The sequence below is a fragment of the Panicum virgatum genome, chromosome 4K (genome assembly GCF_016808335.1).
Source record: "Panicum virgatum strain AP13 chromosome 4K, P.virgatum_v5, whole genome shotgun sequence".
NCBI lineage: Eukaryota > Viridiplantae > Streptophyta > Magnoliopsida > Poales > Poaceae > Panicum > Panicum virgatum.
Window position 1 is genome coordinate 47,106,728 of NC_053139.1, and position 126,186 is coordinate 47,232,913.

Genomic DNA, 126,186 nt, shown 5'->3' on the forward strand with positions numbered 1-126,186 from the left:
ATCTACAATGACATCAGTTGCCTAGATGGGTTCTTCTTTTATACCTCCCCCTCCTTGTTATCCCCCGTCTTTCTACCTAATCCTTTCGAGGATGTCAAGAAGGAAGTTTATGGCGACGCTAACAGCAATACTAGCAACCTCCAAGCATCTGCAATGGTCGTCAACAAAATGAAAGTTGCTGAAGCATGGAATAATGAGAAGCGTAAGAGAAACTATGAAGCACCAAAGCCACTCCAAAAAGAACAACATGAGATTAGTAAGACTCCAGGAATATGTCAATGCTGTGAGCATTATGGTCGTCTGTGTCTCCAAGAAGATAGCTTAATGATAGCGGAAGCAAGACAACGTTACCATTCAGAGATCAATAGAAAGTTATCTGCCCAAGATCCAGTCCTAGAAAGAGCCGCCCAAGATGAAGACCGTACTCAGACTATAAACGTCAAGGATTGGAGTATCTCTTTCAAAGATTTTCAGCCTAAAAGAAGCAAGCCACCTAAGAAATAAATTAGTAAACCAAGCCAAGAGAAGGTGGAGTTAGCACCACCATTGGCAGATAGAAGTGTTCAACCCAATTCCAACCAATCACAGCCTAAAGTTGTTCAACCTCCATGTGACAACTCTATTAAGAGGAATTCTGCTGCACAAGTCATTCAACCAAAAGCTAGGGTGGAGCCTAAAGGAAGCCAGGATGGATATGTCAAAAGGGTGTGTTTTACATGTGGTGAAAAAGGGCACTATGTCAATAGATGTCCAACAAAGTGTAAAAGGACTAGGTCCCGTAACCTTGGATTATATTGCCTCAATTGCAGAAAAGACGGACATCTTGCCAGTTAGTGTGAAAAAAGTGGATGATGATCGATCCCAGTTTGCGTGCCAAAGTCCAGAAAGATAAACTAGCCAACATACAGGGCTCGAGAGGTGATACAAGACACTCAAGCCAAAGAAAAGCAGTCTAGCTCTATTCAAATTACTTTATCAAGGTACTAAGGAAGTTACTCAGATAAATAAGCTGAAGAAAAAAAATTGAAAGTTAAAGGTGAAATTAAACTGAGTCCTGTGAAGTGTGTGTGTGAGCTACCAGGAATCAAGAAGTACGTTGGAGAAGTTTCCGCAAGAAGGAATGACCGGAAAAAAAAATTAATATGTGTTGGAATTTTCTCTACCTAAACCCTTGTCTCTTGCTAGCCTTGTGAATCTCGGGACGAGATTCCTGTTAAGGGGGTAGTTCTGTCACACCCTGAAATTTTCAAATTTCAGGATGTGACTAAAAGAAATAATAAAGCAACAATTTTCTCATAATTTTAAAATTTTGTCAACATTTTTCTTTTGTTCGCAGGGAATTTAGTAAAAATAAATAAAGTTTGATTGAATTTCTAAAATTTAAATGAAGTTGTTTTGTGTGTTTGCATTCATGCATCTTCGCATTGTTTTATTATTTGCCGTTCAATTTGAAATCGAATTCTTCAAATTTAAATTTAAATTGAATTTGTTTTGGTTTAAAAAAAACCCGAGCCCGACCCAGAGTCGTTTGCGCGTTCGGCCCAACAGCTGTCACGCAGGCCCGTTTCGCCACCTCCCCCAGCCCAAGGCCCATGCCGCGGCCCGCGTGCATCTCTATAAAAGCGCCACCGCTGCCCTCGAACCCTCATCGAGCCTCCGCCATCAACCGTCATGCAAACCCTAACCCTGGGGCATCGCGTTCCCCTGCATCGCCGGCCCTCGATCCTTGCTGTGCTCGCGAGGTTCTCTTCAGGAACGCCGGACGCAGCATCGTGCCCCTGCGTGCCTGCGCGCTGCCGCTCCTGAGGCCTGCGTGCCTGCGCGCCGTCGCCCCTGAGGCCAGCGCCGCGCGGCGCGCCGCCCAGGCCAGCTCCGCACTGCCCCTACCCCTGCGCCGCCAGCCTGCTTTGCCCAACCTGCCGCCACTACGTGCGCCCGCCCTGTGCACGCCAGGCAGCCACCGCCCTATGCCAACCGTATGCCGCCGCCCCCTGGAGCCAGCACGCAAGCGGTCAGCGCCGAGCACTGCATGCCGCGTCGCCCCTGCGTTGCCCGAGTTAGCTGCACGCGCCCAGGAAGGCCCAGTTGCTGTACGCCCAGAACAGGGACGCCTCCTCCACCTTCCGGCTTCGATTCGACCTCCTCGATCCATCCCCGCCATGGGTAAGCGGTAAAACGGAGCCCCCTCGACCTCCTCTTCAGTTTCCCCCACTTTTCCCTCTCGATTGTGGTTTAAATCACATCAATTTTAGCCATGGGAGTAAGCATCTAGCCATGGAGGCACTTCTGTACGTAACCTCCTGGAGAAGAAGGTAGCTTTGCGTTTAGGCCCCTGAAGAAAAAGGAAATCCCTGCTGTTTTTTTGTGTCTTGCAAAAGTTTCCGGCTAGCCCTTCGCGTCTACGGTTAATCGCATATAGATCCTTGCAATCTTGTTTCATGCGTAGTTTCCGCGTTTTAGATCCGTTTCGACCCGTTCTTTTTGCGTTAACCTTGTTTTAGTGTAAGCTATCGTTTAGTAACGTTGTTGCGCCATAGTTCCTATTTTAAAAATTAAATATAGATTTAATATGAATAATGTTCTCTCATCTAGTGTTTTCAATTAAAATCAATTTAAGTTTTTACTCCGGATTTTATAATTAATGTTAACTTAATTAATATCAACTCCAATATGTTTTTAATTTAATTTGTTAGTTCAACATAAATCATATAAAGTTATGCGTTTGGATGCTCTCACAAATTTTATTCTTTAATTAAATTGTTGATTAGAGTTAATTTCTACATAGACAACTATATATAAATTTTGATTAAGTTTAACTTTGCTTTTGCAAATAATAAAAAATATAATATGAGTTAATTAAATTAAGAATATTTCTTTTTCAATAAATTTTACCTGTGGTTTCTAATTAAAATAAATGAAATTTATAGTTCTTTAATTTTCTTTTATAACGCAAAACTTCCGATAGTGTTTTTTTTTTGTAACCCTAGTTCCGTTTTTCGCGTCTCTTGCGTTCTCGTAACCGTTCCAGCGAGCTTTGTCCGTTAGTACGTTCTTTTAAAATCTTTTCTTTTGGTGTATTGTTCTTAGTTGTTCTTGTTTTGCTTTGTATGGTTGTTCGATGTTTGCTTCGAGTAGACGGATCGATGTCCGAAGCGTGAAGATCAAGTATTCCAAGTGAGCAAGAGCTAAAGGATAGTAAGAGTGGCTTTTCGTTGGAGAAAGGCAAGTGACCCTAACCATACTTCTATCTATGCTTTATTTACAAGATGATATGATTTAATTGGAACATGGAGAACCACCCAAGAAAACCGTACAACCACAATACTATATGGCTCTGGTCTTGGCTGATTAATTAGAGACTCTAGCTTGTGACAATCTTACCGAAAGGGCAAGAGGGGATGCATCGACGGGGTATAGCTCGGTCCTCTTGGGGCAATTGGTATTGTTTAATGGTCCTTTGTCAAGGTACCACCTCATTAGGACAGTGTTATGACCGCTTTGACTTGAAACCTTAGCGGATTGTCATGGGTTAGGGAATCTTTGTAAAGGCCTCGTAGCGTCCCTATGCAATCACACCTCGGAAGTGTGGTATTGTGCCTGATCAGCACATATGCGTGGTTGGGTTCAAAGTTCTTCGGAACTTTTACGCGAATTGTGGTGAAAGTGTACAACCTCTGCAGAGTGTAAAACTGATATATCAGCCGTGCTCACGGTCACGAGCGGCTTGGACCCTCACATGATTAATAAACTTAAAGATGGATATAAATCATATTCTGGTTATTTCTTGTGGCCTTGCTGAGTACCAACCATAAGTGTACTCACCCTTGCTTACTGCTGCTCAGAAGGAAAAGTTGATGTGAAGTCTTATGAAGATGTTGCTGAATTCTAGGCGTACGCAACCCCCCAGTCGATTGCCTGTGAAGTTTGGAGCCTCCGTTTCCAGGATAAGCTGTATAACTCTGATAGTCTTTTATTTGTTTTAGTTCTCTTTTTCGTGATACTGTTACTGATTATTCACTTATAATGTCTCTATATGTATGAAACTTGATCCTAGCATACATATAGCTATGCATTCATTTTTGTCTTTAAAACCGGGTGTGACAAAAACAAAACAATTGAGATTTTTTCGTTACTACTCTTTAGCAGCATAATCACAAATGTATTTCCCCATATGCTGTATTGGATGTGCAGTCCAACTTATTGAATAGAACACTTGTTTCAATGTCACAGCGAAGCTATTTTTTTTCAAAATAAAGAATTCAGTTTGCCTCAGTTACTTTATTAATAGCAGTGACTCAATTTCGTCTGCCATGCCATATAGACACAGGACAGTTGGATGGATAATCCCGTCCTTCTCAAATATGTTCGTTCTAAGTCACATAATATGCGCAATGACAATTGAAATAAGAGCTGGAGCGAACTCACCTGCGGACAACTTAGTCTGAGAGTAATAGATTGGATGACCTTAACACACGACATGAGCATTAGACACCCAGGATCTAGTGTAAAGCCCTCTGGTCCATATCCAAGAAGAATAGTGCTGAGCGATTTGAGATTCTCCATCTTGCGAAGATGCATGGAGCTTGGATCATATGCATCCACCCACTTGAGCGATTCCAGCTGAGGAACCGCGATATTTGCAACCAGTTGTCGAGTCTAATTACACAAGAAGCAACTCAACACGGTTAACTCTTTGAGCACCGGTGCCACGATGGTGAGCTGCCGTAAGCCAGCCAGGTGCACAAGCTCCACCAGCTTGAGAGAGTCAGAATTGATGGCGAGATTGTGAACACCTGCTGTTGGCTGGATTCGAAACCAATAGACCTTGTAGAAGGCATCACTTGAGTCACTAGGAATACGTGTCCTCCAGTCCTCATAGAAAGGATGTGATTCTTTCAAGAAGGTATATATTGCAGAGTTGGCGACACAGAATTTCTCACACGCCTGGTGTACCCTGTCAATCAAGTTGTACCGAACTATTGACGGCCTTAATGTTGTATGTCCTATAATGTACTCTCTGTACCAATCTTCCGTCACCTCACCCTCACTGGTGTTTCTCAGATCTTTAGCCAACACTGAGAAATACAAAGCCATTTTACCATTATGGATGAACTTTGGCATGAAAATTGAGCCAAGCTTGTGCAAATCATGTGCTTGCTGGGCAGGCTTTCCTGGAACCGGTGTCATTGTAATTCTGATTTCATCATCATTAACCACCAGCATATCTGTAGTGTCAAAATCCTCATCCCATGTAAGACCTTCTTTATGGGCACGGAACAGCTCTGCAGCAGATCTCTGCACAATCATGATTCCAGCATCAAGAGCTACAGACCCAGTGATAGAGCCTGCTAAGGTCACAGATGTAGCTAGTGTTCCTCCGCCTTCGGTCATGAATTCAGAAACTTTCTTTATGCTGCATACATAACAGCAAAACAATGCATTGCTTATTTTAGTACAGATTAAGGAAGGACAGCAAAATAAACTCATAATATCATGTTGCTTCAGGTTGACTAACCTTTTGGGCATGGAGAAAAAGTTAACCTGTAACTTCCTCACAAGTTGTTCTTTGTCATCCACAAGCTTTTCATCAAACAGGAATTTGCACACGACTGGATGAACAAATTGGCGCACCCTACATGAACATAATAAGCACAGCTGAGAAAATTACTACTATTCTAACAATCAACGCAACAAAGACAATGGTCAAATAGAAAAATAACTAATGTTCTAACAACCACAGTCAACATAATCAGTTCACCACCATAACTATATGGAAATACAGTTCAAGTAATTGTAGGTTAGTTTTTTTGTGCAAACCTCTCTTGCTTATTGCATAGTGCAATTGCCAATTCTCTGTCATATTCAAGAAGGTGCTGAAAATTTATTCCCATCTTTATGTTGTCTTCAATTTTCATTGAGGAAATTTGAGCCTTGTAGTAGGGAGATTTCGATGAACCAACAGTAAAACTAAAAAACAAATATTGCAATTAATCAACTTTGCATTTTGCTAGCAGTTAACAATAAATAACCGGAGAAAATACTTACTTGTTGAGGAACTCAAACAGTTTGTTGCGCAGCTTGTCATCATCCTTCCGAGGATTTGGGAATAGACTTACGAAAGATTTCGTCGAAGCGCTTGAAGCTGTGCTTCCACCACTGCTCGGAATGTGCATTGCTCCAGTGGAGGAGGAGGAGGAAGCGTTGGGTGGAGTGGCGCTCCTGCACGCGGAAGCTGGGTCCGATGACGATGGGGTGCCCAGCGTTGCGCTCCTGTCTCGCGCGGTAGCCGGGTCCGACTCCAACGAAGGGGTAGCCGTGCGCACCGGCGGCGATGAAGGGGTAGCGACGGCCCGCTGAAAGAGGAGACTCCTTCTTCGGGCGCCAGAGGAGATGGTCCGGCTTGCGAGAGGCAGGCGCCTTGGAGGTGTGTTGGGGAGGCGGTGGAGACTCCCTGGCGCCCGGCTTGCCGGAGGCAGGCGTGTGCTGGGGAGGCAGTAGAGACTCTCTGGCGCCCGGCTTGCGGGAGGTGTGCTGGGGACGCGGTTGGGGCTTGGAAGCCGGCGGCGTCAGCAGCGGCGGGGAAGCTTGGTCTGCAGGTGATGCTGGCGCCGACGTCGAGGGCGGCACGCCGACCGGAAGCTGCCCGTGCGATGGCGGCGGTGGCCAGTCGGTGGTGTAACACCCAGGTGTTAATCCTTGATAATTAAGTTAATTAAAGTCATTAGTTTTAAACTCACACACCAAAGCACAAAACCAAACATCTCTTGTCAGCCTGGGCCATACCGGTCTGACCGATGTCAACCATTTTGGGCCCCACAGCATTTAAACCTCTCTCTCACTCCCAACGACCCATTCACCTTCCCAGCCCACTCAGCTCGCCCTCCCGAGCTCTCTCCCTCTCATTTCCTCCCTCAAACCCTAAACCCCAAATCCTCCCTCTCCACGGGATTCCAAGGCCGGGGGAGGACTAAATCGGCGCGGGGGATCATCTTCTCCTCGTTTCCATCCTTGGGGAGCTGTCGATTCAAGTTCTTCGTGGTGAGGAGCCCTCTCAAGGTATTTTGCTTGATATGAATCGATCTCCTTTTCTAGAAGGTTTTAGGTGGTTTCCTCTAGTCAAAAGCATCCACACGAACCCCTGGACTAGATCCTAGAAGGTGTTTAGAATTAGTGGACGATTTTCGTCGCGTCATGGATTCTAGCTTCTGTTCTGGTTGAGACCGGTCGGAGGGACCGGTCTGACCGGTATAACAATAGGTTAGGGGAGACCGGTCTAACCGGTCTGGTGGACCGACCTGGCTGGTATAGCAGTGGCTGAGAGGGTTAAATTGGGGTTTGTTGGTGAGATTAGTTGGAAATTAGTGGGCTTAAATGCTTATTGTAATTTTTATAAATCATGCATGCATTTCTCATGTCATATGCATATGCATACGTGTAGCAGCCGCGGCGGAGGAGGTCGTATACGAGGTGGTTGCGGAGCCACAGGAGCCCCAGGGGCAAGCCCCGCAGTAGGAGGTTCGCGGGGAGTCGGCCCAAGGCCTCACTCACCCCAGTGTTGAGCAGCAGGCGCAAGGCAAGCCCCGGTGCACATCCTATTATTTTAAATTATGACACCTATTTATGTTTCTATACTTGTGCATTAGGTGTAGGAATTGTTTGGAACCTTAGTTGCATGATTCTTAGGTTTCCTTGGGCTTATACTAGTATGTATGGGGCGTTAGCACTGGTATGCTAAATAGTTCTCGATAGAAGCCGAGTGATTTCAGGTCACTCGCGAGATATAGGATGTTTAGAAGTCGAGTAATTTTCGGTTACTCGCGAGATACAGGGTATCGTCATATTCCAGTACCTGAGTTATGAAATTGGTACGCAATGAATGGAGAATTGAGACCGAACGGGGAATGATGATGTATAGGTATGACAGCAGGACAGGGTTCCTGGGTGTCTTAGTCCTATCTATGTCGGTTAAGGACCGAGCCGTTGTTGGCCCTGCTGATCATGTTTGAATTGTACTAACCGCATACCGGGAGTAGGAGGTAGTCGAAACCGGTAAGCCGAGTACTGCCTTGCTTCGAAAGTACAGGAACCCACACCCAACTCCTGGGGCGAGTCGAGTAGTCGCGGAGAATTGGGATGTATATGTTTATTTTTGGTGGTCTCACGTTGAGCTCGGCTGACCATATGTCGTTGGGCTGGTTCCTGTAGTTCGAGGCGGGGAGGGGAATGGTTAGCATGTATAGTCCGACGGGGTAAATACGTGCCGTGTTGGTTAGGTCCACCTTGCAAGTTTAAATCGGATCGATTCGCCGTCAGTCGCTCTCGGATATGAGCACCTTGATCACCGAGTTGCAGCGTAGTGCGAGTAGGGATGATAAGTGATTAATATAAGGTTTCTCTATATTAATTTTATACCTGTTGCTCCACCATGTTTGCTATAGTTAGTTTATTCTAACGATAGATCATGGATAGATTATATATACAATCTGGGCTAAAATCATGAAAGTAAGGACTTACTTTAGCCGCGTTTTCTGCAAAATAACCACTAGCCAAAAGTCTTGCATGTCTAGTTATGTGGGCTAAGTTATACCATTGGTCAGGTAAGTCTTGCTAAGCATTAGAATACTCAGGGTTTGTTGACATATTTATTATTACAGGACACCCGGACGTCGACTTCTGCCCCTGTTGTGTCAAGTTCATCCGCCGGGATGCAGAGGGGTGGCAGGTTGAGGAGCGGGACCCTTAGGTTAGGGTGTTGTTGAGTTGTGCACTTGTGGGCTGAGTGTGCAGCCTTTCTGTTTTGCGTAGACCGGTCTGACTGGTCCGTGGGACCAGTCTGACCGGTGGAGTTGGCAACGGGGTGCCGACCGGTTCGACCGGCTGGGTGAACCGGTCCGACCGGTCGGGGTGTATCAGAACTGATGTAAACTAAAGTAGTTGTAGGATCTTTGTATTCGACTTCAGTCATATCTATGTAAGTGCTAATCTTGTAGATTATTTATGTATTTGGACTCAGTTTGTAAAACTAAATGTTTCGTGTCGTGATCACTCTTGTATTTTCAAGTAATGAGTCGTGCTTGTACCATCTGCGCCCACCTTTGCGTGGGACTACCGGTGTTGTTTCAATCGGGCCGTGGGTTGAGAAAGGATCGCCAAATTAAGCCGTTAAGCTAATGCACCCGATGTGTTCAAATGACGATCATTAAGTTTAATTTAAGTTTTAATTTGACGGTTCCGTCACAGGTGGTAGCTCGCCCCGCGCGGTCGTCAGGCTCGGTGACTGCAGTGGCGTCGGCAACGGCGTCGGGGACGGAGCTCCGGTGATAGACCCGCACGGGCGCATGCCGATTCTCAACGAAGGAGCTCCCCCTCTTTCACCTTGGCCACATTGCGCAGCTGCGAAACGGCGTTGGGGATGGCGGAGGAGCGGCGCGTGGGTTTGCCGGAAGGAGAGGGGGGTTTGGGGTTTTGTTGTTTTGGGTCTCTGGGACGGACGGACCCGCGTCGCCTGGATTTCAGCGGTGATGCCAGTTCAATTGGGGATTTGATAAAGGAATCCGCCCAACTTCTCTCAGAAAAACTCGTTTTGCTTCTATTTTGCTGCTTTTTTTTCGGCTGTTTCTATTGTGCTGTTGCCAAGCCCTCTATTCTGAGGAAAGCACCAACAATGTGTTTACAGTCCGTTCAATTATTAAACCCAATAAATCCTGTCATTAGGAAGAGATTGGACATTAATTGTATTTGATTTATTGAAAGCGCGTGGTCTGCCCCCGCATCGTCTCCCTAGGAGGCGACTGGGCGGCGCCCCCTCCCGGACTCCCCTCCACCTCGCCGCCGCCGGAGTAGAGCGCTGGAAGCCCGTGCACCTGCGGGGAAGGCGGCGGCGGGGCCTCTCATGTGCAGGTGGAGTTCGAGGTGCCGCCGAAGCTTACTGCTCTCGTGTAGGTGTAGGCGCGGCGCCCTCGGTGAGCCGCTGATGCGGACCGATTAGCAGCTGCGGGAGCGAGCAGGGACGGCCGCGCAGCAGCGCCGGGTGCTGGGCGTGGTGGTGGCGGCGGCGGCGGCCCGAGGTGTTTGTTAAGTGAGACTATTTAAACTAAGTTATAGTGAATTAATAATTCTATTTGACCTGTTTTTAGTGTAGCTTAATGCATTGTTTTATCGGTTGTATGCTGATTATTCAAGATATTCCACATGTGTGGTTTATCAGAAAATGTTTTTTCCCCTTCTTTCACGGTGGACCTGTACCATCTTCAGTTTCTGTCCAACTTGACATGTTTACTTCGGACTTTAAATGATGTTGATGCCTGATGGCAACACCTTGCCAGGTTGAAGAGATCAAGCGGGAGATTGGGCTGCTCAAGAGAGCCCAAGGGAACCGGTTCCTCTGCAGTACTGCAGAGGGACTCGGTGCCACTGATCTGCGGGTCCCATGGTTCAGGAGGCCATAGGTCAGTGGGAGAGTCTCCCTGCAGTACTGCAGAGGAGACTCATCCGAGCCGAAGGAGAGCTGTTGGAGTCATCTTTTTTTTTCATGGTTAAGTACTTTGCTGTTCTGTTGAGTTCTTTGAGTTTTCTAGTTTATTTATGTAATCAAACCTTGTATGAACTTGCTTGCTTCCTCTGTTAAATGATACAGATACAGCGTGCTCCTGATGCTCCCTTAAAAAAATGATGTTGAATTGTTGATACTGCATTTTGGGATGTCTATGAGAGTTAGCATTGAAATACTCGCAAAATAGCTGAATGGTCAGTACAAATCGCGCTGATGCATAGCGTGAGTTTCACCTATCTGTGCGGCAGGACATCTGCATATGGCTGGCTCTAGGTACGAAGGAAAGGACAACCTGAAACGATCAGGGATGCCGGGAATCACGATTTGTTCAGTCGAACACAGCTTCATTTGCAGCTCAAGAAATTAAAAGACGTTCATCTTTGCAGAGATCTAGCGTCAAGGTACAGATCATTGCATATCCATCTATCTCCCCTCCTCTACGGCACACAAACACACACTAACACATGTACACACAAGTCCAATCAACCCTCTTGCGTCGATGATCCATCTATCTTCTCTTAATTTTGTACTGGCAAATAAAATGTGTTCATGTTTCTTTGTCCCTTCAGAATTGCGTCGATGAGGTTCTTCGCAGCGAGCTCTTGGTAGGGAGGACCAGTGCAGCCACTTCCAGTTTAAGCTGCAAAAGAAGGTGAAAGGAGTGTTCATAACACACTGATGCTCAGAAGTAGACAAGGCATCGGGCATGCATGATTCAGTATGTTTCAGTACCTCTTTGCACTGCTTCTTGAGCTTCAAGTTCTCATCCACCAGCCGGCGAACCTCTTTCTCCAGATTTTCTACGTATGCCTGCACACGAACAACAAACCACATGATAGATATTCAGCTAATCAGCTTGTGGAATCAGAATGTGCAGGGCTTTCATTTTTCAGGTCTGATTGTGCGCTGTGTTTCCTCTGAAAGTGTGATTTTTCAGTTAAAAGGGTGTACTCTGGTTATGTCAAATGATATAGGTGGATTGAGATGCTGTTTTTCATTGACCTCTGTTTTTACCAAATTATATGCATTTTTAATAACTATTTTATTTAGACGACATAAGCATTACCATGAGAGACTGGATTCCATCTATAAAGTCTTGTACATCTCGTGAAGCCTACGAGGAACACATAAATTATTCTGTGAGTGGTTATTTTTTAAAAGCAAATTGTAGTAGTGGTTAGTTTGATGTAATCTCGAAGCTTTTAGCTATATTCAAGATTCATTGTAAAATAACTATCACTAGTAAGACACATTTTTCTTCTTGCAACTTGGACAACTTTAGTATTTTTGGGTCTCTGGTACAACCAATCAGACACTTCTTCCTATCACACATCCAGAGAAGATAAAAAATTAGTAATCACAACCTTCCAATTTGAATGGACATGGGATGCATGCAGATTCTTCTAGAGTATTCTGCAGAACTGTAGACGTGCCGTTCTGTGAATCCTTGGTGGCTGGTGCTTACAATTTTTTTTGAGCATTTCGTGCTTAGACTTGGAGCAGGTACAACTGAGCTCAGTGTTAGCGTCTTTTTGGGGAATTTTGTACTGAGATGATAGAGTGCTAACCTTCCAACTTGGTCTAGAAATAATATCGTTTATTAAGTAAAATTTATTTGGCGGCACTCAAAGAAGAGATATACATGCATGCATGTTTAGTTTATACCGACTAATAAAAGGAATCATTGGCAGGAACTCAATGCTTGATGCAAGAGCAACCATATTCAATTTCTTAATCTTGTACTGCACACTTTTAAGTCGCTCACTAGTGACCGCCACTTTGAAGTTTCACTGTCGCATGGTACTTGTATATGTATTGAGACCGTATAAACTTGTATATCTCTTCTGATGAGGACGAAACAAGCTCTAGTGCGGAATCTCGTTGCTTTATTTATTTATTATCTCCTAATGAGTTGAGTTTCATTGGTATGCGCTTTATTCAGAAAACTTGGCAGATTTGAACTTTCAGATAGTGTATGATGTTGTCATATCATATCAACAATCAACTTGGTAGAAACTCTGAGAAAATGCAACTGTTGTGGACGCATCATCAATACAATTGAACTTTTTTTTTCTATGTAATTAAGTGAATTTATACGTATCTGGTTGTATACGGACCCTCTTCCTGGCCCTGGACCGGAGCGCGGACTCCCTGTTCCTCATCATCCTGATGGACCTCCGGTCGTCGCCGCTGCCGCCGCTGATCTGCTGCACCTCCATGTCGACCTCGTCGCCGGCGAACCCGGCGAGCGAGATGGGCGTGGAGGGCAGCGCGTGGCCGGCGATGACGACGGCGCCGTCGTCGTCGTCCTGCAGCGTGGAGATGGAGAAGAGGGAGCTGCAGCCGCTCATGAAGCTCAGCTGCGGGCTGTCCGGCTCCCTCCACGCCGCTGCCGCCGCCGCCGCGGCGTGCACGGCCATCTGGTAGTGGTGGTAGTTGGCCGCCATGATCGGTCGACGGGACCGAATGAATGAACTGGTGGAACTGGATAAGGAGAAAAGAAGACAACACCACCAAGCTGCGTATTCGCTAATGCTCTCAACTTTTGGCTGCTGCTCTGATCTTGCATGGATACTCTGGTGCAGCTCAGCTAGCTTTAATTTAGCAGCACTACTACTGAGCTAACAACTTTGCAGCCGGTGAGATATTTCATTCATGGCCCTGTAGCCTGTAGGACTTATATATAGACACGCAGATGCAGGCTAGCTAAGCGGTGATAGATGCTGATGATGCAGGCTGTGTCGTATTCCACCATGCTTAGCTGCTGCTCCCCTCCCCATAGGCTAATCCATTAATTTATTCCACCTAGCTAATCATCTTTTGGAGGCAGTTGACTAAACCCACAACTTCGATCGGCAGAAGCTAAGGGAGATAGATATTCAATTACTACAGTACTTGGTTTTTATATAATTGCATTTGAGTTTATGACTAAGATGGTCCATTTGAGCTAGCAGGATGGCCTGATGGCTTGTGCTCATCGTGCAGATCCTTCTTCCAGCTAAACATGTATGTGACGTCAAAATCATTGGTGAAATTAACGACTGATCTTCTTTCGAAAAAAAAATGAACGACTGATCCAGCTTGTCCGACGTTGAAGCTTTTGTACCCAGAAGCTGTTAGCTGCTGATGCGCCGCCGTAAATGAATTCAATGGCTTGGCAGATTGGCCGGCCATTTTCAAAGAGAAACCAACAGCCTTGCAGACCCTGAAACATAGAGGGGGCACCCAATTGCTGTGGGTTCTCCAATCGTACACTTATGTTCATCATCATCAAGGTCATTAGCTTGGATATATTATTGTGCATGCTTCCAAGCTCACCATGACACCATGTACATCTTCTCCTGTTGTTTACTTCACGAATATATGCCTTCTCCTATCCTTGCATATTGGAGACAGCGAGCAGGGATTGTCCGCGTCAGATGGATCGATGTTACGAGTGAACCTTACTCTAGGTGGAGCGTCCTTTTCCTGTAGCCTTATCTGGTGTGGATCGTTTTTTCGTCTCCTTTCCTTCCCAAGATCCATGGCCTTTGGCACTTTGTCTTGTAGCTGGTAGTCTGGTACTGGGAGCCAGTACTTGCAGTACTACTCATTCAGAGTTCTACAAATCAACTCATCATATTCTGTTCGCTGAGATATGATAGTAGATATGAGTAGTCAATAGTCAATACTACCTGCATTGGAAGTTTAAGCTTTAGTTGCTGTCTGATAACCGTCCAAATGCCGATCGACAGCAAGGAAACCATGAACTATTCTGAAACTACTTCACTGTGTAGATAGGTTATCGCACGACAATAATAGTAACATAATGAACTTTGCTCATTATTCCCAGCTCAGCATCAGCAACACATTGACCCAACCAAACAGATCACATTGGCTCTCTATTTTAATCTATGCAATCCATGGAGAGATATTTCGCGGAAAGTAAATTTCTCAGAGCATGGCGTAACTGCAATGCAACGCAAATAATTGGAAAAGATATATCTCACAAGCGTAGCTGGCACTTGAGGATTTGCACAGGACCGCCGGGTGCGGTGTAGTGGTTGCCTTGATAGAACCTGCTTATTCTTATATCTCATTTCTTTCTTTAGCCCTGTGTGATGTCTGAAACTTTGGCCTGATCCTTGTGCTATGCCTGCACTAGATATTTTCACCTATCCCAGAACCTAAATTCACCTTTGTCCTGACCCGTCAAACTTCCATCTATCTGTTTCAGAAACCAAAACTAATGCTTGTTCTGATCCCCAATCATCTGACGATCCAAGCCAGGCCAAACCGAGGCGAGCATTCTAGATGCGAATTTATCAACGTCGTTTTCTGGAAAGTTAGGTGCAAATGTCGTCACCAGATAAAGAAACAACTTGGGCTTTTGACCCTCCCATGCATTTCTTTCGATTTATAGGCTAAAAAAGGCCTGGATGCATTCTAAATTTCTATTGAATAGTGGGCAAGATATGTTTGTATTTGCCGCCCTTTGGATGCCTACTTCTAAAGAAGAAGCATTAGCCACACATCACTACTCTCAGCCCCTATGGAAAGTGACAAACATGTACATCATCAACTGTACAGCTGCACAACATGTTCATGAGAAAAATATTGCAGCAGTAGAAAGTGATCCAGCGCTGCTTGTGTTATTATTCTGAAAACATCAAGAGGGAGGAGGATCGAATGAACTGAACCTGCAGTTGTCACCTGGGCTGGGACTGTCCTTTCAGTAAAGCAACTTGATAATCTTCAGAGTTCAGACTTCAACAGGATTCATGCCAACAATTCCCAAGTTATTTTTTCCCCAAGAACACGATATGCGCATGTTTCATTAAGAGAGCAATTTATTAAACTGAATCACCGACACCAAGCCTTCAATATAATTACGCATCGACTAACTAATCCTTGCTTAAAATAAGTTGAGTAGGGAAGCTGGTAGCGTTTGGTACCCCAGAATGTTTGTTATAAAATGCCGTGATTGTTCATTTCTTTCTCTTTCCGATTGGACAGTGTTCATCTTGTCATGCGCTGACATAGGACCAAGAGAGCCAATGCCAATTAGTAGTTTTCTAACCATGATAGTTACCGACCAGTTTAATATGCTGTCACTTTCTCAATCAAGAAACCAACTCCCTCTCACCCACTGTGCAAGTTGCCTCTTTCGGCAAGCACGGTGAAAGTCGGTTCCATGCACTTGGACAGGGTTGGGCTGAACTTGCTCGACATCATTCCCCATCAGCCTTGTCTGGAGCTCAGAGCTTGTGTTTGACTTGCAATTGCCTAGAAATCTCTCTTTATACCCAGACCAACAGCATCAATTCTAGATTTCTTGTCGATTCTAGATATGCAAGCCCACTGGCCAGCCTGTTGCAAATTGTGGCTGCAGAGCAGGTGACAGAAAAGCATGGCAATGTGCTGTGGTTGCAGTTTGCGTGCTGGATCCCGGGTGACCAAATGGAAATTGCCGCTTGCGGTGCTGATGTTCTAGAAAGAAGATGGTGATGATAATTTCAGTAGTGGAGTGCATTTCAACTTGAGGTGGTCATTTTACTCTAACTAGGCGTATAGCCCGCGCATTTGCGCGGCTAGTATTGAAAATTCAAAAATTTGCATGTCGTTATATCCTTACTTAAAGATTATACTATTTTTTTACCATACATCATCATGTTCATTATCGTGTAAGTTGTGTCTTATTGTTGATTAAAACAATTCGCATATGATCTACCTATAATAACAATTTGATTTGTTGAGCTTTAATAATATTATGCAGATAATTATTCTTATTTTTATTTTATTTTGATTGATTGTTGTTAGCTTTAGTTTTTATTAATAATATATATTTGTAACTGATACATAGCTAAATGATATTTATTTAATTTTTCATAATGGTGGTGGGTGATTTTTAATTAGGCACAAGGATATTTTAGCCTATTTTTTTATAGTAATGCCAGTAGTAGTTAATTTTTATTTTCCTATTTTTTCGATTAACGTGAGAATTTCTAGGCCTTGAGAGCGAACATGGAGGCTCCGTTTGTTGGCCAAATAATAAGATAATAGATGCAATCCTTGATCCAATCACTTCACCAGCCTGAAACTGTAATTTTCAGCTGGTTGGACTTTGTCATGCTAATCAGAAATGAGAAACAGTAGTTTTCAAAAAAAGAAACGAGAAACAGTACCAATCGATCCTTTGACCCAATCAATTCCAACCCATCATTCTCAGTCACATGAACACAATCATTCACACAAGCACACTGGATGGGGGCTAAACTTTTCAATCAACACCCTGCAGGCAAGTTTCTCCCAGGGAGAAGGCCGTCATCAGAAAATAATTCCAAATCCAGGGCCCATTTCGCAAAACGCTCCACCTCCTACCGGTCGTCGCCTCGCCCGTCGCCTTCCCACGAGACCAGCTCGCCGACCTCGCCTCCGACGCCTCGCCCGCTCCCCGATCCGAGCCCTAGCCCTAGCTTTCTCTCGCCGGCGATGCATCCCTCCGGCGCGGGGGATTACGCCCCCTACTACCCCCCTTACCCCTCCCCCGCGGCGCCGCCTCCCGCCACCTACCCGTCGGTGCCCGCCCCGGCTTCCGCGCCCCCGTACTCGCCGTACCCCACGGACTTCGCCCCCGCGCCGTCGTACCCCGCGTACCCGCCGGCCCAGCCCGTCGACATCCCCCACTACGCGCCTCCGGCCGCCGCGCCGCCGCCCCCGCAGCCGTACTACCCCTACGAGCCGCCGCCGCTCCCTCCGTCCCCGCACAACCCGGTGCCGTCGCCGTACCCGTTGTTGGATCGGGCGGGGAGCTACGGCTACGGATCCGGCTCCGGGTACGGCCAGGAGCTGTACCCGCCCAAGCCGGCGGGCGGGGGCGGGTGGTCCGACGATGGGGTCTACGCGTACGACGGCGGCGACGCGCCGGAGCCATACGGCGCCAGGGGGACCGCGCCGAGGTTGGGGTCGGGATCGGGATCCGCGCTGTTTGATGACTACGGGAGGTCGATTGGTTCCGCGACGGATAGGGGTGGGCGTGGGGGTAGTGAGGCGAGCCCCAAGGTGGTGAGGGCCGTGCCCAAGGCGGAGACGACGGAGGACGTTAGGGGTGGGGTGCAGAAGTTCAGGGTTAAGCTGCTGCCGGAGGGGGCTGGGAGCCCGATGGATGTGCTCTGCCAGGTAGTCTGCTTGTTCCAATGCTGTGGAGTGAGATGAATTTTGTGAACATTGTCATGGATTAGCTTCCAAGTTTTTGAACAACTCTGAATGCAGAACCTTAGCTCGTTCTAGAGGCTGCTAACTCTACAATTGAACCTTTTAGTGTGCGAATAGATTGCATTTCATAGTAGTGCTTGAGTAAGCATAAGATGTTCAGAGCTGGCTTCAATTTACTTGGAAATTTACAGTACAGAGAAGGGGTTACTAGTACATGAACTTGGTCAAGTAACCAGTAGTGGTGCTTTTTTTTTTTGGGGGGGGGGGGATTGAATATCCACCAAATTGGCACCTGGGACATGTTTCTGGACCTGATATTCACAACATTTTGCTGAGGCTAAATATGAAATGAAACGGCTTATTGCGGAATTCTGGCCCAAGTCAACCTGTTTGGTTTACTTATAATCAACTGCAAGATATGCTGGGAAAGTTCCTGGCATCGTCTTCTTGAAAAGTTTATATGTACCTACTGCAGTATAAAAAGCAACTGCTGTTTTTTCCCCCCTGGAATTTCAACAACAATGACATTGTGGCAGGATGCTAATGTTAATGTTTTAGTCTGCAGAATATAATTACATATTGCGAATGAACTGGTAGATGCCTCCTTCATATTTGAGAAAAGGAAATATCAATCGGTTTCTGACTGCATTTCTAGTGTAGTTAGTATTGCCAAGTCAGATGAAAATTATAAATTATGTTGCGCTCATAGCTTTGCATTCTATCAAGACGAAAAATGAAGAAAACCGAAAAGCTCTATTATTGACATCTATGGAAGCTGACCTAAAATTCACATGTTAACAGTTGGTTGTGAATTTGCATGGAACTGAAATTGAACAGGCCAGAACAAGGACGTCCTTGCCAAAATGGTCACATTTAAATTTACTAAGTAATAATGGTTTTAAAAAAACCTGTAAACTTCTGCAATGAGATGTTGTAGGAATGGATGTTTACAATTGGCATGTCATAACTTGGTATGATCCAGCAGGCATTAACCAATACTTCTCTGCTTGTGCCTTATGCAGGTTGGTTTGGATGGAATCCGGATGCTTGATCCCAACACTAGTAGGACTTTAAGAATATATCCCCTTGAAACTGTAACTAGATGGGATGTAAGTAAATTGTGTTCTTGTGGCACCTTTGTAAGAAAGTAGTTGTCGTTATTTTAGTATTTATGTTGTTGATCATATGATTTCTGTATCAGGTATTAGATTCTTCTATCTTTGCCTTTTGGTCCAAGAGTTCAGTGGATGTTGAAGCAAAAAGAATAAGGCTGAAATCAAACAGCTACACATCCAACACCATTCTAGACACTGTAACAGCTGCCACTGTGCAGGTTTGGCATTTGCCTTATCGACATAAGTTTGTTCATCTGACAGCACTTTATAATTTGATTTGTTGCACTATACATGGCTTGCCCAAAATGATTGATGGTCGTTGCTTTCGTTGGACTGCAGTTCAAGGAGATGGGTGGAAGCAGCATTTCAAGAAGTAGAGCAATTGCTGATGCAGCGAAGCCTGTTGAGCAGCAAAATGAGAGGAGGAGAATTTTCCCTGATTTGAGGAATTTAATGAAGCCTATGAATGAGGAGAAAGATCACTGGGTAATTAATCTCTCTATCTGTGTTTTGCTACCATTTCAAACTTGCAATTCCTGCATAATCTGAGATCACTGGGTAATTGATCTCTCTTTATCTGTGTTTTGCTATCATTTCAAACTTGCAATTCCTGCATAATCTGCAAAGCTTGATTCAAACTTAGTTCTGTTGCTAATTTGCTATTAGTTTGATTTATGGCTTATCCTATAGCTCTGCATTTTGTATTGTTGGCTTTATGTTATTTCTGTTTGATAATGTCGTAGTAGAGCCTGTCTTGCATACTATTGTCTGCATTCTACTTATGGTTTCGTACCTGTTATGTCACATGTAAATGTGTTTGCTCATTTCTTTCTATAGTTCCTTTTTCTTAATTCTTGTTTTATTCATTGACTCACCTTTGCTAATCCTATTACATGTTCTCATCAAACTCTCCTTTAGGTCCCAGATGAAGCTGTCACCAAGTGCACGGCATGTGCAGCAGATTTCAGTGCTTTCAACCGCAGGGTAAAGAATAGTTAAATATTGATCCGCTGATGATGTCACTTGAATATCTTTTAATGTGTCAAACCTATTATATTTTCAGCATCACTGTCGAAACTGTGGTGATATTTTCTGTGACAAGTGCACCCCGGGAAGGACTCCTCTAACTACGGATGCTGATGCTCAACCAGTCCGAGTTTGTGACAGATGCATGGTAGTTGTTTTTTCAATCCTTTTCCTGTTTCCCATTGCACTACCTGCTCTTATTTATGTTATGCTAGCTATTTAACTCCTTGGTTTGGTGTTTTCTTCTGCTTAGAGGACTCAGGGCACAAACATTAGAAAACAAGTCTTTCCACTTTAACACCAAAACCTGTACCATTTAATAATTTATAAGTTACGCCTAAGATATTGTATGAGTACTAGATATTTGATTTGAGGCTTTACTGTTCATTTAAGGCACTGAGGCTTTATATTGTTCATACCTTTCTTTTCTCTACAAGAAGCTACCATGTCCTTTGTACTGCTCTGTTGGGGAAAAATGAGGGAGTTAGTTTGCACAAATAGTGTCTTTTATTGTCTAAGAAAACGGATGATGCATACCAATTTGTGGGTTTCTTTTCAGCCAATAAAAATGGTAGTTTTGTCAACAGTGTCTGTAATGTTTAACAGGCCTGATTGGAGTGGCCCATGAAGGTACATTTCCCAATGAGCTATACTAATTTCATATCATGCCTTCCTGTTTTCATAGGCTGAAGTAACACAAAGACTTGCCAATGCAAGGGAAGCGGCAAATCGACCAATTGTTCACAGCCATGAGGATCTTGCCAAAAAACTTCAGGTATGTTTGTTAGCTCCTCTGTTTCTTTTTAGCCCCGTTATCTTGTACAGTTCTACTGAACCAATAGAGCTTTCTAGTTCACTTTGAAGGGATAATAGTCTACTTTGTTGTGACTGCCCACCATTTTATTTTTAGTAAGCACATGAGACTAGATTTACCCCGTAGTGCTAATATATGAAAATGAAAATGTCAAAATGTTCCACACCAGCTTTACTGAAAATACTTTTAGCCTATTGTACCATTGTAAGTGACAAGTGGAGGCAGACATCACCCAGTTGTTTGTCAACGGTGAATCCCAGTTGATACATATCTTTGTTTTCAAATTTGAACATGCTGGCTGAGGATAATCTGTTGTTTTCAACAGGAAGCCATGGATATAAATAAAAGGTCATCTTCGGGTGAGTGGATTCATCTCTGTAACCCATACCAGATATGCCCTCTCCACTGTGCCGATTACAATGTGATGTATAAATGTTTTACCCCTTGACAGGGACAAGGTCTTCAGATGCTTCTGGCAAGCGAATGCGGGAAGTTGCATGCCCTATCTGCACGGTCCATCTTCAGGTATGTCGTTGTCGTTGCTACAATTCTTTTAAAATCCATAGTCTAGTGTTTGCCTATGAACATGGCACAACAAATTTACCTTGCTCCAGGTCCAAGTTCCAACTTCTGGTTCAGAGACGATCGAGTGTGGCGTATGTCAGCATCCTTTCCTCGTCAGCGCCCGTTGAGGTGTGCTGTCACGCGGGTGTCTTCTCGGATTCACGAACAGAAAGCCCTGTTCAATCAAGCTTGCTGCTTACCCCAGGCGATCCACCATGTCTGCATGGAGTCCTTTGCAGCGTTCTGTATATGAATGAATCAAAATCATTTGCAAATTTAGTAGTTATGTTGTGAAGTAAGCAAGGATGAATAAGGGTGTGTATACCGTAGGCATCAACTTTGCTACAGTTACTTGAGAAATTTGTGTAGCGTTAACTGGTATGCCATTGCCATGTGATCGAATGTAATTTGGTACCGGGTTACGTGCAGTTTGCCTTGCACAATACATACGCTTCTGTTATTTTCAAAAAAAAAAACAACAACAATACATACAATTCCCTTCCCAGCGTTCTTGTCAGTAGTATGTCAGAGTGAAGTTGAATTCATCTAAAATCTGTAATTTGACTCCAGTTTCTTCCGATATTGTCTGAGAAATTGCAACAAGGTGGCAGATTGCCTAGCAAAGTACGGGGCGAGTGTGGTTAGCTCGGGCTCATCTGTGTTCATGAGCCAGTCCCCCTGTTTATTTCCGACCTGGTCTCCAGCGACCTGGCTGGTGATGATGTATGTCTAATGGAAACAAGCTTTCCGAGTTCAAAAAAAAAGTTTCCTCCCCTGCGGCTGCGCTCTCTTTCGCAGCGGTACGTACATCGGAGGACAACACGAATATTAAAGCGAATTCAACGGTCAAGAGTCCTGCGACAGGAACGCTGCTGCTTTTGCCTCTCCTCGAAGCCGCAGAGAGAAGGAAAGCGTGGAATCATCGAGGGGCAGAAGAGAGCGAGGATGGAGGCGGCGTGGGCGCGCGCGGTGGATCGAGCCACCGACATGGCCGACTCCGCTAAGCGCTTCTTCCTCTCCTTCCGCCGCCCTCAGCAGCAGCAGCAGCAGCCGCCGCCGCCTCCCAGCCCCAATCCCGTAAGCGAACTCACACCATTCTCTTTACGCAGTTCCCTTCTGCGTTGCAGGGGACGAGGATGCCAGCGGGTTGAATTACGAATGCATCTGCAAAGGCCTAAGCCAGAACTTTCCCTTTTCGTGGAAGCTGAGGCATTTATGTGCATCATGGGTCCAGTTGCTAAGTTTTGGGGCTTCTTTTGCCAGATGAATTAGGGTGCAAAATGCTAGTCATGGTCCATGTACTGCGCCGTTTCGCCTGTTGTGTTCTAGAGAGTTAGCTTGCTATATGAAGGGCGGTAAAGGGGTCCATACTTCGTGTTTGGAACGGCTGGCTTGAGTGCCAGTTTACACATCATAACCGTAGTTTAATCGAGTTCTGAATTTTGATTGTACTCCCCTTAACAATGAGGCTGCACAGCTGCCCTTCTAGGTGACCTGTCATACAAATGATTTTTGCTGGCAATTCATGTTTTCTTCTCTTCAATCAGAAGTTCCACACACACGCACAATAACTGTATTGCATCAGTAAGAAGGCAAGAAGCGACACTTTTCTTCTGATGCACTCTTAATACCTGTTCTAATTCTGACATTCAGTTGCCAGCTTTTGGATCAGGGGTGAACTTGATGTTCAATTGTGGGCTCTGCTTTTGTTTTTGATTCACATGTCCTTTGGAACCTCCTATTCAATATGCCTTCCATTGTTTCTTTACTTCAGGAGGTAGATATCTTGAAGCGTTTGCAGAGAGAAGCATTCTATGACATCATGCAGCTGAGGGAGAGACAAGAGAAAGTTAAGAGAGTGCTTTCCTTGTTCAAAGCTTCCAAAGTTGTTCCATTTGCAGAAGAAAGCACGCAGGTCAAGGGTGTTATCAATGTTGCTGGATCACTGTCAAGAGATAGTTCAGAAGCAGAATCTGGTATTGGTTCACGGTTTGTGTTTCAGACCACTGTTCGGAAGAAGGATTCCCTCTTCGCAGAGCTCGTCACTGATCATAGATACATGTCTCAAGAAAATGATCAAATTGGGGGCCCTCTTGTATTGTCAAAGGTGATGTACTTGTCAAACATCAATGACTCTTTGTCCGTTGCTGCTGTACCAATAGGTGCGAAGTGTGATGATTTTTCAGACGATCCAAATCTCCGAGAGGTAATTTCTTCAGACAAGCAGTGATGCCTTCAGTGCTATCCTTTTGCCTGCTAATGTATAAGGTAACAGTTTGCTTGACAGGAACATTGGCTGGACAGCTTGCGTTCTTCGTTGAAGCCGCCTTTGCTGATTAAAAGTCACAAATATGCTGGTGGCCTAATACTAAGATCGAAGAATGTTGCTGTTTCTCTTGCTGAGTTGATTTCAGTAGCTGGGAAGCCACTAAGTGATGGTGAAGCTAGCAAAGTTTTCACAGAATTTGGGCAAATTTCATATCAGATACCTGATGGCATAAAATTGATCTTGTCTGCTGCTTGGCATGGACCAAGTGTATTTCCTCAGAAGAGGAAACTGACTGCTGGAAGTTGCATTGATGTTGAGCTGAAAATCGATGAGCTCCAGGATCGGGGCTTGGATTGAGATCAACAGGAAGTTGAACACACGGTTACTGAGATGGGCTCTCACACTATCAGATACACCGGAGGGTGACCTAGGATGGGGTTTGATCTTGCGGAAAGGGACTGAAGCCAAACCACAACGGTTTCAGGTGGAGGGTTTTCTGAATTTGTGTCTCGGCAAGAAGGCTGCTGTGCAACCTGGTATCGTGTTCAACGTGGACGGCAGGAGATGCGCTCCTGCTCTTGTATTCCACTCAAGTTGGTCCTTGTGATTCTGGTGTAGGAACTTTTGGTAGATCAGAGAATGCTGAAGGAGTTGTTTGTATCATGGGGAAGACCAACAATTCATTTGCTGAAGGAGTATGATGCATTGCAGTGATTATTGTGAAGTGTCATTAATTATCTTATAGTTGTTGTTGCTTTGATATCCCTATACCTTTGCGTAGAGCGTTCCAGGCTTCCAGATCTGACGGACCATGATTCTTTTATTTGCAAGCAATATTTCTATTGTGCGTGTTAAATCACAATACAAAATACGAAAGCGTGATTGGTTGTATGATTTCACCAACACTACAAAGCCGATCTGTTACATTCCACGGTTCTTTTACAAGTGTGATCGTTTGAATTTGCACAGAACTTCCTATGTTCAGCCGCAACACAATCTACAGAAAATTACAGGATCTCATCTGAATCTGATTAAACAAGAAAAAGAAAAGAAAAAATCAGTGTTCTACTTGGTATATCCACAAAAGAATCAAAGACCAAATATTTTTCCAGCCTAGCCTGCCGGTGAAGTCCTTTTTACAGCAGGGAGTTCCACAGAGCTGAGGTCTGCAGGATATGGAGTCCACAGCCCTAATCCTCCTCTACTCTCCTTCAAACCCTTCTTCACAATCTCATCAATAGTTTTGGCCCATTCAACTTTCGATGAGTGCTCTCTTGTGTGTTTGTGCAAGATGAACAGCGAATTGTACTCACAGTTCGCGAACATGAAGAACTTAAGAGCATCCCCGAGTCTATGCACCACGTAGCCAAAGCTGATCTGATCACGTGGTGTGAAAAGATTGACCTCGTTGAACCAGAGGCAGCTGAACAAATCAGTCATTGTCGTGTGCTCCCGGATCAGCACTGCACCCTCTGGTACATCTGCAAGTTACAAATGGTCTTATCAGCACTGATGCTGTAGAACAATGAACCAGTTATTTCAGAAACTACTTAAATTTTGCTTAAGCAACAAGAACAGTTTCAAGACCATACAAGACAAATGTAAAGAACTCTGTAGGCATATGTGATTTTTCACTCACCACTAGGTATCTTTTTCTTTGGGCTCCACGGCTCCATCCCCTCATAATAGTACATCTTCATCTGAAGATCAACCAAAGGACGTGCATATCGCTTCCTCCGTTTTATTGCATCCCCCTCTTCATAAATGCTCCTATGATGCTTATGGACAGCTACTGCAAATGTGTATTTTCCACGCCAGAGATATCTGCAAAGATTTTTCTATTTCAGATCATCAACCAAGCAATATGATGTGGCTGAGGTTATAGAAAGCTGACCTCTCGAGAATAAGCAGCGGATCAACTATGAGCTCCATTTTTCCATCAATCCAAATGCTATACCAAGCTTGAGGAAATAGTCTCTGTGTTAAAATCTTTGGAATTTTTCCATTCCTTCTAGGTTCATCAAATGGGAGGCGGTGAACAGTTATAAGTCGCCATATACCAACCCATTTTCCTCCAGCATTGTCAATCTTGACAGTCGTGTTCTTTTCAATAAAATCAAGAGATACTTCATCTACCACCATCAGGAAGCAGAACAACTTCTGAGACCGATGACTAATATTCGATGGCTGATGGGGAATGTCATAACCATCAAAAATACCAGACGCAACGACAAATTTGCATTTCTGTATGTATTTGACATCAACACTATCCATATCTGCACCACTATTTTTCATGAATCCACAGTGCACCTGAGCATACACCATAAACCAAACACATGTACCACATGATTCAGAAGATGAAGAGGGGGGGGGGGGATTGTAATAAGCTACCATTAAGAGGAAATGTGCACTATTCTTTTGAAAGAATGGTGAAAACGCAGGTCCTATTTCATAATATATGCCCAAGCAGGCAAGCACTTGAAAATTACACTAACTGGCCACCAACATTCCGCCTTCATTTAGGTTCTATTAGTGAATCATTTTCATCATCTGTGGATAAAGGGCGTACCCAGTGCCGTAGGCTTCCCGCACTGTGCGGGGTCTGGGGAAGGGTTGTCTTTAAGCCCCAAGCCTTACCCACACAAATGTGCAGAGGCTGGGGCTCGAACCCGGGACCTTCCGGTTACAGACGGTAGGCTCTACCGCTGCACCAGGCCCGCCCTTCCATTTTCATCATCTGTGGATCTAGGAAAATATTAAGTTGATGTTTGGCTCATTGCGGTAGCAAGCAATTCTGTGAGTCAGTAAGGTTGAGATAATTTTAATCTCGAGGATATTTCCAAGACAGTTCACACGTCGTGCGTACCTTATTAGTGTACTTTTCGAGACGCCATGAATGCAGAACAAAAAATGCATGGTGAAAGCATCAGAACACAAGAATGCACATGTAGTTTTCTCCATGGTGCAAAGAAACTTTCTCAGTGAAGATATAGTCCTAACAAAGGGATGGTTACTTTATTTATCTTATGTGTCCTTTCATACCAGACCTATTCAGCATTCAACAAAATACGCAATAACACAAATGCTTGGTGCCGGATGCCCTCATATACGGAGCAGAAGGAGAATGCAGCTGCTATTTCTCCTATTATGCATTTAGCAACTTATTGCCACTTACATGAAACGGTATAGCTTAGAAATTAAGAACCCAGCTTACAAAGAAACATATAAGGTGTACACTTGTACAAAAGGCAATTAGTTACCTTCATGGTAGAATTAAGTTTGAAGCTTTTCTCCCTCTGTTTCCAGCTTTGACGTCCTCCAAACAGCGGTGAAGGATCTTTATCCTGTTTATCAACAGTAATATATGATAACTTCTTTACTATTGTGTTGGGAGTCCTCTTTGGAATGACAACAGCATTTGGATCATCTGCAACAGGTATTTGGCAGCCTGGAGATTGAAGTAAAATGTGAGGCTATGAAGCAGTCACAATTTAGTGCCCGGCAGAATTTTTGGAGGCACAAGGCTTACGATGGAGTGGTTTTGATGAGGGCCCCATTGAGTCCAACACATTGAGAACTTTACTATCCTTTCTACAAAGAGCTGCAGGGATGCAAGGAATAGGAAAGTACCATGTCATGACAATGATAGGCAGTCAATGGAAGACCAGAATGCATTTAACTTCAGAGTAAGTAGTGCGGAAAAAAAAATTCAGAAGATGTAGAAACTGCATCATACAGAAGATGTAGAAACTGCATCAAGCTCAAGAGTCAAGACATAAGCGCATTGCACACACGAAGCTGAGCAGCTACGGTCCACTGCTACAGAGCAGCTATGGGCACTGCTCGACGCCCCAGGAGAAGCGAGGGAAGCCGCGGGGGCCTTGCTTGGGCTGACCTGAGAGGAATCCGACGGAAGAGCTGCAGGACCAGAGGTGGAAGGCGAGGGCGAGGAGCACGAGCATGGCCCAAGCGATGGCCGACACGAGCACCAGCCGCACGACACCCCTGCGCCACACCAACCGCATCGCCGCCGCCTCCGCCTTCAGCGCCGCTTCCGCGCCACCGCCGCCTGCGACCGAACCCTCAGATCCGAACGGGGAAACGATCGCTGCGCCAGATTGGCTGGGTCGGGTCGGGTCGGTTCAGTGCCTACCTCTGCTTCGCCTCGCCATTGCTCCCGCCGCCTCCGCAGCAGCCGCTCCCGTGCGAGGCGGGGGAGATTTAGGGTCCGATTGGTTCCCTGCATCGACCTCTAGCCAGGCTCACGAGATGCAGTGTTTGGATACCTGCTCCGGCGGTGCGAAAGGTTCCCACGAGCCTGGCTCCGGAGGAACGTGCAAATCGGTCGCACGCGGTGAGTCTGGCCGGAATCCAATCGCGCCATCGCGCGCTACTTGTGCTGCTAGCAATGGATCCGACAGGCTGTCATCGGGACCTCCTCCCGTGGGCCTTCTCCCGTAGGGCTTCCAATTCTCTTTGTTAGCAACATCACAAAGTAATATTACAAAATAATATTAACATTCATGATTGCAAACATCACAAGGTAACATTTTCAGAGTGTTCAACTTGTTAGCAATATCACAAGGTAATATTAACATTCATGATTGCAAACGTATATAAGCCAGCAATTATTTTTTGGGAAATTTGTGTGTGGGACACTGCCAAAGAGTGGATTTGTACCAAGCACACTACCGCCGATTTTGTTCCTCACACACCATGAAAAAGTGGCTTGGTGTGCAGCACACCGCACCGAATAATGTAAATGTTTGTAGCTCAGATAAAAGGCGAAAAGACCATATTGCCCTCAGCAGGCCCAAGCTGCGTGCCGGTCTGCTCGCCTGCCCATTCCGCCGTGGCTCGCCACCGTCCCCTTGCCCGCCTGCACGGCCGCGGCTCGCCGTTGCTTGCCTGTGCCGCCGTGGCTCACAGGCCAGGCACAAGAAACACCTGCCACCGGCCGCTGCTACTGCTGGCTGACGCCGGCCATGGACTTCGACGACCACGACGACGGCGACGAGATGGCGCCGATGCCCGTGAGCTCCAGCTACGAGACCCCGCCGCTGGTGGCCGGGTTCGGCAGCGCGGCGCCCCACAAGCCGCTCGGCGAGCCCGTCCCCCTCGCAAGGCCGCTAGCGCTGCCGTCCAGCGGGCGTGACGATGGCGACGACCTGTCTGGGATGGCCAGGCCCATGTCGGCCACGGGCGCGGTGAGCGGCATGTCCCTGGGCGGCGCCGGGCCCTCCGGCTCGGCCGGGCCTGGGTCCAGCAAGAAGCGAAGCTCGCGCTGGAGCTCCTGTGGACGGCCCCCGGCGGCGCCGCCGCGGTGTGGAGGGAGGCACTCGTGGTGGCGGTCTTGGCGCGTGCAGTGGACAGGATGGAAGACCGCGAGCCGGAGCCACCGCTGCCTCGCCCTGCCACCCCGCGCCATCGCGCGCTGCCACGCCGCCCGTGGACGCGTCCCGCCGCCGTGTGCCATCCCGGGGGACCCGGGCGTGCCCCGGCGTCCCGAGCCGCGCCGCCGGGCCGTGGGCGCGCAGTCCCGCCGGCCGCGGTCCCGCAGCACCACCAAGCGCGTCCCTGCCGGATCTGGACTCGTGAGGCAAGACCGCCGCGCCGTGCCGTGTCCCGGCCTCTACTCCGCCGGAGGGCGCTCCCAGGCTGCCGCCCTGGGCCCCGGCCACCGCGCCCCCGGACGGCGCTTCGGAGGCTGCCGCCCCGTGCCCCGGGCCCCCGGCTGCCGGGCCACCAGCCGGCGTCGCCGAACGGCGCTGCCGCGGCGGCCGTCCCGTGCCCCGGCCTCCGCGCGCGCCGGGTCAAGGGGCGGCAGCGGCGCGGGCTAGCGGCGGCGCGGACTGGTGTCGAGGAGCGGCGGCGCGGGCTAGCGGCGGCGGTCGACGTGCTGGAGCGGGCGCGGGGGAGTGCCGGCGGTGGCCTGTCGGAGGGGGAAGAAGATGACAGGTGGGCCCGAGGGTAAAATGGTCTTTTTACACCTTCACTCAGCTAAAAATGATTAATATACTTGGCGTGGTGTGTTGGAGACAAAATTGCAATTTCATGATGTGTTGGAGACAAATTCAGCTTTCAGGATGTGCCTCACACAAAACCACTCTTTCAGAGTGTCCTACACACAAATTTCCCTTATTTTTTTCTAGCATTATTTTTTTCTCACCATACAATTTGTGCTTTATAAGTCAAGTTCAAAACTTGTCATACAATTTTTTAATAAGTTATGTACGATGACATAAATTATATACACAAGGTTTCAGACAACTCGCACATCAAAAATTGCGTATCATAAGTTATGCATCATAAGTTTCACAAGTCATGAATCATAAGTCCAACATCACAAATTGTGCATCATAAGTCCGCATCATAAGTTGTGCATCATAAGTTGCGCATCATAAGTTGCGTATCACAAGTTATGCAACAATTTAGAAATAAGTTATGCAAACATAAGTTATGAACGCACAACAGCAAGTTCAGGTTCACATCATAAAAGTTATATGTAAAAGTTGTATGTATCGTAAAATTATGATACAAATTTATCTCTTAGAAGACGTGTGCAAAAAGTTATACATAAAAGTTGTATTTAGACATTATAACTTTTCAGAAAAAATAATGTGGACAAAAAACCTTTCCAAAAAAGGAAATAAAACTGCTGTCTGAAATCGCGCGCTGCCAACCCTCCTAGCACGCGCGCGCTAATTAGCTTGCCCCTGAGTCTGGCTGCCGTGTCAAACAAAAGTATAGATGCAAAATTCAAAATTCTAAAACTATCACATTGAATATGTGCGGTACATGTATGAAATATTTAAATTTAAATGAAATAAAAAACTAATTGCATAGTTTGCTTGTAAATTATGAGACGAATCTAATGAGTTTAACTAGACCATAATTAGACACTAATTTGCTACAGTAAACATGTACTAATACTTTGAATATGATTAATCTATGTTTATAATATGAAGAGATTCTCTTTCAAAAACTTTATGCGGTGCATCTAAACAAAGCCTTAGTCTTGTACCCAATAATATTCTACTTTTTCTCGGTGAGTGACAGCGAGTTTGAACACTTCAAGAATTTACCCTTCAGTGCACACATATATGCTAGACTACGAGTCCAATTCAACACAAACACTTGGAGGGCACCATACAGTTCCCAGAACCTAAAAACAAATGCCTCCAATCAGGGGCGGATGCACACCCCGGGCCACCCGGGCCATGGCCCGGGGTTCGGCCCAATTTTTTTTCATTTTGCAGTAGTTTCTATCTTTGGATTTGGATCAATTGCTGAAGGACTTGGATCAATTGCTGAAGAAGAATAAATATATTACTTCGCGATGACGCTTTTTATATGTTATCTATCTTTCCATTTATATTTTCATGTATCTTTTGAACTGTGAGTTTGTGAACGTCTATACTTAAAACTCGGCCCGGGGTTCGACTCAATCCTGGTTCCGCCACTGCCTCCAATCACACCACAGACCACTGCCAAATAATTCAGACACCATAGAAGGCAAGGCCAAACACATATAAACTTCCATATCTATTCCATTATCTGCTACCTGTATAACTTCTGCAGAGCGAGGTCTGCTCTACTAGTTAAGTACAAACAATTATATACATCAGTATAATATTACAAGTTCCGGAAGGTTCATCTGCTTATTACATACAGCTACACGAGCAAATTAGAAGGGTTTAGAGTGGGAAGATAGTATCGCCATCCTCGTTATTGTCAAAGTAGTTGAATGGAGCATCTCCTTCGTAGCGGAAGTCTGGACCAACGTAGCACTTCATCTCATGAAACAGGTTCAGGTTGTCGACCAACTTATGGAATACATTGCAACCACAGCACTGCACCAACAGACCAAAAATTCAGCAAATATGGAGATATATGGAAGCAGATAACTAGATAGACAATGAAGGACCAGGGAAGGAAAACAAGAACATCCAAATGTGAAAAAGGAACAAATTGCATAAATCACACATTGTTGGAAGCTAGTAATACGTCAGAAATCTAGATTCGGAGTTCATCAAGATAATTAAAAAAACTCAAGGGCAGAGCTAACCAAAGAAACTAACTGAGAACAGTAACAAATCACAATCTGGGGAAGTATTAAGCTTGTACAACAAAAGAAGCGATATAGTAAACATAGAGATTGCATAGCTAAAAGGCATCTTGGTTTATATTGGAATGGACTAAAATTATTAAGGTAATTGGTTGCAAAAGCTTTGCGTGTCAATTTTCATAAGGATCAAATATGGGTCAGAACAGTACAAGTGGCATAATCCTAGTGCGGTGGCCTCACTTGGATGGATTTACACAAACAGGTCAGCACACTACATATCTAGTACAGTATCAAGTGATCCTCAGCTGTCGTCTCTAGGATAACCAAGTTCTTTAAACTCTATCTGTACTGATGCCTGATTTTGAGGAAGCCCGTGGCAATACTAATTACTGACAGAATTAGTCATTTCTTCAATATGCACAAGCCTAACTAAACCGTATGCTGTGAACTAATACCACAGGTTAGAATTGTACACAGAACCAACCATCACAAGTGCATTTCATTACACTTATCCAAGGCAGAACAAGGATCAGCTCAACTTGGATTCTTATTCACACATCGGTTACACTAATCAGAGTCCATACCTGAACAAACACAGTTCCATCGGTGTAGGCATGAGGATTGATGGCCCTGGTGGTACGCTGCCCACACACGTTGCAGGTGAAGGCCACACGCATCCGGCGCCGCGGCGATTTTGTGAAGAGCGACCAAGGGAGCGTCGACACCTCCGGCCTGTCCGCCCCACCGGCTCTGCTCGCCGTTGGCGGCCCCTCCATGCCCGATCCCGTCGTCCAGCCGCTCCCCGTGGCGGCGCTGACCACAATCCCCATGGCCGCGTCCTGCAGATGCCACACAGGAACTAGGTCAGCCGACATCAGCCTCAATCAGTTTGATCCGACCATCTGCGGACGGCGTGGAACCGAATCGAAGCAAGAAATTGCACGAGATGGCGTGAATCTGCTGGCACAAAGCAAAAGCCTAAGCGCACCGAATTTGATCCGCATGCTACAAACGGACGAAACAAAAAAATGCACCACGAAACGTCCAGAAACAGCACGAAACCGAACGAATCAGGCCAGGGTGCTATCGGATTGCGCCAAGGATCGGGGGTTACGGGGTTAACCGCCGCCGCGCAGGGCCCGTACCTTGGAGAGCGGCGAGATGGAGAGCCCGTACGGCGCCAGCCCGGTGGGCTCGCGCCCGGGGCCGTTCGCGGCCTCCTTGTCGTCGTCGTTGTGACCTGTAAATGGTGCGTGGATGAGGATTACGCCACCAGAGAGGTCGAAATGAGATTCGCGTGGAAGGGAGGAAGAGAGGAGCACGTACGCTTGGAGGCGGCGACGGGGAGGAAGGCGGAACGGCGCCGGCGGTGGAGCGGCGCGGAGGAGAAGGGGAGCGGGACGGACCGGGTGGTGGTGGCGATCGCGGCGGCCGCGACGGACTCCATGGACGGCGAGAGGGCGAGAGGTCAGAGGTGGGGGGCAGCAGGCGTGAGATTTTTTTTTGTCCTTCTTCGGCTGGAGAATTTCATTTCGTTTTTGAAGGAGCGGGTGAGGATTAGTGGAGGATGGACCCCACTTGCACACTTGGTCGGTTTCAGGATTTTTCCTTTTGTGGAAATTTAAGGGGCATAATTCGGCTTACATAAAAATAGAAAAAGAAAATTCTGGTTCTGATTCAAAATATTTCCTTGTTAAGTTGTTCATGAAGATCAAGAGTGTGATTGGATGGCTTATACCATATTTTATGGATGATGATTTAATTTATCTGTGAGGATGGGTAACGTTTGTTTAGCAAAGTGTCGGTGTCCCGACCCGGGGGCCTGGATCCCAACTAGTAAATGCTACGTGTTTCCTCGTCCCAGATGATGATGCAAGAGACAATCACAGTAACGCACGGTTTATCCTGGTTCCGGCCGCGGGGCCGTACGTCCAGCAAAGGAGGTGTGCGAGGGCACTGTATTATTTTGCACCCGGAGTGCTTGTAGTAGGGGATACAAGCGAGGCGAGAGAGGGAGAGAAGCTCCCAAGTCTCAGCTAGGAGTGGAGTCGGTTGAAATTGGAGCTCAGTAGTCCCTGAACATCCTCTTGAAGAGAGAAGCCAGAGAGACCAAGCAGACTAGAGTCTAGTTAGAGCCCAGAGAGGCTTAAAGGGGGTCCGCCTCCTCCTTTTATAGTCACAAGGAGGGGGCGGCGTACACGAGTGTAGGGCGCGGAAGTCGTCGTTTTCCCCTGAATTGCGGGTACAGTGGTCGAACACTGTAGGAAGTACACTGTGGGAAGGCGGCGCGCGTCGCAGTCGTCCTGGACATTGTCCTTGGTCCTGTGAAGATCGCGCCGGTCGTCCTGCAGTGTCCCGCAGGCGGCGTGGTGGTGGTGTGTAGTGGGCCCTGTGGACTAGCGGTAGTAATGGCGCACGATGGCCCCGGACCCTCTGGTGGGAGTGCGGGCGTGCACACTAGAAGGTCCGGGGGACACGTGGAAGTCCCGGACCCCTTCCCCAGTGGGAGGCGAGTCCGGATGGTCGGCGTCGGCAGAACAGTAATGGGAGCAGTGCCGAGCCCATCTTGTTCTGCGTGCAGGTCCCAAGGTACTGCTACAGTATCCGGGATGGCGGAATGGTGACCGGAGTCAGCGAATGGGACCCCGGTCACATCCACTGTGGGAATGGCGGCCTGACGCCGCCCGTCCTTTGAGCCGTGGCGGAGTGGCCGGCTTTTAATGCCTTCGTACGGCGAGCAGTTGGGCGGCGAGGTTGTTTGTCCCTTGTGCCGAGAGACGGCCTCAAGCGGGGCGGAGATAAGTCACCCGCTCGAGGGCGGATCCGCTACCCTCGAGCGAGGCGGAGGTGAGTCACCAGCTCGAGGGCAGATCCGCTACCCTCGAGCGAGGCGGAGATCGTTCCGCGGGTTCGAGGGGGATGTGAATGGGCCGCACGCTGGGCTTCTTTGAGTCCCTTCCTTTCTTCCGAATGGGAGGCAGGTCGTGGGCCTTTGTGGGCCCAATTATTTTAACAGGTGTTTTGTGTTTTTGGAGCGATCTTAGTACCCCGATTAGGGTGTCCCTAATCGTGGTACCCGACAGTAGCCCCCGAGGCTTTGGCCGAGTCAATGGATTCGGCCAAAGGGTAATTCGGGGATTTCCCTTTTGACGTGATCAGTCAATGTTGCGCACCCACCAGACGCGCCTGAGCACCAGCCCGGCGGATGTGACATCACGCCGGTCGGGACAGTACGTCCGTGGGGGGAGTACTTCGAGGCACGCGCTTCTTTGTTTGTTCGTTTGTTTGTTTGAAGGACAAGACGTGTCCGCGCGCTGTGGGGGGCCAGGGTGATGGTAGCGCCCGCTGCTTGGCAGCTGGTGCTCCCATCGCACTGTCCCGCACATAGGGCCTTGGCCCCGGCGTTCCTAGTTGCTATACGATGCGCCGTTCGAGGGCATCCGGCCAGAGCCGATGCTGCACCGCTTAGCGTCCAGGAGATCTGCTCCGCTTTATTTCGCTTGGTCATGTCTCGGCGCGGGGACCGAGGGCATCCTTTGCTCGTGGAGCGCCGCTTCGTCACGAGCGATACAAGCCTCCGCTCTTTGACAAGCTTCAAGCTTTGTGCCCGGCGCAGCTATAAATAGGGGTCGTGGGGTTCCCTTTCCTCTCCAACCTCCCAACTCTTTCTTCCAGCATTGCCTAAATCTTGTAATGTTTCCTTTGACTTTTTGTGACCGGCCCCCAGATGGGGTGGCCTGGCTTTTTTAGGCTTTTGGCGCTAGAAGAATGCTTGCAAGCGGTTGGAGAAGACCGGAGTGGGCGTGCGCTCCATCCCTCAGGTTCAGTGGGATCAGCAGAAGAGCATTGGGCCCTTGGGGTCATGCTTCTGCGATGTCCCCTAGCCTGAAGGGGGATGGAGACGCCTGACCGGGGCGCTGGCGCCAGGTCTGGCGGCTGGTTTTCGCATCGTCCCCCCCCCCCCCCCCCCGGCGACAAGGTTACTCTCGGGGGGATGGTGCGGAGGGCGCTGTCCGCCAGCTCGACCCCCCGCGTGGTCTTCGGTGGAGGAGACGCTAGAAGAAGGCTTGCGAGGAGAGCGTCCCGCTGGACCCGTGAGGTCTGGGGGCCGCTTCTCGCATCCCTAGCAGCCTCGCTGCTGCGTCAGCTAGGGGCTCGGTGCCTTTCTTCGTCGCTCGCTCCTCCCCAAGACAGGGAAAATTGCCACGTAGGTGGCAACGTGTTTGTGTCTTTCGATGGCTTCGCGCCGGTAACCGTTTTTAATCTTTATTTGTATTTGAGCAATAAAGTCCCCTTTCTCCTCTACGGGGAGGATTACCGAGGGTATAGGGGTGTACAAAGAGTTACGACCCTCGAATATGTGTGAAGTCACCTTCGCGGGGGCGCGTCAGCGCACCCGCGGGTGTAGCCCCCGAGGCCTTGGAGGAGAGTTTATGCTCATCCAAGGGCTATAAACGTTGTCCCGCTGGGTAGCTTTACTGGGATGGCCGTCCAGCGTCTTTTTCAGCCGGCATCGGCACTTTTTCAGCCGGCCTCGGCACTCTCAGTGCTGGTACAGCGACCCGGCGTTGAGCTTAGCCGTTAGGGGAACGTACGCTAATAGCGGGGGGTTCGGTTATACACGTGGAGCTTCATAAGTGACGGTTGTCGATTTATTCGAGGGTGTGGTTTTGAACCATGGTGTGCGTGGAGCCCCCGAGCCCAGGCCCGTGTGAAGGCGTTCAGGGGAAACCCTCGACTTCGACTACGACCCTCGTCGCCCTTCCGCAGGGAGGAGGGGTGAAGCACACCATGCTACCCATGCCCGGGCCGCGAGCTATGGCTGCTTCAGTGAGCTATTAGCGGGTTGTTCAAGCGGATGTCCGTGCCCCGTTCGATAGGGGTCGGCTCGTGGTCCATAGACACGTCCTATAAAGCGCTCGCGAGGGTTCGCTAGGCGGGGCTCGGACCCATTCGATAGGGTCCGAGGGCTCGATGCTCTCCCTCGATGGGATCCCCCTTCTAGGCACCCTCGACTGGCCTTGAACACTGCGTAGGATGTCTCGAACTCCGCGTTCGAGGGTAGCTTGTACGGCTCATCCCTGCAGTCCCTGACTCTGGTGATCTGTGGCGCCTGTAGAACCCCCTGAAGGGCCAGGCTTCGACCCCCTGATCAGTAAGGCCTCGAAATGCGATTCCTTCGAGGGTAAAGAGACACCTCGAAGGAATATTCCATCGCGATTCGGAAACGACGTAGAGTCGCGAGTCATGCGCGCGGGTCTTCCGCTGGTGGTGGGCGACGTGGCCCGATTTGTGCGGTGCGGTGTGGGCGCGCCCTTTCAGGCGACAGCCTCGGGCAGACGAAGCGGCGTGGGCGGCGGCTGACGGATGGGATAGCACAACAGTCGCGCCGCGCCCGCCGGTTACCATGCCGCATTTATTGCTGCGTGCGCGCGTGGGAGACCCGCGGTCATGGGGCCCATCCGTCGGCGATAGCAAAATCTACCGCACTCAATGCGGTAGATTTGGGCCATGGCTACGGATGCGCCGTCATGGTGAATAAATATGAAGAGAAAGGGGATGTTTCGGGTTCACCTAGCCATTTGCCTCCATCCTGCTTTGCCTTCTCCGCCTCCGTCGCTTCCTGAACCCGTAGCCAAGAGCGAGAAGGAGGAAGAAAGAGATGAAGAGAAAGAGAGAGAGACTTAGCCGTTTCGGTGCCTCCTTTCCCGCATCCTCCCTCGACTCGCGAAGATGTCGGACATCCAGGAGCCTCTGCTGTGGGGGAAATCCTCCGCCACCGTGGCGGTTCTGGAGCAGCTGGTCGCCGACCGGCTGCTGCCGCGGAACCCCGACTCAGGGGCGCCGGCGTGGATTTCCCCGCGCCCAGACGAGACCGAGTCGAAGCCCCCGCAAGGCTACGTCGTAAGCTTCGTGCGCCTCCATGAGCGAGGCTTCGGCGTCCCCGTCAGTACGTTCATGAGGGCCTTGTGCGAGTACTACGGAGTGGAGCTGCACAATTTCAGCCACAACTCCATCTCGCAGGCGGCGGTCTTCGTCGCCGTCTGCGAGGGGTACCTTGGCATCGAAGCCCACTGGGACCTCTGGGTCCATCTGTTCCGCGGCGAACTCTTCATCGAGAACGCGCGGAACCAGCCGAGGCGGTTCGCGCGCGCCGGTGGCCTGACGCTCCATGTTCGCACGACCCGGAAGAACTTTTATATCTCGAGTAAGATGACGACAAACAACTCCGGGTGGAGCCGAGGGTGGTTCTACCTTCGGAACCACAAGGACGCGCTCCCGGCGTTCACTAACAATGTTCTCCGGGAGTGACCGCCGAAGTGGGACTGGGGGGTGTCACCCCCAGCGCAACAAGCCAGGCTCGAGGGCCTCACCGACGCGCTGGCGCGTTTGGCGAGGAAGGGGCTGACGGCAGTGGCCGTTATCGCGAACTTCCACCGGCAGAGGGTTATCCCTCTCGTGGAAAGGGCCCTGCCGATTTTCGAGCTCACCCCCGGGAGCAAGGTTGAAGGCTCGAGGACGTCAAGCAAGCTTCTCTCCCACACCAACGCCGCTCGGAGGGCGAAGTATGCGGTGGCGGAGTTTCCCCAAGATCCCGCGGATCTTTGGAGGATCAAGATGCGCCCCGAGCCGGGGGTATATTTCCCTGGTAAGTTTTGGCTTCGAACTCGTCGTGCGTCGTGTAGTTCCCTTCTCCTGACCCTATCTCGGGTGTGTTTTACAGGGGTTGAGGTGCGGCACCTCGAGGCCCCCGGTCCCAGAACAGCGCCTGATCAATCGCCTCCACGCGGAGAAGATGAAGAGTCGGAAGGACGCGGCGGAGACGAAGGCCGAGAGGAAAAGGAAGAGGAAGGCGAGGCACGACAAGGCGTGCAAGCTTGCTCGCGCGGAGGGGAAGCCGCAGCCCGCCACACCCGAGTCCTCGGAGGAGGACGAGGAAGAGGCCTCGGACGCCGAGGACCACGCTCCGAGGAGGGACGGGGAGGGCGCGAGCCCTCCACCGTTCTACCTGTGGGACGAAGAAGAGGGAGCGACCGTTATGCCAGAGGAGCCGAGGGTCGTAGCGGGGTCATCGGCGAATCCCTCCCTCGAGGGTGTGGCGCGGGAGTCATCCCCGCCGGCAGCCGGCGAGGAGACGCGCGCGCCCCAGGTGCTGATCCGTGGTGACGAGGCTGCGGCGGGAGAGGAGTCGTCCTTGCTGGCAGCCACGAGCCACCGGGCCGACACGAGGGGGGCGCCTTCGGGGCAGTCTTCGAGGGACAGCACGATGCCCCGGGCTCGAAGGAGCGCCACGAGGAAGCGGAGCATGAGTGCTCGATCTGGGTAAGTATTTTGGATTTCGTTTTTATTACGTATTTGGTGAATTTCTCGATCCTGCTCAACTCGCGTCTCTTGATTTCCAGCCCCGGGGCTGTTCCCAAGGATGCAGTGCAGCTTGCCCCCGGCCAAGGCTCTCAAGACCGGGGCACGCAGCACTCCGCACACGGCGCCGCAGCCCCAGCCCGCCGAGGATCTCGAGGCGGCGGCAGCTAGGCTACGGGAGGCCGTGGCGCGAGGGGCCCAGGCGGCGCAGCAAGCTCGGGCACAGGAGGAGGAGGGTGACGCCGGTCAGAGCGATGCCGGCCATCGTGGTGCCGAAGCGGCGGCTCAGGCGGCCGATGCCGGCGAAGAGGCCGGCCAGGGCCGTGTCGGTGGCGCTGCCCAGGCGGCCATCGAAGTTGAGGCCGGTCAGGGTGACGCGGCCAGCGCCGCCCGACCGGATACGGAAGGAGAGACCGGTGGGGGCGTGCAGGAGCGCCCTGCCGACCGTGTGGAGGAGGCCCTCATCTTCGAGCCCTCGAGGGCCGAGGGCGGGGGCGTCGCAGAGGAGGGTACGGCGCAAGAGGCGCCGACGGTGGAAGGAGCCCCTGCGCCGGGGCCCGCGGAGGCCTTGGCCGAGGGTACCATTGCGGTAGTGCCTCAGCCAACGGCGCAAGGGGGTGTGACAGCGGTGGTGGAGCTGCCGGACAGCAGCGAGGAGTACGGGGATTCGATGGACATCGACCCCGCTGCTGCGGCGAGCGCTGCCGCACACATCGCCGAGTTCGTGTCGGCCAGCGCGGGCATGCTCGAAGCGGGGGCGTCTGAGGGGAGCCACCTCAGGGCGATCGTCCCGTCCGGGGTCCCCTCGGAGTTCCTCCGCAAGGAGCAGGAGGAGGAGGCCTGGAACAAGCAGATGGGCGTCGGTCGCGAGATCTTGTAGGCCCTCGACCGCGCCTATCAGCTCCATCAGAATGCGGATTACCAGGTCAACCAGGTAAGTATTTCCCCCCGGAAATTGCTCGGATTCGGTTTTAGCTTTTACGCGTCTTCACCCACGCCCTCCCCCTTTGCAGCAGCTGAGGGAAATCTCGCGCGAAAAGAGCGTCAAGATGAACCGGCTGTACTCCCAGCTGAGCCAGCTCGGGCAGCACAACGCCAAGCTGGTACTCAAGAACATTGACGCCCACGCGAAGATGGCGGATCTGGGAGCGCGTCAGCAGGCGCTGGAGGAGGAGCTGGCGCGGGTTGCTGGTGAGTGGGACGTCCAGAGGGCGGCAGCGGAGGAGAAGGCTCGGGAGGCCGAGGCACAAGCTGCCGAGCTGCAGCGCCTTCGGATGGCGCTCGAGGAGAGGGCTCGCGAGGCGGAGGTGCAGAGCGCTGAGCTGCGGCGCCTTAGTACGACGCTCGAGCAGCTGAAGGCCGAGCTCCTCCATAAAGAGGTGGCCGTGGTCGCGCTCACCGGGACCCTCCGGCAAAAGGGTGAGGCCCTCGAGGGGAAGGAGGTGGCTCTCCAGAACATGGGGGCCGCCCTTAGAGAGAAGGAAGCCTCCTTGTCCTCGCTCGAAGAGGCCACCCGTACCCATAGGGAGGAAGCGCAGAAGAACATGACGGGTGAGTACCTTCGATTTTTTCGTCAATTTGTTTTCTTTCGTTGGCTAATGTCGATTTCCTTTGCTCAGAGCTGTGGCAAAAGGTGGCGGACGAGACCGCGGCGAAGGAAGCGGTCCACACCGCGCTCACGGCGGCACAGATGGAGTTTGCCGAGCTGGAGCAGACCGCCGTGAGCATGTGTCAAGAGCTCGAGGGGGAGGGTGCCATCTCGGGCAGTTCGGTGATCAGCCGCCTGCGCGCGCTAGGCGGTCGGATTGCCGAACATGCCAAGAGCACCTTCCGCCTTGGTGTCCTGCGGGCTCTCGCCGTGGCCTCGACGCATTACCTCATGGATCTCCAGAGGGTGTCGTCGGGGTACGTTGTTCCCGATGACGCTGACGCGGACGCCGCATCGGCCATCATGGATGAAGCTGACGCAGCCACGGAGGAGTTCGCCACCGTTCTCGCCGAGAAGCTCGAGGCAGACATCCCTCCCATCGCCGAATTCGACGCCCCTGAAGACCCACAAGGGGGGATGGTAGCCTGTAGGAAAGTTGGGCCTCGAAGCCCATTGTAAACAGATTAGTGTTTATATCATAGTCGCGCTTTGTAATCGCATCCTATGAATATAAAAGATTTTGTTTCGTAATTTGTATGTGTGGCCCGTCGAGGCCTTGCGTGTTCGAGCCTGTGTTCCTTTACTTTATTCCCGTGTTCTTGTATGCAACTTGGACGAACGTCTGCGAGGGGGTTCGCATTCATAAGCAACGTAGGCGTAGGGTGGTGAGGGGGGTGCCGTATCCCGGAGGCATAGGTGGCCCCACGACTCGGCCAGCCCCGTACCGTAGTTGCTTACGCCTCGCGTCTGTTTTTTCCAAGGATATGAGAAACTTAGGGTCGAGACGGAAATATTTCGAAAAACATTGGCGACTTTTTGGGGACGTTCGGGGGTTCCCCCCGTAGTAGCCCCCGAGGGAGGCTCGGCTTTGCCAAGGGTAAAGCCGAGCATACCTCAGAGTTAGCGCGCATCCTAGCCTTCGAGGGCCTGGATGGTTCCCAAAAATAAACCAGTAAAGCGTACTTTATTATTTCGGGAAATTGAAGATGCGAGTATAAGCAAATGTACAAAAAACTTAAAGTTCTAGGGATAGAAGTGACGTAGTTGTTGTATATTCCAAGCGTTGGTGAGGACTTCGCCTTTTTCATTTGCCAGCTTGTAGGTGCCGGGTTTGAGCACCTCGGCGATTATGTACGGTTCTTCCCATGGAGGTGAGAGCTTGTGGCGGCCCCTGCTGTCCTGTCGAAGCCTCAGCACCAAGTCCCCTTCGTTGAGATCTCGGCGCCAGACCCTCTACGCTTGATACCTTCGTAAGGACTGCTGGTAGCGCGCAGAGTGGAGGAGCGCCACGTCTCGGGCCTCGTCCACTTGGTCCAGCGAGTCTTCGCGAGCTCGCTGGTTTTGTTGCTCTTGGTATGCCTTGAGCCTCGGCGATCCGTACTCCAAGTCAGTGGGGAGAATGGCCTCGGCGCCATAAATGAGGAAGAACGGGGAAAAGCCCGTAGCTCTGCTTGGAGTCATCCTCAGGCTCCAAATGACCGAGGGTAGCTCCGCGAGCCACCTTCGGCCGAATTTGTTCAGCTTGTTGAAGATCCTTGGCTTTAGTCCTTGGAGGATCATGCCATTGGCACGCTCCACTTGCCCGTTCGTCTGTGGGTGTGACACATGCGACCAGTCCACACGTATGTGGAAGCTGTCGCAGAACGCCAAGAACCTCTTGCCTGTGAACTGGGTGCCGTTGTCGGTGATGATCGAGTTTGGGACCCCGAACCTGAAGATGATGTCGGTGAAGAACAGAACTGCTTGCTCGGATTTGATCTTGCCGATGGGTCGAGCCTCGATCCACTTGGAAAACTCGTCGACCGCCACCAGCAAGTGGGTGAAGCCCCCGGGCGCCTTTTTCAGCGGACCGACGAGGTCTAGTCCCCACACGGTGAATGACCACGTGATGGGGATGGTCTGCAGAGCATGGGCCGGGAGGTGTGTTTTTCGAGCATAGAACTGGCAACCCTCGCAGGTCCGCACAACGTCGGTGGCGTCGGCGACCGCGGTGGGCCAGTAAAAGCCTTGCCGAAATGCGTTACCCACGAGGGTGCGCGGCGCGGCGTGATGGCCGCAGATGCCAGCATGGATGTCGCGGATCAGCTCCTTGCCCTCGGGGATGGGGATGCATCGCTGCAGGACACCCGAGGGTGTAGCGCATCTAGGCCGATAGATTCTAATGGTAAGTTTCGGTGATTAATGACAACCGTATACGACTAATGTGTGTTTTAAAGGAAATCTCCTTGACTGGATTAGTCTCATATGAAATAAGAAAGGTGACCCCTCAATTCGAAACAATCATGCGTACCAAGGACTCAATTTCAAAGATTAAGGACCTTTCTAGTCTCAAGTGTCACAAGGAGATGAAGGACACTTGATTTAGCTAGGTTTTATAGTTTCTAGTTCTTGATCGTACTATTAAGAGGGGTTCATGAGTTAGTAGCTCGATCAAAATTGAGTTGGCCTTAGAAATCTTGCACACTCACTCAAAACAGCAAAATATGGTCAATAGAAGTTAACACAACTCTTGGAAGAAGAAACAATCAAAGTCACATTCGAATCCATGTCAATTCAGCTGAAAACAAAGAAAAACAGCAGCACCGGTTAAGCCGGTGCCCTAGCATCGGAGCATCCGATGCATGGCGGAAGGACCGATGCCCTGTCGGTCTATCTTCTCTGGAAGCAGGCAGGAATCAAGTCAAAAACTCTATAGCACCGGTTGAACCGATGGTCCCAAGAAAAGCACCGGTGCAATAGATGTACTTTGTTCCAGAGAGCATGTTTTGGTGGATTTCAACTTCTCTTCAGCACCGGTTGAACAGACGCTTCAGAATCAAAGCACCGGTGCATTGGATGTACTTTGTTCCAGAACGCTTGTTTGAGTTGATCAGTGAACCTCTTCAGCACCGGTTGAACCGATGCCCCTACGGAGCATGCACCGGTGCAATGACGCAAGCGTGGATACTGTGTCAGAACTCCAACGGCTACTTATTGGACACAGAGAGGCCGGTTGAACCGATGCTTATACTTTCTATACCGTCGGTTCTTCCGGTGGTCACGGTTTTTCTGCAGAAAACTTCCAACGGCTATGTGACCTCCTCCACTCTATATAAGGGTACCCCCTAGCTCATTTCAGTTGCCTTTGACACCTTAAAAACCTAAGGCCACCCTTGAGAAGAAGAGAAAGAGCTTTGAGCAAAAGAGAGAAGATCTAGTGCTTTGTTTGTGCTTCAACCTTGAAGATTTCATCCTTTGCAAGTGTAGCAAGTGTGCTTGAGCTAGGGCCAACTGAGTGTAGGTCAAGTGAAGGCTTAGGAGTTTGTTACTCTTTGTGTTTGGCAGCACCTAGACGATCTTGGTGATAGAAGTGTTTCTCGCGGAGCTTGCCAAGGATTGTGGGAGCCCGGAGAAGAAGTTTGTACGTGGCTTGAGCTCCACCACGCCGGGATGGTGAACGGAGACTCTTAGTGAGCGCCCAAGTCTCGGTGACATGGGAGGTGACAAGACTCTTAGTGAGTGTCACAACGTGGATTAGGGGTGTGTGCCAACACATCGACACCACGGGAAAAAATCCGGTTGTCTCTTGCACTCTCTTTAATTTCAAGCACTTACTTTCATGCATTCTTTCATGTGCTTGACCTTAGAGATCATAGCTTAGCTCTACCTTGCTTAGTTTCATATCTTTGTTAGCTTGTGTAGTTTGCTTTGTTTAGCCGGTTGGTGAATTGAGCCTTACTAGCATTGCATAGGTTAAGGTTGTTTTATCTATCTTAGAAATTTGAAAAAGGCCCAATTCACCCCCCCTCTTGGTCCATCGATCCTTACAGAGGGGCTGTGCTTGTGTAGCTCGTTGTCGATCAGAACGAAGGACTTGGCCCGCCTGGCGAGGCGCCGCGCCTGAGCGCGGTTCGAGGGTAGGTCCCCTCGAATCATCCAGTCTAGATACTGGATGCGCTAGTCTCGCGAAGAGGAGGCCTCGTCGACTTCCATTCCTTCGGCCTCGTCCGCGGAGGTGGTCTCGAAGTCAATGTCCATGGGCTCGACCTCGTCCGCTGGGGAGTTCCCGCCGGAGGGCCCAGCGGACGAGGGGCCTGACTCCGTCGGGTCCTTGAACTCGACGGAGGGCTTGATGATGTCTCGAGCGAAGATGTTCGGGGGGACGGTAGTCCGCCCCGACGCGATCTTCGCTAGTTCGTCGGCGTCCTCGTTGTACTTACGTGGGACATGATTGAGCTCTAGGCCGTCGAATTTGTCTTCGAGGCGGCGCACTGCATTGCAGTACGCCTCCATCTTCGGGTCGCGACAGCTAGACTCCTTCATTACTTGGTCGATGACAAGCTGAGAGTCACCGCGTACGTCGAGGCGTTTGACGCCGAGCTCGATGGTGATGCGAAGGCCACTGAGAAGGGCCTCATACTCTGCCATGTTGTTTGACGCTGGGAAGTGTAGGCGTATCATGTATCGCATATGCTCTCCGAGGGGTGAGATGAAAAGGAGACCGGCATCGGTGCCGGTTTTCATCACCGACCCGTCGAAAAACATGGTCCAGCATTCCCCCTGGATCTGTGGTGGGGGTAGCTGAACGTCCGTCCACTCGGCCACGAAGTCAGCCAAGATTTGGGACTTGATCGCCTTGCGGGGGGGCGTAAGTAAGGGTTTCCCCCATCAGCTCTACAGACCATTTGGCGATTCTACCCTCGGCTTCCCGGTTGCGGGCTATCTCTCCCAAAGGAAAAGACGAGACCACGGTGACGGGATGGGCCTTGAAGTAGTGGCGCAGCTTACGCTGGGCCAGAACCACTGCGTAGAGCAGCTTCTGAATCTGCGGATAGCGTGTCTTAGTTTCAGACAACACCTCGCTGATGTAGTACACCGGCCGCTGGACGGGCAATGCATGGCCCTCCTCTTGTCTTTCGACCACGATCACCGCGCTGACCACTTGGGTCGTCGCGGCTACGTATAGGTAGAGGGGCTCGCCGTCTGTGGGTGGTGTGAGAATGGGGGCACGAGTGAGCGATGCCTTCAGCCTTTCGAGGGCTTCTCGAGCTTCGGGGGTCCACGTGAAGTGCTCGGTTTTCCTCAGGAGTCGATACAGGGGTAAGCCTTTCTCGCCGAGACGCGAGATAAAACGGCTAAGGGACGCTAGGCATCCCATGACCCTCTGTACCCCCTTTAGGTCTCGGATCGGTCCCATCCGAGTGATGGCCGAGACTTTGTCAGGGTTGGGTTCGATGCCCCGCTGGGAGACAATGAAGCCCAAGAGCATGCCTCGAGGCACCCCGAACACGCACTTCTCGGGGTTAAGTTTTACCCCTTTGGCTCGTAGGCAATCGAATGCGATCCTGAGATCAGCAACCAGGTCGTCCGCCTTCCTGGATTTCACAACGACGTCATCGACGTATGCCTCTACGCTGCGCCCTAGATGGTCTCCGAAAACGTGGAGCATACACCTCTGGTATGTGGCTCCGGCGTTTCTGAGGCCAAAGGGCATCGTGACGTAGCAGTACATGCCGAAGGGTGTGATAAAAGAAGTCGCGAGCTGGTCGGACTCTTTCATCTTGATTTGGTGGTAACCGGAATAGGCATCAAGAAAGGATAAGAGTTCGCATCCCGCGGTAGTGTCTACAATCTAATCGATTCGTGGCAAAGGAAAGGGAACCTTCGGACATGTCTTATTTAAACTAGTGTAGTCTACACACATCCTCCAGTTTCCACTCTTTTTCTTCACTAATACTGGATTAGCTAGCCACTCGGGATGGAATACCTCTTTGATGAATCCGGTCGCCAGAAGTTTCCGCAACTCCTCGCCGATCGCCCGGCGCTTGAGCTCGTCGAAGCGTCTTAGGCGCTGCTTCACCGGCTTGGAGTTGGGTCGGACATCAAGAGAGTGCTCGGCGACCTCCCTCAGTATGCCAGGCATGTCCGAGGGACTCCACGCAAAGATATCTGCGTTGGCGCGGAGGAAATCGACGACCACCACTTCCTATTTGTCGTCGAGGGTGGCGCTGATCTGCAACGCCTTGTCGTCGGAGTGGCTCGGGTCGAGGGGCACCTTCTTGATACCCTCGGCGGGTTCGAAGCTCCCGGCGTGTCGGTGCGTGGAGTCCAAGGCCTCGCTCGCCATTTTGTCGAGGGTGGCTGCGAGGGCCTCGTCCTCCGCTTGAGCTTCCGCGCGCTCAACGCACTCGACGTCGCACTCGTAGGCGTGCTCGAACGAAGAGCCGATGGTGATGACGCCCTTCGGACCCGGCATTTTGAGCTTGAGGTAGGTGTAGTTGGGGACGGCCATAAACTTGGCGTAGCAAGGACGACCAAGGATGGCATGATAGGACCCTCGAAATCCCACCACCTCGAAAGTGAGTACCTCCTTGCGAAAGTTGGCTGTTGTGCCGAAGCACACAGGCAGATAGATCTGGCCGAGGGGTTGGACCCGCTTCCCCGGCGCGACGCCGTGGAATGGTGACTTGCTGGGGCGAAGCTTGTCCAATCCGATCCCCATGAGCTCCAAGGTGGGGGCGTACATGATGTTGAGGCTGCTACCTCCGTCCATGAGCACCTTGGAGAAGCGGGTGTTACCGATGATGGGGTCGACAACGAGTGGATACCGTCCCGGATGCGGGACGTAGTCGGGGTGGTCCTCGCGGCCAAAGGCGATGGTGTCCTTCGACCAGTCGAGGTAGGATGGCGTGGCTTTGGTGACGGAAAAGACTTCGCGGCGCTCGCACTTGCACTGCCGAGGAATCATATTCGTCGTTGCTCCTCCAAAGATGAAGAAGGTGTTCTCCACTGGGGGGAACTCGTCATCTCCACCTTTGTCGCCCGCGTCCTTCTTCTTGTCTTCGTCGCGATGCGCGACGCGGTTGTAATACTTCTTGAGCATTTCGCACTGCTCGAGGGTATGGTTGACCGGGCCCTTATGGTAAGGGCACGGCCTCTTGAGCATGTCGTCGAATTGGCCACCACCACCTCGAGGGGGCCCTCGAGGTCCTTTGCGGTCTGGGGCGGCAGCGAAGGCCTCCTCGGAGTCCTCTGCCCACCCCGGCTCATGCTGGTTCGGTGGGACCGGCTTCTTTCCCTTCCTCCCCCACTTCTGTTTCTTGGCGGGGGCGTTGGGCTTGGCATTACTGCCCTCCGCGGGCGCATCGTCCTTGCGCTTGCTCGATTTGTCGTCGAAGATGGCACCAACGGCCTCCTCACCGGCGGCGTAGTTGGTGGCAGCGTCGAACAGCTCATTAGTGTTGACGGGTCGGCTTCTCGCGAGCTCATGCACCAGGCTCCTGCAGGTCGTACCCTCGAGGAAAACGTTGATGACCTCGACGTGGGTGACACTAGGGAGCTTGGTGCATTGCTTGGAGAAGCGTCGCACGTAGTCATGCAGGGACTCGCGGGGCTTCTGGCGACACCCTTTGAGATCCCAGGAGTTCCCAGGGCGCACGTACGTGCCCTGGAAATTGCCCACGAAGATGTGGACCAAGTCGGCCCAGTTGTGGATCTGATCCGCAGGCAAGTGCTCGAGCCACGTTCGTGTGGCGTCAGCAAGATGAAGAGGAAGGTTGCGGATGATGACCGCGTCTTCCGTCGCGCTGTCTAGCTGACACGCTAGGTGGTAGTCATTGAGCCAGACTGCGGGGTCAGTCTCGCCCGAGTATTTGACGAGGGTGTTGGGTTGTCGAAAGCGTGGGGGAAAAGATGCAGTTCGAATCTCCCGGCTGAACACCCGGGTGCCCAGAGGCTCCGGTGACTCACCCCTGTCGTGCTCAGGGTCGAAGCGTCCACCCCGTCGAGGGGTGTACCTCCTGCCGTCGATGACATTGCGGGCGTCGCCGTCGCCAGCGTGCCCGCGAGTGTCACGGATTCACTCCCTTATGGGAACTCTCCCGATGCACTCGTGCACCGAGGGCGCCTTCGCACCGGGCGCTACGGCTGCCTTGCCCTTCCCGCTGGGGGTGTGTGCACAGAAACCTCGCGGTCCTGATGCGCAGTCCCATCATGCTGCTCCGGGGCCTTCGAGCGCATACGAGACGCAGAACTCTCGGCCTGCTGCACGGCAGCTTGCTCGATGAGCTCCTGTGCCTCGCGGCGCAGGTTGCGGCCCGAAGGTGTCGATGGCTCGGGCATAGCTTGGAGTAGGTAAGCCGCAGCGACGAGCTTCTCGCCCGCCGTCTTCAGTTCCGGGGATTTGTCGACGTTGTCGTCGGCCAGGATGCGCTCCCGGGCAACACGTCCCTCCGCCTGGGCGTGTGCACCACGCACGGTATGCTGCTGCTCGAGTGTGGCGCGTAGCTCCTGGGTTTGTTGACACTGCTCGTCGAGCTTGGCTCGAAGCTCGTTGAGCTACGCCAGTTGAGCTTGTCGCGCCGCAGAACTTGACGAGGAAGGGGCTGCAGGCGGGACCACCGGTTGCTTTGCCCGCACGTCCGCCCCGCCGTCCCCGTCGTTGCTTGGTGCATTGTCGTCCTGCTCGTCCGCAAGGTCCACCATGAAGCACTCCCGGGAAGGATCGAAATCCCCCTCGCTGGAGTCTTCGGAGCAGGTGAGGCAGTAAGCCGTCGCCAGCTGGAACGAGCAAAGAGCGTCGGGGTTGCGAACCCCGGAGTAGTCCTCGGCCTCCTCGGCCACGAAGTTGTTCATGAAGAAGTTGATGTCGTCGGCGATCGAGCTCGCCGTCTCGGGGTAGGATTCGTCAGGAGACGACGCGATGAGGCTGCAAATCGACCGAAGATGATGACCTGGCAGATCCTCATGCTTGATGAAGTTAGCGCTGGTTGACGAGGCATGGGCGGCAGCGTTGCGTATCCCGAAGGGGAAGGGCGACGCCGAAGTCGAGTTCCCCCTGGGAGGCACTAGTGCTGCCGCAGGCGCTGGTGCCGGCGCAGATGACGCCGAGGCACGCGATGACGAAACGGTGGCCCCGTTGGCCGTGATGCTGAGTTGCGACATGCCTGCCTCGACCCACGTGGGGGAGCTGTGGTGTGCCGCACGACGACGCTCCGCGCGTGCTTGTCACGAACGCCGGCCCGAGAGCCTGTTGCGCCGGGCTGGCGAAGTCGGAGCGATGGGGTTGCGTCCGGGGGAGAGGAGCTGCATGAGGTAACCGTTGCCGGTTGCCCTGAACTCGAGACTCCCGAACGAGATCATGCGTCCCGCTGGGAACGGATCCGAACCGCCCATGGGGTATGGGTTGGATCTGTTCGCCATCCCTGGATATCAAAAGGGAACAAGAAAGAAAAAATTCACGCAGCTTCCCCTACCTGGCGCGCCAACTGTCGGTGTCCCGACCCGGGGGCCTGGATCCCAACTAGTAAATGCTGCGTGTTTCCTCGTCCCAGATGATGATGCAAGAGGCAATCACAGTAACGCACGGTTTATCCTGGTTCCGGCCGCGGGGCCGTACGTCCAGCAAAGGAGGTGTGCGAGGGCACTGTATTATCTTGCACCCGGAGTGCTTGTAGTAGGGGATACAAGCGAGGCGAGAGAGGGAGAGAAGCTCCCAAGTCTCAGCTAGGAGTGGAGTTGGTTGAGATTGGAGCTCAGTAGTCCCTGAACATCCTCTTGAAGAGAGAAGCCAGAGAGACCAAGCAGACTAGAGTCCAGTTAGAGCCTAGAGAGGCTTAAAGGGGGTCCGCCTCCTCCTTTTATAGTCACAAGGAGGGGGCGGCGTACACGAGTGTAGGGCGCGGAAGTCGTCGTTTTCCCCTGAATCGCGGGTACAGTGGTCAAACACTGTAGGAAGTACACTGTGGGAAGGCGGCGCGCGTCGCAGTCGTCCTGGACATTGTCCTTGGTCCTGTGAAGATCGCGCCGGTCGTCCTGCAGTGTCCCGCAGGCGGCGTGGTGGTGGTATGTAGTGGGCCCTGTGGACTAGCGGTAGTAATGGCGCGCGATGGCCCCGGACCCCCTGGTGGGAGTGTGGGCGTGCACACTAGAAGGTCCGGGGGACACGTGGAAGTCCCGGACCCCTTCCCCAGTGGGAGGCGAGTCCGGATGGTCGGCGTCGGCAGAACAGTAATGGGAGCAGTGCCAAGCCCATCTTGTTCTGCGTGCAGGTCCCAAGGTATTGCTACAGTATCCGGGATGGCGGAATGGTGACCGGAGTCAGCGGATGGGACCCCGGTCACATCCACTGTGGGAATGGCGGCCTGGCGCCGCCCGTCCTTTGAGCCGTGGCGGAGTGGCCAGCTTTTAATGCCTTCGTACGGCGAGCAGTTGGGCGGCGAGGTTGTTTGTCCCTTGTGCCGAGAGACGGCCTTGAGCGGGGCGGAGATAAGTCACCCGCTCGAGGGCGGATCCGCTACCCTCGAGCGAGGCGGAGGTGAGTCACCTACTCGAGTGCAGATCCACTACCCTCGAGCGAGGCGGAGGTGAGTCACCTGCTCGAGGGCAGATCCGCTACCCTCGAGCGAGGCGGAGATCGTTCCGCGGGTTCGAGGGGGATGTGAATGGGCCGCACGCTGGGCTTCTTTGAGTCCCTTCCTTTCTTCCGAATGGGAGGCAGGTCGTGGGTCTTTGTGTGCCCAGTTATTTTAACAGGTGTTTTGTGTTTTTGGAGCGATCTTAGTACCCCGATTAGGGTGTCCCTAATCGTGGTACCCGACACAAAGGCAAGAAACAAAGAAAGGAGAAAAAGTGCCTAAAGTTGAAGGATTGGATGTGTTTTGAAAGGAATGGAGAAGAGACTAAGTTTTTTCTTCTTTTTGAATCAGAGGGATTTATGCGCCACTGAGCACAACACTACTAGATAAAATAAACTGCTCTAGACAAAGGAAAACATTTCAGGAATCAAATCGTCTTCTATAATGTTCCTCCAGACAAGTATAAAATTTACACGTTGTGCTGATTTCAATTTTGTGCATTCTGAGGATCCTTCATGAACTCTCCTGAGTGGATGAAAACTTAATGCTATATCCAATATCATGATGCCCAAAGCTGCTCTTATACTAAACTAGTCTTCCACTGGTTAATCTCTTTCACGAGACATTTACATCACGATGCTAGACTACCTCAAATCTGAAGAAAATATATACAGGTGAAACACTGAAGAGCGAAAAGGAAGCACCAAACAATAACCTAGCAGGCATCACGCAGAGACTTGAGAATCCTAACTACGCTGTTTAAAGCCTGGCACCTCCCGAGATCAACCATCACTTGAAACTAGCAGCAGCTGCTCTTGAACTAATAGCTGAACATAATCTTCATCGCCTGTTATACCGTCATCAACCATCACTTACATCTTCGGCACTGTTATCACCATCGTCGTCGTCTTTGGCACTGTTATCACCATCATCATCTTCCTCTGATGACGTATCCTCATCTTCCTCAGATGAATGTTCATCACCATTTCCATATACATAGATATCATCAAAGTCCATTGCATATTCCAAATCGTCGTTGTAAAAAAAGCCATCAGAATCACTGCTGGTGTAGAGCCACATATCTTCCTCAACCTTCAAATGCGAATTCCACATATATCAATATTCTAAAATCATTCACAAACCAGTAGCAACACACAAACCAGAAGTATAAATTTTTTGCAACTCTATTCAAACATGAAAGTAACATTGTTAAATAATGGACCAAAAGAAAAACAACATTGTTTGGAGGATCATGCAACTGCTACAATGTCAAAAAAAGTTAACTTTGGAGGATCTCAAGCAACGAGAAATTAGATTGCACAACCTTTTCATTTTTCATTGAAACAATTTTCCTATTAAAAATCTTAAACTACAATTTGATCACTATCTTTTAGTTTCATGGATAATATGAACAACGGGGCAAATATTACTGAAAATTTTACAGACATAATGAACAGTACTTGGACTTCTATAATTTTGGATTCTGGCAGTTCTGTAGTGACTTCATCAACAAGAGACATCATTCTTATACCATTCTACTTTCTAATGTGAAACTGGTCCTCTGTGGTCCTTTTCCTTTTACAGTGAAAATACACAGATTACGCCAGATACATCAGATGCAAATGAACTCGCCTATTTCATTTTTTTTCGAGGAGAAAAGGAAAAGAAAAGAAGGGCACTCCTTGTTCATTTTGAATAGATCTCAAGCAAACTAAAATTCATCATGGGAATGCTGTTAGTTGAATATTTAGCCATGCCTGCCCAATACAATACGGCATTTACGACAGTTTTTTTGCTTGAACAAAGAACATAAGGCATTTATGATGAGTTGTGCATACAAAGAACATAACGGATACCAAGGCATGAGAAGTATAAGAGTTTCAAGTACAACAATTTACATACCTTGTCAACAGGAGAGACGGAGGGGTTTTCACCTTCACCAGGTTCCCAAATCTTAATATCGTTATCAATGCCACTGCTTGCAACAACAATCCCTGAAGGGTGCTGTTCGACACAGTTTACAATGTGTTTATCTCCAGTCATCACTCTGATCAGCTCCCCATCCTTCTTTCTCCAAATAAATATACGGCCACAGTCTGACCCGGAGGTAACATAATCACAGTTGGGCCCAAGGAAGTTTACCCCCTTAATGGTGTGTTGGTTCTGGTGTCCCTTGAATGTCTTAGGTATAGGCAACTCATCCCTACGACAAGATAAGGGGTTGGTCCCATCCATCAGGAGTTGTTCATCTACCTCAATGTTGTTCAAGTGTAAACCATGCTCTCTTGAGAAAAGGTAGATATTGTCATGACTATAGGATGCTAATAGCTCACTGGTCTGTGAGTAAGCCAAACCAGTTATTCCATCTTTGTTTCCACCAATCAAATGTGGAGGGCAGAAGTGCTCCGTTGGGTGACCGAAAATAGAATTGCCATCCAGACGAATCTTGCGGGTATCATATATCCTTACATACTCATCTGATCCAGCCGCTGCAAAACAACAGGGCTGCCTTGGGTCTATGGCAATAGCAAAGAGTTCGGTGGCATCAGCAGTGAAATGGTATGCAGCCCCACATTTAAAGAGTTCCACGGCATGTTTCCCCCTGAGGTCAAACTGCAGAGAAAACAAAGTTAGCAACAGAAGGATCCAGCCGGGATAAAAAGAAGCCAAGGAACTCAACAACATACGAGCCACACGGAGCTATCTTCACAGCAGCAGTAGAATGTGTAAGGACTTCCCGGCTCAACAGCCAACCTGTGTATCGCAAACTCCAACTCAACAAGTTTGTCGGTAGTTGCGCGCCCCCCTTCCCGTATCTGTGAATGCCTCACCTGTTTCGGTTCACAATCGAGGAACATAGCACAAATGGTTGAGTGACCAAAGGGAACATCGGATCATCGAATTTGTCATTGCCAGGAGGACATCGAGTATGCAATACCTCACCATCAGCAGCACACGTGACAACGCTCCGGTCATCCGAGAAGGGCATGAACTGCGCGTGGAGCACGTTGTTACTGTGCCCAGTGTGGAACGATAGGGTTGGCACCGCCTCCACCCAGTTCCACAGCACGACGGTCCGATCGTCCGCCCCGGAGAGGAGCAATCTCCCGTCCGCGTTGAAGCTTATAGTGTTGACGCAGCCCCTGTGCTTCCGTAGCCTCTTCTGTATGCTGAGAGATTGCACGAAGTCCTGCGCACGGTCAAACTGGTCACAGCCTGCTCTCATCCTCTCTGAAACTCAGCAAGCGCGTAGCTGCAGCAACACGAAGCCCATGCAATGCAATAATTTCTCACTCATATACCCATTAATCTTTCGAATTCACGGATCGAAGGTTGGTACAAACAGAATTGTGGGCTAATCAGAGTAGTACTACGTGATAAGAGAGGAGGGAGAGGGGAAGAAAACCTTGGAGGCCATGACGGCGTTGGCGAAGCTCCTGGGAGGGAGGCCGCCGACCTCGCGCTCCCACAGCCCGGCCATCCTCTTCCTCTCCAGCGGCATCGCCGCCGCCGTGGCTCCGTTCACGAGGGTTTCCTCCCTGACCTCGGCTCCTGCGTCCTTCCTCCCTCTCGTGACAGATCCTGGCCGGGCCTTGAAGCCCATTTGTGTTAAATGGGCCGGGCCTCGTTGACCTCGAAGCCCACCAACTGTAGCGGTCTTCGGCCGACAAAATACCACGCGGAGCCATTTCGAACATGCCGGAAAGAGGAGGGGAGGGGAGAAGCGAACGCGTCAGCCAAACCCTAGCCCAGCGCGAGACGGCCGGGAGCTCCACCGCGTCGGTCGCCGCCGCCGCCGCTTCGCAACATGGTGATTCCCTCCTCCTCCTGGCCTTCGTTGTCTCATTCGTGTTTGCGATCCCCCCCCTCCTTCTGTGGATTCCTTTGATCTCCGCACTGACGCCTCGCTTTTGGGTGTTGCTCCCCATCTGTTTTGGCAGGCCGATTCCCCGCGCAGGAGGTAACTACGCCGGCTTCGCTTCTCATTTATGCCTCCTTTGTAATCCTCGCTCGTTGGTCACCCCTGATCTGGCTCTAGTGTTATGGTTTTTCCGATTAGAATCGTAGTCTCGTCGCAACCATTTGGCTTCATTGGGGTTAGCACGGGCAAACTCAGGATCTGTAAAGTGTGTACAAGTACACGGGTGGGGGATAGCGTTAATGTGATTTCTGTTATTTTGTTTGTCACGTTTTTTTTATTTCAAAAATAGTGGTTGGTGAGGTTGATTGCATCTTGCTTCTTATGTTTTTGAGATCTATGTTGGTTTAGATTGGTGTGCACCTTTTATCAAGGTATTACTTCAAAGATCTCTAGTATGACCTTCTGGTTTGTTAAATATAGATGCACCAGATTGAATGTATGAGGTTTTCTCCTCCTGAACATTTAACCAGAAATGATGGTGTTTGTCTATCTTGCGTATGTGTTTGATCTGGCGCAACTTTTACTATCCAGAGTCTGCATGTTTTTTATTTGCATCTTGGAACAAGGTTATCTCCTGGATTTGAATCAGTTATGTGTGTTTAGTGTTGCCTCCTAAACCTTTACCCAGAAATGATTGTGTTTGTTTGAATCTGGCTCAACATGCTTACTATCCAAAGTGTGCATGGTCTAATAACTTTGACCAAATTGTTAATACACTTCATAGCTGAAGCTTTTAGAATCATGTTCTATATTTTTTGTGTCTACCTAGATATGTTGCATTGTATGTATGAGCTCAGATTAATTTTGGATATGTTGCATTGTATGTCTGAGCTCAGATTAATTTGGCAACCTTTTCCATGAACACACTTAAAAGTGTTAAGCTTTCCCCTGTATTCTTTTCCTTATATTGTTGTTCTACCTGTTCCTCAAAAGTGGCCCTTGACCAAGTGCTGTTCCTAGCAGGCTTGCACACAACATAGTAGTTGGTAGTTGTAGCTCCCCAAAGAAGTTTTTGGTTTGTGCCATTACACACAACATTTAGATAATTCGTGCTGGTGCAGTGGTGCTTTCTATGTCTATGCTATTGTTGAGGAATAAGTTGACTAGGATTCATTTGTCCATTTCATTCCTATGTTTCATTGTGGTAATGAGGACTTGGTCTTTGAAACTTAGTCCATTACTCAATTGAGTACAAGCCTCATCAAAGAGACTGCCATCTAAGTTAAATGAATTGTAGTCAGTTAGTTGCTCATTGTTTAGTGGAATTGTAGCAACACCAAATGGTGGATTAAAAGTTATTATGAACCGCTGCAGAAACATGCTTCAGCAGTGTTTTGTGGTTAATGACCAAATGGTGTTGTGTTGATGCCATGATTAGAGAGTTATTGCCCAGGTTAACTTCAGTTAGCACATACAACTAATTTTCCTGGGCTTTCTCTATATCAGCTGTAGATGATAAGGCAATCAATTTTTGTCTTTTCTTACTTTATGAGTTTTTTTTATCTTTTTGTATATGTCATTAGGATAGCACTTTGTCAGTCTAAGTTGACTGTCAGGTTTTATTTATGACTATAATGTAGATGTGGCATCTATCATATTCAGTGTCTGTCTGCAAGAGTTTCCTATCAGTAAACATGGGATCTTCTTTGAATTGGGCACATCGTTACAGTGGTTTTTCATGCTAACTAGATAACTGCGGATTCTCTTGCCATTATTTTTACCAGAACTCCTTATCACAACTGCAGGGACTGTTTTTTTTTTTTGATACATGCTGGTGGCAATTTCTTACTTTCAGGTACTCAAGGTCCCCTTCCCCTTACAGCAGGGGGCACCCAAAAGCAAGGTCAAGGTCACGGTCTCCAGCTCGGTCTCAGTCTAGGTCACCTGTGCCTGATCCTAGATCTCAGGCAAGGTCAAGATCTAGAAGCCATGAGAGGTGCTCCGTGTTCTTTTTGTTTGCTAATGGTCCATGTGCTTTAAAATGTTTTCTATAAATATGCTTTAAATTTTTTGCCTAATAGAACCTGTGCTTCATCAATTCTGTATGATTTTTCCTTTGTTACTAGAGTATTTGAGTACTCACATGTTTGTGCACTGACCGGTAATTCTATTGCTAGAAGCTCAGTGAGGTTCATGTTGTAGAAGCATGTGTCTGTGTGGTGTAAGAATAAAACAATAAATAAATTCTAAGTATTCTATCCTATTATTATAGCTATTTGGAGATACTTTTCTTGAAGCATAGAGTATGTAAAGTTTAAATGTACCAAATAGAATTGTTGTGCTTGTTGAAAGTCATATACAATATATGTGACATGCCTACTACATAACAAATATAAAGAATTGCATCACTTCTGTGAGTATGATTTTGTAACAACCACTGTGTCTCGTGTAATCATTATCTTGAAATGGTTTTCTATTATACAACAAAATTGCAATATCATCTTGTTATAGATGTTGAATTGGACAAGGAAATTTTTTGGTGATATTAGTGTATGTTACATATTTTGCTAACCGAATTATATTTAGTACTTTGGATGGCTTGTAAAAGAGATACAGTGAGGTTCATGTTGTAGAAGCATGTTTCAATGTGCTGCAAGAATAAAAAAATTGTGAGTAATGAGCTAGTAAAAGAGATACAATGGGAAAAAGTGGGGATAGTTGTGTTTTTATTCAATGAGCTACCTAAAGTTTTCATGACAATTAGTTTTCCGTTGGCTAATAATTCTTTTATCTGCAATCTCCACATTCTTAATTATTGCCTGTTTTGCAGGGAGGAGGAGGCTGTTAACCGTGGAAATACTTTATATGTGACTGGACTCTCTTCTAGGGTGACTGAAAGGGAAATTAAAGATTATTTCTCGAAGGAAGGAAGGGTTAGTTGACTTCATACAAAGTTCAGCCAAATTTCTCTCAAAAGTATCACAACATAACATCTCTTGTGGACTAGGTGGTTGGTTGCCATGTTGTTCTTGAACCCCATACACGTGTTTCGCGTGGATTTGCCTTTGTCACCATGGACACTGTGGAAGAAGCTGACCGTTGCATCAAGTATCTTAACAATTCTGTGATGGAAGGTCGAAACATTACAGTTGAAAAGGTAATTGTGTTTACCGTCACTAGGGTTGTTGATACTAATAGTGCGACCACATATGTGCTGTGTGTTGACCTGGAAGTTTTTTTGGTTATTATTCAGAACATACTGTGCAAGATATGTGCAGCAATCAAGATTCTGAGTTCATCAATTTCAGCTTTAGCAAATTACAGCTCGATCAGTGGACAGCCCAAAGAGTTACTATGCACCACAAGATTCACACCAACTAAATGTAGCAATTATTCAACTAAACCTGAGCTTTCACCTTCAACTAATCAACGGGCAATGCCAACTCATTAGTCAAGCATGTGCGGTGCCATGTGCATAGCAACGTTGGATGTCTGCTAGTTGGAGTTTGGGCTCTTCGTTACTTATTTCCCTCCCTTGGTCCGTTATTGCAGGTCGTATATCCATTGATTGTAAGAGAAACTTGTAATTACGTACATGATCCAAGAATGATACTTTTATCCTTATTACTGCTTGTAATCTGACTAGAATTGGTCTTTCTGTTGTTTCAGTCACGCCGTGGTCGCCCAAGGACACCAACTCCCGGAAGCTATCTTGGTACGGAAGCAGCATTTTTAATTTTGTAGATACCAGTGCACTTCACAACATCCTTTTAAAACCTTTCAGTATATTTATTTGTCTGTTTCTTTTTCACTTTTGGGATGCCATATGCCTTATCAGTTAGTGGGCAATCAGTTGAAATGTGTTCTTTTGTTTTTATTTATTACTTCTTATGGTACGCACCTTGACAGGCCACCGGTATGAGCGCAGAGAACGTGGGAGATACCGCCGTGGCTATGGTGGTGGTCGTGATGAGTATTATGGCAACAGCGGGGGCGGCGGCGGCGGCTATGGCTACCGCAGGTCTCCACCCCCCATGTATTCCTACAGGGAGAGTCGGGACTACCCTTCGTACAGGGATACTCGGGACTACCCTCCCTACAGGGACTACTCCCCCCACAGGGACCTCCGAGATTACTATGAGAGCAGGGGCGGTCGGGGGTATTCCCCGCCACCGTATGGCGGGGGCAGGTCAAGAAGGGATCGATCGATCTCGCCGTATCGGATGCCCGAGAGAGGCTATGGTGGCGGCCGCCGTGCTGCTGGCGGTGGCTACGACAGGTAAAAAGGCTTTTGCCCCTCCCTATCCCGGGTGGGTGGGGGCACCGTATTGCCAAGATGTATGGCCCTGGCCTGGTGTTGATGGTGGTGGCCCTCCCGTGACTCTGGGTAGATTGTTGTAGCTGTACTTGCGTACTGTTTGCCTTGTATCTGGATTTGAAGAATTTGTAATGGACAGCTTGTTTGTAGGTTTGCAATGATAACTTCTAAAGAATGACTGGGGACTTGTTGCATTGGGCATCTTTTTACCGTTGGGGATCGTGGCGGCACAGCAGCTACGTGGGCTATTATTTGAGGCTGCCATAATTCGAATCCTTGAAAGGCGGGCGAGAAGGCCTGGAATATTCACTGGAGGACTAGGTGGTGGTGGTGTGGTGAAAACTGGAAAGGGAAGACTAAAGGGCTCTGGTGCCTGTGGTTGTATGATTATGTCCGGTGATGGTACTGGGAGTCCGGAGGCGCCGAGGGGCAAGGGGCATGTAAAAGGCGGAGGAGGCTGCAGCCATAGCACGGGATGGGATGATCTTTGAGATCTTGTGATTGCACTCTCATCAGTCATCACCTGGCAATGGCATTGCCTGCCTGTCTCTGTCTGTCTCTGTGTGGGTTTTGTGCCGTTGGACGGACGGGTCGATGTTGGGGGTGTTGGGTGTGGCAGGGCGCAGTTGCTGCAGCAAAGGCTACGAGTGCCCGTCCGTCCCTGCGGGGATTCTGGGCGATGATGGATGGTGTGTGATTGAGTTGTTGGTTTGCTCCGTAGGTATCTCATCATTAAGTGACGCCGCTTTTGGGGTGGGTGATTGGATTTGATGCGAAGAAAGGTACCGTACCCTTGTTACTGCCGCCGCTGCTGCTGCTGTCAAATTCTCTGCTTGCTTTTTGTGTAAAGGGCGGCGTGCAGGGCAAAAGAGAGATTCTTGTGGGAGGCTTCCTTCTACCCGGCGTATCAAATGGTTGCTTCCCTGGTGTTTGCAGGGGCAGGAGGTGCATGCAGTCTACTCTCCTGTCAAGTGGTTGCTGGGGAGATCGAGTGGTCAATAATGCACGTTGGTCACGAAAGCGAGTGAATATATATGCATTGCATTGCATGCTCAAGGAGAAGGAGGTGGAGGTGCGTGTGGCTGTGCAAAGGCTGGGCGCGTGTCACCTGGCGCTCCTCCATTATTGAGCTGGGCAGCTGCTGCTGCTGCTGCTTGCTCTGAGTCGATCTGAGGCAGCCGGGCAGGGAGCTGTATGTAGCTGTCACGGGGGGGAGAAGGACGTCGCTAGGCGCTAGCTTAGCTGCGACGACCGATCAATAAGCTAATAAGAGCAGTCAGCAGGCAGGCAGGCAGTCCGAGCTGGAGTTTCATAGACTCAGTTACATAGACCGAGAACTAAGTAATCGTAACTGTGCCAGATGTGTTTTATGGTGAAGAAACTCTCCTCATATCTTATGAAATTTCATCTTTCTCTCCTGCCATGTCAGTAAAAGTGATGATATTTAATGTCATGAAATTCTTATTGAAACTGACCTTATCGTGCATGATATATACGTCACGGGATTATATATATTAATCAGCAGCATGCATGGATGTTTGCATTGCATATCGTGGGATCGTCCTCGATTGCATTGGTTGGCGCGGCGTGGATCACGGGATGTGCAGCACGCGCGCGCAGGTAAATCAAATGGCTCTCTTTTCTCCGATGCTCTGGCCGCCGGCTTTGCTTTGGTCCCTCCCTGGGCTGCCTGATTCATCGATGGATCACTAGTGACTGAATTCGCCTGCTGCCTGCTGCCTGCTGCTCTTGTGTTGATGGTCGGTCTGTCTGACGAATAATAATGTGCCGGGGAGACTGTGCGGTGGACCCCCACGTGCTAGGGAAGAAAGAAGGCATGCATGGAGCTAGCTTTTCAAAAAAAAAAAAAGCTACAGTATTTGGGCCTCCAGCAGTGCGCCCGCTGTCGTAGCAGCAGCAGCACGCATCAGCGCATCCAGCAGTTCCCGAGGCGCGCCGTGGCGCCATGCGCTTGTCCCTTCCCTTCCCGGCCCGCCCGCCCGCTTCTCTCTCTCATATGCATATGCTAGCTGGTGAACGGTGATATATGCTCTTTCTTTATGATCGGAAATGCACGTACGCGTGTTGATGCATGCATGTTTCCTTGTTGTTACGACTTGCGACACGAGGAAGAGGACCCGTTTTCCCTTTTTCCTTGTCGCAACGCCTACGTGCAACGTCACGGGCGTACAAGATGCAAGTCTCCAGCAGCTAGCTCAAGCTACCTCCTCCTACTACTACTGCGTGCTGCCTGCACAGTAGCCCTGGGCACAAATAATCGAGAACCGAGAATAAAATCGAAAAAACTGAGAACCAAAGCTGAACCGAACCGAAACCAAAAATTTCGGTTCCTCTTCGGTTCCTGGTTGTCAGGAATCGAAGTATTCGGCTCGGTTTCGGTTCCTAAGCCGGTTAACCGAGGAACCGACCCATCCTACATTCAGCCCATAAACATGTTAGATGGCCCAAGGCCCAAACAAAACTCTAGCTATATTCAACCCAGACAGCCACTCCCACCCACCAGGCCACCACCGCCCCCTCCACCCAGCCCCCACGGCCGCAGGGCGCCTGGCCACTCCCCGCCGCCGCCCTACTGCGGCCCCTCCCTGGCCGGCGGCCGCCGCCTCCCGTCCCTGGAAGCCGCCGCGCCCCCTCCCCGGCCTCCGCACGCTCCACCCGTGCCGGATCCCTCCACCACCTCATAGCACCGCGAGGCCGGCCTCACAGCCGCACTGACGCCGGGGACGAGTGATGGCGGTTGCGGTGGACCCGGACACGGAGGACTCGTGTCCAGGGACGTCATCGTCGACCCGGCCACAAGGGTCTGGGCGTGCCTCTTCCTCCCGCCGGGCACCCCACCGGGCAAGAAGCTCCCCGTCGTCGTCTACTACCACAGCGGCGCCACCGAGATCCAGATTTGTTTTCCTCCTTAACGAAGCTCGGTTAGTTCGGTTATAACCGGAACCGAACCCGAAATTTCTCGATTCTTAGTCCTAAAAAGAACCGAACGATTCCTATTTTTCAGGAACCGTACTTCTTCGAGAACCGAAGAACCGAACCGATCGGTTCGGTTAGAACCGAACACCCAGGCCGACTGCGCAGCCAAAACTCCAGCGATCTCTAAACTATTATTATATTATATTCGGAGCATTTTCAAGGGACTAGCTAAATTAGACTAGTCAAATTTTCTTTAGCTAGTCATTTTGCTAGCTATTTAACTATCCAAGAGATGAGGGAACCAACAGACTATGGAATTATCCTTTTTCATATCCAACTCTCCTCTCTCTCCTCTCTCCCCGTCATTGTCACAGGGCCCCATCCATGCCAGCCACCTCTAGGGCGCTGCCTGCACCCCCCCCCCCCCCCGCTCCAGCCCTGCTGCCTCCTCAAGAACCGCCGCTCCAGGGACGCCGCCGCCGCCACCTGGGCTATCGCCTCTAAGGAACCGTGTGCGGACCGGCAGCGTGGTAGCGAGACGCAAGAGGGGCGGGAGGCGAGCTTATTGGGAGGGGCGGGAGTCACGTGAGCGTGGATGGCTAGCGGATGTTGTTGGGCAAAAGTAGCTAGCGGGAGGCCAGGAATAACTAACAGGATAGCTAGTGGGGATGTTTGCATGAGCCATTGGATCTACTTTTTTGGATTCTTCTAACTTTTTTGGCTAGCCAAGCTAAGATAGCTAGATTGTTGGAGATGCTCTCATAACCTCCCTAGCCTAGATGTAGTATTAATCATTAATAAACTGATTGAGACAAATAAAGAGACTACATACAAACATACACACAGTCCACAAGTAAGCTATCTAATTACAAGAAGGATCAGCCCGCCCTGCTGCCTAAAATACACAAAAACACGGGAGTCGCACGCAGAGATAAGAAATAGGGATCTCTAAAGATATATACAAGTATGTATAGATGCATATAGCTAGACAGAGCATGTTGAAGGATTGAAGCGTACATGCTGCAACCGCATATATACAGTGACCAGTACTATGCCTACTTGTATGCATAGGGTTACGATAATTTGCATTGTATTGTAAGGCTAGTTTCAATGCATAGTTTCATGATACAGTTACCAAAACTGAGACCTTATTAGCCGAACCGGAGAAGTGTTATGGTAATCCTATAAAACTCGCCATTCTCTTTCCTCGTAAAGATTCTGCTTGCTCTCTGGCTGGCTGGCTGGCTGGGAAGGAAAGCACAAAGCAAGCAAGGAGAAGATGAGAAATATTGTGGGCGATGCATTGGCTAGTCCGTAGCATATGAGACAAGCCACAAACCAGCGGTGTTGCAGCTACGGCCAAAAACCATTGCGGTTTTCCGTTCCCTAACGCCCGGTTTTGCATTTTGGTCGATCGCCTAGCTAGCTTCGCCTGATAAGGACCGGGCCTTCTTTTGGACGGTAGCAACCAGCAACCTAGCGCCAGGATTCTTTTCATTCCTTATTATTATTATTATTATTTTCTGTAGCTGCCAAAACCGGCAGAGAGCAGCACAAACACACACGAGAGTCGAGAGAGAGAGAGAGAACAATCGACGTGAAGGCCGCCGGCCAAACAAATACAAGGGTACGTGTACAGTCAGCAGTCTCTCGGTGCATGCATGCAGCTAGCTACCACAACAGCTAGCGCCGCCGCCCATGCATGCTTGTACATATTCATCATCATCTTTATCTAAACAATCATCATCGTCTCCCTAGCTCCATGGATAGATGGTGCATGTATTCATGTTCACAGCAGGTTTATTGTAAAGTCGACGTACGATGCGCATGGCATGCCACCGGCCAGCCATGTGCAGATGGTAGCGCTGTACATCTCGATCTGCCTTTTCTTTCCCATGCGTCGTCCTCGTCGTCGTCCATGGACACGATGGATCATGCATGCATTGCATTGCATTGCATGGTTCCGTCCAAACTTAATTGTTACGACTTACCTACACCACCCTTTTGTACATACATACCTTAGTGCAACACAGTACACCACTATATATTGTTCTCACATTTTCATTTAGGTCCATCAACTCTAAAATTATATTGACCGGTAATTTCGTACTTGTAGTTTTAAAACAGTTGGTCATTCCCAAGTGTCAATAATCCCGACCCGTTAATGGACCTCACGCGCGCAAACTTAAAACGAAGGCCTAAACAGTTGATGATCACTATGCATTATATTGATATGTGCATTTCACTTCATGCATATATAGCACTGCTAGCTCTATCTTTATAATCCAAATTATTATATGTTGTTTATATACATGTACTCTATATAGAGTACATAATAAAAACACTATATATATATATATAGGGAGAGATAATTTTTTTTAAAAAATATATTCATAATTTAGAACGGAGGGAGTACATACATACTGCCACCTTGCTAGTGTACAAATGATCGATTTCCACCATCCTCGACTTGGGGCTTACTAGACGACAGAGAGATGGGAGGGGACCACAGGATAAACTGAGGTGATCATGGCTGCCTGTTTATAGTAATTAACAAATAAACTTGACGAAAGTATGGGATCCGAATCCCGTTGCCCAACTAACTGCAGATCGATGGAGGTGTATCGGCCGGTAATCCTTCTTCTTCTACTTGTTCAGATCTATAGTTGAGACCTACCTCGTGCAGTACCTGCGGCAGTGCAGATCTGTACATGCCTGATGCTTGCACGCCTCTAGCTACGAATGATCAACGAGTGAATCGAATGCACATGCCGCGCTCTAGCTGTCGGTACGACTACGAGAGCAGAGCAGAGCAGCTCGTGATCAGTCCGATGATCCTTCCCCGTGCAAGCAAGCAAATACTGACAGGGTCGTCGTCGTGCACTGTTGTTAGCATTACTACGGACGTACTATTATTGTTGACGCATGCTTCCTTATATAATTGCTGCTGGTTCATTATTATTATTATTATTCAATCGAGAGTAGTGTCAAGCAGGAGTGCTGATATATATAGATGCATGACCCTCGTATCTGCTGATCCCAAACGACTGGCAGCATGCATCATTGCATATGCAGAGGATCATCGATCGGATCCGATCGGAGCCAACAACCAAATACTATATTCAATTCATCATCACATGTACTATGTACAATACAATGTGTCGTAGAAGAAGCAGCAGCAGCAGGCAATCAGTAAGTTAAGGATGGACGACCACCTGATCTTTACCAATGCCGTGAAACTGCAGAAATATATAGGAGCTCGATCTGCAACTATGCATAACCATACTCTAGTATATATTGCCACCAGTCTCTGATGTTACACTTTTACTAGGAACGAAAATGAATTGAAAGACAAGGCCCATTATATATATTCATTGAGGGACCGAAATCGGCGACCAGAGGGGGTGAATGAGAGCCGATTAAAATTTCATTCGAAATCGATCCGTCGGCCTATATCCCAAAAATCACCACAAGCCCTCAAACCTAGGATATGAGAGAGTAGCTATGGATAAGCTATCTCCTTGCGAAAAGCCATAGTAAGCTACGCGGAAGCAAAAGAGTCAATACGATGCAAATCGCAGAACTCGACTGCAGTGGCCGGTCAGACCGGTACAACACTCCGGTCAGACCGGTCAGACCGGTTGGGGAGACCAGTTGCTCCCAGAAAAGCTCGGGAACAAGACTTCAAAAGTTGAATCTCGAGCAAACGAAGTCCAAATCCAATGAAACTTGGAGGATACCTTCACAACTGTCCCGTGAACATATCTCCAAGAGATCTTTCCCAAAAGATTAACAGATCGTGAGAAATCAAGGGAAGATCAAAGAGGATTGGGGTTTTCTCAAGAACTCAAAAACTCCAATTCGTGAGAACTCGCGATTCTAGAGGGTTTGGCACTAGCCTAGATGAATCAGAATCGTCACAACGAGTCCATCAAAACACGAATCGAAGAGCTTGACTCCTCCAAATACGAAACACACCAAAAGAGGAGAATTCGAGCCCAAAACGCAAGAGAGGAAGGGGAGGACGAATACTCAGTACACAAGGGTGAATCTTAACCAGATTTCATTCATAAAACTCAGAGGAATTCACCTATACAAAGCTAGAGCCATCCACCCATCATCCTACCCACTAATTTGAGAGATTAGCTAAACCCTAACCCTCGTTTGCGTTAGAGTCCTTGGCCCTAACCTGGAGCAGGGAAAGGGAAAAGGAAAAACGAAATGGATTCGAAAAGACTCAAGAGACTCAACCAGCCACGGGCTGGTGGGGATATTTACACCCACCGAGACCGGTCAGACCGGTTCCATGGACCGATCAGACCGGTCAGACCGGTGCCAGGGACCGGTCAGATCGGTTGGTCTGCAGCATCCCCCTGTACACGATCTCATCTGACGGCTGAGGTTCTTTCTTCGAAACGAAGTCTTCTCCGCGATGCCGCCATGTTGATGAAGATCCGGTTCGCAGTTTTGAAGGATCCGCGAAACCCGGGTAGGTGGCCGGTTTTGAGAAAATCGCCAAAACTCCACGCGCGGAAAGATTCCCGCCTCCACGCCATGGCCCTAGACGCCGCCCGACGCCCGTCACCTCCTCTCCCGCAGCGAGGCCCTAGACGCCGTCGACGCCCGTCGCCTCCGTCAGTCCCGAGACCGACGCCCGTGCCTCCACGACTTAGCGTCTTCAACCGCCGTCCGCCTGCTTGGTTTTGTGGCGCAAACCAAGAAACCCGCCTTCCGTCGCCGCTTGCGCCCTCGGTCCAGGAGTGGACGCCACAGATGCCGCCCGGCCTGAGCTCCTCCACGGCAGCTCTCCGTTGACACTCGACGCCCGTGTACCTGCAACCAAGGACCAAGCGCACGATCACACCGCACGGTTGATAATTCACTCATCACATGCATGATAGAGTACTCAACATTCTTCAATCTCCCCCTTGATGACTGCATTGTCAACACACCACCTGAAACCAGAGAAGTGATAAAATAGAAGCAAGAGAGTGAAGAACTCAAGCAAGTGACAAAAAGCTCAGAAAGTCAAGAATAGTCACTTACTCAAGCACAGATCGATTCCCTAAGACAAGGGCAACGGCTCGACGCAATCGATCAAAATCCAAAACATGACTCCTCAAAGATAGATGTAACGCTCGACGCAATCATGCTGAAAGTGGAGGGAAAGCGAGGAAAACTCAGGAGCCAAAAACAAAGTAGACACTCCCTGCGCAACAAGTTTCAAAAATCAAACAAGTCTCCCCCTTGTTCGATCACTTCTCCTTCTCCCTGAAATTCTCCCCCTTGTTGGCACATGCACACATCAAGCCTAAAAGATGCCTAAAACTCCCCCCTGAAATTATGCTATGCAATGAATGTCGTGCAGAAGGTGTACGTGAAACACTCAGGCATACACAGATATGATCAACTAGTGACAGACATGTGTGCTTCATAAACAGGAACTGAATCTAGCTCAACAGGATATATCAATCAATTCTAGAGCTAGCAAGTTCAGTTCAGCAAAAATAAAAGCATCACCCATGATCTAGCAACAGCAAGTAGGAGAAAGAAGCAGTGCTAGTCAAACTCATACAAGGTGATCCAAAGCAACCAATATATTTTATCATGATTCAATTCTGCATCTCAAACTTATCAAGCAAGTGATTTTGCCAGGGGTTGAAAGTTTGTCATGCTTTACTTAGCAACGAAGCCAAGCCTATGCCAAAGGCAGTCAGAAGCTTAAGGAACTCGCTTCAGTCATGCACAGCCTTGCCCGGGTTCTCACTAGTGCTATGTGAGCCGTCCCGAAAGCTCGATCAGTGCGACAAGCAATCCCACCTGTATCTTTTCATTCCATTTCAGACATATTTTAAACAAATTTAACAATTTTAGCTCATGTCAAAGATTACAAGCCACACTAGCATGAATAAGATAGCAAAGCACATCAATACATCCTATCATGCTAGTAGCCAAGACAGGGTGACCATGTTTTCAGATTTTCAAATCAAAATAGCTTAACTCAGATGATATGAAATATACTGTGGAGCAAGCTATACATGATCGAGTCTAAGAAACTACACTAGCAAGCACTAGAAGATCTTAACAGTGTATACAGGAATGCCAGTGCAGTGTAGCAATGCAAAATGCAAACACGTATAATGTATATGCACAATGCAACTACCAAACCTAGAAAACGAAGAGAAGCAAAAACAAAGACCTACAAAGAGCTAACCAAAGAAAAGTCAGCGATCAAAAGGGGTAACAAACCCCAAGCTCCCCTCGCAAGCGAGTAAAGGTGTCCTGCTCAAGTGGTTTTGTGAGGATATCTGTGGTTTGCCTCTCTGAAGGGACATGGATCAAGTCTATGTGGCCTCTCTCATGGTTATCTCGCAGGAAGTGGAACCGGATATCTATGTGTTTGGTTCTGGAGTGTAGGACAGGGTTCTTTGCAATGCTAATGGCTGACATGTTGTCTACAAAGATAGGAACCCTACCGAAACTCAAACCATAGTCCTGCAAGGTTTGTTTCATCCAAAGTATCTGGGAGCAGCAGCTAGCAGCGGCAACATACTCAGCTTCTGTGGAAGAAAGCGCTACGCTAGCCTGCTTGCGAGAGGACCAAGACACCAAAGATGTACCGAGAAATTGACAAGTGCCGGATGTCGACTTGCAATCCAACCGACACCCACCAAAGTCGGCATCAGAAAAGCCCACTAAAAACAGAGAAGAATCCGCAGAGTACCAAAGACCAAATTCAGGGGTGAATTTCAGATACCTGAAGATGCGTTTCACCACCTGCCTGTGGGACGTGCGCGGCGAAGCCTGGTACCGCGCACAGAGGCCGACGCCGAACTGAATGTCCGGCAGCGTCACCGTCAGGTACAGGAGAGAGCCGATCATGCTCCTATACTCCTTTTGGTCCACCGCCTCACCGTCCAAGTCCTCATCAAGCGCCGTCGAAGTGCCGATCGGAGTCGGCTGAGGTGACAAGTCACTCATGTCGAACTTCCGCAGCAAGTCCCTGGTGTACTTGGCTTGATGGACAAACGTGCCCTGAGGAGTTTGCTTGATCTGCAGCCCGAGGAAGAACTGCAGCTCACCCATCATACTCATCTCGAACTCCCTGAACATCTGCTCAGAAAACTTGGAGACAAGAGCGTGAGAAGAGCCACCAAAGATAATATCATCCACGTATATCTGAACTAATAGAAAATCAGTGCCAGACCGCATGAGAAACAAAGTTTTATCCACACATCCCATTTTAAAACCCTGAGCTAACAAAATTGTTTTCAGTCTATCATACCAAGCTCCAGGTGCCTGTTTCAAACCAAAAAGTGCTTTCTGAAGTTTAAAAACACGGTTTGGAAACTTGGGATTTTTGAAACTAGGGAGTTGTTTCACATAAACTTCTTCTTCGATAAAACCATTTAAGAAGTTAGATTTAACGTTCATTTGGAAAACTTTAAAACCCTTAGAAGCAGCAAATGCAAGAAAGATCCGAATCGCTTCCAAACGAGCAACAGGGGCAAAAGTTTCCTCAAAATCAATCCCTTCTTTTTGGCAAAACCCCTGGGCAACAAGACGGGCCTTGTTTCGAACAACCAACCCATCCTCACCCTGCTTGTTTTTGAAAACCCACTTCGTTTCGATGGGATTACAAGCAGGTGGAGGCTCGACTAAAACCCAAACTTGGTTTCTTTCAAAATTTTCAAGTTCCTCATGCATGGCATTGACCCAATTAGAATCAGAAAGAGCGTGTCCAATATCTTTGGGCTCAAAAGAGCCAACAAACACTGAATGGGCAAGGCCAGCGATACTTGTTACCTTGGACCATGTGACTCTCTCGTTGAGGTCACCTAGCATCTGTTGAGGTGGGTGACGACGCTGAATGTGTCGCGGTGCTTCCCTTGTCGAAGTCGCCTCCTCCTCAACCAAATCTGGTGTCTCCTCAGGTGCAACTGGTGAAGCCTGAGTCACCTGCTCGATCGGCCCCCGGGAAGTAGACGTAGTCGGGTCGGGGCCGTCATCATCGTCCGAGCTCGTGGCAGAGACGGCTGGGTCCACAGCACGCGTGGTAGCCTCAGCGTCGCCCTCCGCAGCTTCTTCCTCCTCATCTTCAAAGATGGAGGTGCCGAGCTCATCATCTCCTGCAACTTCAAAGACAGAAGAATTGCACGGTGCAGTCTCGTCGAAAGTGACTTCACAAGTCTCTCTGACGATGTTAGTATCAATAATCAGCACACGGTAAGCTCTGGAGTGAGAAGCATAACCGAGAAAAATGCCGTCAGACGAGCGAGAATCAAACTTATCAAGATTTCCATCTTTCAGCACAAAACACCGGCAACCGAAAACTCTGAGATGGTCAACACGGGGCTGGCGTCCAAATCGCAACTCATAAGAAGTCTTGTGCATGAAAGCACACAAGAAAATGTGGTTTGACACATAACAAGCGGTATTGACCGCCTCAGCCCAGTACTTTCGAGAAGTCCTATGCTCGTCGAGCATCGTCCTCGCCATCTCAACCAGCGTTCGATTCTTCTGTTCTATAACTCCATTCTGTTGTGGAGTGTAGGGAGAAGAATACTGGTGTTCAAGCCCTTGATCACTGCAAAAGGCGTCAAAATGAGCGTTTTTAAATTCTGTGCCATTATTACTGCGAATCGCTCGCATGGCCTGTGGTAGCTCATTTTTTAACCTCAAGATCAAGTCTCGAACAAACTCGAAAGCCTCATCCTTGGTTCTCATGAAAAAGACCCAAGAATAGCGAGAAAAATCGTCCACGATCACAAGAATGTACCACTTTCCACCAACTGACATCACCCGAGAAGGACCTACTGTGTCCATTGTAGCAACTCTCCAGGGTGAGCGGTAATCACCTGATTAACAGGCGGATGAGAAGCGGCAATCATCTTCCCGTGGCGACACGGATGGCAAACAAGGTCCTTTTCAAACTTCGATTTGGGCAATCCTCGGATTAGGCCAAGTGAGCTAAGTCTCGACAACAGATCGAAGCTCAAATGTACAAGTCTCCTATGCCACTTCCACAGATCGGAAGAAGGACCAGCCAAACAAGCAACGAGAAGGGCCAAGAGAAGTTCCAGAGAAGTCAGCCAAGAAAACCCGATCGCGAGGTAAAATCCGGCAAACCAAATCTCCTCTGGAATCCAAAACACGAGAACAACCCTCCTTGAAGCGAACTTCGAACCCCTCATCAAGAAGTTGCGAAACAGAGAGCAAATTGAACCCAAGGTTCAAAACCAAAGCAACTTCTCTCAGGGTAAAGCGATCAGAAACTCGAACAACGCCAAGTCCACGTACCTTTCCTCTTCCATTATCCCCGAACACAATGTACTCCTTTGAGCGCATCGGGGTGAGGCTGGAGAACCATTTGTCATTTCCAGTCATGTGGCGCGAACAACCGGAGTCCATGATCCACCTGTTCTCCAAGCCTCCAACCTGCACATCAGTAGTGAGACAAAGGGTGAGCAAATATCTCAACACTGGGGTTAGCAAAGTGAGAAGCAAACCAGTGTCGAGCCATTTGCTCTACAGAAGGGTTAGCAAAACCAGTCAAAACGTATCCCTCGTCCCGTCTACCGCGTGACTGACGAACACCATCGCGAGGAAAGCGTGGTGCATCGTAACCTCCTCCAAAGCCTCGATCCCGTGGTCCATAGCCGTACTGAAAACGACCAGGAGCACGACCAGCAAAGCGACCACCCGCTGGAGCACGGTAAGCACCACCGTCTCCCTGACCTCCACCTACACGGCGCGCCCTAGCATCTTGCCTACCACCACGCCGAGGAGGACCATGCACCCGAGCAGAGTTCATGTCCGCGTTCCGTCTCTCCTGCTCACGCCTCACAGCTCGCTTCCTTCTGAAGCAAAACTCCTCCAGGTGACCTTCTCTGTCACAGAACTCGCAGTGGTACCTCACCTCTCTCTTGGGAGTTGGAGGCCTAGCCTGCGGACGGGGAGGAGCAGCCCTCTTCTTCTGGGCAACCTGAGCTGCGGCAGCAGGGAGCGTGTCGAGGGGATTCCTCAGCTCATTGGGCTTTGGAACCCAAACCTGATTCTGTGGAGGTGGTTTTGATGGTTCTTTCAGCACACCATCCACGGGGTCAACAAGCGAAGACTGCGTGCTCGAACTAGCAGTGTTTAGAGCACTCTGAACTCCAGCAGCCTTGCCGATCTTACCATACAACCTGTCAAAGTCTGACTTCGTGTAGGTGTAACCGACCCCAAAACCATCACCACGCTTGAACTGCTTAATCATCATGCCCAACTGCGGCTCACTAGCAGAAATCCAACTAAGAATCGCCCTAAGATAGGTATTCTCATTCTCCAAGTTGGCTTTCTCTACCGCAAGATTATCCAAATCAGAGATCAAACCAGGGCAAACAGAGCAGTCAATAGGTGGGCTAGACTCCACGACCTTAGTCTTCCCTAAAGACTTAACCAAGGCGTTCTTCTCATCTAGCTCCGACCTTAGCGTGGGACAAAACTTACAAGCACCAAGCAGAACAGGCCTAGACCTAAGCTCCTCTAGTTCACACACAACAGTAGCAAACTTTGACTGTAAAGAAGCTAGATCAGTCTTAAAGATAAGACACTCATCACATTCAAGCACATCACTAACAATGGGAGCGTCCTTAACTAGTTCAAGTTCATGCTTGGCCTTAGCGAGCTCATGAGACACGTCAGCAAGCGAAGTCTTAGCAACATCTAAGTTCGCAACGTTCTCATCATGCTTGGCACGAAGAGCAACAAGATCGTTTATGTGAGATATGCAGCCAGCGCACTCATCCTCACCAGATTTCTCCCTAGCACAAGCCAGCTCAGCACTAAGCTTTCTACGCTCTCTAGCTGCTTCCTTAAGCGCCTCTTCTGGTTGTCGAGAGCGGTGTACAACTCCCTAACCTCCGTATCAAGCAGGTCGATTGTGGAGTTTACCTCTGAATCGCTCTCGGATCCAGGAGAAGAGTCGACGTGCGTCGGTGTAGCATGTCCACCCGAAGACACACGAGCACCATCGGCTTCGCCCGCCATGGTGCAGAAACCCTTGCGCCGACCGGCCGCCAAGCACAGGCTGATGAAGCCGGTGGCTTCCTTGTCCCGCTTCTTCTTCTTCTTGTCGTCGTCGTCGTCGGAGGTCGGTGAAGAAGAGTGATCGGTGTCGGAGCTCTTGTCGAGGTCGCTGAGCTGCGCCAGGAAGGCCTTCTCCCGCTTCTTGGCCTTGTACTGGAAGCGCTTCTTGAGCGACTCCTTGTCGAAGCATCCTCCCCGGTCACGATTGCGGTGCTTGTGGCGCCGACGCTCCTTGTTGGAGCCTCCCTCGTCGCGGTCGCGGTGGCGGTAGTAGTCGAAGTGATTGTTCTGGCCACCGCTGGACTTCTTGGGACAATCGGCGATGAAGTAGTTCAAATCGCCACAGTTGTAGCACCCGGGGTTCTTCTTCCTCTGCCTGTTGTGGTAGACGCGCTGGAACTTGCTGATGAGGAGGCACAAGTCATCATCGCCCACCGTCTACAGCTGCTCATCTATAACAGAAGACAAAGAGGTAAGAGAAAAGCCAAGAGCAGAGTTAGCGTTAGAGCTCGATCCACCTGGGCCAGTCACAAGAGCGATGCTCTTGGAAGGAGGGGCACCATTGAGCTTGGCTTGTGTCTGGTTATCCACCTCCGTGGCCTTGAGCTTGCTGAAAAGCTCGTTCACGGTCAGAGTCTCATAGCCAGCAGACTCAATGATCGTGTTCACCTTGAGATCCCACACAGAGCGGTCAAGTGCGTAGAGCAGCTTGAGGGCCCTCTCATGCTCTGTGTACTCAAGGGCATCAGCAGATCTGTTCGCATTAACTTTGTTCACAATCGATTGAAACCGACTGAACATATCGCCAATGCTCTCACCCGGCCCTTGTGTGAAGTTCTCATATTCACGCCGGTGAGTCTCGAACAGTCTGGCCTTCACCTGAGGTGTGCCCTCGTGGTAGTTCTCAAGGCACGTCCAAACTTTGTGGGCTTCCTGAAAACCCTGGACGCGTGAGAACTTCGCACGAGAAACGCCGGCGAACAAGGCATTGACAGCCTTTGCGTTGGCCTCGTGCTCGGACACCTGAAGAGGTGTGGTCCGAACGGCAAGCACCTCGTAAGCCTGGTTCCTGTTATATCCCAGACCTCGGCTCCCATGCACTGCAAGAAGGCTCTCATGCGAACCTTCCAGTAGTCATAGTCCTCGCCGGAAAACACCGGGATCTTCCCAAGACTCGCCATGGTCGCCAAGTGGTTTTCGAACCGGTTAAGGTACTGAAAACCTCAACCAAACTCTGATACCAATTGAGGGACCGAAACCGGCGACCAGAGGGGGGTGAATGGGAGCCGATCAAAATTTCTTTCGAAATCGATCCGTCGGCCTATATCCCAAAAATCACCACAATCCCTCAAACCTAGGATATGAGAGAGTAGCTATGGATAAGCTATCTCCTTGCGAAAAGCCCTAGGAAGCTACGCGGAAGCAAAAGAGTCAATACGATGCAAATCGCAGAACTCGACTGCAGTGACCGGTCAGACCGGTACAGCACTCCGGTCAGACCGGTACAGCACTCCGGTCAGACCGGTCAGACCGGTTGGGGAGACCAGTTGCTCCCAGAAAAGCTCGGGAACAAGACTTCAAAAGTTGAATCTCGAGCAAACGAAGTCCAAATCCAATGAAACTTGGAGGATACCTTCACAACTGTCCCGTGAACATATCTCCAAGAGATCTTTCCCAAAAGATTAACAGATCGTGAGAAATCAAGGGAAGATCAAAGAGGATTGGGGTTTTCTCAAGAACTCAAAAACTCCAATTCGTGAGAACTCGCGATTCTAGAGGGTTTGGCACTAGCCTAGATGAATCAGAATCGTCACAACGAGTCCATCAAAACACGAATCGAAGAGCTTGACTCCTCCAAATACGAAACACACCAAAAAAGGAGAATTCGAGCCCAAAACGCAAGAGAGGAAGGGGAGGACGAATACTCAGTACACAAGGGTGAATCTTAACCAGATTTCATTCATAAAACTCAGAGGAATTCACCTATACAAAGCTAGAGCCATCCGCCCATCATCCTACCCACTAATTTGAGAGATTAGCTAAACCCTAACCCTCGTTTGCGTTGGAAACGAAAAGGATTCGAAAAGACTCAAGAGACTCAACCAGCCACGGGCTGGTGGGGGTATTTATACCCGCCGAGATCGGTCAGACCGGTTCCATGGACCGGTCAGACCGGTTGGTAAGACCGGTCAGACCGGTGCCAGGGACCGGTCAGACCGGTGCCAGGGACCGGTCAGACCGGTTGGTTTGCAGCATCCCCTGTACACGATCTCATCTAACGGCTGGAGTTCTTTCTTCGAAACGAAGTCTTCTCCGCGATGCCGCCATGTTGATGAAGATCCGGTTCGCGGTTTTGAAGGGTCCGCGAAACCCGGGTAGGTGGCCGGTTTTGAGAAAACCGCCAAAACTCCACGCGCGGGAAGATTCCCGCCTCCACACCGTGGCCCTAGACGCCGTTCCCGCCTCGGCCTTCTGACAGCCCTAGACGCCGCCCGACGCCCGTCACCTCCTCGCCCGCCGCGAGGCCCTAGACGCCGTCGACGCCCGTCGCCTCCGTCAGTCCCGAGACTGACGCCCGTGCCTCCACGATTTGACGTCTTCAACCGCCGTCCGTCTGCTTGGTTTTGTGGCGCAAACCAAGAAACCCGCCTTCCGTCGCCACTTGCGCCATCGATCCAGGAGTGGACGCCACTGCTGCCGCCCGGCCTGAGCTTCTCCATGGCAGCTCTCCGTTGACACTCGACGCCCGTATACCTGCAACTAAGGACCAAGCGCACGATCACACCGCACGGTTGACAATTCACTCATCACAAGCAGCATAGAGTACTCAACATTCCTCATTCATTCCTTCTTGAATCTTGATGAGCTGCAGCTAATTGCATATCCAGGCCGGCTAGCTCATGTAAAACAAATAGCAGGGTCATTAGATTATTTTTTCCCCATGTGTCGCAAACCATGAGTTACTGCACACGCAGCATGTTCTGTTGAAGCTTGACAGTTGCCTCAAACACAACACGCCGCCGTCAGCAGCATCCTGTTGGCACGGCAGCACAGGGACAGAATCACAGGTGTACCGTACCCCCAAGCAAAAGCAACTCCCTAAAAAAACACATCACCCACGGCCCGTTTGGTTTGGAGTAACACAAGTAGTATAAAAATTTTGATCAATAATTAGAGGTACTAAACAAAATCAATTACAAAACTAACTCTACAAACCTGTGCTACTTCGCGAGACGAATCTAATAATACCTTTGACTGCGCGTTTGGAGGATGGTTACTGTGGCATCACTGTAGTCTCGATGGATTACTATCATTAGATTCATCGTGAAAAATTACACTTATCCGTAAAAAAATTTTGCAAATAAACTTCATTTAGTACTACATGCATGTGAAATTTTTTTCTTGTGTGATAGTTGTGATAGAGAAACCAAACAAATCCCACGTGAAGCTCAACTGGCGGGGGCCACCCCAGCAGGCGGAAGCTGACACGGCCCGCTGCTGCCGGGGCCCCACAAGGGCCGTTTTCTTTCGGCTCGGACGTATTTGTGGGTCAAACTTGGGCGCAGCCTCCGGGCCCCACACCCGCACCACGTAGCTGCTCGGATCTTCTGCTCCGGATTCGATGTGATTTCTCAATCTGAAACTGAACGTTTTCTGAACCTGCTGCATTTTCAGAAGACAGTCTCCAGGAAAGATTTGAGTTGGTACAATCTGTTACACCTTGGCTGTGTTTAATTTCAAAATTTCTCTCTCCAAATTTCACTATTCACCTATCACATCAAATCTTTTGTCTAGCATTAAATGTAGGTAAATAAAAAAAACTAATTTTATAGTTTTGATGTACACGACGAGACGAATCTTTTGAGGGTCATGGTAGGACAATAATTACCACAAATAAATAAAAAGTGTTATATTGTGCTATAGCGTCCGATGAGACACTTTTTACCACCATTTTACAGATATAAACACAGCTCATGTAAACTTGGAATATTTTGACCACTATGCATTTTCAACCCAACCATGGAGAATCTGGCCCCATATGTAATGAATGTAACATGTTAGCGTATGAGTGTAATAATACAGAATACCGTAGTACTGCTACTGCCAGGCCAGACAATCAGCAATTAACAAATGGATCACAGAATCTCATCTCGTTTTTTTGTGTGATAAACTTAATTTCATTCAGCTGGCATGACAATGAGGAGGAGGCGGCCATCAAAGTTTGTTTTCCCTGTACTACTACTTTAGCTAGCAAGAGTTTCTGTGTGGAGGCTGCCTGACAAGCCATGAGTGTTGAGCCTTTCAAAGTCTGTGCCCGTGGCGTCCAGAAAGACGGTTTTGGACCCTTGCTACCAGTACTACTACCTCCTTTTCTTCTCCTAGTTTTGCATTTGCAAACTTGGTACTGCTAATGTAGTGTCTTTAAGCCTCGGCTTGGACTTAATTGGACTGCCGTTTCTACGGCTCATGACTTTCAGTATCCTCTCTTGACGTATCAGTATCAGCAGAGGTTGTTAAGAACTTCACCAGCCATTGGCCATGACTTTCAGAGATATGCATTGCAATTCCACCACATTGGCAAATGACAATGGAGAACTCCAGCAACAACATGCTTCCATGTCCAATAGACGCATTCACCCATACCTCCTGTACTACCCACGGATGATAATAATAGATCACTTGCATTAGATTACTTACACACAAGGGATGCGGATGGGATCATCAGACAGACAGAGCTGTACTGTAACAGGAGGAATCCTGGACCCTATCACCGTGTTATCCTTGCCCTAGGGTTCACAAGTCGCAATACAACAAAACCAGATTGGGAGCCTCTCTACATTCTACCACTGCTGCTACCAGTACAGTACAAAACCACAAATAATCAAGAGCAAAACCCAGGAGGGATTAAAGAAATGCATGGATGGGATAATACTAAGCATGATGCAGTGAGAAGGCAGCATAATTCCTTTCCAATCCCATCCCATCACATCCCTAGGCCCCTCTCTCTCCATCATTTCCTCTCTAATGACATGATGAAGCCCTCAACCCTCGACCTACCTTAATACAACTGTTCACCATTTATCACAGGGAATAATTGTCCCCTCCTTCCATTCTTGATTCTCCTCCCTCCATATATTAATCCCCCTCACCTCCCATGGCATTTCCATTGCCATCCTCATTCCCTCTCCCTCCTCTCTAGTCTCTCTCTCTCTTTTTGAAGAGAATCTCTCTCTCCCCACCACCACCACCACCACCACCACCCCTCACAAGAAGAAGCAGAAGGCCATGGAGCTGGACGAGCAGGCCTTCCTGGAGGAGATCCTCTCCCTGCGGAGGGATGCCTGGGACTGCAATGCCATGGGCGACTTCTTCTCCCCGGCGGCCGCCATGGACTGCTCCTTCCAGGACCGCCACCAGCCGCCGCCCACCGTCAGCGTCCTCCCCACCTTCACGGCCTCCTACGACCAGCCGCAGCCTCAGCCGCACCCCGGGTTCGACTGCCTCAGCGAGGTCTACGGCGCCGCCGCCGCGTTCGGGGGGCCCAATGCCGGCGACTACGGCGCCGAGATGGGGTTTCTTGACGTCATCGAGCCCAAGGCGCCGCTGGGGGAGGGCGGCCTCGGGGTCTGCAAGGTGGAGCCCGGCCTCGCGGAGGGCGGCGGCGCGTTCGGCGCCGGCGCCGCGCCGCCGGCCCCGGCGTCCAAGAAGAAGCGGGTGGAGGGCATGCCGTCCAAGAACCTGATGGCCGAGCGCCGCCGCCGCAAGCGCCTCAACGACCGCCTCTCCATGCTGCGCTCCGTCGTGCCCAAGATCAGCAAGGTAAGAAATCCAAATCCAAATCCAAATCGAAAGAGAGAGGGAAAAAATCACTTCTTTCGTGCCTGAAATCAGTAGCAGCAGTTTGAAGATGAAATGTGCCTCCTTTCGTTGTTTGGAATAGATGGACAGGACATCGATCCTGGGCGACACGATCGACTACATGAAGGAACTGCTGGAGAGGATCAAGCTGCTGCAGGAGGAGATCGACGAGCAGCAGCAGGAGACGCCGGGCGTGCTGAGCGTGTTCCGGGAGCTCAACCCCAACGAGATGGTGGCCAGGAACACCCCCAAGTTCGACGTGGAGCGCAAGGAGAGCGGCGAGACCCGGGTGGAGATCTACTGTGCCGCCAAGCCCGGGCTGCTGCTGTCGACGGTAAGCACCCTGGAGAACCTGGGCCTCGACATCCAGCAGTGCGTCGTCAGCTGCTTCAACGACTTCGGCATGCACGCCTCCTGCTCTGAGGTACTCCCTCCCTAGGAGAGCATCAATCTTCTTTCTGTGATTCTTTCATGAGTTATACTTGATTGATTCTTTGGGGCAACAAGCATGCTTCTTGATTGATTCTTTGACGAGCCAAAAGCCTGACGATGATCTTTGGGTGATGGGGAAAAAAAACAGATGCAGAGGGAGAGGATCAGCGCGGACGCGTTAAAGCAGGAGCTGTTCAAGAACGCCGGCTACGGCGGAGGCTGCTTGTAGAGGGGGAGATGGCTGGGCCGGAGGAAGACGAAGATGAAACCCGAGCAGGCAGCAATAAATTTAAATTAAGCTTAAGCAGTAGCGGTGGTAGCAGCAGCAGTAGTTGCAGTGAGTAGCGGAAAAGGCAGGCAGGCAGGCAGGCTGAGGCAAAGATTTGGGAGGCCTTTTTGCAATCCATCTCCCCATCATAACCAACCATGTTGTGTACCAAAGCATGTCCTACAACTACCAGCAGCAGCATATGCTGATATGCAGATGCAAAGTGCTGTGGTGAATCTTCTCCTACTATTTAACAAGAGCAAAGCTCGCTGCCTTTCCGCGGCTGCCTCCGAGAAGCTTTGTATCTCTTTCTTTTTGGATCAAAAACCCGGAGCTGAATGTCATAAGGCAATTTACCTGACGCATTACGGACGACAGGTTTTTCGCACTCCAGCTGCGAATGTCCCATGATCCCACAGGATAGACAAAAGAACGGGAGCTTCTCATATTGAATATCAAACCACACAGGCGCCCCGTCTCTTTTGGTCTTTCAGCAACACACCACGTCTCGAGGGTTTTGCAACCTCAATTGCTACCCGACTACCCGAGCTCGCAAGAACGGGCCACTGGCCTTCCCGTCCTTATCAACATCCATCTTTTTCACTTCACCAATCAGACCCATGGCCCGCTCGCCACGATGTTGATTCATCCACCCCAACGGAAGATCCAAAATGCGCACCCAAATGTCCATGCGATCAAAAGTGATTTCCGATGGCTTGAGGCCCTCCTGGTAGTCACGCAGTATCACGGCATGCTTCCCAACCACCCATGGTGATCCGCTTAATGCTCGTTCCATATCTTGCTTGAAGTCAAATTCGGCCACAAAGAGATTGTCTCCCTTCATCCCGATCGATCTAATTTTCAAACCTGCCGGGTTCCCCCATGCCGGTTTCATCGCGCCCTGGATCGCAGAAGAGTGCACCGTCGACGGCGACAACACCTTGCCGACCAGTGCCCATTCCACCGTAGGGCCTCCATTATCCTCCTCATCATCACTGAACTCCTCATCACCTCCTCCTCCTCAGTGGTCAGATGCAGGTTTTCCAGCATGTCAGCGACAGACTCGTCTCCGATCCCAGCCATGGCAGCAGATCGAAGAAGAAACAAGAGATGCCGTGCGCAGCGAGTGCAGCACGCACCAGGGCGATCCCGAACCTAAGCGGCAGTGCCCCCTACCCTAGCGGGAATTGATGGTCGACGGCGCCGGACTGGCTAACCGTCGATTTGCGGTGGCCGCCGTAGGGGACTGTTTTTTGTGGTGAAGTAACCTCTTCTTCCTCCGGCGGTTCTTTCTGACCCGCGGCATGCCCGTCTCCTGACCTCGTGGCCGAGCCCCTCGACTGTTTAGAAGCAGACGACGATCCGCTCCCATAAGTTAGCCAGTCTGCATCTGCATATCAGCAAATCGACGGTTAGCCAGTCGAGGGCGGGCAAAAGATTTCACCACGGAAGCAGATCAGCGGTGCTTGTCGTATCCCTTGGCGCTCTGCACGGCGAGAGAGGCCGGGCTGGCTGGGGACCAGATCACCCACTGGCCCTCGCTTGCAGGAGAGAGGAGACGACACACCGGGCAGGGGACGCATCATTGACGGATGCATTGACCTCTACTTTACTAGCAGATTAGTCTATATATATACATACATACTGTCTTCTTGAGCTGAGCTAATACAGAGTACTATACTAGTATAGTAGGCAGTAAGCTAATCGGTGTCCGGCCTGAATTTGTAACGGCCCTATCCGCATCTTTCATCTAACCTGATTGCTACCAGTTTCTCTTTTCTAATGCCCAGCAGCCTTGTAAAGGTGGTCAATCTAGACTCCAAAGTTTGTACTCTTCTTGTCGACTCAACAAAGCAAAGCAAGCAACCGTCGTCGCTTTTTCGTAATGCAAGGAATTTTTTTTGAAAATATAATGCGAGTGAGATGATGGCAATGTTAATCCTGAAAGAATGCCAGGGTTGCAACTAGCAGAGCAGAGAGAATCGCACGCGGTTCAGGAATCGGGTGGGAAGGCATGCGATGCAACAGAGAAGCTACTGCTCCGGTCCATCTTGGTTGAGGTGGACCCATGCATGAAGATGAAGGCCGGTGTCAGCCACTGCTAGTGCTAGCCAGAACACGAACCTGCACGCTCCGATGCTGGGCACGGCCGGCGGGATGGCATGGTGGTCCTGCCTCCTGGCCATGGCTCCTCCTCCCCGGCGCCGCCGCACTGTACGGTGCCCGCGCGACGCGGGCGTTCCACCACACTTGCAATGCATGATGGTGGCATGGTATGGGAGCCGATGGGCCGGCGTGCCGAGGAACGACGCCTGGTTCGTGCAATCATTGTGGAGACCAGCCCCGAGCCGACGCCACCGCCCATCATCGCCTGGCAGAGCTGACCTGCGCAGCAGACAGGCAGTGGCTGCTGGCACCCGTCGGCACAGCCACGGCACGACCCGTCTCAGGATTGCCGGCACACGGCGAGGTCAACGCCGACCCAGTGTCCTATCGGGTGCCTGTGCAGATCAAGGCAACGAAAACGCTTCGGATCCATGACGATGATCTGGTGTTCAATACAGAATGGCTGGAAGCTCCACAGGATGCATCAATATGCTCCCATATCGTCTTACGGGGATAACAAATTCACTCTCGCATCATCCTGCTAGCTATCTCAAGACCAAGCACAACAGCAGTGGGGCAGCGATAGGGCTAATAACAAAACGCCACCCTCTGCCCAAAGTTTCTGTCCACCTCTTGCTAGTAATCATGCTTATATACATACTACCTAATTGGAGAGGGGGCCTGTTAGAACCACGCCATCCACCAGATGTACATTTTGCCAAGGTTGCTGAGGGAGACTGCTTCAGCGATCAGGCGGCGTGCTTGGCCTTCCACGGAGAGAGGCAAGGAAGGGCTGGCTTTCACACCCACCACAACTCCCTCGAGCCTTGCTTTGATGTTAGTAATGGCCCTCTGGATGAATCGGTAAACAAGAAACAGATCAGAATCAGTGAGGTTTGTTTTTAGACATGTTAGACACAAACCCGATGCCTTACATCCGTACCTGTGCATGTGGGTTCTGGACCTCGCCTGCACTGGATTTGTTAGTTTTGGTCCACTCCACTAGCGGATCATGTATGAAGGTCTCAAGAACAGTCATTAGGGCCTCCTTGTGAGTTCTGAGAACCAATAGAGTGATTTCACAGACCTTAAGAAATATGCCTTCATATCCTGTGATACCCAAGCCATCAATCATGTTCTGCAGTCACAGGTTCACCAAAAAAAAGTTATAGGTCAAATACATGTAAAACTTGAAATACAAGAAACTAGGGAGACAAGCTTTCAGTACTTGTGTAAGCCTGAATGGCACCACCTCTGGCTTGTCCAGTAGCAACCCCCTATCAAACAAGCAGCTGAAATCCACATGAACGCAGTCCCCAGTTGTGGAGTCGAAAAGGATGTTTTCACCGTGCCTGTCACCAAGCCCAACAATGTGGCCAACCATTGACCACACTGCCGTGGTATGCGCATATGCCACTCTAGCACGAAACCATGCAGCTGGCTCAGAGAATGTTGTCAAGAACCATTTGTGGAAAACTGGGGGAAACATTGGAAGGATTTTAGTCTTCAGCATCTCATCGTCAGGCATTTTTCCATGGTATGTGTCATATATCCTCTTGATCTGTGGATTTGTTTTCATCCTATCAAACTTTCCTTGAGCTATGTAGATGTCCTGAAGAATATGACGAAGACCGCGAGTATTTGGAACCCATTCTACCATTCCACAATCTTCAGTAAGTGGTACCACTGCAAAGGTTCTGATATAAAGCTTTCTCCTGCGGCTCTCAGGGACCTTGGAGAGGAGACGGTTGATCATTGCATTGAACTCCATCATGCGTGAGTCTTTCCTAAGATCATCCTTAGGTTTGCATAGAAATGGGCGAGCAACTCCGTCGCTTCCGATGAAAACAACCTGAAGATTGAATGATCTGACTGTGAGTTGCTACCATCATAGTGAAGTATAGCAGGTCAATTGCTAACTCTGATACTTTCTGAACAATGAAGAATGAATGCACATCACACTAATAAACTTGTGGTAAAAGTAAAAATAACATTGTAACACTAGTATCACCTGTACAATACTCCAGTATTAGGCATTGTATAGGCCTGTGTATTGTATAGGCCCATATTTGGCGTGTCAGCCCATATTGGGCATGTACATCTTGTAATCCAAGCCATTGGCGCTATATAATGAAAGATCACCCCCTCCGGTTAGGGTGTGCGGTGTTTCCCCATCTCTCTACCCTTCTACATGGTATCACATGCCTAGGATCAATCTGATCTGGGCCTTCCTTCCGCTGCCCCTACGCTCCGCGATCCCCTCGCGGCGCGTCCACCCCATCGCGACGCCTAGACCGCCGCCTCCTCTGTGCGCCCTAGCCGTCGCCCTCCCGTCGCCAGGCCGCCACTCCCCCCGTGCGCCCTAGCGATCCTCCACCCCCCTGTCGCCATGTCGTCTTCAGCCCTTACCTCCTCGACCACGTCGAGCGCCGCCACCGGCCCTGGCGAGTCTGCGCCGGCCATCTTCATCCACCCAGCCGGCGCCGTGTGCGTGAAGACCCACGTCCCCTTCACGTTGGAGATCAACTCCAACTACCCGAAGTGGTCCTCCTACTTCAAGGTTCTGTGCGGCAAGTTCGGCCTCCGTCCGCACATCGATGCTCCCGGCACTCCCCTCCCCGCTGATCCACAGTGGGTCATCGCCGACTCTTGCGTCAAGAGTTGGCTCTTCGGTTCCGTCGACGACTCCGTCCTCGACCTCGCCTTGGCCGGCGATGACCAGACCGCCCGTGAACTCTAGGCGGTCATCGAGGAACTCTTCACCGCCAACCAGGAACCGCGCGCCGTCCTCCTTCTTGAGGAATTCCACACCCTCACGCAGGGTGATTCCACAATCTCGGAGTACTGCCAGCGCATCAAGTTGAAGGCTGCTGAACTATAGGCCATCGGCAACCCTATCCAGGGTTGCGCGCTCGTCCTCGCCATGCTGCGTGGCCTCAACCCTCGCTTCGCCAGCACCGTCAACGACATCACCAACTCCGCCGTCCTTCCGATGTTCTCCCGCGCCATGGACATGCTCGTCCTCAAGGAGACCCAGCTTGCTCACGATGAGAAAGCCATCGCCAACACCGCCCTCCTCGCGTCCGCCGGCTCCAGCTGCAGCAGCCCGGGCGGGTGCCGATCCAGCGCCATGCCCGCCTCCTCTGGTGGCGCCACTGGTGCTCAGTCGGCCCCTACCAAGTCTGGCGGCGGCTCCGGCAACAAGAAGGGTGGTGGCTTCCGGAAGGGCAACAGCGGCGGTAATGGTGGCGGCGGCCGCGCACAGCAGCAGGCCAACAGCGGTGCCTCCACCAGCAGCGCCCCTCAGCCCTATCGCCCCATGGGTCCGTGGCTCTGCTTCAACCCCTGGGCGCCACAGATGCCATCTCCAGTCCAGCAGCAGGGCTCTGGGGCATGGCGCCCTGGCATCCTGGGCGCTGCTCCTCAGGCGCACACCACCTTCGCCCCCCCTTCAGGTGTCCCCGCCGGCTCCCATGTGGGATCAGGCGGGCCTCGTCGCTGCCCTCAACCAGATGGCGCTGCAGAACTAGTCCACCTGGGTCATGGACTCTGGGGCCTCATCCCACATGAGCCCCACGGATGGTATACTCCTGTCCCGCCTCCCTCCCTCTCATCCTTCTATCACCTGGGTCATGGACTCTGGGGCCTCATCCCACATGAGCCCCACGGATGGTATACTCCTGTCCCGCCTCCCTCCCTCTCATCCTTCTATCACTGTTGGCAATGGTCAAACTATTCCTATCTCCTGTCGTGGCGAGTCAGTCCTTTCTACAGCAGCGTCCAATTTTCGTCTTAGCAATGTTCTAGTTGTCCCATCCCTTGTTCGCAACCTTCTTTCCGTTCACCAGTTTACTAGGGATAACAACTGTTCCATTGAATTTGACGCTATGGGTTTTTCTGTGAAGGATCTTCTGACCAAACGCGTGACTCTTCGCTGCAATAGTGCTGGCGACCTCTACACCCTCCCTGCCGCCCCACCAGCACCGCAAGCCCACCTCGCCATCTCCACCAACCTATGGCATCACCGTCTTGGTCATCCCGGCTCCTCCACCATCGACGTCCTTAGGAATAATCAGTTTATCCATTGTAATAAGGCAGCAAACTCTATTTGCCATTCGTGTCAGCTTGGGAAGCATGTGCGTCTCCCATTTTCTGCTTCTAGATCTTTCACTTCTAGGCCTTTTGAATTAATGCATTGTGATGTCTGGACGTCTCCCGTTACTGGTGTTGCTGGCGCACAATACTACCTCGTCATTCTTGATGAGTTCACTCATTTTTGCTGGACTTTTCCTCTCGTTCGCAAATCCGAGGTAGCTACCCATATTGCCCACTTCTGTACCCTAGTACAGACTCAGTTCAACCTTGCCATTCAATACTTTCAGGCTGATAATGGCAAAGAGTTCGTAAACAATGCCCTAGCTACACTCTTTAGCTCTTGTGGCATTCAATTGCGCCTCTCTTGCCCTTACACCTCCCAACAAAACGGCAAGGCTGAACGTGTCCTTCGCACACTTAATAACATCATCCGAACGCTGCTGATCCATGTGCACATGCCGCCTCCCTATTGGGCCGAGGCCCTCGCTACGGCGACCTATTTGCTAAATAGGCGCCCCAGCTCTGCTGTCCAGAACGGCATTCCCTTCTCGCTGCTATACGGCTCGCCACCGGACTACTCCCATCTCCGTGTGTTTGGGTGCCTTTGCTACCCAAATATGATCGCCACCTCCCGCCACAAGTTGGCACCTCGCTCTACAGCCTGTGTCTTTCTCAGATATCCCTCCTCTCATAAGGGGTATCGCTGTCTCGACCTCTCCATGCGTCGCATCATCATCTCTAGACACGTCGTCTTTGATGAGTCATGCTTCCCGTTTAGTCTCTACTCACCCAGGTCGTCTTCTAGCGATCTGGATTTTCTTCTTGCAGGCTCTGTCGTGCCGGTGCGTTGCACTGCTGCCACGGCCTCCCCCGCGGCTGCTCCGTCGCCTATCGACGTTGAGCAACCGCCTCCTCACCGGGCTCACTTGGAGGAGCTCCCCGACGACCCCGCCATCCTGTGGCATGGTCCTGTCGTCATTCCGGTACCTGGGCGACCAGCAGCAGCTCATCCACCTGCTGCGGCTGCTCATCCACCCGAAGCTGCCCCTGGAGCACCAACGGCCGTCCCTGCTGCACCAGTGCAGCTCCCGTCCCGGCCTTCGGCTGCGTCTACAGCCGGCACGCCCGGGACGACTCCCCTGGATTGGCTGCACCGCCGATCCAGCCTCCTTCGCCTCCCAGCCGACCTGTCACTCGGCAGCAGACCGGCTCGCTAAAGCCCGTCCACCGCCGCCGCAGCCACCTGCGCCCACGGCACAGGTCGCCCTCGTCTCCACTGCCGTCTCCCCGATACCGGGGAACTACAGGAGCGCTCTCGCCGACCCCCAGTGGCGTGCTGCCATGGCGAACGAGTACCAGGCTCTCATCGACAACGACACTTGGCGTCTCGTCCCGCGCCCACCCGGCGCGAAAGTTGTGACTGGCAAGTGGATTTACAAGCATAAATTCCACTCCGATGGTTCCCTTGCCCGTCACAAAGCTCGCTGGGTCGTTCGCGGCTTCACTCAGCCCCACGGCATCGACTACGATGAGACCTTCAGCCCCGTCGTCAAGCCGGTGACGATTCGCGTCGTCCTCAGCATCGCCGCTTCCCGGGGCTGGCCGATCCACCAACTGGACTTGAAGAACGCCTTTCTTCACGGACACTTGGAGGAGACCGTCTACTGTCAGCAGCCTCCGGGCTTTGTTGACCCTGCTCACCCTGACCATGTGTGTCTCCTGCAGCGATCTCTTTATGGTCTCAAGCAGGCCCCTCGCGCATGGTACCAGCGGTTCGCCACCTATCTCCGACAGCTTGGCTTTTCCGCTTCGGCGTCCGACACCTCCCTCTTTGTGCTTCAAGAGGGGGGCGCCACGGCGTACCTGCTCTTCTACGTCGACGATATCGTCCTGACGGCCTCGACTCCAGCTCTCCTGCAGTGCATCACCGAGCGTCTGCACTCGGAGTTCGCCATGACAGACCTCGGCGACCTCCACCACTTCCTCGGGATCTCCGTCACGCGCTCCTCCGATGGGCTCTTCCTCTCCCAGCGGCAGTACGCGCTGGACCTTCTTCAGCGGGTAGGCATGGCCGAGTGTCACTCTACTTCGACACCTGTTGACGCTCGCGCCAAGCTCTCTGCCACTGAGGGCTCCCCCGTCGCCGATCCCACCGAGTACCGGAGTCTCGCCAACGCCCTTCAGTACCTCACGCTGACCCGACTTGATCTTGCTTATGCAGTGCAGCAAGTCTGCCTGGCCGATCCCACCGAGTACCGGAGTCTCGCCAACGCCCTTCAGTACCTCACGCTGACCCGACTTGATCTTGCTTATGCAGTGCAGCAAGTCTGCCTGTTCATGCACGATCCGCGTGAGCCTCACCTTGCGCTGGTCAAGCGCATCCTCCGGTATGTGAAGGGCACCCTTTCGGCCGGTCTCCACATCGGCATTGGACCGGTCGACAAATTGGTCGCCTACTCTGACGCCGACTGGGCAGGCTACCCAGACTCCCGCCGCTCTACATCAGGCTTCTGTCTTTTTGGGAGACAGCCTGGTGTCCTGGTCATCCAAACGGCAAATCACGGTATCCCGGTCCAGTGCGGAGGCCGAGTACCGGGCGGTTGCTCACGTCGTCGCCGAGTGTTGCTGGTTGCGGCAACTTCTTCAGGAACTCCATATTCCGCTGAAGGTTGCTACAGTCGTCTACTGCGATAACGTCAGCGCTGTCTACATGACAGCCAACCCGGTCCACCACCGCCGTACCAAGCACATCGAGATCGACATCCACTTGGTCCGCGAGAAGGTGGCTCTTGGCGAAGTTCGTGTTCTTCATGTGCCGTCACAGTATCAGTTCGCTGATATTATGACGAAGGGGTTACCTGTTTAGCTGTTCCAGGATTTCAAGTCCAGTCTTTGCGTCCGACTGCCTGACGAAAGACTTCGACTGCGGGCGGGTATTAGGCATTGTATAGGCCTGTGTATTGTATAGGCCCATATTGGGCGTGTCGGCCCATATTGGGCGTGTACATCTTGTACTCCAAGCCATTGGTGATATATAATGAAAGGTCACCCCCCCCCCGTTAGGGTGTGCGGTGTTTCCCCATCTCTCTACCCTTCTACATCCAGAAATATTCAGCATCCAACAAAATTTAGAAAGACCTTGATAAGAAATTTAGTTTGGCTGGACAGTTGCTGCTCTTCTACGTACCTTCTTTGGTTTCTGAAGAGAGGAAAGAATTTCTGCTTCATCAGCTATTCCAGCTATCGTAGGATGCTCAGAAACTGAAAAGGGGTGAAAACCAGATTGGTCCGACATATTTGAATCATATGATGGCAGAGTCACAGTTAAAGCCTGTTGGACAGGTAAGATAATTCCTAGTGGCATCATTCTTTTCAAGGAACTAAACTCAGTTGAGATGTTAATTGTTTTCGCCTTTGGCTGCCCTGGATGAAAGCAGAGCTTAATGAGATGGTCTATCAGAGTAGGAAATTGATTGAACAATGCACTGTTTTGATTCCCATGCCGACGTCCTTTCTTTGCTGAATGTAATATTTCTGCAGCAGCATCTCGTCTTGCAGGCACTGTTGACTTCGACACTGCAGCCATCATCCAAAGGGCTTGTTGAGGGTATTCCCGTAAAACAGACGTGATGATGAATTTGACAATTCTGACAACTTCAGTATTTTGGTGACAGATGCGGGAGATCAACTGAGACAGCACAGTAAGCCACTGATATATTGGTAGATCCTTCACGCACCCACGGATGAGGCTTAACACCTGCAATGAGCTGATTATAAGTCTCTTAAACAGAATGAAAAGACAAATTTGAAAAGGATGTGCAATCAAATTTACCCTTCCATGGACCTCTTTCATGTGCTGATCAGAGGAAGATTCATCTTGGGTGTATATGCTTCCAAATTCAAACCAAAGAGTAAGCATTCGAGGAAGTGCTTGAAAAAGATTCTTATGCCCTCTGTGAAGTGCTTTTGCATAGCATAGTAGCACTCCCATAAGTGATTCCCACCAAGGCTTCTCTTTCTCTTCAGTTGCCCTGCTTACAGAGTTAGAAGAGCTAGAAAAGACTGGTCCAACTTTACAAGCAAACTTGTCATCTTCTTGCCGTTTCCTAGCATCAATAAGCAAATCATCAACAAACTTCGCCATGCAGAAAAAACCCTTTTCCCACTTGGGCCGCAATTCGGTTACTCTAGAATAGAGAGATTTGATATCTGCACTCTGTTTTTGCCCTGTATAGTGGATCCATCTAGTGTAGAGAAGCAGGGCTTTAGACACATCTGGATTCTCTTTTGATGCCTGTGTCGCAGAGATAGGAGGATTTGGCAAAGCAAGAGAGAGGCTACAAAGAGATGAAAGTACAGCACTTCCCAAAATTTCTGCAGGCATGTTGAGAAGTGTTTGCTGAAGTTCAGCTATAGCGCTATCGAATTTCCGTATATTCCAGAGATACTTCGCCTTCTCCATGTGAGCATTGGGGGCACCTGAAGCATCTGCTTCCAGTATTGCAAGGTGAGCTGTTTCATAATGACCAGCCAAACGGCAGAGCTTAGCATAATGAAGCCAGCTGTTCCCAACCTGAGCATGCATATGACTCTGACTAAAAACCATCCTTCGGAGAGCAAGTAAAGGCTCCCTTGTCCACAGAGACGGTTGTGTACATCTCAGACGGTTCTCCCAATCCTTTGCTAACTTCAGAAATTTCGGATCGTCTGCACTAAACGATTTATCAATAAATGACTTGTCTCCCAACAGGGAATTGAAGTCTTCCAACTCACGTAACATATGGAGCTTTACAACATAAGGATACGCACGCATATATGAGTCCATGCCTGCTGCAGCCAGAGGTACAAGCAGCGCTTGCTTGGACTGGAAAATTTGTTCAGCAACCAGAAACTGATCTTTGTTCATCATGGCCTTGAATATCTTAGCAAGATCCATGTCAAAAGAAGCATTGTTCTCAGAACCAGTAAACACCAGACCCTGGTCTGCCCCGGTCAGATATTCATCCATGAGATCCCATCTCCCCAATCGCCACGCTGCTCGCACTCCCTGCATGCACCAAGTTTTCTTATACTGGGGTATGTTGTGCACCAAACCATCCACATGGGCTATCATGGCTTGAAGGTGGCACATGTTTAGCAAACAATTAAGAACATCAGATTGTCTATGAACAGAGGTAGGTTCCATGTGCAAGGCCTGTTCACACAAGGTCAATACTTCGGCCCAGTTTCCAGCTTTCTCATTAATTATAAGCTGATCTTGCAGGCTTGATGATTTCCTCAGATTAGCTAAACCGAGGAGGCCGTCAGGCTCATCCAATCCTCCATATATTTCCATAAGAAAAGATATGTCACCATCTGAAAAGTTGCCACTACACTCTGCGGCTGGATTGGAGGAACCCGAATTCTCCTGGACATGAGATTCAAAGTACATTAGAGCACGAGCATGAGCTTGACATCTAAGCGAGGCCCTTGCTAGAGTAACTCTAGGTATAGCAGCCAGCAACTCAGCAACATTGCTACACTGCACCAGCATTTGATTCTGTTCATAATCAGAACATGTTCCGCCTTTCAGTTTACCTCCATACTTTCCAGCCATGGCATAACTAGACTGTGACAATACAATTTCATGTTTGAGGTCATCAACCCATTGCCCAAGGTTATCAAGTAAAGTGAAGATGGCTTGAATACAGACCTCACTCTGTCCCCCTGCAATTCCATGAACAGCAGCTCCACTACTTTCAGAAGCAGCAGCATTGAGAACGCACAGGATTTCCTCAGTAATGCTTTGACGAGCCTCTGGGATACCATAGCAGACAACATTTAAGACCAAGTATGGTAGGAGATAGATTGCAGTTGGCATATCATGCCGAATAATTCCACGGCATGCACTAAAAATACCAGAACGGGATCCAGTTGCATGTGATGTCAACCTTCTAATCCAGTAGTATATCCACCTTCTAAAAGACATTTTTGGGCGGTATATTGGGCCGAGTGGAGCAGAATCAGTTGGGTTACGAAGATGAAATCTTGATGTTAAGCACGGGGCAATTATTTCCTTGACATAGTCTGAGAAACGGTCCCACAACTTCTTGCCCCTGTAGCTCTCGTCACTAGGTGAAGATTGGCAACCAGCCAATTTTAGTAGCTCCTGGATAGCCAAGGCAGCAGAATCGTGCACTGTTGTGTCAGCGGCAGCTCTGAATGCCCTTGCAAGATGCTTGTGGATCAACTCAAATATAAGATCATCGTCTGAACATTTTATCTTAAAGCGCTCACAAGAAATTACCTTTACCTTAGCAGGATCAACAGCACCCAGTGCACCAAGACAGTCTGCACAAACTATTTTCAGTCTCTGGCCAACATTAGTCCTTGATTGCTCTGCACATCCTTTGAGTAAAGCCATAATTAAAGAGCTTATTACATCCAAATGAGCAATATCTTCACCAATGATGAGAGCAGTCAAATCCTCCCTTCTGGCATTAAATAATTTACTCAGCTCACAAGCTACCATGTACCTCACATTTAAGCTTTCATGGTTAAGACCATTAACAGCATCCTTCAGATGATCTTGCAGTGTCATTAGCCCTCTAGCTTCCTGTATTACCTTGTTTACTTCTGATAAAGATTGTAGACTAGGCAACAGTGGTAGTTCACGTATATGTTGCTCTAGCAAACTGTTATTTTTCACAAGTTCTTCTAGGATTTCAACAATTTTACTCAGGTGCACAGAAGGGCATACTTTGCACTTTTCTAGAGATGGAATGAAAGCAGCTACAACTTGGGACATAACATATTTGATACTATTTGGTGATACTTCAGCCAACTGCTTTATGAAGAAATGTAAGACATCAAGACCATCCATCTGAAGACCTTCCTTATCAATAGCAAAAATCAACAGAACCATAATCTTTGGCGTATGTGTACTCAAACAAGGGCCCATCATCTCAACCAATTTCCTTATTCGCTGGAGAGCTTGTTTTTGAAGCTGCATGTCATCGGAGTGGAGCATCTTCTTGTCAATGCTATTGAGAAGGCGGACAAAATCATTCCTCAAAAACTGAGGAAGATTTTCATTGCCTGTAAGAATTCTAGCAATATTCTGAATTATTGGTGAAATTTTTGCTGCCCTGAAAATTAATATATCATTAGAAAATTGTTCCTAATTACCTAAAGTAAGTTTATATCGAACTGCATGCCCAGTGGAAAGAAGATTCACCTTATATCAGTCTCAATCTGATCAGATTCCCCAGGAAAACATACAATTTCGTCAAGCAGTGTTGGCAAAGCAGCTGCAAATAACTCTTTGCTACCAGTTTCTGTCTCATTCTTATAAAATTGTAGAACAGATGGTAAATGCTGCCCATCATCATAAAAAAGAGCAAAGCAGAGAACTGTGGGCAACCAATTTATGATCAGTTGTACTAGTTCAGTGTTTAGATGGCTTGCCAGTTCACGCAGAGTAATAATGGCGTGGTTATTGTTTGGGAGCGACACAATGAGCTTCGGTATAACTGATGGAACCATTCTCTCAATCAGCTCTTTGGTCTTAATACCTACAACATCCTCAGCGAATTCCTTAATCATTATGGGATGTGTCACAAGTCTAGATGACAGATAATTATATAAATTGTCTCTAGCATTTGAGTACTTTGAGAGGAAGTGATCCAATCCTCCTTTGAAACAGTATGTGCAGCATCTATGAATTAATCTCAAAGCAGTCATCCTTATGATGGAATTATGACTATCAAGCTGATCAATCAGTAACACAAATGAGCAGAAGAAAACTTTTCCATGAATATCACTAACTTTCATGATTGTACCAATTGATTCCAGAAGTGTCAGAAGAATATGAGAATCTTCAGCTTCAGTGAAAGCACATTTTATTTTGTCCATGAATTGAAGTTCTTCAGTCCCACCATCCTTTCCCAGTCCATCAGAAAACAAAACATCCATAACATTTCTTTCCAAGAAGCAGCAGACTACACCAGAAAATGCTTCCCTGACAGCTTTCATTTGATGAAGTAGTAGAAATTCAAAACACTGAACCCACTGAGTTCTCATCTCAAGCAGAACATGTCTGCTAGAATGCCTCAATATCCGCGGCAAAACTTCAACCCAATAAACTATAGATTCCTCAGAAGTCTCTGCATAGAGAAACTTGAAAAAGAGAGTGTGGGCCTTGGAGATGTTAATATTGAAGTCCACATTCTCAACATGTACCAGTGCAGTGTCCATGATAGAAATTTTGTCTTCATTCTGGACAATTCTATTCCTGATATCACATTGAGGGCACCAGAAACCTCTTGAGAGAAGATCTAATGTTGACACAGGTTGTTCAGAGTGCTTGTCCAAGAATAGATTGCAATGGTTCCCCACATTGTCAGTGCAATCAGCGGTTCCATTTAAGCAAGATAAAAAACCAAGCGAAAAGGCCATACTTTTCCCCACTGTCTCGAGTCCTAAAGCACCCACTGACCTGTAGCAAGCAAACACGACAAGGCACAGTAAAATATCACCATAAAATTGTGGAACTGCATTAATTTGAGAACAAAATTCGAAGGCTAGATTACATATACTGCATAACAAATAAAGTATGTCCCAATATGGCATTTTCCTGTTGTGTTTATTACATTACTTAAACTGGAAAAGTACATCTAATCTAAAATCATGAAAGGGGGAAGTATGTCCACTCACTCAAGTTTCCTAAACATTGCTCCAAGCATCTTAGGACCAGAGTACAACACAATTATGGGTAGTGACATAATTGACTCATTTTGAATCTCAGCAGTTCCATTACAGATAGCCAAATCAAGGACTTCAAGATCGCATCCAGCATTCAGTTTAATGCCAACCTTTGCAATGGTTTGAATCAAAAGACATTTAATCTTGTAGTCTGAACTGGTTTGAGTGACAACATGACCATCATCCAACATCATTTTCAACATGTTGATGAGGTCAGAATATATTGGATGAACAAAATGTGTACCATCACCAATAAACTGAGATTCATCTTCAAACAGTTTAGCATGTTCAGGAAGACTGACTGCACCAGAATTCAACAAAAAAGGTAAGCTACTAAAGTTGAAGTAAAGAGAGGCACAACTCTGATCACCATACACTCAGGAAGGTAAAGCCTAGCATAAGGGCAAGCATACATAACTTGTATGCTTGTGCTTGGGGAAAACAGATCCCTTATATATGCTCCTCTCCCTCCATTCCAAAATGTATGTCGTTTTAGTTTTGTCCTACGTCAAACTTCTCTAACTTTGACCAAAGTTATAGAAAAAAAAATTGACATCTACAATGCCAAATAAATGCAGTAACAAGACACATTTTGTGGTGGATTTAATGAAATGAAACTGATTCGATGTTCTAGATGTTGGTGTATTTTTTCTATAAATTTAGACAGAGTTAGAGAAGTTTGACTTAGGACAAAACTAAAATGACCTACATTTTTTGGAATGGAGGGAATACCATTTTTAACAAGCCTAGATGTCCTAATATTTGCAGTCTTGTCGATGCTTTTGTTCAGGAGAGGATGGCGCAACTGTGCAAGCTTGCAAGGGTGTATAATCTGCAGTAGCACAAACAGCTCACTGTGCATGTTAACTAAGCGCTTATCTGCCCATACAGCTTCAGGTTAATTTGCGGTTGCTTTGCAGCACAGTAGTGCTTATGTTCAAATGCTGCTGTGGAAAAACAGCCCAGGAAAACCTTGAGTTCATTTTGGCACATGTTAAGTTTGACAAATTATGTTTCCCAGAGTCTCACAATCCACTTACTTGTTCCTTTTTTTTTCACAACAGTACCTCCGTCTACAAGACTACAACTTGATTTTGAAAAAAAAAATAGCCAAAGGGGTCATGCCAAACAGAACTGTAGTAATCTACCACAATGCCAAATGGTATGTAACAAGGTCTTAAAAACTAGGAAGTATTGCCAAACTTTTAAAGGGAAACTAAGCAAGTAATGCATATTCAAAGATCTACGTAAACAAATAAACCTGGTATTTCAAAGACAGTCATAAGGCCCACACCAAGACATGCACAAAATGAAAAATGCTGCAAAATTAATAACATGCAGAAATAGAAGGCTTACATTGGAGAAGCATTACAGTATGAAGAGCTTCAAAATACAGTGGCGCATCAAAGGAAAACATGTTTCTCTGGGTTATCTGCATGATTTAACAATTTTTAGGATGCACAGCTGGAAATAAAAACACAGGCTAGATCAATTAATATGCTGGTCTCTGATGATTTGCCTACCTGTTTGTGAATCCAGGAAATCCAGGAAAGGACTTGCTTAGAAACTCGGGTAAACAGACTTGTCTTTGAATAAACACATAACGAAAGACACAGCAGACTAATCACCTCTATAGCAGTCTCAGGGTCTAATGGAGTAGTCTCATAATTGTCTGGCGATAGGGACTTAATCAGTGAAAATAAAGACTGTCGAAGAGCATAGCCATAATCTTCTTTTAGCTTGAATCCAACACCAGCAGAAAACCCTGATTCGTTCATCTTTTGACGTTTGGAAAAACTGCTTTCCTCATTCTGTGATATTCTTTTCTGGCCAACTTTTGGCAAGTCAAAATTTTCAGATCTTGCCTGAGGGCTGCTTTGACTGTTACCATCATCAAGAGTAAAGAAGTCTTGACCAAATTTGCTGATAACCACTCGAATGCATTCAATCAGTTTGCTGCAAGGTTTTGGCAAGCAGAGCAATTTCAGAAAGATTTCTGGTTTCCATAGTTGAATAGAGCAGAGTTCAATTATTCTCTTGTATGCGGTGTACATTGCAACCTGAAAAGGAGTAGCGGTTAGTAGAATGAAGTATGCTTAGAACCTGGGTAAGTCAAATTGGTCCTCGAACCTGAAGTTCTGCACTTTTGCTGGCCTTTACTGCTCTTTGGAGGACATTAACAATATCAGCAGCTGTAGATTCAACAACATAACCAGGACATGAAGAATGCAGTGCATGAAGACACGCTCCCATTGAAAAGTCATAATCTGCATCTCTGCAGAAACCAAGATATAGCATATTGGTACATGACGATGTCTGGATTCCAATGAACAAGGGGAAACCAAAACCTACATTGTAAGTTGCTACCTCTATTTCATATATAAGTCATTTTAGACTTGTAAGGAAGTCAGGAATTACTAGCAGTGTAGCTTACAAAATTGACATTCAAGACCTTGTTCATTAGAGATATGTTTTTCCTCTAAAGGTATCTAATTCTGAATTCTCTCACCAACAGGAGACATGGGGGAATGATGACGCATTCATTGATAAATGATAAGAATAGAATCATTGAGCATGGGCATAATAGGAACAAAATATAATGACCGAAGTGACACATATTTTATGAAGAGCTGTAAGGGCAGTCCCAATGGAATGACTAGGATGGTTTCTGTAGCATTAATTACGATGTCATGTAAGAAAAATGGTGGTGTGGCAGTAGAGTTAAGGAAGAGAGAAGGAAACCGTCACTCATGCAAGAAACCATCTCGTTGTGAAAACCAAAAGGGGGAGTAAAAGAGAGAGAAGAGAGGGGATTGGATGATAATTGGCAGTAGAGTTAAGGAAGAGAGCGAAGGAAACCGTTTCTCGTGCAAGAAACCATCTCGGTGCAAAAACTGAGGAAGGGGGAGGGAGGATAGGGAGAAGAAAGGAAAGAGAGGAGACTAGGAGAGGATTGGATGGTAATTTATTTTGATTTTTGAAGAGACCGACCACTATTGTCAATATGACATGGCAACTATGGAAACAACATGATACTATTTGGGTTGGGAGTGCTGCAAAAGGTTAAAACAGCCTACATTCGGAACCGGATGGATTATGGATTTTTCACATGAGGTAGGGAGAAGTGGTATGCTTGATTGCAGTTTCCATTGACCTCAAACCTCACTATAGTTATAGGAATCGTAACTGGATTTAGTTTAAATTTGAATATCGTATTTGTTGGAGTATATTGAGCCCATGTATAGAGGCCCATCTAGAGGCCCATGTGTAGGTACTATTTATACCCACCCTTCTAGGGTTGGAGGAATACAACAACAACTATTATCCTCCTACATGGTACCAGAGCCGAGGTCCTGGGTTCGATCCCTCCCGGCCACGCATTTCCGCTGCGCGATTTCCCCTGCGTCTCTCGTGTGCTGAGACCTGCTGCGGGCTACGCCGGGCACTAGAACCTGCTGCGGGCTACGCCGGGCTCGCACGCCGTAGGGGGAATGTTGGACCAAGGATAAAGGCCCCCACCCCTCCCACTATAACACCTGGGTTTTATGGTCGGGTTGGCTAGGTGGGGCGCGCTAACAGTATTTAATGATCACAGAACCACTTATTTGCTATGCAATTTTTTTTAAATAGTTACGTTGGTGCAGTATAACTGTTAGCTGGTTTGCATTCAGCATGCGTGTAGGTTGGCAGCACATTCTTCACTTAAGTTGGTGCAAGGTTGGAGAAAATAATAGGATATTTGGTTATATGATCAACTTGGAAGGACGGTGATGCACGTGGGCACATGAGAAAGGAAAATTAATTGAACATGCAGGGCCATGGAGTCACAGTTGATATGCTTGCATGCCTTTGTTGAAAAAACGATTGTTGATCTCTTCTAGTTTATCTAGCTTTTACATGCTTGATTTTTTTCCCAGTTGAGCAATACAGCAAAACAATACTGATGTTGCAGCTGTGGGCCAGTTCTCATACAGAAAATGGTTACAGCTAGATTCAAATTTGAATATGAAAAAAAAATGCATAACCAAGCAACTTACCAATGTCAGCTAACTTCTTAATTTACAATTTTTACAGAGAGAAGTTCTCAGTTATAGTATACACAGGGCCAGGAGCATCATAAAAGGACAGAAATAGGCTAGTAAAGTAACATCCTGCAAAGAAGCTAAAGAAAACATATGCAAAGTATAATCTAGCATAACAATATTTGGACAATATTTTACTCAAGATCCAATTCCAACATATCTCTCCTCAAATGGTGTAGTAATTTCAACAACGGGAAGCAATGAGTACTAACGTGATTACCTGATATCAGAAAGTTCAGCAACATCTTGGCCCAAAATGCATGTGATTGAACGGATAATATTTTCTAGAGGAAGAATCTCATCAGTCATCACTGTGGCAACAATGCGTGCAAAATCAAAACAAACCTGTGGCAACAGATCGAACACAGGCAAGTTAAAGATACACAGGGATAACCAAAAGTTAAAACTATTTATAAAGGTTGATGCCAACCTTGTGCAGAGAACCATCCCCATAGCAGAGAATAGAACAAGCAGCAGAAACAAATGACATGTTAACGAGCCCATCAACATACAAGGTCCCATCTGCAAGACACTTGTTAACTAGTTTAATCAGTGAAGTGGCAAATGGACGCCATCTTGCATCGCCTGTCAGATCAACCAGCACGCCAGGTCCATTCTTAGGTTGGCAACTGGCTGGGAGCTCACTATAAGGCCCAGGTGAGTCTAATATATTTGAGAAGGATCCACAGAGGCATTTAACTAAACACCTTCCAGGAGGCATACCACTAGGACTCTCATCATGCATTGATGCCACATATAGTAGATCTGTTGGATTGGACAAGGTCAAGTTTCAGCCTTTCTGCATAATTAAAGATTAAGAGCACAAAGCAAAGCACATACCTTCTACTGCGACCATAGCATCCAAGAAGAATTGTCTGTAGGCTTCTCGGTCACCTGTGCGAAGAATGGAGAGCAGATTCCAAACTGCATTGAATATAAGTTCATGGCTCGACCTGCAACAGCGAAGAAACAGCATACATGTAAATGACAGGTGGGGATGTCTAACAGGTGGAATCTGCTGGTGTGACACTTAGATAACACAACTGTACCAAATTACTTACAAAGACTGCAAGTATAACAGTTACACAAACTTTTCCCCGAGGAATACAAATAACTATCTGCTGTCCTTAGCCTACAAGGCCATTCTTTCACTCCCAGCAAGACCATGAAAGGTAAATTTATGTCCAGTTGCAGGTAGCTTTCTACTATGCACATTTTAGAGTTTTAGGGACGTAGCTCCGTCTTAAGCAACCATCATTCAGCTTACAGCACAACTGATGGCACACAGCCCCATCAGGACAGTGACAGCACTCCCCTCTTATCGTGTTGCAAGTGCTGGGACACACAGCCGCAACTACAAACAATAATAGGAAGCAAAACACCTACGATGTAACCGACAGCTTCTCCACAGCTCAGATCATCCTGAACGAGTTCTTAATTGAATAATTAATACACATTTCCCTCAAAAAGAAAAATAAGACACATGTAGCCTTTGGCCACTGAAGCAAGCGCACGAGTGCACACACATTATCAGCTAAATCCGTCACATGTCTGGATGGGAAACAAATGAGTATGGAATCAAATGGACAGTGTATGGAAGTTAGCAAAAATATGTACAGCCCACGTGGTCCCAATGAAATTACACATTCATACCGCAATCTATTCCAGGATGAAAGGAAACACAAATATTAGGAGCGATTGGACTAGGGTTCTGTGGAGGGAAGATGGGGTACCTGAAATCGGGCTCGGCGAGGAAGGGGAGGATGCGGCCGATGACGCTGATGACGTCGGCGGCGCGGCCGTTGTAGAAGACCCCTGGGAACTTGAGCGCCGTGTAGGCGACCAGCTTGAGCAACGCAATGACCTCCCGGAGCTCTCTCTTGGATGCTGCGCGCGACCACGGCAACGGGTCAGCTGAAACAAATGTGGAGCGAGGGAGGGGAGGGCGGCGCACGAACCTTTGGGGGAAGGGATGACGTAGTCGCGGAGGAGGTTGGGGAGGACCTCGCGGAGCTTGACCTCGAGGTGCGCGGAGCCCGGGGCGGAGCCGGCGGAGGCGGTGGTGGAGGAGGCGATGAGCTCGCGGAGCTCGTGGATGTAGGTGAAGTGGCTGGCCATCGCCGGCGCCGGAGCGGGGCGGCAGCGGAAGGGTTCGGCGGCTGCCGCCGCCACTTTTTCCGTCCTTAATTTCGAACGGAAAGGGAGGGGACGGACTCTCTCACCGCCTGCTGCCTGCCTCCCACGCAGGAGAGAGGCTTCGTGGGCTTATTTGGGCCGCCAAGCAGGGGGAGAAAATTGGGCTTGGGCGTTCATGGGCCTTGGGGTTGAAGCCAATTTGGACTCATCAGGATGGATACCTTTCTTCGAGTTGAACAGTTAGTTCATGATGAGGAGGACAGGAACAGGAGGTTCAGTTGCAGGTTGCAGCAGCGAGTGAGAGTGGCCATCTCATCTCATCGCTAGCTGATGCCTGATTGATGAGTCGCCGTCATTTTTGGGAAGAGAGCCTGCTTAATATTGGTGAGCCTCAACTTGTCTGAACTGTCCGGCTTGGCTCTTGAGCCTTTCAATGGCGGATTTTTCAGATGGAGACGGACGCTGCGATCCTACATCGCCCGAGCATGTATTCATGAACCTGGGGTAGCTCGCATCAGCGGCCAAACCAAGGGAAATGCTTTCTTCACCTTCTGAGCAAACAAGTTGTTGACGATAACAATTCGGTTTTAGAGGCGAAAACGGATCTGTTGACATGCATGCGCTCAATCTCTAGCTTCTTCTCTACTGCCACTCTTGTCCTTCAGGCTTCAGCTTGACACCGTGTTCGGCTGGTGTCCTAGTCTCCAGCCCTACAGTATTTTTTTCTCACACCGCTTCAGCATTAGTCTCTAGTCACCAATTAGACAATAGTATTTTTCTCTCATACCACTCCAGTTCCAGCCTCCCGAACAGAGGCTTTTCGCTGGACAATATTTTGACCTCTCGTTCGTCTCATCGGATACAATGATACAGTGATGATCACGAACGGCCTGACGTGATGTGGATCTCTATTCTTTTTTTTAGCACCATGCGGAACAAAAGTCAACCACCACAAATTTATTCTAGCACCATGCGAAACAAAAGTCAACCACGGACAACCAGACCAATCAGATGCTAGTCAGCGGGCGTGTCGCCGCCGGATATCCGGTCGGTGATGCCGCGAGCGCGGAACGCCGGCGCACGGCGGTGTCGATATACTATAATGAAAACCAGCGAGGGCGAGAGCGAGTCTGACATCCCTGCAGAAGGCGTCGCCCACATTTCGCCGAGCACCTCGCGCGCGTGCCCATGGAGGGAGGCCGGGTCCACCCGCAGCCGCAGCAGCGCCCGGGGAGCGAGCGCACCAGGCTGGGCGTCTACCACGACGTGCTGCGCCGCCTCAGGGGCGCCGCCGCGCCCGAGGCGCTCGCGCCGGACTTCGCCGACAGCCTCTGGGCGCACTTCCACCGCTTCAGCGTCAGGTGCGAATTCTACCCATGGTTACACAGCACTTGGGGTCCATGGAAATTTTCGGCTTATTCTTTCGATCCGGTGCTGCGGCAGGTACGCGTTGGATGTGAACGCCGAGAGGGCGGAGGATGTTCTGGTGCACATGCAGCTGCTCGACAGGGCTAAGCACTCGGACAACCAGCCAGCCTTCTCAGTCAGAGTTGTTCAGGTGCCAAGTGACTGAACAAAGTCAACTCATTTTTTGTGAATCAAATTAGCAATATCTGTAGCTGCAATCGTGATCTGTTTGAGCTAATTGGGTGTTCTCTGTAGGTGCCCGTGCCTCCAGAGCTTGTTGCCACTGAACCCGATTCTTCTGACCCCAATTCGATGGAAGAGGGCGCCTTTGCAACCTCAAGAAAACTCAAGTATGTTAGCTGCTTCTCGTTTTGTTACCTTTCAGTTGATCACCATGCCTCGTTCTTGTTTCAAATTTCATCGTTCTTTACCCCTTTCATCACTCACCTTTACGTTGTTTGGTTCCTCAGTGTGCACCCAGAACCAATTTTCGGCTCCTCACAGAACCTTAAGGCCCTTGTACGTGAAGCCAGCAGCAGGAACCTCCTGGATGATGGCGATGCTGTTCTCAGGTTACCTCGTTCTCAGTGGCATACCAGCACCTGCATTCATCTCGCTGGCTTCTTTCAGTTACATACATAATCCCAAAATTCCATGGTTATGGCTCATGTGTACAAAATTTGGTGGTGAACAGATTCTATACATAAACTTTCATTCAAATGTTGTTTAGCAGACCAAGTTTCTCTTACTTGATGGTGCATTCATTTTTCTAATGTACTGTAAACAAAACTGATTCTTATGCTATGCCTTTTTTTTTTGCTACTCCTTGGCTGTGTCTAAAAATCAAATGCATATGTTCAAAATTGTTTTTACCATTCGCATGTCTTGTTTGTCATGAGCTATGTGTGCACACAAAACTGGAATTCATTTGAATTCAGATTCTATGGATGCCCAGATCTCCTAGATCAATATCTGCTGCCTTTGGCTACAAGACTGCCAATGGAGTAGCATCATGTTGAAAGCAGACCCATACCCAGCATTATTCAAATAAATCCTCTTTCATTTTTTTCATCCAATATGACACCTTCATCCTCATATGCTGTTGGCAATTGTGGAAACGCAGAAACGGTGTCATCTTCCGCCAGGAGACGTTGTCGTTGCATCAAACTCTGCAAGCCTGCAAGCAGGAAGCAAAAGCATGGAGCTGTCGCCTGCCTTGCGCTGAAAAGGGCATTGGCGACCAATGGTGTTCCCTTTTTTCTTCGGCAATGTAAAACATCATGTAACACTTGTATCATCAGGCCATTTCAGGGCCACCTATAAATGAAAAAGAAAAAATCAGGTGGGGGATCCTCTCCCCCTCCGTTGACCCCTCAAAAAAAAAATCATCCAATTTCCAGACATTCCAAATATTCTCTAAGCAGTTATTTAGTGATAATCACAATTTTTCAGCTGTGATTGCTTGTTAACTGTTCCTTGCTTAAATCGTTGTCTCAAAAGTTCAAGCCAACTGCATCTGATGAGGAACTGTTATGTTCTTGTGCAGTAAAGCGCTGATAATGAATATAGCAAAATTCTAATTTTGTCCCCATCTGGCTGCAATTTTTTTATCTTGCAGGCCCATGCATGAAATCACTTTTGCATCCCACGACAGGCCAAAGGGCCTTACTCAAGTAAGTTTTGGAACTAGTTTCCTTAAAAAGGATTATTGTAATTTCATTTTTGAATCATATTGCATGATGTTTGGAAGCTTTCTGATGCTAACATCATGTTCCAGTTGTCTGCACTTCTAGGCCAGCTAAATCTTGATATCAAGGAAGTACATGCACTTTCAACAAATGATGGCTACTTCTTAGATATTTTCATTGTGGTCGGATGGGATCACAAGGTATTCTTATGCAAATCTCTCTACTTAGCAAACATTTAGTTTCAAACTATTTACAGCTGTGCTGCTCATGTTCTGTCTACATGCAGGAACCTCCAAATTTTCATGACAAAAGCATTAGAATCTTCATCTCTGTTTTAAACATTATTTATTGAATTGCTACATATAATTACACTTCCATGGCATTTGTTTTATTCTAGTACACTCGTCAGATAGTCAGATACTCAGATAGGAGGGAAGTCTTACTTTTGATTATACAGGAAACTCTACAGCTTGAAGAAGCATTGGAAAAGGAAATTCACAACTATAAGGCACAGGTAAAGTTTTAGCACCCATCCCATTTCTTCGTCATCTGATCTTGAGCTATCTGTTGCCCTTTGTTCGACCAATTAGGATGACCCATTAGAATTCCTCTGTTCATGGAGACACATGAAAAGAATGTGCCAAACTAGAAAAGAAAGCGTATGGGTGAACCCAACTAAGAAATTTTGATACAAAGAATAAGATTACTTGCCTGGCCAGCATTCAATAAGCACCAGAACCACCTTTTGGTCAAATTAGTCCTTGTGCATTCATGCTATCTAATATTCTTCTCCAAAATTACAAATCTGTATCCTCATTTTAAGATTAGCAGAACAATTGATGTCAATAGATTACACCACAAACTCTTAGATCCACATAAGCAAATTGAGACTCAGATGTATAGAACATTTTGTTTATGTCTAGAACAAGATGCTGACAAAAGGTTGTGACACGAGAGTATTTTGTGATGCACATTTTGTCCTAGTGTTAAGTCTGCAATGTGCAAAAAAAAAAAACTTGCAGTGTTTATAATTAAGCTGTTTCTATTAAATGTTTTGTGCAATGTGCAAAAACTAGTCTACAGATTCAGTGTTTATAATTAAGCTGTTTCTATTAAATGTTTTGTTCATTTGGTAAGCTTTGGTACCTGTAACCTTTTATTCTCTATTTCCTGGTGCTTAAGTTATGCACTGTCAAAACTCTTCTTCAGATGCATTCAACATCTTCTTGCTGGCCTCCTGAATTGGCAGGCAAGCAGTGTCCGAATAACTCACAAGAAGGCAGCCATGTTGAGATACCTAAAGATAACACTGACGAATGGGAGATTAATTTCAAAGCATTGGCATTTCAAGACAAAGTGGCATCTGGAACGTATGGAGATCTGTGAGTATTATATTGTTGCCTTGCTTGGTATTTCGGTCTGTTAGTTTCCTTAAAAAAAAAAAACAAGCCGCTCATTCTTCCTCCCTTGATGTTGCAGTTATCATGGTACATACTTCGGTGAGGATGTTGCTATCAAGGTACTCAAATCAGATCGCCTTAATGAGAACATGGAAAAGGAGTTTGCTCACGAAGTATATATCATGAGGTTGGTAACAAAATCTGTAATAAAGTTTCAGAAAAGGAAGAGGATGCATGCCAGTGGCCCTGTGGTTGGGAGGCTGTTTAACCTGCCCAGTACTACCTATTGATCCAGTTTCATGTCCTAGGCTCGTAAGACCAGCTCGGACACCCATCTCCTTTAGTGACAGTAGAGCTCTTGGCCTTACTGTTTTATTTTTAAAGAAAAAAAAAGGAAAATAAAAGCTGTGGCCTGTGATAGTCAACTTAAAACGCTCATACTTTTGTTGCTACGACAATATGCTGAACCTAAAAAGGCTCATCTGTTTCTATACTGGAGTCTTTTGCCTTAGTAAGTAGCACATGCTTTTGTCTGATCATGTTGTTGACAAGTTTTTTCATTTTCTAGGAAGATCCGTCACAAGAATATTGTTCGATTTCTTGGGGCATGCACCAAGCCAAAAACTTTATGCATTGTCACAGGTAAAATATAGATACTAGTACTTCTTCCCATGCAAATTTAATCAGATTAGGTTAAAAAATTTCTCGTTTATTTAAACTTATGTGTTTCACCAGAATTCATGAAAAATGGAAGTGTGTATGATTTCCTTCACAAGCGTAAAGGTTCCTTCAAACTTCCTAGTCTACTTAAAGCTGCAGTTGACATATCAAAAGGGATGGACTATTTACACCAAAATAGAATTATTCATCGAGATTTGAAGACTGCCAATCTTCTAATGGATGAGCATGAGGCAAGTTTTCTGTCATTGTATGGTCAAACTGCATATACATACTTATCCATGTAAATTCCTTCATAACGTGGTTTCCTTGTTAAACACAATCAGTATCGTGGTTGGTAATTCTATATTCATTTCACTAAGTGTGTGAGTCACTGCCAAGCCCTCTCCCCTCTCCCAACACATGCGCGCGCACCATCTTTCTATTTTGGTTGCGTGTAAATTGTATGTGTGCTCTGAAATATAGTTAACAAAGTTCCTTTTTTGTATAGAACATGAAAAACTATGGAGACTGGATATATATATATATATATATATATATATATATATATATATATTAGAGGACCTAGCCATTTGTCTATATATTTGGAACTGTTTTTTCCCCAAATCTCAAACAGATTTCTTTTTGCTATTTTTATCTATTTTGTTGTTAGGTGTCAGCCATTCATATTAACTGGCATGTATTCCTTATATCCTTTTGGTATCATATCCTCTGTCCCTTTTCTATTTTAGCATCATGTTTAATCAATGAGCTTCATTAGATCCTATGCCTCGTTATATTCTTTCTTTCTTGTCTCCTGCATTGAAAATTTTGAAGTATTAAAAATTTGAACCTCAAAATGATTATCAATGACACCTTTCAGCTCATCAAGGTTGCTGACTTTGGTGTTGCACGTGTCAAAGCTGAGTCAGGTGTAATGACAGCGGAAACTGGCACATATCGTTGGATGGCTCCGGAGGTAATCTTACGTAATTAATAGTTAACAAATTATATTTGTTTATTACAGAGGAATCACCAGCACTAGTTTTTTTTTAATGATAGTAGTACAGAGTACAGACTGGGTACCAAAATTTGAAGATCTTTTATATGAGCTCCATTTTCTGTGTAGGTTATAGAGCACAAACCATACGACTCCAAAGCTGATGTATTTAGCTTCGGCATTGCTCTGTGGGAGCTGCTAACTGGAAAGGTAACTGGTCGATTAGTCAGAGTTGATCCCTTAGGAAATTTATGGTTGGCCTTGGTACTAAATGCCAGAGTTCTCAGTTTTGGGCTTCTTTTTTTTAATAGATTCCTTATGATTTTCTAACACCACTCCAAGCAGCCATTGGTGTTGTCCAGGAGGTAATGAACAAACTGAAGTTTTTTTTAGTTGGTTTTGTTATTGACTGACACATGAAATGCAACCCCAAGATCATCAGTTACAACTGTGCATAGTTTTGTCTTTGTAGTTTGTTGAGGTCTAAGTCTAACATTAGTGTTGTCCATGAGGCAACCTCATTATACTACTACCCTAAACTTTTTTCTTTGAAAAGGTTTTTTTAGCATGGGAATTAAAAGATCGCAAAACCAACTGCTATTGTTTGGTGGAAATGATCAAGTTATCTGCGGTGTTCATGTCTTCTAAGAAAGAGAGAATAGATAGTGTGTAGTGTCATTAATAGTAAATATTGATAATGCATTGAAGCTTAATGAACATTTCCAGGTGAAGCTACAACGAAGAAAAAAAATATTTTTGCTTCTTAATTCAATCATCTACCTAAATAAATGGATGTTTCGCCTTATAGGGCTTAAGACCAGTGATCCCAAGGGGCACAAACCCTAAGCTCGCGCAGTTACTTGAGAAGTGCTGGGAGCAAAATCCTACCAACAGGCCAGACTTCACAGAAATTTTGCAAACACTGAATGAAATTGCAGAGGAGGTGAACATCTCTGACCTCATAATCCATTTCTTCAAGACCCCATATCTTCCAATTGAATAGTGTAACCGATGTATGAGACATCCTTGTAGGTCCCCATGGATCCTAACAAGCTCCACAAGGAGAAGGAAAAAGGAGGCAGCTTCTTTTCATTTGGGAAGGGCCATTGACAGGCTATTCTGCTGCATTTGTGTCACCACTGGAGTTGTACATTTGCCACTGTACAGATAGATTTACGTTTCTTCGATAACAATTTTTCTTTGTGAAGACGTCGGTTTTCCATGGTCTATGCAATTGTATAGTGTGGTTGCCTGATTAACATATCATTTGAAATCTAGAGTTCACCAGGATGCACAAGCTGCAATGCCCTAGAACATTTATTTTTGCGATATACTATATGTTAACAAAACAAAGCAGATGCAGTTACAAGTTACAAAGTATCCACATCTAACAAATTTACAAAATCATTATAAAATTGGGGAAAAACAATTAGAGCTCCACGGATTGGCACAAGATACATGGCCCCAGAACGTTCAGTTTAACTGCAGGTGGAACTTTGCCCTTGATGAATGCTTCCACAGCCGCGGGCGGTGTCTGGGATTCCTGATCATGTCATCCTCCATTGTAAGGCATTTGCCAAGTTTGTTGGTAGAGCACCTAGGAAGACCCAAATTGATTTCCAATCTAAGGCAATCAAGCATTGCGGCATTCTCAAGAACGTAACATGCTATCTCAACCAAGCTCATTGCAGTTGCAGGGCAGAAGACCATCATACCTACTACATCCGTGGCCCTTTTGTTTTTTGAAAACACTCAAATGATAGCTGGAGACTTGCATTTTATTCGTTTTGTAGCTTGTCTTCTGAGTTCTGACTACTACTGTTTCTTTTCAATCTCAAGCATGCGCAGAAAAGTATTTGAATACTCGTGTCACCTGACAGATGATGTTGCTGAGGACTACAAGTCTACAACATATATACACTAAAAAATCGATGGGCAAGATGGTAACACTGTTCCAGTGTTCCTTTGTAACAGTTTAGTGCTTAATGCTAAGTGAGCCAGACGATGGTGCTTAATGTGTCGTATGTACGATATATAAGCTGCTTGATTCTGTACCTGATTCAATAACACAACATTCTACGGAAGGGTGATGATGAGACACTGAAGGGAGGAAGTGATCGAAATGAGACCTAAAGTCCTAATCTGTTGCGCTACTGTTCTGTTTTTTTCTCTCGAAAGGATGGCAAGAGTTTTGCCGAATTTTTATTAGAAAGAAAAAGAGTTTAAAATACAACTGCACCTAAACCGACTCCGCACCACGACCACATGCCAACAGAAAAAACTACATACTACCAGTAAGAACGCCACGCCAGCAGCACCACGCCAATGCTACTGTTCTGTTTTACAGGCTCCATTTTATTCTGCACTGTTAATTCAAAAAGACGAGAAGACTGCTGAGCAATCCTCGAGCAGAGCAGCCTTAACAGATCCTAGGCAATGTTTGCGAGCTAACATCACTGGTTGATAGGCAGTCCTTTCTCTTTCCATGAAGAGAATCCACCGGCGATATCTGTTACATCAGTGAAACCCTGAAAACAGTTGCATCGAATTGAGCTTAATCACCATGAATCATATATAGGAAGCCAAGAACCGATTGGCAACATGATAGAGGATGCATGGGATGATCATGCTTACAGCAGAGTGGAGCTCAGTTGCTGCCATGAGAGATCTCCTGCCACTTTGACAGCCCTGAAAATAGATAACAAGTGTGTTTTTTTCTATTAGAAAACGGAAGTATGATCGACAAGAACAGCATCTGTTTTGAACTCATGAAGTATTCAGCAGACGTACAACGATGATCTCATCATCCTTCCCAAATATCCTTGACACTTGCTCAAGAAAGTGTGTGTTCTTTGTCGTTCCTAAGATTGATAGCACGTACATAAATGTTCAGATGTAAATCAGAACATAATCTCATTACACAGTAAACTGGATGAGGACCTAGCATGCTCATCAGTTGGTGTTAGAAAACAAAATGTGAACAATAGGTGTCATACAGCCGAACGGACGCGTTGGTGTACAGTAAGGAGTCACTAACATAAAGCTGTATATATGTACAGTTCAAAAAACATAAAGCTGTATGTTCCCACATTCATCTTTTTGTGGTCTGTGTGCCAGGGACGACCAGCATGTGGAGACCACATCACAGACGTAACTAGGCCATGATGATCATATAAAACTTTAGGTTATTATGGCCCTTTGCAACGCCAAAACGCCGTTTGAGTTTGCTGCTTTGCTTTTAAGGTTGCAACTTGACATCATAATGCGTTCATGTATGCAAAGGGTTACTTTGCTTTCAGTTTGTACTATATCAGTATCAGAAACAAATAAAGAAGTATTGACGCGTGCGCCACAATGGATCAGAGATCATGCCTATCCTGATTCTCGAGTGGAATTCTACTTCCGAATGCACATGATGTTTGTCAACGGAACGCACTCCATCTGGATAAATAGTTACGAGGAGTCCAATCGAAGACCATGAACTTGACTGAACAAATTAGCCAGCGACTAGAGTCAAGAATATGCTTGGATGTTTGCAGGCATTACCTGAGTCGGTCCTGAACATGTAGGGGATATTTACAGCTCTTTCAGGATGCCCCGCACGGAACTCGGACTCGGTTCTGCACAGGCAGCAAATGAAAAAGACAAAATGACATTGAACCATGACAGATTCCCAAGACGCTTGCTTCTATTTTTAGATCTGCGACGCAGCGTAATTAAGAAAAATTGTCACTCTTTCTGCTGACCGGTAGGTAGCGTGCCGTGGCTTACCTGACGTCGAGGTAGCGGTGGCCGGCCTTGTGAAGCTCGTATGCGATGTGCACCGGCGCTGACCGCGGCACCACCGCCTCCTCATCCGCTTGCAACGCCCCGCCAGCGCCGGTGCCGGTGCACCTGGAGTTGGAAATGGAAAATGTTTACACAACACATTGGGTATTGTATTTTACTCCCAACCATAAAGTCAAAGAATCTCCATCTAAACCTCGTCGAAGAATCTCGATCTCGACAGAGATAAAGGATAGGGGTGTCACCAGAGTTGCAAAGAAAATTCAGATAGATGAGAAATATGCAGGCATCGTATATATAGCCTTCCCCTAAATCAAAAATCAAGAAGCAGCCATGCAGCGCGAGTGACGATGATTCCTCAAGAAAGAGAATGCACACCTGACCTGAGGCCAATTAGGGAGCCGGGCGTCTTCTGCTTGGCGATCGCCGTGGCGTCCAACTGAAGAGGAACCCCTGCAGCGCCGGCGTGTCGCGGCCTGCGGTGGATTGGGCATTCACGTACAAGAAAGAACTAACGCATGGGAATTAGGAATCGGATGGAGCAGACAGGGGCACCCACCTGGTAAGGGCTCGGAGGGCGGCGCGGGCCAAGGTCGCTGCCATTGCTGGCTCCGGCTCGCCGCCGCCGGCCGGAGCGCCGTGCCTTTTGGTTTCTTGGGTTCTTCTCTTCGGCGGCTGCGGAGGACAGAGGCGTGCGTCTCTTCGGTTCTCAAATGGTCCGTCTCCGTCCTCGTCATCTTTCTTAAGCCTACCAAATGGAGCCCAGGGCATTTTATTTAGTACTTGCTATGCCCTTTCTATTTTGCACAAGGCAAATCTGAACAGAAGTGTTAGGGAATATACTCATTATATTCCTTCAAACACTAAAAAGATGGGTAATATAGTAGTTGTATATGAGCCTCTAAATGGGTCTAACACATAGGCCATATTGACTGTACATATATACACCAACATCCCCCCACAGTCTGAACTACCGGCGCAGCAGAGTTCAAGACTGGACAACAAAGAAAACACACACAGGAACAACACCTCCCCCCGCAGCCATAACTAGCCACCTGCTACGTTGAGACTGGAGCGAAACTCCGAGAAAGTCGAAGAGGGGATATAATTGGTGAAGATGTCGGCAAGCTGGGAGGTGACCGGGACATGGAGGACCCGAACATCGCCAATAGCAACTCGGTCGTGAACGAAGTGCAAATCGATCTACACATGCTTCGTTCGCTGATGCTGAACGGGGTTGGTGGAGAGATACACGGCGCTGACGTTGTCGCAGTAGACGAGCGTACTCTTAGCGAGCGGGCTATGAAGCTCAGCCAAGAGCTGTCATAGGCAGGACGCCTCCGCCATACCATTAGCGACAACTCGGTACTCCGCCTCGGTATTGGAGCGGGAGACAACCGGCTGCTGCTCGGACGACTAGGAGACAAGGTTGCCGCCTAGGAAGACGGCATAACCAGAAGTGGAGCAGCGAGTGTCCGGACAGCCAGCCCAGTCAGCATCGGTGTAGACAACAAACTCAGTAGAGGAAGATCGATGAAGAATCAGGCCGTAGTTAACAGTGCCACGGACGTAGCGGAGGAGACGCTTCAGCGCAGCAAGATGTAACTCCCGGGGATCATGCATATGAAGGCAGACCTGCTGAACGGCATATGTGAGGTCCAGCTTGGTGAAAGTGTGGTACTGTAATGCAGCAGCAAAACTCCGGTAGGCAGACACCTTCGCCTGAGTGTCGACAAGAGTGTAACAAGGTTTGCAATCAGTCATCCCAGCCCGCTCCAGAATATCAAGTGCATACTGCCGCTGGTGAAGGAGAAGGCCAGAAGGGCGAGGCTCAACAGTAACACCCAAGAAATAATGGAGCTGACCAAGATCCTTCGTAGCAAACTCCTGCTACATAGATAAGATGATGCGCTGAAACAACTGCTGACTGGAGGCTGTGAGAATAATGTCATCAACATATAGCAGCAGGTATGCAGTCTCATCCCCACGATGGTAGATGAATAGAGAAGTGTCAGACTTGGCATCTGTGAACCCCAATGTCAGTAAGAACATGGCAAACCGAGAATACCAAGCCCGAGGAGCCTGCTTCAAACTATAAAGAGATTTGTTGAGCTGGTAGACCATGTCCGGATGACTGGAATCCACAAAACCCGCCGGCTGACTACAGTAGACTGTCTCTGATAAAGTGCCATAGAGAAACACATTTTTCACATCCAGCTGGTGCACAGGCCATGAGAGAAAGAGAGAGCGACTGAGAGGACCATGCGCACCGTAGCAGGCTTCACCACTGGACTGAAGGTCTCATCATAGTCCACATCAGACCGCTGGGTGAAACTCCGGAAAACCCAGCGAGCCTTGTAGCGATCCAGTGTACCATCAGCCCGACGCTTATGCATCCAGATTCACTTGCCAGTGACCACATTGCAACCAGACGGACGCGGCATGTGATCCCACGTCTGGTTGACAAGAAGAGCCGCGTACTCCTCTTTCATTGCGCAACGCCAGTGAGGATCCGCCATTGTGTCGCAAACAGAAGAGGGTACCGGAGAGATCCGTGGCTCTCCCTCGGTGGCGGAGAGAGTCACGGGCCGAAACACCCCAGCCACCCGCCGAGTCACTATGGGATGAATATGACCAGGGTTCCGATGGATGTCGGGTGGGTGGTACACAGCTGGCTCGACACGAGAGTGAGTCGGTGGAGGCGGCGGTGGCGACGGCTCCGGTGTAGGTAGCGGTGGAGGCGGATCCGTCGAGCGGCGCTCGAAGACGTGCACAGAGTGCGCATAGCGCGCTAGAGCCTTCGGGGATGGAGTCAGAGGCCGTGGGTCCGGCGCCTGTGCCGGCACCGAACGACGCCGATAGACCTGCATCGGCTGAGCGTAGCGCGCAGGCGCAGTAGGAGGCACCGGGGCTGCGCTGGCGCAGCAGGAGACACCGGGGCCGCGTGTGGCACGACAGCAGGCACCGGGGCCGCGCGTGCCGCAGCAGAGATCACGGGAAGCGGTGTCAGTGTACCAAAAAAATCTGTGGGAAAAAGACAGATAGACAGACAAAGGTGGCTAAACCATCGGGCTAGGCGACAACAAGGACTCCAACTCGGGATCAGAGGAAGGTGTAGAGGAGGTGGAGTAGGGAAAATCCGACTCGTCAAACACAACGTGTCGGGAGATGAGGACCCGGCGAGAGGTGAGGTCAAAGTAGCGGTACCCCTTGTGGTCAGGGGAGTAACCAATAAACACACAATGAGTCGAGTGGGGCGCCAGCTTGTGAGGAGCAGTGGCGGAGATGTTAGAATAACATGCACACCCGAAGACACAAAGATAATCGTAGCTAGGAGGGGTATCGAAAAGAGCATGGTGTGGAGCGTGAGCTGGGAAAGTCGTGGACGGAAGGCGGTTAAGCAAGTAGGTGGCGGTGTGGAGACTCTCAGCCCAGAAGCGGGGAGGCATAGAGGCCTAGAATCAGAAGGGTGTGCATGACATCGTTCGTCGTGCAAATCATCCGCTCAGTCTTGACATTTTGGGGAGAGGTATACGGACAAGACGGACGCAGCTGAACACCCCAAGATAGAAAGAAAGAATGGGAGGTGTTGTTATCGAACTCACGCCCATTGTCACACTGGACGGCCTTAATGGTGAGGCCGAACTGAGTAGACGCCCAGGCAAAGATGTGGAGGAGGGTGGGAAAAGTCTTAGACTTGGTGCGCAAAAGAAAAGTCCAAGAATAATGAGAGAAATCATCAACCACCATCAGATAATATTTATAACCAGAAATGCTGGGTACAGGGGATGTCCATAAGTCACAGTGAACAAGATCAAAGGCATGCGTCACATGCGAAGAAGAAGAAAAAGTAAGTCTAACATGACGACCAAACTGGCACGCATGACAAAGATGCTTAGCAGAAGCCCTAGTACAAGGAACATCGGTACTACGACTGAGCTGTACCAAAACGTCGTGGCCGGGGTGACCAAGTCGGCGTTGCCAGGTGGTAGAAGACGATGTCGCGACAAAGACAGCAGACGAAGAAGGAGTCGAATGTGGAGCAGTGGAAGCAGTAAGACGAAGGGTGTAAAGGGGCCCCGACCTGTCACATCGGAGGAGTGGACGCCGGGAAGCCGAATCCTTCACAGTAAGACCAGAGGAGTTAAATTCGACGGAACAAGAATTATCAGTTGTAAACTGGCGAATGGAAAGAAGGTTATGAACCATCTGAGGATCAACAAGAACATTGGAAAAGACGAAAAGAACCAGGAGCAAAACCCACAGAGGTGACAGGAAGACAAGACCCATCACCAACCATGATAGAAGAAGAACAAAAAAGATGTGGGGGTCGGACAGAAGAAAGGATACCAGCATCTGGGGTGGTGTGGAAGGAGGCACCCGAGACAGCGATGTACTCGGTGCTGACTGGTGGTGTCAGCCCCATGGTGCCGAAGGACTGCGCCAGTGCGGCCTGGTCCCACCCCCCAGACCAGGTCGCAGGCTGGTTGGGCTGAGCGGGTGGAGTTCAGGATGGCGCGAACAGGGGAGCAACACTGGTGAACATGGCCGCCGGCTGGAGCTAAGGACGAAGGCCCCCCCTGATCCTGAAATGGCCACATCGAGATGCGCCCTGACCATGGGTCGCTAATGCATGGCCAGGGCGTACCTCCACGGATAGAGGCAGAAGCAGGAGCCGAAGCCAGAGTCGGCGTGCCCCGGCGACCCCCACCAGCACCCCCACCGGTACCAGCACCACCAGTAGCAGTGCCACCAGTACCACAACCACGCCCCCCCCCCGACGACGCCCACCGCGCCTCCCACCCCCACTCTGCCCGGTGGGAGGAGCACCAAGGAGAGAGGTGGCAGGTGAGGCGGAGGAAGCCGGTGGAGCAGCCACGAGCGTGGTGGAGGAGGACTAGGACGATCCGGTCGTGGGTCCCCTGGTGATCTCCTCTAGGACGAGGTCATCCCGGACCTGCAGGAAGGAGGGGAAGGACCTCTGGTGGGTGATCCATGTCCACAGGTGGTCATAGGTGCTGTTGAGACCTCGCAGGATATTGAGCACCAAGATCCGGTTGGGCACCGGGCACCCGAGGTCGTGAAGGGCATCAGCCATGCCCTTCATCCTCCTACAGAACTCACAAACGGAGAGGTCCCCCTACTCGAAGGTGCGGAAGGAGGCGTCGAGCTGGAGAGCGCGGAACGAACACCGAGGAACTGCCCTTCGAGCGCCAGCCAGGTCTGTCGCGTGGTGCCGCCGTGAGTCCTGACGATGTCCTGCAGATCGAGAAAGATGGTCCCAAAGATCCAGGACATGGCGACGCTGTCGAGGCGCAGCCACACCATGTCCGCGCCTCGACCGATGTGTCGAGGAGGACGTGGTCGTCAAGGGCGTAGCGGCGGAGGGCGAGAATGACCTGGTCCCGCCAGCGCTTGTAGGAGGAGGACGAAGAGCAGAGCCTTGATGTTCTGGACACCGGCGGCCTGGAAGTGAAGCTGGGCGACCATGAGATCGGTCGTGTCGAGCCGGGATCCAGAACCAAAGGGCGGAGCTTAGTGGGAAGAAGAAACAGCGTGCTCGGTGAAGGGGACGACGGACTACTGGCCGGAGGAGTCAACGATGGAGTGCTCTGCCTCGGCGACACGGCGAGTGAGAGCATCGATTGCGGAGCGCTCGCGCTCCCAAGCGAGGGCAGCCGCGCGGGCCCTCTCCTGAGCCGCCGCAGCCTCGGACTTGGCGGCCAGGTGAGCCGAGGCGAGAGCAGCGTCAGCCATAGCAGCTCCGGCGACGAGGGTCTGCGGCCCGCGGAAGGCAGCGGTGGCAAACGGCGCGTCCGCGGGGGGCATACCCATCCCGCGCCATGGAGGAGGAGCCGCGCCCGGGCCCATGGCGGCTGCGGCGCCCGCGCTCCCCGCGCCCATGGCGGCGGTGACTGCATCGTCCGGAGGAGGAGCGGGGGGAGCTGCGACGGCGGCAAGGGCGGCGGCGGCGGAGGCGGGCGGCCGGCCCTAGGGCCACGCTCGCGGCGCGCTAGCAGCAGAGGAGAGGGCCGCGCCGGCAACAGAGGAGAAGGGTGGTGCAGGCGGCCGTCCAACCATGGAGGCGGCGGTGGTGGCAGGGGAGAGGGAGAGAGAGAGGCTAGGCTGATACCATATTAGGGAATATACTCATTGTATTCCTCCAAACCCTAAAAGAGTGGGTAATATAGTAGATCTACATGGGCTTTTAGATGGGCCTAACACATAGGCCATATGAGCTGTACATATATACACAAAAAAGAAGCCTACCAGTTCTGGCCGTACTCGAATAACTGATTGAATGCACGTTGAAAACTAGAATTACAGGGTAGTTTTTTACTGGTAAATTTCTAATATCCCCAGATATGGATATTTATGTACAAAAGAGTCTGCTAAAAGATGACGGAAAAGGGAAAATGCAACATCCAAGGGAGTACATAATCCTTAATATGTTCTGACATATTTATTCAGTAGTATTATTTTACAGTCCTTGAATTAAGCAGCTTTTGACAGGATGTTGGACTTCAGGAATAAAATTGCAGGGACGGTCAAATCACTGGGTGAGAAGCAATATATCCATTATCCCTCCGCGAAGAAAATCCACCATCAATGTCGGTCGCGGGAGTCAAACTCTGAAAATGGTTGCATGGGGAAAATCAGCACAAATTACAGACATCCAGGAGGAGCCGGTTGTTGGGGGTAGAATACAGATAGATTATGGGGTGTTGAGTTTCATCAGTGCAGAAGCTACTTGGGGGAGTCTGCGTTGCCCATCAACATACGGCGACCGAGGGCCGCGAATCGCATCCCAGTGAGTTCCTCCATCCTGCGGTGAAGACGAGACACCAGCGCCGAGAGGCCGGCGGCAATCTTGCACCTGAGCGCTGGAAGGATTGTCCGCCGGGGACCGGAGGAAGTCGCGATGGCCGGCCCTCCCCCAGTCCGGCGGCGTCATGGACTTCCGGCATCTGCGGAGGGAGCAGAGATCGCACCTGCCACGCTTCCCCTCCTCCGGCTACACTAATCCCCTCTAGAGATTCGAAGAAGAAACCAACCGTTGAATCGATTCAACGAATGATGCCGTGGGGTGAATTCCTCTGGCAGTTTGAGCTCTTCGTTCCTAGGGAGAAATTTTGAAATGACTGGTGTGTGGTTCGTGGTCGCCGTGGGCGCAGAGATGTATTTGCAGACTGATAGATAAGGTGTGGCTGCAAAGCGACGTGAAAAGGGCATTTCTTTCTTTTCGTTCAAAAAAAAAGGGCATTTCTTCCGACTTATCGGGAACATATCAGGTGCAAAAGAGATGAATATGATGAACTTGTTTTAGTTCTGTGATTCTGCAACACAATACTGCTCAGGTATGGCCATTTACATTTATTCGAAATGCATCATCGAAATTCGAAAGGAGTACACAAACCCCAATCTGTTCTGCTACTATTCTGCTGCTTAGCAGGCTCCATTTATTCAGTGCTGTTATTTTGAAAGCCGAGAAGAACATTATGTACACTAGTACAATCCTTGAGCTTGGCCGCCTTGACATGATGTTGGGCTTCAGTAAGATATAAATTGCTGGCAAGCTCGGATCATTGGGTGATAGGCAATCCATTATCCCTCCAAGAAGAAAATCCACCAGCGATGCCGGTCACAGCAGTGAAACCCTGAAAATGGTTGCATGGGGGAAGGAAATCAGCACAAATCACAGAAATCCAAGACTTATTATCTATATTGGGGTTGCAATATAGATAGATGATGGTGGTGATCATGCTTACAGCAGAGCAGAGTTCAGTTGCTGCCATGAGAGACCTCTTGCCACTTTGGCATCCCTGAAATAAGATTTCAGAAATATACCGATAAAACAGCTGAAAAGGAACATGAAATTATTTATTTGACACCATGGTGCATTCAGTAGACGTACAACGATGATCTCATCATCCTTGCCGAAGATGCTCGATACTTGCTCAAGAAAGTGGGTGTTTTTGGTCATCCCTTGGATTGGAAAAACAGAAATTATCACATGTCAATGACAACTTAATCACAATGCAGACAGTTAACACTAGTCAGCTGAAACCGTCAGTGCGCTCATTGGTTCACCTTAGGAAAGAAATGATGAAAGGAATAGTCACACAGCAGAAAGGGCAACACGATCAGAGTGTTACATGCACTAAGTTACCAGTAGCAGTAAGAATTACACCGTGCCCATCTAGCTCTGAGAATGACTGCCGATAGGTCATGGAGACGGTTACTGTCAGAAAGGTCAACTAAAACAGGCCGCACAATGCAAGACAAAACAACGGGCCACTAGGACAGCGAGTGAGTTGGTGGGAGCTTGGTTGGTGTTGTTACCTGAGCCGGTCTTGTTCATGTAGGGGATATTTACAGCTCCTTCGGGATGCCCAGCGCTGAACTCGGCCTCGGTTCTGCACAAAGCGGCAAACCGACTCTGAATGTTCACTTTGAATCCAGAATGTTTGAAGGGAAGGGAATTATAAGAACAAGTGAACCGAGCTCTGAATTGCAGAAGCGAGAGAACCCCACGAAAGAGAGTAACTACTGAGCCGTGAGCTGCATCGCAAATTTCGCAAAGTCCGTTTGGACAGATGGATCTGGGTCGCAAAGGATACATCCAACGGTTGGAGCGCGGCCAACAGAGTTTTCAAATACACCCCCGCCCCCTTATTTGCATTAATCGCGATCCAAATATTTTCAGAAAACCCCCTGTTTCTATTTTGGCTGTTGATGTTGGTCCTCAACCTCCGTCTCTCTGCCGCGCCATGGCAACGGCCGGCCCCCTCGCCGTGGAAATCAAACGGACCGGTGGCCGGAAAGAGAAACAGAGAGTGCTCGCGTGGTTGTAGCGTAGCGTACCTGACGTCGAGGTACCGGTGGCCGGCCTGATGGAGCTCGTAGGCGACGCGCACCGGCACGGAGCGCGGCACCGCCGCCGCCGCCTCCGCCTCGGGGCGCAACGCCTCGTCGACACCGTACCTGCTGGGTCCATCGGAGGAGAAGAAGCTCGTAGGCTAAGGACATGTTGCAGGGCAGGAAGGGGAAGAACAACTACACAGCAGCGGTGGGTGGCAACCTGACGGCGACGGTGCGGAGCGAGCTCCTCCTGGCGCCCGCGGGCCTCGCCGTGGCAACGGACCGAGGATTAGGAGCTCGTGCGGCGGCGCCACTATGCCGGAGGCTGCGTACGGAATAATTGGGCATTGAGAGGCCGGCGCGCACGCTGGAGATGGATGGAATGGAATGGATGAAGCCGAGGTAGGAGCACCTGGTAATGGTATGGGCGAGGAGGGGCGCGGCCGGGAGGGAGGTCGCCATTGCTGCTAGCTCTATCTATGGATCGCCTGGCACAACCCAACTGGCTTCTCGATCGCTTAGCAGTATTAACTTGTGTGGACGGAGAGGTTTCTTTCTTCAACGTCGCCCTCTGCAACTCGAGGTGGTGCCGTGCCTTTTATATATCCCCGTTATATTAGGCTCTCTGCCTCTCTCTCGATCGAGCTAGCTAGCAGTAGCAGCTGAACCCTGTGCTGTGGTGTGCTGTTGGATGCCGGACGTACAGGTACAGCAGCAGAGTACACCCACACTAGCTAATTAGTAATTAATCTGGTGGCTGTTGGCGGTGTGATGTGATCGGCATGGGGATCCATGCATGTGAAGGATGATCGATCGGATGGATCATACTAGTATAATAGGAAGCTAGCTAGGGAAACTTGCACGTTTTTTCCTCCGATCCGCCGCTTTAGAATACCCGTAGAAGGTAGCGATAGCAGCTACAGTATCCCAAGCGAAATCATGTGTTTGTAGGTTGGAGATTTGGAAGGTTTCAGCTCAGCAGCTGCTAGTTACTCTTCCTTTCACCAAATTAATTGTATCGCCTGTGCTTCCTTCTAGCAGTAACACACACCAAATTATGCGGTGAAGTTTTGAATCGAATGAATTTCCATGTAAGTATTCGTTCGCCAGATGGTGAAGGATGATAGATGAGTTGCAGAGATGCATGCAGGGGATGGATACAGATGGAGCCAGCGGATGAGAACCGACCGACTGTCTGCATCGCGAGGGAAGTGGATAACGCGCGCTGTACCTGGACCTGGACTGGAAGGCAGCTGAGCTGCTGTGCTCGTGAAGCGACGCCAGCGAGCGGGCGAGAGAGAGAGAGAGAGAGAGAGAGAGAGAGAGGATTGATTGGCCTTGCCTTGTTTCTTCTTCCCTCTCCGTCCGGATAAGGCTGGACGGTGAACTGATGGGCAGCGCGGTGAGTTGAGTGGACAGTTGGGCTGCCTCTAGGGAATCAAGCATCATTCCTATTCGCTGGATTGTCTAATTCAGGGCAAATTTTTCCTAAAAATAAGAAATTAACATGCTCCATCGCTAATGTATCGACTTTTCTGAGGAATGTTGAGTACTCTATCCTGCTTGTGATAGGTGAATTGTCAATCGTGCGGTGTGATCGTGTGTTTGGTCTTTGGATTACAGGTACACGGGCGTCGAGTGTCGACGGGGAGCTGCCGTGGAGGTGCAGTGGCCGATGGACCGTGCGGTGGACGGCGGTGAAGGGCAGCCGGGACCGGAGCTCAGACCGGGCGGCAGCTGTGGCGTCCACTCCTGGATCGAGGGCGCAAGCGGCGACGGAAGGCGGTTTTCTTGGTTTGCGCAACAAAACCAAGGAGGCGGACGGCGGTTGAAGACGCCAAGTCGTGGAGGCACGGGCGTCGGTCTCGGGACTGACGGAGCTAACGGGCGTTGACGGCGTCTAGGGCCTCGCTGCTGGCGAGGAGGTGACGGGCGTCGGGCGTCGTCTAGGGCCATCAGAAGGCCGAGGCGGGAACGGCGTCTAGGGCCACGGCGTGGAGGCGGGAATCTTCCCGCGCGTGAGGTTTTAGCGGTTTTCTTAAAACCGGCCACCTACCCGGGTTTCGCGGACCCTGCAAAACCGGGGACTGGATCTTCATCAAGACGGCGGCATCGTGAAGAAGACTTCGTTCCGAAGAAAGAACCTCGGCCGTCAGAAGAGATCGTGTACAGGGGGTGTTGCAGTCCAACCGGTCTGACCGGTCCCTGGCACCAGTCTGACCGGTCTAACCAACCGGTCTGACCGGTCCAGCGTACCGGTCTGACCAACCGGTCTGACCGGTCCAGCGTACCGGTCTAACCGGTCCCGCGGGTATAAATACCCCTTCACTTGTGTTAGATTAATTGCGGCTTTTGTAATCTGTTCGTGGACTCTTCTGTTCTCCAGGCCGCCGCCCCTGTGTCTCCCTTCCTCTGTTCCTCTCTTTAGAGTAAGATTTGTCCATGGATTTGTGAGACTTTGTATTGGATTTGATTGGGAAAGGAGGCCCCATCCTCCTTGTGCCCTCTGGGCTTTTGAATCAATCCAATTCTGTCCATCTTGTGCTTTTTGTGATGGATTTTCGTTTCGATTTTGATGCACTTGATTGCGACGTTTCGTAGAGCTCTTTGGAGTGATTCCCGTGCTTCTAACTTCGTGCCAAACCTTCTGGAATCACGAGCTCATCAGAATTGAAGTTCTTGAGTATTTGAGAAAACTCCAATCCCTTTTGATCTCCCCCATAATTCTCAAGATTCGTTGATCTTTAGGACGAGATCTTTTGGTGATATGTTCACGGGGTAGGGGCGAAGCAATCCCCCAAGTTTCATCTATTTTCATGGTCGTTTGGTCGAGATTCACCGTTTGAATCAATGTTTTTCGGGGTTTTCTGGGTGCCACCGGTCAGACTGGTAGGCAAGACCGGTCAGACCGGTCTGCCAGTTCTTGAACAGCCGAGACCGGTCAGACCGGTATAGTGCACCGGTCAGACCGGTCCTGACAGATCAGTTCTGCAGTTTTCCCGATTCGCTTCCGATTTGCTTCGCGTTTTCGCTCACTCGTTCGAGGCCTTTTTGTGTTGGTTTAACTTTTCAATAGCTATTCCAAACTTTGGCCAGACCGCTTGAGGGCTTGGGTGATTTTCGGGATATAGGCCGACGATTCAAATTTTGAAGAAATTTTGATCGGCTCCCATTCACCCCCTCTGGTCGCCGGCTTCGGTCTCTCAATTGGTATAAGAGCTTGGTTGAGGTTTTCAGTACCTTAACCGGTTCGAAAACCACTCGGCAACCATGGCAAGTCTTGGTAAGATCCCGGTGTTTTCCGGCGAGGACTATGCCTACTAGAAGGTTCGCATGAGAGCCTTCTTGCAGAGCATGGGAGCCGATGTCTGGGAGATTACCACGAACCACCTTTACGAGGTGCTTGCTGTTCGGACCACACCTCTCCAGGTGAACCAGCACGAGGCTAACGCCAAGGCCGTCAATGCCTTGTTCGCTGGCGTTTCTCGTGCGGAGTTCTCACGCGTCCAGGGTTTTCAGGAAGCCCACAAAATTTGGACGTGCCTTGAGAACTACCACGAGGGTACACCTCAGGTGAAGGCCAGACTGTTCGAGACTCACCGGCGTGAGTACGAGAACTTCACACAGGAGCCGGGTGGGAGCATTGACTTGATGTTCAGTCGTTTTCAGTCGATTGTGAACAAAGTCAATGCAAACAGATCTGCTGGTGCCCTTAAGTACACAGAGCACGAGAAGGCCCTTAAGTTGCTTTACGCACTTGATCGTTCTATGTGGGATCTCAAGGTGAACACCATCATTGAGTCTCCTGGCTATGAGACTCTGACGGTGAACGAGCTTTTCAGCAAGCTCAAGGCCACGGAGGTGGATAACCAGACACGAGCCAATCTCAATGGTGCCCCTCCTTCCAAGAGCGTCGCTCTTGTGACTGGCCCAGGTGGATCAAGCTCTAACGCTAACTCTGCTCTTGGCTTCTCTCTTGCCTCTTTGCCTTCTGTTTCAGATGAGCAGCTGGAAACGCTGGGCGACGACGACTTGTGCCTCCTGATCAGCAAGTTCCAGCGCGTCTACCACAACAGGCAGAGGAAGAAGAACCCCGGGTGCTACAACTGCGGTGATCTGAACCACTTCGTCGCCGATTGTCCCAAGAAGTCCGGCGGTGGCCAGAACAACTCCTTCGACTACTACCGCCACCGTGACCGCGACGAGGGAGGCTCCAACAAGGAGCGTCGGCGCCACAAGCACCGCAGTCGTGACCGGGGAGGACGCTTCGACAAGGAGTCACTCAAGAAGCGCTTCCAGTACAAGGCCAAGAAGCGGGAGAAGGCCTTCCTGGTGCAGCTCAGCGACCTCGACAAGAGCTCCGACACCGACCGCTCTTCTTCACCGACCTCCGACGATGACGACAAGAAGAAGAAGAAGCGGGACAAGGAAGCCACCGGCTTCATCGGCCTTTGCTTGGCGGCCGGTCGGCGCAAGAGCTTCTGCACCATGGCCGGCGAAGCCGATGGTGCTCGTGCGTCTTCGGGTGGACATGCTACACCGACGCACTCCGGCTCTTCTCCTGGATCCGAGAGAAATTCAGAGGTAAACTCCACGATCGACCTGCTTGATACAGAGGTTAGGGAGTTGTACGCCGCTCTCGACAACCAGAAGAGGCTGCTTAAGGAAGCAGCTAGAGAGTATAGAAAGCTTAGGACTGAGCTGGCTTGTGTTAGGGAGAAATCTAGTGAGGATGAGTGCGCTGGCTGCGTATCTCATATGAATGATCTTGTTGCTCTCCGTGCCAAGCATGATGAGAACGTCGCGAACTTAGATGTTGCTAAGACTTCGCTTTTTGACGTGTCTCACGAGCTAGCCAAGACCAATCATGAGCTTGAACTTGTCAAGGACGCTCCCATTGTTAGTGATGTGCTTGAATGCGATGAGTGTCCTATCTTCAAGTCTGATCTAGCTTCTTTACAGTCCAAGTTTGCTACTGTTGTTTGTGAACTAGAGGAGCTTAGATCTAGGCCTGCTTTGCTTGGTGCTTGTAAGCTTTGTCCCACGCTTAGGTTGGAGCTAGAGGAGAAGAACGCTTTGATCAAGTCTTTTGGAAAGACTAAGCTCGTAGAGTATAGCCCACCTATTGACTACTCTGTTTGCCCTGGTTTGAGTGCTGATTTAGATAGTCTTGCGGTAGAGAAAGCCAACTTAGAGAATGAGAATACCTATCTTAGTGCGATTCTGAGTTGGGTTTCTAGCAGTGAGCCGCAGTTGGGTATGATGATTAAGCAGTTCAAGCGTGGTGATAGGTTTGGGGTCGGTTACACATACACGAAGTTAGACTTTGACAAGTTGTATGGTAAGATTGGCAAGGCTGCTGGAAACACTGCTAGCACGAGCACACAGCCTTCGCTTGTTGACCCCGCGGATGGTGTGCTTAAAGAACCACCTAAAGCACCTCCGCAGAAGCAGGTTTGGGTTCCGAATCCCAATGAGCTGACGAATTTCCTCGACACGCTCCCTGCTGCCACAGCCCAGGTTGTCCAGAAGAAGGGGACTGCTCCTCCCCGTCCGCAGGCTAGGCTTCCACCTCCCAAGCGTGAGGTGAGGTACCACTGTGAGTTCTGTGACAGGGAAGGTCACCTGTAGGAGTTTTGCTTCAGGAGGAAGCGGGCTGTGAGGCAAGAGCAGGAGAGACGGAACGCGGACATATACTCTGCTCAGGTGCATGGTCCTTCTCGGCGTGGTGATAGGTGAAATGCTAGGGCGCGCCGTGTAGGTGGAGGTCAGGGAGACGGTGGTGGTTACCGTGCTCCAGTGGGTGGTCGCTTTGCCGGTCGTGCTCCTGGTCGTTTTCAGTACGGCTATGGACCACGGGACCGAGGCTTTGGAGGAAGTTTTGAGGCTCCACGCTTTCCTCGCGGTGGTGTTCGTCAGTCACGCGGTAGACGGGACGGGGGATACGCTTTGTCTGGTTTTGCTAACCCTTCTGTAGAGCAAATGGCTCGACACTGGTTTGCTTCTCACTTTGCTAACCACAGTGTTGAGACATTTGCTCACCCTTTGTCTCACTACTGATGTTCAGGTCAGAGGCTTGGAGAACAGGTGGATCATGGACTCCGGTTGTTCGCGCCACATGACCGGGAATGACAAATGGTTCTCCAGCCTCACCCCGATGCGCTCAAAGGAGTACATTGTGTTCGGGGATAATGGAAGAGGAAAGGTAAGTGGACTTGGCACTGTTCGAGTTTCTGATCGCTTTACCTTGAGAGAAGTTGGTTTGGTTTCGAATCTTGGCTTTAATTTGCTCTCTGTTTCGCAACTTCTTGATGAGGGGTTTGAGGTTCGCTTCAAGGAGGGTTGCTCGCGTGTTTTGGATTCCAGGGGAGATTTGGTTTGCCGGATTACACCTCGCGATCGGGTTTTCTTGGTTGACTTCTCTAGAACTCCTTTTGACCCTTCTCATTGCTTGTTAGCTGGTCCTTCTTCTGATATGTGAAAGTGGCATAGGAGACTGGGACATTTGAGCTTTGACTTGTTGTCTAGACTGA

General features: G+C 49.2%; 11 protein-coding genes and 1 pseudogene across 19 annotated transcripts; 4 read left to right on the plus strand and 8 right to left on the minus strand.

The window, feature by feature from the left end:
- Positions 1-4,255: 4,255 nt before the first annotated feature.
- On the minus strand, positions 4,256-6,624 carry LOC120704513. Its single transcript, XM_039988935.1, has 4 exons — positions 6,046-6,624; positions 5,818-5,967; positions 5,516-5,632; positions 4,256-5,413 (listed from the first exon to the last, which is right to left on the minus strand). Exons 1-4 carry the CDS (start codon positions 6,171-6,173, stop codon positions 4,657-4,659), a joined length of 1,152 nt encoding a protein of 383 aa, XP_039844869.1. The 5' UTR covers positions 6,174-6,624; the 3' UTR covers positions 4,256-4,656.
- Positions 6,625-10,860: 4,236 nt separating this feature from the next.
- On the minus strand, positions 10,861-13,317 carry LOC120704514 (bZIP transcription factor 46-like). 2 transcript variants are annotated; one of them, XM_039988936.1, is made up of 4 exons: positions 12,670-13,317; positions 11,619-11,666; positions 11,285-11,362; positions 10,861-11,192 (listed from the first exon to the last, which is right to left on the minus strand). In XM_039988936.1, exons 1-4 carry the CDS (start codon positions 12,997-12,999, stop codon positions 11,118-11,120), a joined length of 531 nt encoding a protein of 176 aa, XP_039844870.1. In that variant the 5' UTR covers positions 13,000-13,317; the 3' UTR covers positions 10,861-11,117. The 2 variants fall into 2 exon arrangements, with proteins under 2 accessions (XP_039844870.1, XP_039844871.1); XM_039988937.1 differs by lacking the exon at positions 11,619-11,666 and having other exon boundaries at positions 10,880-11,192; positions 12,670-13,303.
- A 3,595-nt stretch (positions 13,318-16,912) lies between these two features.
- Positions 16,913-24,253, plus strand: LOC120704516 (annotated as a pseudogene).
- Positions 24,254-24,416: 163 nt separating this feature from the next.
- LOC120704515 (probable hexosyltransferase MUCI70) lies at positions 24,417-27,706 on the minus strand. Its single transcript, XM_039988938.1, has 7 exons — positions 27,688-27,706; positions 27,430-27,603; positions 27,064-27,135; positions 26,795-26,982; positions 25,429-25,844; positions 25,174-25,358; positions 24,417-25,015 (listed from the first exon to the last, which is right to left on the minus strand). Exons 1-7 carry the CDS (start codon positions 27,704-27,706, stop codon positions 24,648-24,650), a joined length of 1,422 nt encoding a protein of 473 aa, XP_039844872.1. The 3' UTR covers positions 24,417-24,647.
- Positions 27,707-31,049: 3,343 nt separating this feature from the next.
- LOC120704517 lies at positions 31,050-33,149 on the minus strand. Its single transcript, XM_039988939.1, has 4 exons — positions 32,929-33,149; positions 32,748-32,842; positions 32,187-32,441; positions 31,050-31,387 (listed from the first exon to the last, which is right to left on the minus strand). The coding sequence occupies exons 1-4, from the start codon at positions 33,047-33,049 to the stop codon at positions 31,232-31,234; spliced, it is 627 nt and encodes a 208-aa protein (XP_039844873.1). The 5' UTR covers positions 33,050-33,149; the 3' UTR covers positions 31,050-31,231.
- Positions 33,150-51,437: 18,288 nt separating this feature from the next.
- On the minus strand, positions 51,438-54,565 carry LOC120704518 (DDB1- and CUL4-associated factor 8-like). Of its 2 annotated transcripts, none has more exons than XM_039988941.1 (5): positions 54,353-54,565; positions 53,885-54,136; positions 53,634-53,777; positions 52,849-53,559; positions 51,438-52,038 (listed from the first exon to the last, which is right to left on the minus strand). In XM_039988941.1, the coding sequence occupies exons 1-5, from the start codon at positions 54,548-54,550 to the stop codon at positions 51,808-51,810; spliced, it is 1,536 nt and encodes a 511-aa protein (XP_039844875.1). In that variant the 5' UTR covers positions 54,551-54,565; the 3' UTR covers positions 51,438-51,807. The 2 variants fall into 2 exon arrangements, with proteins under 2 accessions (XP_039844875.1, XP_039844876.1); XM_039988942.1 differs by having other exon boundaries at positions 51,731-52,038; positions 53,885-54,199; positions 54,353-54,497.
- Positions 54,566-54,605: 40 nt separating this feature from the next.
- On the plus strand, positions 54,606-59,320 carry LOC120704519 (serine/arginine-rich splicing factor SR45a-like). The gene is made up of 7 exons (XM_039988943.1): positions 54,606-54,757; positions 54,888-54,907; positions 56,664-56,804; positions 57,639-57,741; positions 57,816-57,965; positions 58,478-58,523; positions 58,718-59,320. The coding sequence occupies exons 1-7, from the start codon at positions 54,755-54,757 to the stop codon at positions 59,089-59,091; spliced, it is 837 nt and encodes a 278-aa protein (XP_039844877.1). The 5' UTR covers positions 54,606-54,754; the 3' UTR covers positions 59,092-59,320.
- An 18,990-nt stretch (positions 59,321-78,310) lies between these two features.
- LOC120704521 (transcription factor BHLH3-like) lies at positions 78,311-80,053 on the plus strand. Its single transcript, XM_039988945.1, has 3 exons — positions 78,311-78,953; positions 79,075-79,416; positions 79,573-80,053. The coding sequence occupies exons 1-3, from the start codon at positions 78,420-78,422 to the stop codon at positions 79,651-79,653; spliced, it is 957 nt and encodes a 318-aa protein (XP_039844879.1). The 5' UTR covers positions 78,311-78,419; the 3' UTR covers positions 79,654-80,053.
- A 2,149-nt stretch (positions 80,054-82,202) lies between these two features.
- On the minus strand, positions 82,203-100,932 carry LOC120704520 (serine/threonine-protein kinase ATR-like). Its single transcript, XM_039988944.1, has 15 exons — positions 100,676-100,932; positions 100,451-100,604; positions 99,558-99,670; positions 99,148-99,482; positions 98,938-99,062; positions 96,766-96,910; positions 96,159-96,695; positions 95,992-96,067; positions 94,588-94,936; positions 93,110-94,369; positions 89,726-93,020; positions 89,081-89,650; positions 83,027-83,650; positions 82,742-82,936; positions 82,203-82,650 (listed from the first exon to the last, which is right to left on the minus strand). The coding sequence occupies exons 1-15, from the start codon at positions 100,833-100,835 to the stop codon at positions 82,483-82,485; spliced, it is 8,106 nt and encodes a 2,701-aa protein (XP_039844878.1). The 5' UTR covers positions 100,836-100,932; the 3' UTR covers positions 82,203-82,482.
- An 826-nt stretch (positions 100,933-101,758) lies between these two features.
- Positions 101,759-108,299, plus strand: LOC120704522 (serine/threonine-protein kinase STY46-like). Of its 4 annotated transcripts, none has more exons than XM_039988946.1 (17): positions 101,760-102,214; positions 102,297-102,411; positions 102,516-102,610; positions 102,731-102,832; positions 103,384-103,530; positions 103,879-103,933; positions 104,038-104,148; positions 104,406-104,462; positions 105,158-105,330; positions 105,428-105,535; positions 105,917-105,990; positions 106,084-106,259; positions 106,889-106,984; positions 107,135-107,215; positions 107,317-107,370; positions 107,814-107,948; positions 108,038-108,299. In XM_039988946.1, the coding sequence occupies exons 1-17, from the start codon at positions 102,042-102,044 to the stop codon at positions 108,113-108,115; spliced, it is 1,830 nt and encodes a 609-aa protein (XP_039844880.1). In that variant the 5' UTR covers positions 101,760-102,041; the 3' UTR covers positions 108,116-108,299. The 4 variants fall into 4 exon arrangements, with proteins under 4 accessions (XP_039844882.1, XP_039844880.1, XP_039844881.1 ...); XM_039988947.1 differs by having other exon boundaries at positions 101,761-102,214; positions 103,384-103,506; positions 108,038-108,239; XM_039988948.1 differs by lacking the exon at positions 107,317-107,370 and having other exon boundaries at positions 101,759-102,214.
- Positions 108,300-109,166: 867 nt separating this feature from the next.
- Positions 109,167-111,533, minus strand: LOC120704525 (thiosulfate sulfurtransferase 16, chloroplastic-like). Its single transcript, XM_039988955.1, has 7 exons — positions 111,351-111,533; positions 111,175-111,267; positions 110,777-110,899; positions 110,552-110,625; positions 109,796-109,866; positions 109,640-109,693; positions 109,167-109,533 (listed from the first exon to the last, which is right to left on the minus strand). Exons 1-7 carry the CDS (start codon positions 111,392-111,394, stop codon positions 109,459-109,461), a joined length of 534 nt encoding a protein of 177 aa, XP_039844889.1. The 5' UTR covers positions 111,395-111,533; the 3' UTR covers positions 109,167-109,458.
- Positions 111,534-118,077: 6,544 nt separating this feature from the next.
- On the minus strand, positions 118,078-120,361 carry LOC120704524 (thiosulfate sulfurtransferase 16, chloroplastic-like). 4 transcript variants are annotated; one of them, XM_039988952.1, is made up of 7 exons: positions 120,066-120,353; positions 119,874-119,978; positions 119,657-119,779; positions 119,135-119,208; positions 118,707-118,777; positions 118,561-118,614; positions 118,078-118,449 (listed from the first exon to the last, which is right to left on the minus strand). In XM_039988952.1, exons 1-7 carry the CDS (start codon positions 120,113-120,115, stop codon positions 118,375-118,377), a joined length of 552 nt encoding a protein of 183 aa, XP_039844886.1. In that variant the 5' UTR covers positions 120,116-120,353; the 3' UTR covers positions 118,078-118,374. The 4 variants fall into 4 exon arrangements, with proteins under 4 accessions (XP_039844886.1, XP_039844888.1, XP_039844884.1 ...); XM_039988954.1 differs by having other exon boundaries at positions 119,657-119,776; positions 120,066-120,333; XM_039988950.1 differs by having other exon boundaries at positions 119,874-120,361.
- Between the last annotated feature and the right edge of the window lie 5,825 nt (positions 120,362-126,186).

Excerpts from the sequence above, each read along its gene's own strand:
- LOC120704513 (XM_039988935.1), bottom strand. The coding sequence starts at position 6,173 with ATGCACATTCCGAGCAGTGGTGGAAGCACAGCTTCAAGCGCTTCGACG. Across the intron at positions 5,633-5,817 it reads CTATGCAATAAGCAAGAGAG|GGTGCGCCAATTTGTTCATC; the intron begins GTTTGCACAAAA and ends ATGTTCATGTAG. Across the intron at positions 5,414-5,515 it reads TTTTTCTCCATGCCCAAAAG|CATAAAGAAAGTTTCTGAAT; the intron begins GTTAGTCAACCT and ends TTATGTATGCAG.
- LOC120704514 (XM_039988936.1), bottom strand. The coding sequence starts at position 12,999 with ATGGCGGCCAACTACCACCACTACCAGATGGCCGTGCACGCCGCGGCG. Across the intron at positions 11,667-12,669 it reads GGTCCAGGGCCAGGAAGAGG|GCTTCACGAGATGTACAAGA; the intron begins GTCCGTATACAA and ends TGTTCCTCGTAG. Across the intron at positions 11,193-11,284 it reads TCAAGAAGCAGTGCAAAGAG|CTTAAACTGGAAGTGGCTGC; the intron begins GTACTGAAACAT and ends CTTCTTTTGCAG.
- LOC120704515 (XM_039988938.1), bottom strand. Across the intron at positions 26,983-27,063 it reads CTCATCAAAACCACTCCATC|GCTGCCAAATACCTGTTGCA; the intron begins GTAAGCCTTGTG and ends TTCAATCTCCAG. Across the intron at positions 25,016-25,173 it reads AAAGAAAAAGATACCTAGTG|ATGTACCAGAGGGTGCAGTG; the intron begins GTGAGTGAAAAA and ends TGTAACTTGCAG.
- LOC120704517 (XM_039988939.1), bottom strand. The coding sequence starts at position 33,049 with ATGGAGTCCGTCGCGGCCGCCGCGATCGCCACCACCACCCGGTCCGTC. Across the intron at positions 32,442-32,747 it reads CCATCTCGCCGCTCTCCAAG|GACGCGGCCATGGGGATTGT; the intron begins GTACGGGCCCTG and ends TGGCATCTGCAG. Across the intron at positions 31,388-32,186 it reads ATGGAACTGTGTTTGTTCAG|TGCTGTGGTTGCAATGTATT; the intron begins GTATGGACTCTG and ends CTGTTGGTGCAG.
- LOC120704518 (XM_039988941.1), bottom strand. The coding sequence starts at position 54,550 with ATGGGCTTCAAGGCCCGGCCAGGATCTGTCACGAGAGGGAGGAAGGAC. Across the intron at positions 54,137-54,352 it reads ACGCCGTCATGGCCTCCAAG|GACTTCGTGCAATCTCTCAG; the intron begins GTTTTCTTCCCC and ends GACCGTGCGCAG. Across the intron at positions 53,778-53,884 it reads CGTGTGCTGCTGATGGTGAG|GTGAGGCATTCACAGATACG; the intron begins GTATTGCATACT and ends GAACCGAAACAG.
- LOC120704519 (XM_039988943.1), top strand. Across the intron at positions 56,805-57,638 it reads AGATCTAGAAGCCATGAGAG|GGAGGAGGAGGCTGTTAACC; the intron begins GTGCTCCGTGTT and ends CCTGTTTTGCAG. Across the intron at positions 57,742-57,815 it reads ATTTCTCGAAGGAAGGAAGG|GTGGTTGGTTGCCATGTTGT; the intron begins GTTAGTTGACTT and ends CTTGTGGACTAG.
- LOC120704521 (XM_039988945.1), top strand. The coding sequence starts at position 78,420 with ATGGAGCTGGACGAGCAGGCCTTCCTGGAGGAGATCCTCTCCCTGCGG. Across the intron at positions 78,954-79,074 it reads TCGTGCCCAAGATCAGCAAG|ATGGACAGGACATCGATCCT; the intron begins GTAAGAAATCCA and ends TGTTTGGAATAG. Across the intron at positions 79,417-79,572 it reads TGCACGCCTCCTGCTCTGAG|ATGCAGAGGGAGAGGATCAG; the intron begins GTACTCCCTCCC and ends GAAAAAAAACAG.
- LOC120704520 (XM_039988944.1), bottom strand. The coding sequence starts at position 100,835 with ATGGCCAGCCACTTCACCTACATCCACGAGCTCCGCGAGCTCATCGCC. Across the intron at positions 83,651-89,080 it reads CTCTTCAGAAACCAAAGAAG|GTTGTTTTCATCGGAAGCGA; the intron begins GTACGTAGAAGA and ends TTCAATCTTCAG. Across the intron at positions 82,651-82,741 it reads TCCAGAACCCACATGCACAG|AGGGCCATTACTAACATCAA; the intron begins GTACGGATGTAA and ends CGATTCATCCAG.
- LOC120704522 (XM_039988946.1), top strand. The coding sequence starts at position 102,042 with ATGGAGGGAGGCCGGGTCCACCCGCAGCCGCAGCAGCGCCCGGGGAGC. Across the intron at positions 102,412-102,515 it reads TCTCAGTCAGAGTTGTTCAG|GTGCCCGTGCCTCCAGAGCT; the intron begins GTGCCAAGTGAC and ends TGTTCTCTGTAG. Across the intron at positions 105,331-105,427 it reads TCTGGAACGTATGGAGATCT|TTATCATGGTACATACTTCG; the intron begins GTGAGTATTATA and ends TTGATGTTGCAG.
- LOC120704525 (XM_039988955.1), bottom strand. The coding sequence starts at position 111,394 with ATGGCAGCGACCTTGGCCCGCGCCGCCCTCCGAGCCCTTACCAG. Across the intron at positions 109,694-109,795 it reads AGGATGATGAGATCATCGTT|GGCTGTCAAAGTGGCAGGAG; the intron begins GTACGTCTGCTG and ends ATCTATTTTCAG. Across the intron at positions 109,534-109,639 it reads CAACTGAGCTCCACTCTGCT|GGTTTCACTGATGTAACAGA; the intron begins GTAAGCATGATC and ends AACTGTTTTCAG.
- LOC120704524 (XM_039988950.1), bottom strand. The coding sequence starts at position 120,115 with ATGGCGACCTCCCTCCCGGCCGCGCCCCTCCTCGCCCATACCATTACC. Across the intron at positions 119,209-119,656 it reads CACCGGTACCTCGACGTCAG|AACCGAGGCCGAGTTCAGCG; the intron begins GTACGCTACGCT and ends CGCTTTGTGCAG. Across the intron at positions 118,778-119,134 it reads CATGAACAAGACCGGCTCAG|GGATGACCAAAAACACCCAC; the intron begins GTAACAACACCA and ends TTCCAATCCAAG.